This window comes from Camelus dromedarius, chromosome 15 (assembly GCF_036321535.1).
Source record: "Camelus dromedarius isolate mCamDro1 chromosome 15, mCamDro1.pat, whole genome shotgun sequence".
NCBI classification, from domain to species: Eukaryota; Metazoa; Chordata; class Mammalia; order Artiodactyla; family Camelidae; genus Camelus; species Camelus dromedarius.
This window is the reverse complement of record NC_087450.1, coordinates 13,185,433-13,301,810: the sequence shown is the minus strand read 5'-3', so window position 1 is coordinate 13,301,810 and position 116,378 is coordinate 13,185,433. Positions and strand designations below refer to the sequence as shown.

At 40.1% G+C, this 116,378-nt stretch overlaps 4 protein-coding genes, 2 non-coding genes and 1 pseudogene across 17 annotated transcripts; 3 read left to right on the top strand and 4 right to left on the bottom strand.

Moving 5' to 3' along the window:
* Positions 1 to 691: 691 nt before the first annotated feature.
* Positions 692 to 28,537, bottom strand: TIA1 (TIA1 cytotoxic granule associated RNA binding protein). Of its 12 annotated transcripts, none has more exons than XM_031467210.2 (13): positions 28,191 to 28,484; positions 20,777 to 20,873; positions 17,987 to 18,085; positions 17,419 to 17,473; positions 17,216 to 17,248; positions 15,891 to 15,978; positions 12,613 to 12,688; positions 6,674 to 6,782; positions 6,201 to 6,296; positions 6,002 to 6,086; positions 5,512 to 5,635; positions 4,522 to 4,664; positions 692 to 3,397 (listed from the first exon to the last, which is right to left on the bottom strand). In XM_031467210.2, exons 1-13 carry the CDS (start codon positions 28,214 to 28,216, stop codon positions 3,271 to 3,273), a joined length of 1,158 nt encoding a protein of 385 aa, XP_031323070.1. In that variant the 5' UTR covers positions 28,217 to 28,484; the 3' UTR covers positions 692 to 3,270. The 12 variants fall into 12 exon arrangements, 8 of the variants coding, with proteins under 8 accessions (XP_031323070.1, XP_010978175.1, XP_031323071.1 ...); XM_010979873.3 differs by having other exon boundaries at positions 4,522 to 4,667; positions 28,191 to 28,472; XM_031467211.2 differs by lacking the exon at positions 17,216 to 17,248 and having other exon boundaries at positions 28,191 to 28,483.
* Positions 28,538 to 28,754: 217 nt separating this feature from the next.
* Positions 28,755 to 28,825, bottom strand: TRNAG-CCC (transfer RNA glycine (anticodon CCC)). Its single transcript has one exon. It is a non-coding gene; the product is annotated as a tRNA-Gly (tRNA).
* Positions 28,826 to 40,569: 11,744 nt separating this feature from the next.
* Positions 40,570 to 55,102, top strand: PCYOX1 (prenylcysteine oxidase 1). Its single transcript, XM_031467219.2, has 6 exons — positions 40,570 to 40,750; positions 41,935 to 42,141; positions 43,516 to 43,690; positions 50,625 to 50,836; positions 51,188 to 51,340; positions 51,778 to 55,102. The coding sequence occupies exons 1-6, from the start codon at positions 40,630 to 40,632 to the stop codon at positions 52,434 to 52,436; spliced, it is 1,527 nt and encodes a 508-aa protein (XP_031323079.1). The 5' UTR covers positions 40,570 to 40,629; the 3' UTR covers positions 52,437 to 55,102.
* Positions 44,616 to 44,694, top strand: TRNAT-GGU (transfer RNA threonine (anticodon GGU)). Its single transcript has one exon. It is a non-coding gene; the product is annotated as a tRNA-Thr (tRNA).
* A 538-nt stretch (positions 55,103 to 55,640) lies between the features above and the next one.
* SNRPG (small nuclear ribonucleoprotein polypeptide G) lies at positions 55,641 to 63,763 on the bottom strand. Its single transcript, XM_010979869.3, has 4 exons — positions 63,614 to 63,763; positions 60,780 to 60,802; positions 60,005 to 60,129; positions 55,641 to 55,828 (listed from the first exon to the last, which is right to left on the bottom strand). Exons 1-4 carry the CDS (start codon positions 63,643 to 63,645, stop codon positions 55,778 to 55,780), a joined length of 231 nt encoding a protein of 76 aa, XP_010978171.1. The 5' UTR covers positions 63,646 to 63,763; the 3' UTR covers positions 55,641 to 55,777.
* A 1,370-nt stretch (positions 63,764 to 65,133) lies between these two features.
* FAM136A (family with sequence similarity 136 member A) lies at positions 65,134 to 69,577 on the bottom strand. Its single transcript, XM_031467220.1, has 3 exons — positions 69,421 to 69,577; positions 68,377 to 68,517; positions 65,134 to 66,637 (listed from the first exon to the last, which is right to left on the bottom strand). The coding sequence occupies exons 1-3, from the start codon at positions 69,505 to 69,507 to the stop codon at positions 66,449 to 66,451; spliced, it is 417 nt and encodes a 138-aa protein (XP_031323080.1). The 5' UTR covers positions 69,508 to 69,577; the 3' UTR covers positions 65,134 to 66,448.
* A 25,629-nt stretch (positions 69,578 to 95,206) lies between these two features.
* Positions 95,207 to 96,186, top strand: LOC105088938 (casein kinase I-like; annotated as a pseudogene).
* The last annotated feature ends 20,192 nt before the right edge of the window (positions 96,187 to 116,378 follow it).

The window sequence follows — 116,378 nt, the reverse complement described above, 5'->3', positions numbered from 1 at the left end:
TAGTTTTCTTTTTTTAGTTGAATTACTATCAGGGTAACTTCAGCCTCCAACCTTAGAGGCCACAGCGTAGAGTCCTGTTCAGCTGAGACACATTCATGTCAAGGCTCTTAACTTAAGATTTGTTTTGGAGGTATGTTCAAGTTCTTAACAGTCAAAACACAGTGACTGAAAAAATATAATAACCCCCTACCGAAAAAAAAGATTTTGTTTTTAGAAATCACCACTCTTTCATTGAAAGGGTTTGCTTTTTATTTCCTATAAACACACTTTATTTTTCTATTTTAGTTGTAACCTCAAGAGCACCCTATAGCTTAGTGAACCTAACTCTCTTTGTGTATCCAATCTAGTCCTTATCAACCGCCTTCTCAACAGTAACAGAACTCTAACCACATACAAAAGGAAGATGAGCAAACACAGGGCCAAAACTGAAGGATAAAACTAGAAATGTGAATGTCATTTTCAACAGGGAGATAATACCAACGAGGAAAATGAGACCCAGATTTCATGAGTTAAATCTATAGCAGTTCTTTGTGGAATTAAACAGTAACCCAATGTAAACCATGGTTTCTGGAATAAGATTTAACAAAGATTAACAAATAAATACCTGGGTGGATGTAACAATATTTATGGCTAGACCAAAGAGAAAAAAAATCTCTCACACACAATAATCACTGCAAGAAGATCCCAAAGGTTATACAAAACATAAAGGAACTTTAATATCCAAATAGTCAGGGCAACGAATACTGGATAATGACCCATTAAGTATGAACCACTTTGGGTTCTTTACAGTACCAGATGTATTTTAAAGTAAAATTTGAATGCATCTTGCAGAGAATGAAACCATTTTTAAAACTTTAATTTCCTTACCTGATAACTAGTGACAGTTTGATTTTTAGACTGTAAATTTTTAAATGATTTGTTTTAACACTAAGAGTTAAGATTGAAAGCAAAGTTGGCAATGTTCCTGAAATGTGAATTTGTTCAGTAGTAAACCTTTGAGTAATACTACTTTCTTCTTAAAAAGTAGTCATGTACATTTTAAGATTTGTGCAATAAGAAAATATTGGCTAATGAAAAGTGTTAACACTTGAAAACAGTCAAAATGAAAGAAAAACTATACTTTTGCTTAGATTATTTATGCCCAAATAATTTACCCTGCAGTCCATCCATAGATGTATAGGACATAAGATATTTTTGAGTAAGCGAAAAATAATGAGGGTCCTAAAATAGGAACATAAACCAGAAGAATCTAAAAACAGCATCCTGTTATTTTATTTTATTTTTTTTTTTTGAGTATTTCATTTAAGATGCTTTTGGTTGCATGCCCTGATCTGTAGAAGTTAACAAGGAAATAAAATTTCCAAGTGTTGAAAAAATTTACTCATCTTCCATAAAGCAACTTTTAATGTATTAACACTTAAAATACACAGTGACTTAATGAAACATCAGTACAACTGCATAGAATTGAGCTCCAGAGAATTATACACTTAGGAACTGTCTTTCCTGGGCTCTGGTTTACAAGAGTCTTGGCTTAAAGACCAGCTTAAGAGTCATTTGCTCCTACCTGGAAGATACAGGCCAGGAAACTCTTAAGATTTCACAGGCCTTCTATTCCTAAATAAAAGGCTAGGAGCTCTCTGAAGGTCTTAAAAAAACAATCAGCCATCCAAATATGTATACTGAGGACCCTTCCCCTTTGTGAGTCAGAGAGTTTGTGACTTTCACTGAAAACAAAACAAAACAAAATCTCCCACAACTCTTCTAAGAGACTGCAAAATGTACTAGAAATTTCAAAACTAGAACAATGCCATCAAAGATTAAACCTCTTAATGCTCGGAGCCACCCCAAAATAATAAAATTGGGAACTCCAGGAAAACAGGTACCAAAAGAATCAAAGTAATGATTGCACTGAGGACTCTCCTCTTTGAAGGCTGTTTAAGGAGGTAGGATTTCAAGGGTTTTTTTGTTTATCTTTTGGCCTCTGAACATTTAAAAAAATGTTTTGCCCGGCTGGTCATTCAGGCTCACTTTGGAGTTCACAGTGAACCCCAAGCCTGACATAAGGATATTCTACAGTTTCATAGCTATCATTTGTACATATTAAGTTGATTTACTCTTTTTGAGTAAATATAACTAGAAAATGGCAAATTAATATATTCATTTACATACAACTTTGTGTCTCAAAATTCTTGAAAAACAAGAGCAGATGACTTTGTATTCAAAGACTACCAAAGTGTGTATTTGATATTCACATGCAAACAAAACTTTATAAATCTCCTGTCAACTCTGCATGATGCCTTTAAGGAGGAAATGACAAAGTTTGCTAACTGTGCAAAATACTAAATTGCTAAGACATTTTACATAATGAAATAACACATGTAAATGTAGAACTTGACACATGAAATTAACATGAGTTCATAAGAACTTATCACTTTTCAGAGATTTTCTTTAGTAACAAGTTTTTGTTTTTATATTTCCTGGTACACAGTGAAGTTTATCACAGAAGAGAAAAACCCTTTTAAACAAATTCAACAGGGAATTCTTGAGGCACCTTCTCATATAAAACACAAGATGAATGCAATTATCAATCCATCTGAGAAAAGTTTTCAACCTAACTGAACATCATTTTTTCCATTTATATTTTACAGAACTTTAATAAGGCAAGACAAATTTATGAAAAAATGTAGATACAAAAATGTTGTAAACTAATAATTTATATTAAAAAACCCCAAAGGGAAAACAGTGGAGATGGGACAGTTTAAACAATGTCTTTTTCAAAACAAAACAAAAAAACCTCTAAAACAGAATTGTGCATAAGCTGAAGAGTACAAAAAACTTCTAGACTCTGCACAGTTTTGGTTTTTCTTTTTTCTTTTTTTTAACATCTTTATATTACATGTTTTAAATCACATCAGGAATGCAAACTAGAACTGCACACTACTTCAGTGGAAAAAAGTTCAACATTGTGCAATTTTCTGCCTCAATTTTAAAAAAGTGGCAGCAATCCCTGCATTTGTATTTGAAACAAGGATCTGAGAAACTTTATCAAAAAAGGTAATGAAGGCAAAAATTGGCAGACATCCAGCATCTTGTTTCTTTTTAAAACAATGTGGATGGTAAGTAATTTCATGATTAAAAAATGAATCTTTTAAATAAATACATTGTATCTGACATTTGCACTGACTGATTTGATAAATCTTTAAGTAAACAACGGCTTTACTACACTTCCTGTAGCCTCAAGCCACTGGCTTTAGATTCTGGAGTCCTTTTTCACTGGGTTTCATACCCTGCCACTCGATACCCTGCAGGCTGATTAGGCATCATGCTGCCATTCTGCCCTGGAGGCGGCTGCACTCCATAATTTGGTCCCATCCATGGTGCAGAAGACTGTGTCTGACTGGTGGAGAATGTGAAAGAAGAGGGGAAGGGAAATCCACCGATTAACAAATGACACACATAGGAAATACCCTTTTTCTTACGCCCAGATATAAGAATAATTGTTATGCCAGGAAAAGCAAAGGCAAAAGTTTTTCTTTTAAAAATAAGCATCCTCATCATAGCTTTAATTTGTACAGTTTAATTTTGTTAGTTTAATTACAGCTAAGAAAATGCTCTTAATCTATAAACATTTATTCTCTTTGAACTCAGAAAAAAACTAATCTCTAATCCCAGAAAAGAAAAGTGTCTATCTGGGGTTGGCCATATATTGAACAAGCCAGTACCTGAAAGAAATCTGATCATCTGGTATGATAAGGACTTGTACTTACTTATATTACTCAAAGAAGAAATTAAAATAATTATTATCATATGTAAGCTCACAAATTTTTTCAACATTACAAGATTCCTTTTAAATAAAAACTGCAAAGTGCTTTTTTAAATTTCCAGTTTGTTTTTCAGAAATTTAAGTAAAACTGCATAATTCAGTATATATAAAGAAGCTTCCATATAACAATGTATGAATAAACCTTTTTGCACAGAAAAAAAGCATAATGAATAAAGCAACTAGCATCAAAGTAACTGTATCCAAGAATAGCTAAGTGACCATTAGTCACATATAAAGCTTAGCAATTATTAAGTTCTTATTTTCTTAAATATAGTTGATTAATTACCAAGCATTACCAAAATTCTTGTAACACTGGTTATAATTCAAGGCAATGTATTTCTAGGCAAATTAAAAAAATTTTTTTTAATTTATTTATTATTGTATTATTTAATTATTTTATTTTGGCAGGGGGTGGAGGAGGTAACTATGTTTATTTATTTTTAGAGGAGGTACTGGGGAGTGAACCCAGGACCTCATGCATGCTAAGTATGTGCTCTACCACTTGAGCTATACCTTCCACCCCCCTAGGCAAATTTTTAAAGAGAAACACTTAAAACTGTAAAGCAGAAACCTCTAAGTCCTTCAAAGGCTATAGTTTAGACAGAGGGCCACATTGCCTACTAATTACTTAAAATCTCTTCCTAAGTTGTTGACATTTTCAAAAGCTAATAATAAAGGAAAAGAACAATTATGCTTACTTAAATCCCTGCTGATTCCACGCCTGGCCATACATTCCATAGGCAGGTACTTGCCAACCATTAGGCATATACTGGCCAATTTGCTGTGCATTTCCATACCACTGGCCCCACTGGCCGTAAGCTTGTGGATAGCCAATTTGATTCTGCTATTAAGTAAAATTATAACACACAATTTAATATTATTTGAAGTTAGAGGTACATACACAGTCCTAATTTACCACAAATATAGAGCCATAACACATAGGGCCATCATTACAAGTAAAATTAAAGGATAAACAAGTTTATAAAGTCACTGGTTAAAAAAGAAAAAAGTGAGGTTATACTGCTTTAACTGTACACGAGGCTCTAAATAGCATACTCTTTGTAAGGCAGTAAGTAATGCCCTAGGGATAAATATGAAACTCAATATAATGTTTAAATGTCTTGTAACCTATCCATGACTGTTTCCTTTAGGTAGGGAAGAGATAAAGATTACTTATTCCTATACACAATTTACTTAAGAAACATATAGTTTAGGATTTTATTCCTCCTATCTTGGTGCTCCATTTACAATTTCCTCATAGAAATCTTTGTGGGATCAAGTCTGAATCAGTAAAAGCTCCCTGGAAAAACAAAGGCAGCAAAATCTGGAAGAAAATACCAAGGTTCTAGATATATTTATGGCTTCTATTTCAACTGAACCAAGCATGCTTGTGAGTTCTCCAAATAGCACGTGAATAAATCTACCAAGTATTAGAAAAATTTAATACCCTGTTAGGTTTGTCGGAGCATTTTAAAATCCTCTCTGTGAGCATGGGTCAATTGAGGCGGTCACATTCATCATGTCACCACTGCTATCCATGAACCACCACTCTGGAACTATAATACATGTAGGAAGAGCCCTTATATACTATGATTTTAGCTAGAAACATTACTAAGGATTATCAGCAATTTCATTGAAAAATACCTATTCGCCCAGCAACAACTTGGCAAAGTCAAGAACCCTCTCACCTGTTGCACGGGATTTATCATATCAAGAGTCTCTTTGCCCCAGTAGCATTTCACAACATGGCCTTCAATGGTAGTGCCATTAACAGAAACAATCGCATGTGCTGCACTTTCATGGGAATTGAACCTATTGGAAGTAATATTAAGAATTAGCAACATAAACTGTTTAAAATATTTATGAATAAGCCTGAGGTAAAACAGGCAGTTCATATAAAAGAACCAATAAATGGCATATTTTTGTTGCTATTTTTTCCCCAAAGATCTTGTAGTTCTGGAGAAACTTCTTTTCTTAATAGAGAATGTTTTATTTGCCTTGTGTTGGAAGGAGGGAGTTATTAAAAAAGTGGCAAATATGATAAACGCTAGAGAAATTTCTATTTCTTTAAAACCAAAGTAAATTTTAAAGGAAACCACTAAGTTAAATGTTTAAAAATGATTTGAGGGCAAAAGTTTTTTTTTTTTTTTTTTTTTTTTTTTTAAAAACCGCTCCTACCGAACAAATGAATATCCTTTATCTGGAAAGACTCGAATTTCCATTATTTGTCCAAATGGTGAAAAAGTCTGACGCATCAGTTGTTCTGTTAGACAAAAACAAAAACAAACCACACTAAATTATATTAAAATCCTAAAAATATTAAGCCTTTCAGTTAAAAAATTAATCTCAAAATGCCACACAGATAAAGCCCTCGTACCTGTTAGCCCAGAAGTGACACCTCCACAATATACAGTACAGTTGCTTGGACTAGACTGATTTACGACCTCATCATATGATAGCTGTTTGGTGTTTGCTAGGGAGAGAAAGTTTAATATTTTTAATTCATTAAATAAAATGTTCAGAGAGAGGAAAGCAACATTAACTACACTACTGTAATGGTAATATTTACCTTGATCAAAATGCTTATTTAATACATATTACATTTGATTGATTAAACCTCCCCCAAGAATGTCTAAAACATTACTTAGTATACTCTACTTAATAGGAGACTTTAGAGATATTATTTATTATTTATAATTACAAAAATGAAAACGAAGTACATTTTTGAATAGTAGTCTTGATTTGCTTCTCATCTATTTCTGCAATAAGTCTCCGGGAACAGCTATAACACTTAAAATCTAGTGTATTCTCCAAAATTCCACATTTCCTTTTCTTCTCCAATACACCTACACTCATATGTACTCTTTGGAGCTGGAGGCTTTCGGGTTGCCCAGTTAGTTCTGATTTGTCTTCCACCAAGCCACTGGCCACCCATCTGTTGAATGGCGTTTTCAGCATCCTGTTCCGCACAACATTAGAAATGACAAAGAAGCCACCATTAGTTCATGTTAAACAACTGTTAGCAGTAGAGAAAACTCATGGCTGCTTTTCACAAATGTTTTTTCAATGAAAATGCTTTATAAAATATACAACATATGACCACTTTCCTAAAATACAATGTTGTTTTAAAATTGTCTTTTACTTCAAAATCAGACTCTGGGAATGTTAATCACCTGAAAAACTCCAAAGCCCCAAAGCCCTTATGACACAGCCACTATAAAGTTGATGTAATAACTCAGACTACTATGCATGAAAATCTCACTTTATACAACCCAACAAGTTTTAAATGACAGTATTTGGTTTGTCATTCATCCCACAAGTAAATACTGAACAGCTATCACGTTCTAGACAGCAGGTTAAGTGCTAGGGAAACAGCGGTGGATGAGGTAGACATGGTCTCTGCTGCCATGGAGCTTATGTTCTTTTGGGGGGACAAACAAAGTAATTATAAATGGTGGTAAATGCTAGGACAGAAACAAAAGGCTCAGAGAGACAGACTACCCATGCTGAGACATGGGCATGGGGATCTACTTCTCTCTGAAATGACATTTAAGCCGAACTTGAGAGGAACAGGAGCTAGAAAAGCGTTCCAGCCAGAGGGAAAAGCACGGCAAGGTGTGTGTTAAGGCAGGAAAGGGTTTGGTATGCATCTAGATGCAGCAGGCAAAAGATGACTAGTTTCACTGGAACCTTGTCTGCAAAAAGGAAAGGTACCACAGGAACAAACTGAAAATTTTAAGTAAGAGATTATCATGATCTGATTTGTTTTAAGAAGGCCATTCTTAGTGCTGGGAGGAAAACAGTATGGGAAGATGGGTAATAAAAGGAAAAAGACATTTTATAAGACTAATGCAATATCCTGATTTAAAAAAAATGTTAGTGGCCAGGACTAGTGCAGTAGCAGTTGATGTAAAGAAGAGTCAACAGAACTGGGAGATGGGGGAGTGCACAGTAAGTAAAGGAGGAGAAGGCAGAGGTAACTCCGAGGTCCCTGCTTGGACAGTAGGGAGGATAGTGCTAGCATTTATGGAAATGAGAAGCCTGGGAGGGAGAAGGGGAACAGGTCTCAGGAAGAAACAAAGACCTCCACTGACACAGTAAGTTTGAGACATCTGTAAGACATCCAAACGAAAAGCATTTGTTAGTAAATGTGAAGTAAATCCAGCTAGGGATATAAAATTCAGTCATGAAGAAAGACTAGAGAGAGAAAAAAAAGCATCCCAGAACAGCAAAATCTGAGAACTGGGTAAAGGAGAAATCACTAGCTAAAGCTGACTAAGGAGCAGCCAGTGATGAAGGAAAAAACCCACAAAAATGAACTGTCACAGAGCCAAGGAGGCAGAAATCAAGAGGCAAACTTGAAAAGAACAGTGCTGGTACAGAGTAAGAACAAAAGTCAGCTTACAGTGTACTGAAAAGTAAATGTGGTGCTGCTTTGGTCTGGAAGTGTCAAAATGCGGGCTTAACCTAGCAAAAGAACAGGGAAATTCAAGGCTAAAAGTCATTCTTGAGACATAAAAAGGAAATACATATACTTAAAAAGAAACAAATACTGCTCACTACACTAACTAGTCTGAACTCCGTAAGACGTTTAATTACTGTTGTGGGTTGAACTGTTTCCCTTAAACTGATACGAAGTTCTGTCTACCTGGTCCTATAACTGTGAATGAGACCTTATTTGGAAATAGGGTCTTGGCAGATGTGTTAAGATGAGGTCATATGGATTAGAGTGGGCCCTTATAAGAAGCGCTGTTATAAGAAGAGAAGCGGATGTGGTGACATACAGAGGGAAGAGGGCCATGTGAAGAGGAAGGCAGAGATTGGAGTGAGGCAGCTACAAGCCAAGGATACCAAGGACTGTCAGCTACCACCAGGAACTAAGAAGAGGGAAGCAAGGATTCTTCCATAGAGCTTTCAGAAGGAACATGGCCATGATGACCCCTTGGTTTTGGACTGCTATCCTCCAGAACTTCAAGAAAGTTCAAGTTTCTATTGTTGTAAGTCACTCAGCTACTTTGATACAGCAGCCATAGGAAACAGTTACAACTACTGGTTCATAGAAGCAGCAAAAACATTTTAATGCAGTGTGTGTGTGTACTGTTGTGAACAGGAGATGAAGAAGTGGAAGCACAAGCAAACAGCTCCTTTGAGAAGTTTGATTCTGAATTACAACAGAAAAATGCAGATACAGATAGGGAAGGGATGTGGGATAAAGTGTGGTTTTTAATGAGACACTAGAACATGTTTCTTGGTTGAATGAAACGGTCCAGTGAAGAGGAAGACTGATGACACAGGACAAAAGAAAAGAGTGCACATTATATAACTCCATTTACAGAAAATGTTTGGAACAGGGAAATCTATACAGACAGAAAGTAGATTAATAGTTGTTCAGGGCTGAGGGGAGGCGGTGTAAAAGAAAAAGATTGTGACTGCTAATGAGTATGTAGTTTCTTTTTAGGGAGACAAAAATATTTCAAAATTGTGGTGATAGTTGCATAACTTTGTGAATATTCTAAAAACCAATGAATTGTACACCTGAAATGAGTGGATTTCATGGTATATGAATTGTATCTCAATTAAACTTTGGTGGAAAAAAAAAAGAATAAGGACACGATCAAAGTCCTAGAAAAGGCCAGAGCAGTGGGACCCCAATCGTAAGTGATTTGGTCTTTTACAGGAAGGGCCTTTCTTACTCTGTAATAGGAGGAAGAAGAAGGTGAATGCATTTTATGCAGGTTTGGCAGCTGAAAGCTGAGGGAATTCCTCTATATGACAGCTTCTATTTTCTCGGTTGAAGCATAAGGTTGTCAGCTCAGGGTGGTGGTGGAGAAAAGAGGGCTATTTAAGGAGATCAAGGGGGGCATGAAACAGTTATTAAAGAATGGGAAATCAAATTTACTAGAGAAACATAGGTTTGCAAAGATAATACCATGTTCTTATATAATGCGTGTGACCATTAAACTAGAAGCAAAACCAGTTGACTCGGTTTTTCTCTAGCAACATTCAGTTACTTCAGAGTAAGCAGAAAAGCTATGTTGAACCAATATTGTAGTTTGCCTAGCACACACAACCCGGGAAGAGGCAAGGGAGTCGGGGGTAACTGAAGTCAGGGATGTGGCATTTTGCAACACTTGCCAATCACATATCACAAATTTATAGACACAGAAATATAAATTTAGAAAAATTAAATTAAATCATTTACTCAAAGTTACACCTATCATATGATGGTTATCAGGATTACAATCCAACTCTGTCTGACCTTCATACTAAATATGCATTAAATAGTGAATTTCATATAGCAGGGGTGTATATTCCATAATCTCAAGTGGTAAAAAATGAGTTCCCAGCCCACCCAAAGCCCCCAACCTACCTCCCCCAAGCAGCACATAACACTAAAACCCTACTCATCAGTCCTTTAAGGAACTCACACTAATTGTGGCTATCAGCTCATTGTATGACGTATTGTTCTACCTTTCCGAAATACTATGCTGTGAGTAACAGTAAAGCTTCAAGCAGCAGCTACACTCCGATAGTTTTTATTTTCTCATTTTGTAATTGGCAGATGGGACTTGTACATAGGAGAGCTTTTACATTTTCACCTCTCAATATGCTTTATCAGTTGCAACTTTTCTTTTAATATATGAAATTTTCCTGATCTCTCAGGCCAACCTACTTTCTTAGAAGACATTTTCACTTCATGAGAGGAGGATGACAGCTATGCTGTGTAACACATTTAAACAATCAGACTGCAAGATGTGATGTTACCGTGCAAATAGCTGACATACAATTGCAGTGCATTCTACCTTCTTTTGCCTTAATTTACAAGCCATGTAAACATTTTTAGGGCACAGTTTTTATATGAAAAGTAAAATTTGGGCAAAATGATTGCAAACTGTTATAACAAATATCTGGATAGTACGAGTTCATAGGGAGGAATAACTAGACATTAGTTTCAGTGTAAGCAGACACAGGAACTAGAAAAAAAACAAGAAGATTTGACACTATTTGGCATAACAGCAAACATGTATTTTTTAAAAAAACTCAGAACGTGGGGAAGGGAATAGCTCAAGCAGTAGAGCCCATGCTTAGCACACACAAGGTCCTGGTTTCAATCCCCAGTACCTCCTCCAAACATAAATAAAATAAATAAACTGAGGTACCTCCCTTCCCCCCAAGAAAACTTAAAAAAATAGTTGGGGGGGACCTCAGAGGAAAATGGCACAATAAATGATGCTCATAAATTTGACCTGAAATCATCAAATCAACGATACAGTACCTATTTCAAATACTTCATTTATTAAAGTAAGAAAATCTCTTCTAGAATACATTTCAAAAAATTTTAATGGCTCATTCTAAGGCACTCTTACACAGAAAAATATAGCATTTTTGTACTTATCATCAGCAAACAACAGTCATAATACAGAGGCAATACAATAAAGTCTAGGGCTAATGAAACCTCAGTGTGAACTCTAAGAATAGTGCATATAAGTACTCCCATCATCCACCCCTATATTTTTGGAAGTGTGATATCTCTTGGAACTTTGAGTTATCACAGTAAAAAAGTTAAATTCTTTATCTGAGTTTATACTATATTTACAAGGTTCAAACTTCAACCAGTATAGTATAGTGAGAAGCTTCCTAACCTGCTGCCCATCTGCCTAACTCTCATTACGCATGCCTAAACAGGAGACCCTACAACAAGTTTCTTGTTTATCCCTGCAAGGGGAAAAGAAAACATGAACACACACACAAATATATGCTCCCCACCTCCTTTTTTTTATAATATAAATGAGCTTTTTCACCTGACAGTACTTACAGAGCTTCCTCACTCTTTTTTTTTTTTTTAAAAACAACAGCACAGTATTACATTGTATGGAGAACATACCAAGGATTTTATCCAGATGTCACCCTAAATACGAGCTCTTTCCTTCTTTATACCCTACTCTTACCTCTCATTTGACAAACACACTATCCTTCCTTTTCTCTGCAAAACCCAGAAATCTCAAGTCCATGCAAATTGGTGTTCAGTAATGTTTGCTGAGTCAAATGAGACATTTTCAAATACATTAATATACAATAAAAAAGTCCTCACCCATTGGAGCATTTAATTACTTTTAAAATAGCAAGGCCCACAGGCAGCATGACAGCTTCAAGTCTGATCATAAAAGGTCAAAGAGTGGGCAGTGGTCCAATTCCTGGGAATCCCACCCCTTCCCCAGGGTAGCTAGAAATGGTCCATTTCTTGGCAAGTGAAGGTGCCGAGCCCATAAAAACTGGTAACACCGTGCCTCTTGGCCTCTGTAGCTCCCTCGTCTTCGGGGATGCCCCGTACTGTCTATGGCGTGTGTACCCACTTTTACTTTAACCTGAGCACCCAACCCCCATACCTTGTGGTCTTTCTCTCGCCTTCTGAAATAGCCTACACTCTATACAGTATATATCTCTCTAGATAAATATGTCTTTACTCAAAAACCCCAAAATACGAGAGTATAAAACAGGGAGATAATGAATTAAATATAGAAATGAGATATTCAGTATCTACCTCTGGCTGATGATTTTTAAACACCTCTACTTTCTATATTCTGAAAACACTGTATCAGTACTTTGCATGCATCAGATGCTAAATAAATATTGACTAAATGACCAAACGGGAGAAAGACGATGTCCCCTAGTAAGGGTATTCATTATCAGTGAAATGACAAATGGCAGATGAAAGAAATGACTAATAGTTGAAACAGAATGTTTATGCTTTACTCTCAAAGCACTGTTCATGCACTTATCGAGCTCACCCATTTGTTGAAAAAGGAGACAAAGCCATATCCTTTAGACTTTCCTGTTGCCATGTCTTTTACCACTCGGGCATCTCTGAAATCAGAAACAATCAGAGGTTTAGGTTTGCAAACTCTTCTCTGGATATCAAGTGAGAATTTCACACACAACTCATTTTCATGTTTCAGCTTCATTAAAATGAACCTTTAATGTAAATTCACCTTTTACTCTATAAAATTTATCATGTATTAGCAAATGAGGCTTAATTTTATAAACATGCAAATCAGTAACTTCTTAAATATATATGTATACAATGTACAGAAACTGCCTCTCACTTCAAAAAGTTTTAAAATTTTAAAATATTAAGCATGGTAAAAGCAGCTATTCATATGAATTACTTAACCACTATAGAGTTCACAGGCACACTAAATGAATGGCTTTCTTTAACCATGCAATTTATAATTTGCTATTTGACACTATATACTACCTAATCATTAAAAAATTAAAATAGAAAACTGGAAACTAAAAGAATGAAAAAGCTGTATATTCCCTAAATTAATTAAATTGTTTTATTTTCTCAGATCAGTTCACCCCCCCCTTTTGGACTATGGGTAAATTTTGAGAACTTGACATTTTTCAGAAATGTTAAATCATTGAAGAAAAACACTAGACACACACTTTAGTTTTAAACTATATAAGAAAAGATTTTATACTGAATTCTAAAATAGCAATCATATAAGATTGATTGGAAACTAAAAGATATAAAAGTAAAACTGTAAAAAGTCAGAAAGTAAAAAAGCACGCCAACATTTATCCACTGTGAACCGTAGCTTGTAGTTAGCCAGGGCAATTCTGTCCATTCTTCAGAGATACTCTGCAAAATAACCAGAGCCCTATTATTTGAGATTGAGTAAAAAACCCAGCCATGATAGCTAAAACTCCATACCTCAAAAAATTGGACTCAAATTGTGCTTCACAGGCAATCTGCTTTTAAGTTAGCCAGGTATGTCACAATGCTTGTTCTCTCAGGACACATGAACAAAACAGGCACTTTCACAACAAAAACCCAAGTCAGAAAGCCATGCAATATAATTTTATATTAAAAGTATACATAAGCATATTTTGATCAATTTAGGAGTGATTTACTAAGTTTAGGGTCAAAATGACAAAGAGGTGATGGTGAAAGGGGAAAACTAATGCAAGTCACTTCTCAATATGTAAAAATACTTATTAAAATGATCTGTATGGTACACATGCATTTAATTTGTAACTGATTTACTTCTATACCAGTATTTGTTAGACTACCCTAAACTCAAGGAACAGGAAGAGTTTAAACTGTATGAATTAGGGAAAGAAAGTACTGTATTTTTATAGCAAATATTTTAATAGGCCATCATTTACTATACATTTTTTATAAACCAAGCACTGTTGTAGGATCTTCGAGAGAATATCTGACTATCACGAGAACCTTTAAATATAAAGTTATCAACTTATCTCCTTTAACACTACCAACAACAAAATCAGGAAAAGATGCTACCAACTGAAAATGGTTCTTTCAAATTTAGAAACACTAACTCCTTGCGTACCTAAAGCTCAGACATTATACATTACCTTGACTGAAAATTATAAAACTTAAAGGTCTTACCAAGGAAGAAAATAACACATAAATCAATAATTATAGTTGACGATAAAAAAGTCTACAGACTATAATTATGATACCACCAACATATTCAACAAAAAGAAATTACTGATCCATGATTAAAAAGTAATGAAATTACTAAAATTTAAATGTCATTTAACTTAAACTCATCAATTATTAAACAATCTTTATCTAATCTCAACTAAAATTCCCATGTTTTCAGAAAAGCTACTTCAATCAAAATCAAAGTATTTAATGAAATAGCTAACTAAACTGTTAAAATGTTAGAAAAGCTTTTTCTTCTTAAAGTTAAATTTCAGGAAATGTTAGCCTTGAACTATATTTAATTCTTACTTATTTCTGGAAGGATTCCCTAAGGAAGAAGCAGCAAAGATCTAGATCAGAGTTCTTTAATCTTTTGGTACTGTGACCACTCTGAAAATAGGATAAAACTTACAGGAAACTCCACACCAAAATGAAAACAAGCCCAGAACTTGCACAGAGATTTACAGAGCCTTTGAAAGGCCAAAGGTTAAGACCTTCCAGTCTAGGTATTTAAAAGCAAGCTAACCATCATCAAAACCCTAAGACAGATTAAAAGAACAATCAAGAAATTAGAACTTTAGTCTCCTAGTCAGTTCCCACAAAGAAAAATTTCACCTAAAAGTAGAGTCCATTTAAACACCCTAATTGTGCAACTGCCTTTAACATTAGCCCCTTACTTATAGTCATTCCTTGCTCACTATGCATTTCATCCTCCTACCAATGAACTAAACTCTTCCAATGAAAACTCTCAAAATTCAACACCGATACTACGGCATTTACTTTCCAGTCTCCTTCTCATCTCATTTCTGCTGTTGGTCTGTTCATCAAACCAAAACAAAGCTAGCATTTCCTTTTTATCATGCTTCTAGCTGGAACAACAATAATAAAGCAACCAGTAACCCCCCAAATTTTTGTTTTTCTAAATATAACAATTACTTCTAAGAAAATGTAGTAATCAATGTATTATTTTTACTCTATTATATGGCATGCTTTTCAAAACATTAAAGTTCTTTTATGATCAATACTGCCTTTATGAGCTATTTGCAAAAGGCCTAAACTGTATGATTAATAAAAAATGCAAGCAAGACAGTGCTTCACAAAATACTAAAAGGCATTATTATTATTGTTAACAGCAACAACAACAAAAGGGTAGATACCTGGGAATTAATATTCAATAACTGCTTTTAGGGTTAAATTGTTAAGGTTTCTTTTTGTTAAAATATATTAACAGAAAATGCATGGTATCATAGAAGAGCCAAAGGGTCTAAATTCCTTAGTGAGAGCACAACTTTACTAAAGATCATGACCAAGCTAGCAAGACACTTATACAAGAAACAGTATGCACAATAGCATATTTGTCTCTTAAAAGCTAATGCTCACTGAAAAATAATTTTAAGAGAACTGAAGACCAAAGATTTATGTATCAGTGGGAAAACAATCTTTGGCTGTTAACTGCTTGAATAATTGCTAAACAATATATTTATTCAAGTGGATATAATACATTACATTCAGGTGTTAAAATTAATGTCCAAAATTCACAACAGATTTTCAAATTACTTCTACATAAGATTGTTTCTAATTAAAAGCATTTTAAATTTATCTTCTGTTACTTACGATATTCTTCCAAATGGTGCAAAAGCAGCTTTTATATCTTCAGTTGTAATTTCTGGACTGAGATCACCAACAAAGACATGGAAATGATCTTATAAGGGGAAGGAAGGGGAAGTGAAAAGAAAAATAAAATTTTAGAATTTAAAAAAATACTAAAATCTATTCAATAAAGTATTCTTAAATTAATTTATGGATTATAGTAAAGTATAAGTAAAACACTATTCTATATCTAGACAAATCCTATCAATTTTAAACATAATGAATCAAAGTGACAATACAGGGAAGATTCTCCTAAGGACTGTGATATAACTAATGGAAAACTGACAGCTACATTTCTATTTACAGCCAATTATCATATTGGTCTAAGAAAATAAACTAATAATCTATAACAAGTTTTGAAAAAAATTAATGACTTAATTACTATTCTAATAATAGTCATTTACATTTATTCAGTTTACCACTATATTAAATCTGTACCAATTAAAATAGTGGTAATATGAGTTATGTAGACTAGATTTGCCTCAGTTAAGACAATTTACTGAACCTAGCTACACGATATACTTGGCTTAACCGTATTTTGTGAAGAACAATCAAAGAAATACCTTGCATTGCAACAGTTTGATGTTAAAGTATTTGACAGTTTTCTCAAAAGCCAACAGTTTTGGTTGCCCAGACATTACACCATTCAGTTTATGTGAATCCATGTGCAAGTGAACTAAGACTGAAGGCAACAGAATGAAAACAGTAATCCCTTCACTTTATATCAGAGCCATTAAAAAAGCATTGGAGAAAAAATAACGATCCCATATGTGAAGTTTTTTTTTTAAAAGACAATGCTCAAAAAAGGAAACACTTTAAAAATACAATAGTTGGATCAACACTCTAAATGGACACATAGATTAACTTTGACAAAGTATATTTGGAAAGAAAAGTTACCCCTACTTGGCAGGCCTTAAGCAACATATTGGGTTGCCATTTGGGAAACACAGTTTCAGGAGCAACTCAAGCAATCGGACAATCGGAAGATCTGGGTGTGAAGCACAGACTGTGACCTCAAGGAAGCAGGGTATCTTGCCCTTCAGTGGTGAAAGTATTTCTAAGACATCAGCTGCTACCACAGGGGGGTCAGAGAACTTAAAATAGCACCAAAATAGTGGACAAGCCACACTTGGTTAACACTGGGAAAAGGGGGAAAAATACTGCCAGAGACAAATAGAAATACGACTCCCTCCCTCCCCGCTCCCCCCGACATCAAACAAAAAAACTTCAGGTGGTTAGTGAATACCCTTTCAAGAGATTTCATTTTATGTTTAAGAAGATACAATTACCTTGTGAACGCTGTGTGCTGACAACGGTACTACCTGATGACAAAGATTAGATTTGTTCTTAAATTTATTAACACAAACATATTCAATCATATCTTAGGATAACGATCAAAACATTACTGCAAACGTATGATGTTTATATGCTTTACAATAAAACTACTGTGTACATTAAAAACAAACGTTCAAAGAGTATAAAATATACTTACTGCTTGTATCTTTCTTTTGACTGCTGGGGGTTGTTGCCCAATTCACTTTGACTTCCTAAAAAAATTTTTCTACATTTATACTCCATAAAAATAAAGCTTAGAATCAGATATTATAAGATTTGCATCTATGAATACACAGGTAAATGTTGGAGATGAAGCATTCAAAGGGATACCAGTTCTGGTCAAAATTTCAATACTTATTTTTTAACGGATACTTATGCAAATAATGTTAACAAATCCTAACCTTACATACTTCTCTATTAACATTCAACTAACCCTTTCTATCTACAGTACCAATAAATTTTTTCCTTTTATTCTTCCCCATTAGTATCCAATGTTACTAGATGTTTCATCCAAGATTGATTAATTCAACAAATAGTATTTACCACGTGCAAAGCGACATGAAGAATGCTAACATAAACAGACCTCTAAAAGTTTTATCCCATCTTTTTAGTATTAACTTTGATCCTTTTCTGCAAAGCAAATACAAGTCTTCTAAAAAGGAAACAACTGTATACAACTTAGAATTTTTCAGCGCAAGTCACCTTCTTTAATAATGATAGCTTACCTTACCCATTATCTTCCGCCCATTCATAGCAGCTAGTGCTGCAGCTGCATGACGATGCTCGTAAAACTCCACAAAACAGTATGGATCATTTCCAGCTGTCTATTGAAGAAGAAACATAAAACCCAATTTTAAGTTTCATACTCCCATTATCTTAAAATTATGCAAACTTTTATACATCTCAGCTATCATGCCATGGAGAATGAAGGGTCTGTTCTGCAAGTGTTTAGATAAGGAAGTAAACACTTTAAAATATACTATTTTATAGAAAGCTATCTTCTTCAACAACTTATACTACATTATATAAAATTTAATCTTTTTATTAATGATTAAGTGTCTTAATTAACCTTCTTAAACCTGTTACTAAAACATAAGTAAATAGGCTCTGAAAACTGAAAAGGTCCTCTGGTAAGTAAAGTTTTAGAACAGGTTTTAGAATGTGGACTTTCTAACACAAAAATTTTTGGTGCTTTGAAAAATTCTCTGCTCTTTTCTGCTAGTGTTTCAATTAGCTGAGGTTTGATGATAGATGAAGCCTGGATGTTTTCCTATAAATTAAAGAAGCAGAAAAAACACCTAGTATTTTATACTTGTCAGTGCAAAATACCAAATAATTTTATAGTCCATTTTAAAATTCTTTCCATAATCTCTCAAGCAGAATTGTTAAAAAGAAACTAATTCAAAAAGATTAGAATGATAATAGAATAAAGAAATGTACTATTTTGTTTCAAGTACAATTAATAGTCTAAAAAAGTCACTGACAATGATTTTGAAGAATTTTGGAGCAAGAAGGCAATCACAAAATTGATTACACTGAAACTAACCACTATTTTATTTTAAAAACATTAAATATAAAAATGTTTTAAAAACTGTTTAATTCAAACTAATACTAAACTTAACGAGAATTCTATTACCAAGATCAATGTTGACAAGCATCAGAATGTAGTTAGAGAAGTAGCTCACACCTAAGAGTAGGGCAATCCAATAAATAAGAATGCTTATTTTACTTCGTTTATACCCAGAAAAAAACTATACATTTTAATTTTTAGAATTTTAAAAATTTTTCTGGGGAGGGAGGTAATTAGGTTTATTTATTTATCTTTGGAGGAGGTACTGGGATTGAACCCAGGACCGTCTGCATGCTAAGCACCCGGGCTACCACTAGAGCTATACCCTCCCCCAAAACCATACTTTTCAGATTTAAAAAAATCTAAGCCTATACATTTTTAGACTTTGTGCTATAGGGAGTATAAAATTCACACATACAAACATCAGTCCAACAGTATGAACAGACTGGGATTTAGACTTTAATAATAGTGATAGGAAGAAGGAGGAGGAGGAGGGGGAGGCAGATAGTTAATCTGAGACTCTGAGTGACCAAAACCCAAAATTTATACAAAGTGGCAGAGGCTAACCTAGCTAGTCCGTTCTGTAGGTCTAGCAGTCATTAACATTCTGCCTAGCGATCTTTACCAGGCAAACATCTAGAATGACCCAGACATGGAGAGAACAGCAGCCTACAGACCAATGGAGAGGATACAGATCAATCTGGGTTTACACCCTTGCTTTGTCTCATTTCTGTATATGATAAGTGGGAATAATATTTGCTTAATAATGTTTCTATTAAGCATTTGTGATAATGCATTAACATTAAAACAACTAACAGGAAGTAAGCATTCCATAAATGCTATTAGTAAGATAAGGAAGGAGACCCAGATGAAGAAGAACTGGTTTTAAATTCTCTGTCATTTTCCCCTGTCCTTCCCTCTCATCTTTCTCTGTGGGTACAGGGATCTTTTCTTCTTTGTCCAAAAGCATAAAGATATTAAATGTGGTAAGAAAACACTGTAGGGGGAGGGTATAGCTTAAGTAATAGAGTGCATACACGAGGTCCTGCGTTCAATCCCCGATGCCTCCACTAAAAATAAATAAATAAATAAAATTACCCACCAACCAAAAACAAACAAAACAAACAAACGAAAAACACTTTAGAAGAGTGTGAAGGACAAAAACATTTGTTGAATCCATTATATCATATGTAGGTGACCCTGCCACACTAGGAAAAGGCTTGACATTTTAAAATTCAAGACAACAAACTGTAGCCAGTTGGCAAAACAATTACTCTTAAAAATACCACATAAAAAGACTTAAGTTGGAATAAACAGAAGAGAAAGTAGCAGATACAGATATACAAATATATTACTTTTTCCTGGAGAAAAGAAAACCAAAAGTTTACAGGAAGGAGAGACCAAAGATAAAAGAATTATTCGTTAGCACTGTCTTTCTCATCAAAAGAATTTTAAGTTGTCTTTTTATAAATATTATGATTCAGGATTAATACCAATTTGATGAGTGAATTCAGTGTTTTTTCTATACATTAAAGTCTGATGAAAACTTGAATCACGACTTTTAAAAATAAAGTTAAAAACACTTTCACACAGTATCAAATGTCTATTTTTTTAACCAAATTTCCCATTTTAATTGAAATAATTGAATTTCTAGATTAGCCAATCAACTGACACCACATATAAATAAACAATTCTGGGGCCTTGATACATTTTAAAACAAAAGCCCACATATAGCCCTCATCTGGTCTAGAAATGATCAGTTCTATTCTCTTCTTCCTTTATTTAGCAAAACAAATTTAAACTCAGTGGCCAAAACAGATTATTACAAATTTAATAAAATCCCTACGAACTTAGACAGTATGAACTAATTTAAGAGTTCCTGGAAGTAACGAATTTAAATAATGTATTTAAAAAGAAGAAAGTTAACTAAGTAAAATACCCTTACATCCATAATCATTTTGCAGTTTTTACAGGGTCCAATCTGGCTAAAGAGCTGGAGAATTAGAGCTTCTGTCACATCTCTGGAAAGGTTACCAACATATCTGAAACACAAAGAAAATCAATTCACTCTTTAAAATTTTCTTTTTTGCATCAGTTCTTAAAGTTGTTTACTAAAAAGTGAATTTGGGGAATAGGTAGATCTTTGCCTTAAACTACACTATCTGGGAACTTACAAAAGTTTGCCAGAACTTCAAAATTTCTTTCAAAACACACGTAAGATATGTTACTTGCAAATATATTAGACACTGTTACTAGAGGGGAAGCTAGCGTTTGTCTGTTTTTTTAGTCCAGGTTTTACAAATTAAACCTGTTGCTTGTTTCTATTTTTCTAGGCTTACTTTAGGAAGATATGCTTAAAATCTCTCAAATGAATCATTAGATATGTAGGACATTTTATACAATCAATCCTGGAAAGTTCTGCGATTATTTCTACTTCTACAGTATTACTAAGAACATTAAATTTTCCTCAATTTTTAATTCACATGAATCTCCTAAAACTGTCCAATTTAAGCATACTTTGGTTTACACTATAAACATATTTTTGAAAAATCACGGGTAAATCACTCATCAGGTGTTGTACGTGCTCACAAAGGAATGGGAAATCTTTCAATGAATATCACTACTCAGTGGAAGTGGAGAGTAAAAGATTCTAGGAGAGACTTTTAACAGATAATATGAATTAGGGGCTGAGAAATTTAATTAGGGTAAATAATGTATTATAAGATCCACGACTGGGATGATCCTAATTTTTTTTGGGTGGGGAGGGGAATGATCCTTATTTAAAGAATTTATAAAATTATTTTCAAAATAGGATTCTGAAATGAGGTTACCTCCAGACTTGTTAGAGTTAGAGGTTTACCACTTCTGAAATCAGAGAATGTAGTCTCCCAACAACTGTAGTTTCTCATTATTTGGCCAAGAATCCTTCAGGGAACGTGTTGAAAGGTATGAATTCTCTCCCCAGAAAAATAAATATCTATACATGCCAGAAAGTGTGGATTCAATTACTTCCTTCCATTTACCCATTCAGCAGAATATTGAGTGCTTACTGTGAAGCCAGAGGAATAGGTTAAAATGGCAAAGGGAGAAGTGCTGAGTCTTATGGAACAATGAACAATTCCTTCATAGAAAAATGCTAGTCAATAAATGCAGACAGACAGCACTAAATTAATAATGGGTAAGCCCTACTTAAATAACTGATTCAGGCAAGAACCATTGATGGATGCAGAGCCAGTAGGTGAAACGCTGGTAAGAAAATGGGTAATTGCAGGATGTCAGAGTTATCACATACATTACTTAAGAACTGCAAAGGGAAAGCCCTACCTTAAAAGTGAGAGCTTTGGCTGTTTTACCTCTTTGACACAGAGATCAAACTTTAAACCATTTTATGGATAAACGATGAGACATTGTGTGTACAGTATGAATTATACAATATCATCTATAAAGTATTCAAATCAAAAAGGTCTAACTTGAATCTAATTAAGCTTAAATTTGGATCTAAGTTTACAGGATATAGGGCATATAAGTGGTACACAAATCCAGATGTGGGATATTGTATAAGGTGACTTGTTTGGCTTCTTCAGAAATATATTGTCCTAAGAAAAGTTAAAAAAAAAAAAAGAGGGGGGGAGTGTTTTTGATTAAGAGGGACTTAAAAGACACTGACAACATAATACAATGGGTAATCCTTGACAGAATCTTGGATCAGGGTTGGGGAAAATAGCTTTTTCTTCTAGAACTCTAATTAATAAATGTAGAAGGAATCAGGGAAATTACTATTAAAACACCATAGTAATAATTGCTGCTGGCAAGAATTATTTAATACACCTCCCTCTACTAAGTGAAGTTTAATTTCTCTCTCCTTGAGTTTGGGCTAGTCTTAGTGATTCAATTCTAACTGAGAGTACATTGAGAAAAAAAAGTAGTCACTGTAGAGCAGAGAAACAGTACTCTTCAAAAGTGTCAGGGTCATAAAAGGTATCTCCTCACAAAGTAAAGGAAAGTAAAGAGACATAACAACTAAACACAATGTGGTATCTTGGATTAGATCCTGAAATAGAAAAGCACACTTGTGGCAAGACTGGGGAAACTGGAATAAAATGTGTAGTTAACAGTATGGTACCAATGTTAATTTCTCAGTTTTGATAACTATACTATGTAACTATGGTATAAGATGTTAACATTAAAAGAGAAGCTGGGTGAGGTCAGGTGAGAATTTTGTGCTATTTCTGCAACTCTTCTGGGTCTATTCTCACCCTGACTCCTGTGTCTGTAAGAAATCCTCAGGAATGCCATGTCTAGATGAAAAAAAAAAATGGCTCTTTTGAAAATTTAATTCTAACATCTACTTTGCTAAAGCTAGATAATCTAGTGACAAGCTGATGTATTTATGGAACCTGGATTCTATCATTTACTCTTTGGAAAACTATCTAAGATTTTATCAGAAATATTTTGAGTGATTTACTTAGTTTGAAGATAGCTAATTAAAAAAAAAAGCTACTTTAAAAAAGCACTAAGGTTTGTATTGCCTTTACTGTTTACTGACTGTGGCCTGCTGTATACTGTAAGGTCCAGGAGCCTCTATCAATTAACTCTACACACAGCTGTTTAGAGAAAAACTCTTCAGGGGGAGTTACACAAACAACTTGCTCTCACATTTTGATTCTGTTACAATAAACTACAAGTCATGTATATAATATTTTCATTCTCATTTTTAAACATGTTTCTCTAGTTGTCTCATCCTATTCTGTTTCTGAAGTTAAAGGATTTCTTACTAACAGTATGGATTTAAGTTACATGTGTAGCAGATTTTTTTCGCCAAACATCTTCCTATTTTTAGAGGAATCCTCACCCTATGGCAGAGCCTGACTCCTCACCAGAAGATGAAAACGCTAAATATGGTTATAGTCTCCCTTGCATGTGATCTAGAGTAGGTCAATTGGGAGTTACTAGTCTTGAACATAGAAGACAAAGATAAGGCTTAAAGAAGTAGAGATTGAATAGATCCCACGTCCAGTGAAAGTAGGAGCTGTAATACCAGGTCCTCAGTGGATGGGACAGCAGCATCCTTTCTGAGATGGTCTGTGGCTTGATTAGGACTGTGAGCCTGACAGCTGTCTCTATTTCCTAAACATTTTCTAAGCCAGTTCCTTAACTTTCCTGCAAATTTTGGGAGTATCCAATATCTTTTTTAATAAATTCTTTCCATGCTTGAATTTTTTTTACAGTATTCTTTTAAGAAAATTCTGACTGACACAAAAATTGATACTGAGCAGTTGCAAGCCAAGATTCCCATCATCATGTCTATTGGACAACTAAACAAAAATGTCACTGTCTTATATTTATATAGTTTTAATTTTTCAAAATTTTTTTCAAGAAATTAAAGTATCCCTTTCTAGCGGTTCCACAGACTTCCTGTTAATAGCATGGACTGAAGTATCCCATGATATTTACTATTTCACCCCTGAGATCATGTACCAATCTTGTGCAGAACTGGAAAGTAAAGACAGGAGTAGAAGAGAACTGTTAACGAATGAACTAAAAAAATGTCCTTGGACAACTAAAATATGAATATGAACTGTATATTAGTTAACAATACTCTATCCATGTGATCTCCTTAATATGAAAATTATATTGTGGTTATGTAAAACAATGCCCTTATTTTTAGAAGTATTTAGGCCTGATGTGTCATGATGTATTCTGAAATGGTTCAGCAAATTTGGCTAACTACTAGCCACTGGTAAATCCACATAAAAGGTCTTCAACATACTATTTTTGTTACTTTTCCACAGGTTTTTAATTTTTCAAAATAAAAAGCTACCTGAGATGATTCAATGGAAAAAGTCATCAATGCTATTTGAAAATTTGACAGTTCTGGGACAGGATTCCATACCAATTTAATATGTATATTTGAAGATGATATTAAGTTCAAATAGTTTTAAATTGTAATCCAAAACATTTAAAATGTTCATTTTGATTATTATAGCTCTAGAAAACTTAACCTACAAAACAAAATTACGAAGTAGAATGCTGTATTGGGTTTGTTTTGAACCACAATCACTGTATAAATATGCAGAATTTGGTGAGGCCTCTGAAAATCTAAATGAAAAGCATGAATAATCAGGTATTACTCTAATAATAAATTTCTTAATAGTAGAGACTTTTATTTTCATTCATACTATATATCTACTTTTTAGAACCCTGCCTGGAATATTTTAAGTGCTCTATAAATATCTGTTAAAGAGATAACTGTACTTTCTCAGAATTACTTTTGATCATTTGCAATTTGCTAGAAAATTAATCCACTTTGCCTGAGTTACTCTAGTTCGGGGTGGAAAGTGCATGTTTCTTACTAATTATGAAATTATGTATATACCAGTAAATGACTGCTGTACATAATACAAACACTGTATTCCAGCATCATAATTTTAATATTATTTAACAACTGTCTACTCTTCACAAAGGAGAGTCTGTTTCATAATAGCTGAAACCCTCTTATCTTATTGGGTAGCACCTCCTTTACTTGGAGATCAGACATACAGTTGTTTCGTGCTATTTGAGGGGAACTGGTTCCTGGACCTGCCCCCTCCCACTGATAACAAAATGCACAAATACTCGAAGTCTCTTACAGTTAGCCCTCCGTATTCATGGGTTCCACATTCATGGATACGGAGGGCCAAATGTACATAAACCAGTCTCAATGAAAGTATCTAACACTATGCCTGCAAGACTAAGACAGCCATGCTGTCAAGACTGTTCTCCATTTTACTTATGTTTTGCAACAAACTAACATTTTAGATGACTGATAATTCCACATTTGTAAATAAATCTTATTGACTTCATTCTCACATTCCACACCCAATCCACTGGCAATTCCTACAGTTCTATTTTGAAAACATATCCACCTCTCACAATATGACTGACCCTTGAATAACAAAGGTTTGAACTGCGCGGGTCCACTTACGTGCATGGATTTTTTTCCACTAAATATGTACTGTATGATCATGGCTGGTTCAATCCACAGATGCAGAACTACGGATACAGAGGGCTAATTATAAAGTTATATATGGATTTTTGACTGCTCAAGGGTCAAAGCCCCTAACCCCTGCATTGTTCAAGAGTCAACTGTATGTTTCCAAAGTACTGTTGACAAGAAACTGAATACTGGCAATCTCTGACAAGGCAATGCTGAACACTCATTTGTAGCAAAGGGAGGCATTTCCTCTGAGCCATTTAGGTACACAGGCAACAGAAGAATTCAGACCACATCTTACCTTCAAGAATGAATAAAACCTTGACTCACTGCTTGGAATGATACTAGTTTTTAAAACAAATTTACTGACCACTTACCCTGGACCTGACACTGTGTAAAGAACGTATTAAAAGCCCCTGACTTCCAAGGTTATTCAAACATTTTATATTAAAAGTAGAAACATTCCTGGGAAAACTTAGGGATGAGAATCTACTCATACTGAATCAAGACTGGTCTAATTGGAAGAATGGGAATTTTGGTTGAGAAAGATAGAAGCAAGGGAGGGGATAACAGGAAATGTTAAAGCATGGACTACTTTGGGGAAAAGATTCTTGGATGGGGTATGCTTGTGAAAGATACAAGGCAAAATTGGTCATAAATTTTAAGAGTTAAAGAGTTGAGGAGAGTAGACCTGCAGGATGATGAACAATAAGGTTATACGACTTTGGATGAGTTAAATTCTAAGCTTAGCTTTCCCTCAACTGCACAATAGATCCATTTGCTGCACAGTTCTGATGAGGATTAAATAAGCTCACAAAGCACTTAACACAGAACATAGCAAATCCTAAGTATTCAATAAGTATTTGTGGAATAAAACTTCCTTCGTTATTTCTCCTGCAATAGTTGGTCCCCTGTCCCCAAGCTAGTGTTATTTAACTACCAACTTTTGTAGATTGGCTAGAGAAAGCTGAAGTTGTCTTCATTACCTGATATACCCAAATTAACATACTGAAAAGGTTAAGTTCCCAGATATTTCTGGCAGTTTCTGAAATTAAAATTTCAAAATAAGAATCTTAAAAAGGTTTCCATAAACTATGGGGCTAATGATTTTTTAGACATAATCTTTCAAAAACAAAGGCCATGCACTAATTTCTGCATCCTATTAATAGACACTTAAGGTAACAGATTATGAGACAAACTAGCAAAAAGTTTACTTATCTATTAAGAAAACAAGTGTGACTGTATTTCTCATATAGATTACAAACGGAAACTTAGTCATGAAAAAAGTAACTGATTTATATTGTATTTCTTAACAACTGTAGTATCTAGAGTTGCAAAAAGGAACCTACGAGTGTATTTTTAACGCACAGAGTTCTCAAATTGCCAATATTCCAAGAATAAAAACAAAAAGCTTTGCCCAAAACTCATCGGGCTTTTTATTCTTTTCGAGAAAAGCCACAAGGGTAGGACCGACAATACTTGGAAAAACAAAGGCGAACGCTGGGGGGATGCCACACGACAAAGAAAAGAATCCTTAACTGAGACCATTTAACACTAACTGTACAAATTCTCAGGGGTGACTAAATATGTTAAGGTACTTAACATTAATTAACATTAATTGCTTCATAAAACTCCTCGCTCCTTCACCAACGTGTCAATCACAAAAGTAGCAAGCGATGGTAAAATTGCATTAAATCTACTTCCCCCTGGTCTCTATGTCCTTCCATGTGAGATTCCTGTTTTTAAAAAGCAGTGTCAAAATCCTTAGGGGGTCGATTTTAGGCCTTCTCATCGGGGGAAGGGGTGGCACAAAAGGAAAGTCAAAGAGAAGTTAAAAAAAAAGGAATTTGGCTTTTTTCCAGTTGGCGACTGCGAGAACAAAGTTTACCTCCCTGAAAATTAGTACAAGCACTTTCAAGAGAAAAATTCCTATAACGAGAAGAAAAGGATGAGTTTCAGGAAGGAATCAAAGAGAAATGGAAAGGGAGACGGCTGTAAAGATCAAGAGGTTAACCGAGAAGCGAGGGGGAGGGGGTGGGGGAGGAGAGAAGGAAAGCACGGGACAAAAAGGCTCGCCGAGTTCTAAAAAGAGATTTGAATGAAAAAGTCTTTTCTCCAGGCCTAGGACCACGGAGGGCCCGGGGCGAGGCCAAAGGCCACGCCGTGGTGTAGTTAAGGTGTCGGGGCTCAATTAGGGGGTTGAGCCCTCTCTCCCTCCATCTCGTACTCTCACAGCCCGGGTCCCCGGGCATCAGGTGAACGCCAACGAGAGAAACCATGAGACCGCGGCGTCCACGGGGAACAATAGGCTGGGGAGCGGCGCAGAGCCGAAGCCTTGCTCCGGGACCACCACCATCCGCCCCCCTCATCGCTGCCCCAGACTCACAGAGTCTTAGGCATCTCGTCCTCCATGGCTGCTGCGGTCGCGGCGGCGCCTCCGGGTCCAGCTCCCTACCCTTTACTACCTCACAAATCTTTTGAGCCGCTATGGCTACAGAATAGCGGGGTTTCTCGGCTGACTGGAGGTTACCCCGCCTCCTTCTTCGCGGCAATTACACTAAACTGCCCGGCCCAGAGCGAACAATGAAGCCCCCAATACAAGATGGCGGCGAGCCGGGAGCCTTGGAGCAGCCAGGGAAGTGACCTGGGCCGCGCAGGCGCAGAAGAATCTTGCACTTTCAACCTCCGGGCCGCCAGGCTACACCTTAGTCCATATAGTCACTTGTTGCGCAGCCGCTCTTCCAACAGCGCTAGGGGATGACTCAGACTGCGCAGGCGTAAAGGTTAACTATTTCATGACGAGTTAGCGTTTTTGAATTCCACCTCCTGATTCAAATGTTTCCACAGTAAATTATAATGAAACATAAATTTTCAAGGAAATTAAAATTTTTAAGTGTTTCCAGAAGAAGAGAAATTTAGAAGAGTAAGCTACAGCAGAACCAAAACTGCATGCGCCGCCCGGGAATCGAACCCGGGTCGCAAGAATGGGAATCTTGCATGATACCACTACACCAGCGGCGCTGACGGTAAGCAGCTCTGCTCAAAACTTTTAGGACTAACTGCTAGCAGCTGTTCTCATATGAGGAAGATTCATTTCTTCGTTTAAAAATAAAAGTTTATTGAGAAGCTATATAATGTGTTACTTTTCATTGTTGTAAAGCATGATTTCTTTTCTCTCATTCCAGTATAGTTGAATAAGCTCCTACTTTTTCTGTACGGAAAATCTCACACAAAAATATTTTTTAACTTAAGAAAATAAGAGTTTCATTAAGAAGAACTTGTCTAGATGTTAAGCAAATTTTTGAGAGCCAGGAATATTTTTCCAGATTTTCGCGGAATTTTGCTTTATATTTGAATCTCCTTGGTGTATCAGTGTACATTGGAAAATACTAAAGAAATGGTTATTTAACACAAATAGGTCCCAAGAACTCTAAAACCAAATGAGTTAGAAGATACTCAAATTTCAGTCCTCTCCCAGGGAGGCAGAAAAATTAGGGCTCTGAAATATACTTCAGTATACTCATTATGAATTTCGTATTGCATTTTATAAGTCATGTGAAAAAAACTTAACATTGTAGAAGGTACACTCCAAAAATCTGATGTTTTCTTCGAGTAGTTCCTTTAGACTACGATACTTTTGGATTACCATTTTTGGAATTGTCTTTAAAATATGTGGCACATTCTTGGGATTTTATTTAAAGATATCATATATTAACCTTTTGAGGATAAGGCAAATGTTAATAGTGGATAGTATTTTTAACCAACTTTTTGAGATATAATTCACATAACATACATTTCTTCCATTTAAAATGTACAGTTCAGTGGCTTTTTTAGTGTATTCACAGGGATGTGCAACCATCTCTATATTCAATTTTGGAACATTTTTATCACTCCCAGAAGGAAACCCTTGCTGATTTCCCCATCCCACTCCTCTCCTTGGCCCACTAATCTGTCTCTGTATATTTGTCAATTCTGGACATTTCATATTTTTCACGAAAAATTAATTAATAGTCAATCTAAGAAAGAAATAGAGAATTTTATTCAAGGCAACCTGAGGATTTTAATTTAGGAGACAGTCTTTCAGAAAGCTCTGAGGACTGTTCTAATCATTAGAAGTTAATGCACAGTTATATGTTTTGGAGACAAAGAGTTATACATCAAATGAGGTACTGACAGTTTATGTAGTCCAGATCTGAATGCGCAAGGTAAATAGTGGGTCATCTTGATTAAAAATTAAGAAAGGAGTATTACATCCTAAGGAGTTACCTTGCTGGCACCAGGAAAAAAATTGCTTCCTGGTTAATGTATCATGTAATACACAGTGCACACACTATTGAGGGGTAGTGGCCTAAAGGATCAGAGAGAATTTTATGTATGAAATGTTTCTTTTCCTGCCTTGAATATAGGTGTATTTCATCAACTCCCCCTCATGATCATTAATCTTTCAATAGAAAGCATTAGGTGATCAAATGTTTGCTACCTCAGTGGTGGTTGCTTACCTGCCCTGGGTTCCATCATGTCTCGTAGAACATCACGTCCCTAGTAGCCTGGTTCTTTCTTTTCTTTTAGGGCCATTGTACTGGTAGAATGTCTGGCAACTACTGACAGTCAATTCCAGGTTCTCCAATAGGAGTTATGCCAATTTCACATTGCATATGCATTGTGCATGTTCGGTATTTTATAGAGAACTGTAGATGTGATCAATAGTTTCAAGCAGATTAGATATCATTATCTTCATAGGAGTAGATGATACACAGTGCAAAAGGCAATAAACCATTACTTTACAAGTTATACAAACTGTAGTAAAAATTGCCAACAGGAGTAACAATGTTATTAGTAAAGATTTAAGGCAGGATTCCCCTGATCCAAACCATTTTCCTAGCATTTCCCCTCATCTGGGAAGTGGATCGTTCAGAGTGGAAATTTGAGTCTTCATATGTGTCATAATGTTGCTTATGTTAGACGACTCATCAGGTATAAAACCACAACATTTAGTACATATTGTAATATAAATTCCTCCTTGGGAAGTAGTTAAAATATTGAGGGCCATATAATTCTGTAGGACCCCTTTTCTCATCATGGAAACTTCTGAACTGAGCAAGTTGATGGCATGGTTACTATCATTTCAGGTTTGCTGGGTGAATTTTGTTAATGCCTCTATGTGAATAATGACATCTTCTATTCCAAGTGAAGCAATAAATATTGTGGACAAATAATCATACTAATTGATCCTAGAGTGCTCGAATTAAAGGCAGATTGGTACGGGTGGTTTCCAAGGCTACCTGAGTGATTTTAAGCCCAAGGGAAACCAATTGTTTCCCTTTTTCCTAACCAACCCGAGGAGAGACAAGGCCATAATTTTTTTTCATAAATCCACTGGGTCCTGTTAGGAGCTACCTAATATACTTCACATCTAGCAAAAAAGAGTATTTATGGCCAGGTTCAGAACAGATGTCATTAACTGGCTAGGTAAGAGGGTCCCACTTAATGATATTGGCAGTAGCTTGCACAGCTTTAGAGTTTCTTTCTCCTAAAATAAAATTTCTAAGGGCCATCCAGTTAGAGCTTTGGAGAGGAGAAATCACCAAGGTAACTTACAAGTACTAGCCATAGTTAATTGACCATAAACCCAACAACTGAATTAATTTTAAACCCTACATAGGATTTGTGCCCATGACAGAAAAACGTTGATATATTAAAAAAGTCCAAGAAATCAAGAAAACACTATAATGATCATACAGGTCAGGTCCAGTACCTTGGGCTAGCTGCCTACTTATGATCTCGTTCTCTTCTTGTCTTGGTGTTGAGACAGGATGGGAGGGGGCAGGACACAATCATTAAAAGAATGACACAGCAATTAGCACCAAGATGGCAGAAGATTAATCCCCCAGTAGACCTTGAGCTTCAATACATGCTCATTCTAATACAATAATAGCATGCTAAATGGCACTCCCGCCAGTGCCGTGACAGTTATCAAGGCTGACCATAAAAGGTCATAAAGTGGGTGATGGCCCAGGTCCTGGAAATCCCATCCCCTTCCCCAAAATAGTTGGAATAATCGTCCCACTTGTTAGCATACGAACTTACTGAGCCCATAAAAATTAACAACCTCGCACCTTATAGTAGCTCTCTCACCTTTGGTGTTGCCTGCAGTCTGTCTAGGGAGTGTGTATCTATTTCTACTGTGAACTAAACACCATCCCCATGCCTCGTGGCCTCTCTGGCCTTCTGGGATGGCCCGCACTCTGTCTATGGTGTGTGCATCTCTATACTTCACTCTGCTGTGGCTCACTCTTGAATTCTTTTCTGCGTGAAGCCAAGGACCCTCACTTAATGAGGCATGTCCCAGGGACTCACCTGGGACCTGGGACATGGCCATCCTCTTGTGCTCCATTTTTCCTGTATCAGTGTGTGTGGCTTCTCTTCTGTTTGAGCATTGTTTTAAGGCGACGAGGTCAGCAGTCCTCTCTATAGACCAGTCCAGTGCAGGGCCCTTTTTAAGTGGGAAATATGAATCCAAAAGTCAATTCCCTTCAGTTTTGCTGTGCATAAACTAGTTAATAGTGCCTGATAAGGATCCTTCCATCTAGTTTGGAGATAGTCCTTTAAATGATGTCTTTCCCAGTATGCATAATCTGGTTGCTGGCCAGCGGGCATCTGATCTTCATCCAAAGATAGATTGTTGGGATAAGCTTCAGAAAGAAACTTAGACTGTTCTTTATAATTTTAATTAAACTTTATAATAATATAACATAGTAATGAGGAGCCGTCCAGGAAGTGAGTAAATATAAAACCTCAAAGACAACTGAACAACACTAGAATTTAATATCCACAAAGGTATATTGGTGAAACATTTTTCTCCCTCTAAAATTATCCTCATTTTCACCAAATATAGCCAAATTAAGACTAAAGTGTTTGCAGAACAAGTCTGGTTTTAATAAACTTGGCTTGATTATTTAGGTAAGTGTAATTGACCATATAGGCACTTTAAACTGGCTTTGCTGGAACTTTTCATAAGGAATCTCAGATGGAACTTTTAAAATGCCTCTCAAGGCCAGGAAAGCCACATCAAGGGCTTGCTATCAGTTTCCTCCTGCAGTATCTATAGATTTGGGTGAATTCCTCTCTTCTCAAGGTCCCTCAGATATCTTGAGATTCCTGCATCAGCCAGGAGGTGGACTTCTTTATTTACCTGGGAAGGCTGCTGGGAACCCTAAAAGCAGTGTACCAGGTTGTTTTTCCAAGGGGTTTTCTAGCACCATAAAGTTTGCCTTAGTTCTTTAAAGCTGTTTGGTAATATCTGATTTTATCATAGTCTCTAATATGGCATTCAACTGAAAGCCATGGTGATATAACCAATGTTTCCAATTATGTCCTATTATAAGGAGAACAGATTCTTATTGAACTTATGCAAATAACTTTATTGCCATAAAAATAAGAATACTTACTAAGAGTCTCCAAATTCTAGAAGGATCAGGTAGATAAAGATAAATATTTCAATTCTGCTTACAAAGGTACAATTTACCAAATTGCTATAAGTCATAAATAGCTTAAGGGGAAAGGTTTCTTTTTAACTGGAAAATAAAAATTAAAAGCCAATAATATTTCAGACAAAAAACCATAAAAACTATAACTGTATTCATCAGTTCATTCAGTCCTATATAGTTAATGCTTGTTGACCTTGGCCTTCTGTTAACAGTTTATGAAGCCATCAGGTTTCATTAGAATTCTTTAAATTCTTACCCTATTCAGTGGCATGATTAGAAAGTTATCAGCAGGAGCTTGTACTTGTCAAAAGCTTTTTAAAATAAATCTTCTTGGAGATGAGGCATTCTTTCCAAAGCATCAGAGTACAAGAATAACTGTCTATAAATGACAAAAGTCTTTAAAAGTCATGGCTAAAGATCTAATTACAGTGCAATTTTAACAAAGAAACTTGGTTTCATAAAATTAAGTTATTTTTCTTGCTGATAAATTTTGTAACAGAGATAATAAGATCTTATTTGACTTCCAGTTAACCTAGGTACTTAATGCTGATGACTCCAAAGACATACCTGTATTAATTAAACCAATAAACTGAAACTAATTTCAGTACCAAACACTAATTTTAATATTGAATGTTTTCCAGATCATGTGAACTTGAAATTCATTTGGGTTAGTTTCTTTTATATTTCTGAGTATTTATCTGAGTTTAATTTACTTTAAGTCAATTAAATAGAGGTTATTTACAAATTAATTTTGGCAAAACCATTTGGAGGGAAAGATATATCATATCTATAATGTACACATAGATATATAGACAGACACAACCAGAGATCTCATATTTTAAAATCTAGTTATGAATCAAGTATTATAATATAAACTTACTACTTTGTAAATAACAATTGGAGTAAGTTAAGTTTACCTGCTTGAGTTTTAAAAGGCCACTTTTCCCTTTTTGTTCCTCGCAGTTTCAGGAATTAGAGATGGTCTAGATAAGAATTCCTGAGAGCCCTGGTAGAATCTTTACATCTCAAGGCACACAGAGAGAAGAGCAAGTTCCTCCTAGAAAGTCTTCTTCCCATAGGGTCTGAATTTTGAAAAGATGTTTATCATGCCAGCATTTTCTAACTGTGTACGTAAAGTCAGTTTGGGAATGTCAAGAGAGCCCCATTTTGATCAATTTCAGGGTGAGACTTCCCTCAGTTCCCAGCAGCACTTGTAAGGATCAGTTCCGTAAGTGTTACACAGAAGCCCAGCTAGGGGTCCCGTGGGTGGCTGTCCATCAGGAAGCTGTTTGGTCTTTAAGGCACAGTTTCCCATTATTAATTTGGTAGCCTCATTCAGATATGATCTGAATAGGTTTCTGAGACCATGAGGTGGGTTGGATGCGTGTTGCCTCTGAATCCAGCTCCCCAAGGTGTCATCCTTGGGTTGATTTGACTCATTTACATGTCTTTCTTTTTTCCTCTTTTTTTCTATGAGTACTCAGAGCACTAGGTGATCAGTCTTTATATCACGCATCCCAGGAAGAGCAGAATTTACTAAATGGTTGTAGTGAGATTCCCTGTGAGACTGCTGCGCGCCGCAAGAATTAATCCTGACACTTCCCCTAGGTTTTCAGTCACCTGAGGACATCTTGTGGCCAGAAGGAGCAAATGTCCCTTTTCTTCAGAGTGGAATAATTGTCTCTCATTTCACTAGCAAGCAGTTTGTTCAGACCGTATACCTACCTGTTTTTCAATTAAGCCAAATTTAGCAAAAACCTGGTGACCTATGTTTCCCTGAGCCTCCCTCCCAGATCCCCTTAGATCCCTGCCTAGGAAATGCATCAGTGCCTCTTACTTAATTAAGACTCCAAGTCTTAAGTTAAAACAGCTCACATGTAATTTTTAGGATTATCTCTTAAAACAAGAAGATCTGGATATCAGGAGAACTCGCTGAAAGAGCTGAGGAGTATTGAGAAGCTGGTGGGGCTCAAAAGGCCTGCGCTGGTACCAAGCACCAGTCTGCGGGAAACTCCAGCTGCCCTCTGGTGGGTGCCTCTGATATCCTGCTGGCTACACCATGCGAATGTTGATGAAAAATTAATTAATAGTGAATCTAAAAAAGAAATAGAGAATTTTATTTGAGCCAGCCTGAGGATTATATCCCAGAAGACAGCCTTTCAGAAAGCTCTAGGACTATTCTGCCCATTAGAAGTTAAAGCACAGTTACATACATTTTGGAGACAAAAGGTTATACATCAAATGACATACTGACAATTTACATAGTCCAGATGTGCACATAGAAGGCGAGAAGTGAGTCGTGGTGACCCCTTACAGGATTAAAAAAAATGAATGCTATATCCTAAAGAGTTACCTTGCTAGCACCAGAAGAAAATTGCTCTGTATGAATTGAGCAGGCATTCCTATGCCTTCTAAGGCAATCTGGTAAATACATCATGTAGGGGCATGATTCATCCAAACTGAAGAGGGGTAGAGTCCTTTGTATATTTTTGATATTAACCCCTTATTGGATATAGCATTTGCAGAAATCTTCTCCAATTCAGTTGGTGGCCTTTTCATTTTGTTGATAGTTTCTGTCACTGTTCAAAAGTTTGTAGCTCAATGTAGCCAATTTGTTCATTTTTGCTTTTGTTTCCCTTGCCTGAGGAAACATACCCAAAAGAATATTGCTAAGATTGACATCAGAGCTCACTGCCTGTGTTTTCATTGAGAAGTTTTATGGTTTCAAGTTTTCTAATCCATTTTGAAGTTATTTTTGTGCATGGTGTGGGGAAGTAGTCCAGTTTAATTCTTTTGCAGGTATCTGTCTAGTTTTCCCAACGTTGTTTATTGAAGAGGTTTTCTTTCTCCATTGTATATTTTTCCCTCCTTTGTCATAGATTAATTGTCCATGAAAGTGTGGGTTCATTTCTGGACTCTATTCTGTTCCAATGAGCTATGTGTCTGTTTTTGTGTCATTGCCATACTGTTTTCATTACTGTGATTTAGTAGTACAGCCTGAAGTCAAGAGGCGTGATTCCTTCTGCTCTGTTCTTCTTTCTCAAGATTGCATTGGCTCTTTGGGGTCTTTTGTGTTTCCATACAGATTTTAAAGTTATTTGTTTTAGTTCTGTGAAAAATGCCATTGATGCTTTGATATGGATTGCATTGCCTTGGGCAATCTATGGTCATTTTAACAATATTAATTCTTCCAATCCACAAGCATGGCATCCATCTGTTTGTATCATTTTCAATTTCCTTCATCAGTATGTTATAGTTTTCTGAGTACAGGTCTTTTATTTCCCTATATAGGTTTATTCCTAAGCATTTTATTCTTTTTTATGCGATTGTAAATGGGATTGTTTCCTTAATTTCACTTTCTGATAGTTCGTTGTTAGTGTATGGAAATGCAACAGATTTCTGTATATTAATTTTGTTTTCTGCAACTTTACTGAATTCCTTGATGAGCTCTAGTAATTTTTTAAATGACATCATTAGAATTTTCTATGTATTATATATATCATCTGCAAACAGTTATAGTGTTACTTCTTAGTTTCCAACTTATATTCTTTTTATTTCTTACACTTGTCTTATTGCTGTTGCTAGGACTTCCAATACTAGTTGAATAATAGTGGCGAGAATGAGCATCCTTGCCTTGCTACTGATCTTAAAGGAAATGCTTTCAGCTTTTCACCGCTAAGTATGGTAGCTGTGGGCTTATCATATATGGCCTTTATTGTGTTGAGGTATGTTCCCTCTATACCCACTTTATTCGGAGTTTTTATCCTAAATGGATATTGAATTTTGTTGAAAGCTTTTCATGCATGTATTGAGATAATCACATAGTTTTTATTTTTTGATTAGTTGATGTAGTATGTCACATTTATTGATTATTAGAGACTGAACCATTCTTGCATTTCTAGGATAAAGCCTGCTTGATCATGGTGTATGACCCTTTTAACATATTGTTGGCTTCAGTTTGCTCATATTTTGTTGAGGATTTTTGCATCTATGTTCATCAGTGATATTGGTCTGTAATATCTTTTTCTTTTTTTTTCCTTTTCTTTTCCTTATTGGTTTTCTGCATGGAAGATCTGTCCGTTGATGTAAGTGGGACGTTAGCATCTCTACTATTACTGCGTTTCAATTTCTCCTTATGTCTGTTAGAATTTTATACCTAGTGCCTCCCCACCCCTTGCCATTACAAACAGTGTTGCAGTAAGCACCCTGGTACATTTTTCCTTATGAGTGATTCTTTTATTTCTGTAGAATACATTTCCAAACATGATATTTCTTAATTAAATGGTATCTCTCTCTACATCTTAGTAAATAATTGTTTTTCAAAGGATTTAGTCATTCACACTCCCCCCAACAGAGTCAGCTCCTGAGATCTCCATCTACTCCACCTTATTTTCTCCTTCATTAAGATGTTATTAGTCTTATTAATTTTTGCCAATATGATCCATAAAAACTAGTATCTCCTCACTTGCATTTGCACTCGTCTAAAGTGCTACTGGAGTTGAACATTTCTTCATGTGTGCTTTTTTGACCAATGGCACTTGCTTTCTCTTTTGTAATTTGCCTATTCATGTACTTAGTCTGTATTTATATTGAGTTTTTTACTGCTTCTTATCCATTTGTAGAGCTCTTTGTATGTTTGTGATATAAACCACCATCTAGTCTGTCACTTTAGTGGCAAATACTTTTTCTCATACTTTTTTTTTTAACTTTCATAATTCTGTCTCTTGCCATCTGAAAATGTTTGTGTTTTATGTAATCAAATGGGTTTATCTTTTCTCATATTGCTTCCGAATTTCCTATCTTGCATAAGACAGAATAAATATCAGTTAGGCTATTTAGAATGAGAAAGAAATGAGATGTGTGGAAGTAAGAACATAGGAAAATGAATTTCTTCAAGGTAGTTTTAATGGAAAAAAACAAAACCTGGAGACATGGCAGAATTCTTGATTTGATTGTTGTCAAAGCCAGACTGGTTGAATTTTAACCTTTTTCAGTAGTATGCCATTTCAGTGGGGAAAAGTCCAGTGTGAATACAAAGCTGGACTGTAATCGACGTTTAAATTTTAATCAATAATATACTATTGTAACAGGAAAAAGTCCAGTGTGAATTGTACAAATAGACTTTGATTTAGTTATAGGCGATCTCATGTTTTAAAAGGAGAATGATGGAATAGGGATGGGGTGGGGATGAATAGGGGCTCAGTAGAGCTAGGGAAGTGAAAGATTACAAAAATTCAGAAGCAGCAGCAGTTAGGCAGGTGAAACGCCTCTGCTCTCGTTAATTGCTGCTTATCAAATTTAGTTCCCTGTCCACCCACAAAGACTAGGAGGTAAGGGCTCTATCTTCATTTGTTGTCTGGAACGAACATTAAATTTTTTTTGGCAGCCTTGTGTTTACTCAGATAGCCACTTTAAGGTGAGCTAAGCTCATTGGAAGAATGCAGCTCTGAGCTGTGGTAACCGATGTTAGTGTTTGTTCAAGTCTTTATATGCTAAAGTTGAGCCCCTGTTGGAAAGAGTGCTCTGAGGAACTTGGCTAGAATTTGGTCAAGGAGAGAATCTTAGTGTTTAGTTTCCAAAGGAGATTGCTTTTTCGAACAACACTCTAAATAAATATTCTAATACACTTTATTATATTGCACTTCATATTTGTGGCAACAATTCCCATGATTAAAAAAACTAATCTTTTTGAGTTTTAGTGGTAATATTTCTTGAAAAGGCAAGAGTGCAGAACAAGAAAGCCTTCAATCCACCTCCACTTTGCAAGTTCTGTATACTGCCTCTTCACTGAGGATCCTTTCTGAAAAAATTTTCCTGATGTTTCAGAAGCAGAAATGAAAGTTTCCACTTAGGACACTTGTGTCAAGTTTACTGACATGGTTAATTCTAATCAGCCGACATATTTACTGAAGGCCTTTTAGGCTTAATGTAGTGAGGCGCTGTGAGCATAATGTAACTTGGAAAAAGAAAAGACACATAATTTAGTTCTTTCTTTGTAATTTGTAGAAAAAGGAGATTTAATCTTCATATTTTTATGTTCTTAAGTAGAAGTGTTTAATTCATGTATGATTTGCATCTTGTTCCAGAAACACCTCCATTCCCCCTTTCTTACTCTGCTCCACTGGCCTCCTTCCTGTTCCTTAACCATGCTAGGCATTCATTCTCTTTGCCTAGAAATCTCTTTCCCCAGATATTCACCTGGCTCAACCCCTCACTTCTGCAAACTTTTGCTTAAATGCTTAAATGCCATCCTGGTCAGTGAGGTCTACCCTGACCAAGCTATTCAAAATTGCAAGCCATTCTGCAATCCTCTTTCCCCAGTCTATATTACATCATTTGTTCATTTATTCTAATTATCGTCTGTCTCCCTCCACTAGAATGTCTGCATTATTAGAATAAATATTTTAAAAAATCTGTTTTATTCACTGTTTTTTTCTCAAGTACCTGGAACATTGCCTGCCACTTGGAAGGAACTCAATAAATATTTGTCCAATAAATGAATCCTTTTTGTAGTGGATTTTCTACTTCTCTCAAAGTTAGAAAGGTTATTCTTTTTATCAAACTTACTTTCCTTCCATCCATACTGTTCTTCATGTTCATGTACTAGTTTTTCTTTTTTTCTTTTCCCTTTTTTTTTTTGTTTGGATGGGGTATTGTAATAACAGAAATAGGATCATATAATACCCATTACTCAGTCAGCAGCTTTTCTCACCTAACAATACTAGGACAATAGATACAAATCCTACATTTTTTTAATGCTTGCATAATGTTCCACTATATGACATGGATACAATACTTTCATTCATGTCTGTCATTACTTTTCCTCTCCCTTCGCTTTGGACCACCCCATCCCTGGTCTCCCCCATTTTTCCTTTCGTCTAGCACCATTTACCCATTTATTTCATATCCAACATTCCCTAACACAGTGAACATAGCGATCACTCAGTGTTTGTTGCAACCCATCTGTACGTGACAGCGACTAGCCATGTGCATTCTTTGAGCAAGAGCGTTTGATGAAACAGAAGAGGGCACTACTGAGGAAATTAAAAGGTGGGGTCCGCCTCCCCTGGGGCTTTTGGTGTCCCTCTGAAGCAGGATGGTATTCGGAGGGGCAGGGCGGGCTTGGGGGACCAAGGGGACCCGGATTGGGAGCGCCTGGAGGGAAGTGTGGACTTCGGGTGTCAGGGGCCTGCACTGGGGTATGGGGGTGGGGGTGGGGGGAGCTGGGCGGGGCTTGGGTGGGCGAGGCCAGCCACGGGGCGGGGCGGACGGAGAGCGCAGGCTCAAACGGGGGCTGACAGCCCGGCGCTCTAGTCGGACTGCAGCGCTGGGAAAGCCATGAAGTGCACCGCTGGGAAGCTCGCTTGCTCGGCTGTGGGGCTATGGCTGGGGCTGCTGCTGCTGTGTGGCTGGGGCTGCCCCGGGAGCGCTGAGCCGCGGGCTCCGCCGGAGAAGATCGGTAGGCCAGAAGGAGGCAGCGGGGGCAGAGGGTTGCGAGAGCGCGCCCCGCACCCGGCTGCCGCTGCCTGATGCGCCGTTCCCGGCACCCATGAGCCTGCCGGGCAGCGCGGAACCAGCCCTCTGCGCAAGTCGTGACCTTCCCTGTTAGTGCCTTGGGGCCACTTTTTGTTCCCCAGGGACCGCGCCTTCCCGGGCATTGAGACAGGCCCACTTGAGGAACGGGCCGTGGAGGGAGGGGCCCGGACCAAGCGTCCTTGCAGAACCTGTCCCGGGAGGCCTGGAGCTCCAGGTGGCCGAGGTCCCTCTCGCCGCCTCCCTTTGCTGCACTTGTGGGAGGCCAGTCCTTTGGCTCGTCTTGGAGCCATGGGCCACTTCAGCTCTGCAGACGAGAGGCGCACGCGGGCACAGCACACCCAGCGGTGCAAACAGGCTGACCGCGCTGACCGCGCCTGCTTCCCATGATGGGCTGGGGCGCCCTTCCCCGTCCGCTCCGCTGAAGTCGGCCGGCTGGCGGAGGCCCGTGGCTTGCACAATTTCTCTGCCTGGGACGACTACACAGCCGAAACCGTCACTCTTTCTAGTTTCAGTCTTCGTGGTGTTTTGCTCCCTGTTTGTTTTGTGTTGCTTGGCTTATTATTATTCTTATTATTTTTATTCCCCTTAAATAAGGCTCTGCTCTTTGGGTTCAGGAGCCTGTTTATATTAACGAGACAGACCACATCCAGGGAAAAATGGCGGCCACTTTATTTAAAATGCGTGCTGGGAAGGCCCCACCTCCTCTGTTCCCATGCGTTGGGCACAAAGAAGGGTGTGCGGACCACTTGGTACCTTCGCAAAGAACTGTGAGAATCTTGGGGCATCTGGCAAAAACAAAAAACACCCAAAATAAACAAAAAACCCAAACCAAACCAACCAACCAAACCCCCAATTAATGTCAATTTATAAGTTAATCTACTACCACTTTTGAATGGGAGCAGTGGCTGCCCAGATTCAGAGTTCTATCTTCACTGAAACTGTCACTCCCCCCTTAACCCCTCCACCAGCCTGCCTTAAACTGTTTTTAACAGCCTTAAGTAACATTTTTAAAAAAATTTGATTTAGAGCCTTTCAAAAACTAACAAAACCTACAAAGCTGGTAAGAGGGAAAAATAAACTCTTCCTTTTTTTTTTTCCTCCCTATAGCTATTATTGGAGCTGGAATTGGTGGCACTTCAGCAGCCTATTGTCTGCGGCAGAAATTTGGGGAACATGTGAAGATTCACGTGATTGAAAAAGGAGAGGTGGGGGGCCGTCTGGCCACCTTGACTATGCAGGGACACGAATATGAGGCAGGAGGCTCTATCATCCATCCTTTAAATCTGCACATGAAGCGTTTCGTCAAGGACCTGGGTATGTAATTTGGTCTTCCAGCTAAGCAGGTTTCAGTATCCATGGATATTGTCAGATAGGGAACTGAAACTCTTCTGCCTTGTCAATTGTCTTTTACAGAGAAGCTGGTAAAACTATTTGCCTCACTTTCCTTCTAGCAATTCGTTCTGCCTCAGGTTCTGCGCTGCTGTAATGGGACACTAGTTATCTGTATCTTCAGTTATCTGGAATTACAGACATGGGGCGCAGGGTGGGGATGGTTACTGTTGTTGGTTCTTAAACCTCTGGGTTCCTGTTAAAGAATCAGAGAATGCTTAAAAAAAAACACAAATGAACTTATTTATGGAGCAGAAACAGACTCACAGACATAGAAAACAGACCTATAGTTACTAGGGGCAAAGAGGGGTTGGAGGGATAAATTGGGAGTTCAGAATCTGCAGATATTAACTACTATATTTAAAATAGATAAACAATAAGGTCCTACTGTATAGCACAGGAAAATATTCACTACCTTGTAATAGCCTATAATGAAAAAGAATATGACAAGGAATATATATGTATGTATAATATATATGACTGAATCACTATGCTGTACACCAGAAATTAACACAGCATTGTAAACCGACTATATTTCAATTTAAAAAATCAAAAATAAAAAGAGTCAAAGAATGGTTTGAGTTAGCAGAAACATACTGTGTTCATCTTACAGCTGGGGGAATGAGGCCCAGAGACTTGAAGTGTCTGGCTTAAAGTCACACAGCTATAAGTGCAAACATGTGCCTGGAACTTGGGACATCTGACTGCTTCCCTACCAGCAGAGGTGCCTGACAGGTGTTGGGGGAAGTCTGCAGGCCTCTGCAGGCTCTTTCCTCAGTGAATATTGTGTAATTTTGGCCTCCTTCCAGTTATCAGAAATATCCAGTTATGCAAAATAGGATTTGCCCAAGAGTGGGGCTGCCTTTTCCTTAGCTGCTTTCCATATCTCCTGTGGACGCTTCCTGGGCCTCTTTCCTCCATGAAGGCAAGTGGATGCCAGGAGCAATTTATGCTGCAAAAATCCTATCTAACATTTCAGTTTTTAAGTTGAACTCAGCTGGTACTCTGGCTTTTTCTTTTGACTTTTTCGTCTTTTTAGACTAAATATAGCCAGTCTAATTTTGATACATCTGCACAATCATCTAACCCATCTTTCAGAGAATCTGCTTTTGGACAGTGTGGTGAGTGTCTAGGGTATCACACACTGGTCTAAAGATAGAGCTTGGATATGTCTCCTGAGAACTAGGGGAAGCCTGGAATTCGCTCACTTCACAGTGTCCCCAGTAGCTTCAGATTACCTTCTTTCCTTTGATCAGCGTGGACACCACTGACTTAGCTACCCTTTCTTTGTTTTTGCAGGTCTCTCTGCTGTTCAGAGCCCTAGTGGCCTAGTGGGGGTGTATAACGGAGAGACTCTGGTATATGAGGAGAGCAGCTGGTTTATAATTAACATGATTAAACTAATTTGGCACTATGGATTTCAGTCCCTCCGAATGCACATGTGGGTAGAGGATATATTAGACAAGTTTATGAGGTAATTTTTTTCTCTTCCATCTAACCTAAGACCTTTTATTAGATGATGTTTAGAATCAGAGTTTCTTGGAACAGTTCTCTACCTAACCGCAAGGCCTGTTTGTCAGATTGTTAGGCAAAATGTTTTGTATAAAATATGCAGACCATGTATCCACTTGGAAATTGAAAGGGGAGTTTATTTTCGCCTCTGAAATTATTTTTGCAAATGCTCAAATATATTTTGCAAATGCTCATTTTGTTTTGTCAGACACTTTTAATTACTCTACAAATACTAAATCCTTAAAGTCTCATGACGGATCTCTGAGGTAGGTAGTGTGATTAGCTTCTTTTTACAGATGTGGGAGGTGGTGGCTTAGAGAGGTTTCAGGTGGGCAAGTACACCCACCGAGTAAGGGGTGGAGCTGGAGTTCTCACCCAGGCAATCTGGCTCCAGGGTCCTCACTCTTAATTTCTGAAGTGTGTTAGTGTTGTGAGTAGATCAATGAGGTAATGTGTACAAGAGCTTGTAGAAGGGATCAGAAAACTTAAAGGAGCTGTATTTAATTATGGCATGATGTTTCAGTGAGCCAGCAGCCTGGAATAGAGTATCAGTTTTATGCCTCAAGAATTTAAATTAAGATATTCAATTTCAGCCTTGTCCTGGGTAGTCAGAATACAGGTGCCCCTTCTTTATGTTTTTCTGTTATTTTCGAAATTTTCCATGTGTATGACTGTGCATTGCTTTGTTAAGTAGGAAAAAAATAACATAAAGTTACCAATCTAACTTTGAAAGATACAATCAGTTTTTTTAAGTTTGTTGGCATGTACTGACTTTTATGTTGGTTTACAATTTTAGATGCTGGAATGATTTAACTCGTAAATGCTAATAATATTTCATTACTATGATTGTTCCAACATAATAAAAGAATTGTTAAGAAGGAAAATTTGGGGGTGAGTGATATAGCTCAGTGGTAGAGCATGTGCTTGGTGTGCACAAGGTCCTGGGTTCAATCCCCAGTGCCTCCATTAAGGTGAAAACTTAAAAAATAATGATTAAAAAAAAAAAAGAAGGTAAAATAACATGTCATGTGATCAAGTATTGACCAGAACAAATGTAAGAGTTAAATAGGATGAATATACTTTAGTTTCTGTAACTTATAGTAGTTAGGAATTCCTTTTGTTCTTAACATCATTCTGAGGTCAATTCCTTGAACATCTTTCCAGTGGGTATGTTAAGTTTGGCTGCAGTGCAGGTTGTTTTAAAGTAGTCATTCATTTATTCATTCACCAAATACTGTTTAGTATGTGCCAGGCACTATTCTAAGTCCTAAAGATATAGAACCTAGAACATGTCCCTGCCCTCAGAGAACATACCTTCTGATAGAGAGACAGCAGTTAACTAGGAAAATATATAGAACTTGTATAGAGACAGCCGTTCCCTTTTTAAAAAAAAGGTGGCATGTTGGTGCATGCTTAGCAAGAAACTCAAGTTCACATGGCATCAGACACAGCCCTGCCGGTTTTCGTATCTGTGGTTTGCTTGGCATGTAGAGAATTGCCCTTTGAGAAATCAAGAAATCACTTTTGAAGTGAATTCTGTATATTACAGAACTGTGAAAAAGACCGAGTGAGGGTCTTGCTTGTTTGCTTTTTTTGGTGGGGGGAGGTAATTAGGTTATTTATTTATCTTTAATAGAAGTACTGGGGATTGAACCTAGGACCTCATGCATGCTAGGTGTGCGCTCTACCACTGTGCTATATATAGCCTCCCCTCTGTACTATTTTTGATTTTAGGAAACAGTTTCCAAACTATGGAATGACTGCCCCTCTCTGGTGTATCTTTGATACTTGATTATATAGCACTGACCTTTCTGTTTTTTAAAGGGTCATGCATCAGACATGTCTGTTTCTTTCAATAAATCAAGATCATGCAAATCTTATTTTGGTAATTTTATCATACCCTGTGAGATAGTTGGCGAGAAGGCAGGTATTGAGCCAGCGTGTGCCAGTAGCCGAAGTAGTGAAATACTGCTGAGGTTGTGAAATAGCTGCTGCCTGCCTGTTTTGTCTTCCTCAGGAACCTCCTCCCCTGCCCTCCGCAGGGAGTCTTTTTTTTAAAATGGAGGTACTGGGGTTGAACCCAGGACCTCATGCATGCTAGGCGCACACACTCTACTACTGAGCTATATACCCTCCCCCGTCCCCCCCCAGCACGAAGCCTTGATTCAGTTCCAGTGCTGGAGTCAGTCTACTTTCTATTTAATGCTGTACCAGTTGTTAAATATTTGCAGTATCACCCATGTCACAGAAGCCAGGATTGGGAGCCACAGAAGTTGCCAAGAGAGGAATCCTTACATTTCAGTAAAGCAGTAATTCTCAACCCTGACTGCAAATGATATTCACATGGGGAATTTTTACTACCAGGGGGAGGTAATTTGGCATATATATATATATGTATACACACACACATACACACACATACATGTATTTTTTTAATAGAGGTACTGAGGATTGAACCCAGGAGGACCTTGTGCATGCTAATTAAGCATGCACTCTACCACTGAGTTACATACCTTCCTCCACAACACGGGGATCTTTTAAAAATGAGAACACTGTGCTCTATCCCAGAGAATTTTTATTTCATTGTTCTGGAGTAGGATCTGGGCATTGGTATGTTCATCTTAGGTGAATCTTAACTATAATCAAAGTTGAGGACCACTAGGTTAAAATGCACAATTGGAGAATATTCTTGAGTTTTTTTCTTTGAATGGTGTGGAAACTTAAAGTCCTTGCTCAACATTTTTGCTCTTTTCTTTTGGTATATATATGACAGATCCAGTTGGCTCCTTTTGAAAGTGGCTTGTGATTTTCTGTAGGAACTTTTGAGGGGTCAAGAACTTTTGGGGAGGTCTGCTGACCAGCTTCGAGGAAGTACATTGTCATTTTTGTGCTTCCATTCCAGAGTGTGCACAGTGTGAGCCCAGGTCCATGTGGCAGTAGTAATCCGTGACACTTGAAAGACGGTTCACCCTCGTGTTAGGCAACACCCCACACCCTGGGAGGATGCACTCATTTTTCTCTGTTGTTGGAGGTACTTGGGTAGAGAACTTGCAGCCCCTGATATCCACACTTCCAAGTTAATTTCCAGTTCTGAGCATTTATTTATGCAATTCTTCTGCCTGGATGCCATTCCTTATCCCAGAGTTCAGTCTCTTATCTCACCCCTTTTCTAATACTCTGGTCACCTTCCCCTAATTCCTTAGTCACCATTCATCTCTCTTTTCAAACATCTCTTAGGCATTGTATGTGCACACCACATGCTCACTTGTGTTGTTCCACAGTATGCTCATTAACCAGAACGTAGTAGATATTCACTCAGATACTTGTTGCATTGAACCCTGTGGTCCACTGATGGCTTCCTGTTGCGATACCTTGGCTGATAGGCTAGGCTAAAGCTCACTCTTGTCCCCAGTACTTAGTGCATTTCTGGGGATATGTTAGATCCTTCACACTTCTTGATCTGAGGCTGAAAAAGCTCAGAGTGAAAGGCTTTATAAACATCCCCTTTTTTTCCCTAAAAGGAAGAAAGTTACTCGTAACAAATATTTTGAGTCATTTTTTACTCTTTTTTTGTTCTCTCATTTCCCAAATCCAGTCTGTCTTGAATCCTATCTTTAAAAAGTATGCAGTCTTTTAAAAAAAATCTAAAACTTCACCACTTCTTGCCATCATTACTGCTACCAGTTTGATCCAAGCCACTCTTATCTGTAGTCTGGATTGTTGGAGTAGCCTCCTGGGGTTGGCTGAATAATGCAAGGTGTCCACGTCCGAATCCCTGGAACCTGCGAATGTGTTACCTTACATGGTAAAAGGAATGTTGTAAATATGATTAAGTTAAGGGTCTCAAAGTGGGGAGATATTCTTCATTATTTACATGGGCCCAAGGTAATCACCCAAGCATGGGAATTTTGGGGGCTCTCCAGACCTGCCTTATCCCCTCTGTGGCTTCCAGCTTGCTGGGGTCACAGCAAGATTGTAGTGGCAAGGCTGCCGATTTTGAAGGCTGCCTTGTTGCCAGCAAGAGGAGAATGGGAACAAAGCAAGTTCAAGTGCCACAGGGCTCATTTCTTCTTACTGACATTCAGCCACTTAGCTTGAATAAATACTCCTGGGATTTGGACAAGTGTTTTGTTTATTTCCAGAGTCTTGAAAAAGTTGATGTTCAATGTGTGCCACAGCTTTTATGTCGGGGCAGATGTTCTAAGGTCCTTCCTCCATCATTTTAGGAGTGCTTCTTCCCTCTCCCTTCCTTTTTTCTGACTGGGCCTCCTCCTGCTTGCGTGATCTCCCTGCGTCGGCTGCACTGGGCCGCACTGTTCCTTGAGCAGACCAGGCTTGTTTCTGTCAGAAGGCTTTTGTACTGCTCTTACCTCTACCCGAAATACCACCCCCTCCCGGTACTGCAGGGCTTGTATCCTCACCTCCTTCAGGCCTTTGCTCAGATGTCACCTTCTCAGTGAGGCTTTCCTTGACCACTCTGCTAATTTTTTTGGACCGTCTTATTTAGAGCTGCAGCCCTGCCAACTCCAAGCATTCCCAGCCTTACTTTTTCATTTACTTTTCTCCTTAATGATGATCATCCTCTAAACTCCTAGGTAATTTGCTTACATTTATTAATTTTTTTATTGCCTGTTTACCCAACTAGAACAAATGCTCCACTAGGGCGGGGATTTTTTCTGTATTGTATTGACCTCTGCATCCTCAGCACCTGGAACAGTGCCTGGCCCAAAGCTGATGCTCCATAATTATTTGTTCAATGAATAAATGAAAGAATGAATGAATGAATGAATACATGGTTAAGGGTCATATATATGTAGTTTAAAAAGAAAGAGGGCTACTCAAGCTATCGATTAGCAGAAACTACTAGTTACTTATATCTAACTTTCTGATAAATATGTTTGGGGGGGGGAGGTAGTTAGGTTTATTTATTTTAATAGAGGTAGTGGGGATTGAACCCAGGACCTTGTGCATGCTAGGCATGCGCTCTACCACTGAGCTATACTCTTCCCCCATAGATTTGTATTCTAGTGCAACTGGTATTACAGAGCAGTTACAACGCTCAGTGTTTCTATGGTGTATGTTGTCTCATGCCTCATTTAGGAGGCTTGTTTGATTGGGGTTGGGGCTCAGGTGGGAGGAGGCAGGAAATAATTTTTTTATAACAACATATATAAGTTATTTAATTAATTGGCTACTATTTTGTCATGCTGACCATTAGCAAAAGATCACTGTTCATTTTGTGAGGTATTCAGTCTATTATTTTTCTAAAGAACTCAATATTTTCATCCTACTTTTTCCAATTTCTTAGAAACTAGAAGCCAGATGATACGGTTGGAGGCAATTCTTTTAATTTCTCAGTTTGGATGCTGAGAATTTTCCCACACAAATTTATTTGACGTTTTGTACACTACACTGTTAGACAGTAGGTAATGTTAAAATGGGTAGGACGTTATCTCTGCTCTTTGAAAAATTACAGTTCATTTTGAGGGAAGAAATTTGATTTAAAAACTCCTCCTACAGCCACTGACAGGAGACTGATAGGATTCCTTGACGGAAAGGAACCATGTCTTTCTCACTTGTGTATCACGTGCAACCTGAGAAAAAATACGTATTGAGTTATTGCATGAATTAATTTATGGGGATGTATTTCAAGTCCAAAGTGCAGAGAAATGTGAGGTGATATTTTCTAAAAATTAAATAATACAAAGTAGTATCTAAGTATTGGATGAGCAGCATGAGTGCTAAGTTTTATGGGACTTTTTAATGTGGTGACATCACCATGGACTGGGAAGTTGGGCAAGACTTTGCAAAGGAGGTGGGATTCAAGCTCTGGAGGACCTGTAGCTAGCTGTCCTATGATTAGGAATGAGGATGGTATCCACGTGGAGGGAAGAGCGAGTGCATGTTTGGGAGCAATATACAGAGCGTATTTAGAGACCAGGGAATTGGGCCAACTGTGTCCAAGTGAAAGGCATGAGTGTGTATTTGTGTGTGTGTGTGAGTGTGTGTGTGTGTGTGGTTGAGGGCAGGGAGGAGAGTGGTGCTTGAGCCTTCTACCTGCTATGTGACTTTTAGACCATTTCTTTTACTTCTACTTTGTTTCTGTTTCTGCAGTTAGAGCAAAGGAGACTTGATGAGTTTGGCTCAAAAAAAATCCATTTTTTTTTTATGTCAGAACTTTATTGATTAAGCAGTAGTAAGCGAGATTTTTTTTCAATAAGTGAACGGATGACAAAATAAGAAGGGTATTTTAGGCTTCTGGGAGATTCATAAATGTTTCAAAGAAGAGAAACCAGAAGCAGGTACATCCATTCTTCATTTTAAGAGTTTGAATGTAAATCCTGATGTAAGATCAGGGAAATGAGGGTGAAGTAACAAGAGAGATGTTAGAAAGACTGATGAAGTTTCCATGTTCGGTGGGAGCAGCAGAAAGGAGAAGTGACGTGTTTAAGTCTGAAGCTAAATGAACTGAGGATGGCACGTAGGATGTTAGAAGTAGCCTGTTATTTCTGGCTGGGCTGTGGGGTAGGTGGAGGGCATCATCCTTAGTGAAAAAGTAGAGTTTAATTGTAGACGTGGCCTCAGTGCTGCTGGAAGATAAGGCAAATGAGAACGAGACATCCCCTCCTCTTTAAAGGTGCTCCCAGTGACCAGATTAATGCAGAAGAGTGTGTACAAAGGACAGTGGGCTTCCAGGGGAGGCGGGGGGAGAGGGAGGACCAAGAGCTTCTGGGACCCCTGGGGAAGGTGGTGACTGAGTTGCGTCTCACGTGATAGGTGGGAATCAGAGGAAACAGGAAAGTCAGTTTGAGTCTTATGATGCTCTTTTCCTTCTTTATGTCTACCCTCCCCCGTCTTGTTTGATGTCTAATGGCCATTTCTCTTCTATTCAAAAGGATCTACCGCTACCAATCTCATGACTATGCCTTCAGTAGCGTGGAGAAGTTACTGCATTCCCTAGGAGGGGACGACTTCCTTGCACTGTTTAACCGATCACTTCTGGAAACCTTGCAGAAAGCAGGCTTCTCTGAGAAATTCCTTGATGAAATTATTACTCCCGTCATGAGGGTCAATTATGGCCAAAACATGAACATCAATGGCTTTGTGGGTAAGTCAGGGCTTGGAATAGTCACGGACATTAGTTAGGAGTGGTTTACCTGATGCTGTGGTGGCTCCTGACTTTGGGCCATGATTTGGAGAAGACCCCCTTTCTCTGTGAAACCTCAGGCCCAACAGAAGCATTGGCAAATTGTGTATATGTGGATGTGCATTTTTATGGGAACGGTGTCTTTAGTTTTCATTAGTTGAATGGTTCTTGACTGGGGGAGATTTTGCTCCCAAGGCCATTTGGCAGTGTCTGGAGACATTTGGAGCAGGGCTCGGCTACTTGGGAAGGGAGAGTGGGGAGAGGGTCTCTTAGAGTCAGAATTAAAACACATTGTTTTCCTACCGTCGACAGGGGCAGTGTCAATGTCCGCTACCGATCCTGGTCTTTGGGCAGTAAAAGGTGGCAATAAACTTGTCTGCTCACGGCTCCTTGAGGCTTCCAAAAGCAATCTTATATCTGGCTCAGTAATATCCATAGAGGAGAAAACAAGGACCAAACAGACAGGTGAGCTTGAACATCTGTTGTCTTGTTCCTCATTTCCTCTGCAGAAAATAATTGCTTGGGGAGAAAAACCTCTTTTACCATCTCCTGCTCAGTTCCAAATGCTGAAATTTTAGACTGGATGTGTTGTGTCATATGGGAATATTCGTAAATGTGCTCAAGTACAGCGGCATAACTCCTTGGATTTAAAAAACAATATCACCCTCAAAAGTACAGATTTCATACTCTGTACTTATTGACAAGGTTTTTTTTTTTTTTTTTTTTTGATTCCAAATAGAAAATTGGTGGCAATGTAATAATAATGCTAGGGAAAACTTCCTTTAATTCCTTAAAATGATAGAGAAACTATTAAGAAGGTATAGAATTATTTTTAGAAGGTATAAACTATAGTATGTTAGAAACAATTACAAAAATAATGTGTGCTTCCTAATTTCCTCTAGGAGATCCCACAAAGATGTATGAAGTGGTCTACCAAACCGGATCTGAGACCCATTCAGACTTCTATGACATCGTCTTGGTGGCCACTCCGTTGAATCGAAAAATGTCCAATATAACTTTTCTCAACTTTGATCCTCCAATTGAGGAATTCCATCAACACTACGAACCTTTAGTGACCACTTTAATTAAGGGGCAGTTGAATTCAACTGTTTTTAGCTCTAGACCCTTAGATGAGTTTGACCTTGGTACCATCTTAACCACTGATAATCCAGATTTGTTCATTAACAGCATTGGGTTTGTGTCCTCCGTAAGAGAAGATAATAGTCCTCAACCAAAAGCAGAGAAGGCACACGTTTGGAAGATCTTTTCCGCAAGAGCTCTTAGCAAAGAGCAAATTTTAAAGCTCTTTGTGTCCTATGATTATGCTGTGAAGCAGTCATGGTTTGCGTATCCTCATTATACGCCTCCAGAGAAATGTCCCTCCATCATACTCCATGATCGACTCTATTACCTCAACGGCATAGAGTTCGCAGCAAGTGCCATGGAAATGAGCGCCGTGGCGGGCTACAACTCTGCTCTCCTCGCCTACCACCGCTGGAACGGACACACGCACATGATTGACCAAGAGGACTTACATGAGAGACTTAAAACTGAGCTCTGAAATACCACCATCTCTTTTTTCGCCCCCTCCTGGTTCCAAATGGAGTATCACTGGCAAAAAAGAGCACAGTCTGAGCAGAGATGATTTTGAATCAGCTATTTTGCCATTATCATTGTTTAACAAAAGTAATCCCAGTGAGTCATGAGAAGATACAAGGTTCTAATTAAGCATGAAGGCATAAAGGTGGCATCTCCACCATTTCTTAACTCTTTTAATCCATCAGCAGCATTTCCCAGATGTGTCTGATCGTAAGAATCATCTGAGTTTCTTAAACAAGATGGGTTCTCTAGCTCGTCTGGAGATTCTGATTTAATAGGCCTGGGGTGGGCCCTGGATTCTGAACAAAACCTTAGAGCATTTTAAGTGAGTGCTTGAGGACGACTTATCTTTTAGCTGGGGACTAGGTGATTTGTGCTTCACAGCTGGATGTGATCTTCATTCACATAAAACTACATGGGAGCTGGTATCTTATGCCTGGATTTAGTAATTTATACCCTTTTTCAAAGTAAATATGCCCATGCCTGAAGTCTGGACTTTCAGGATGTTCTTTTGCTTGCTTCTGTCTCTGTTTATTTAGGGGTGAAATTCAGAAGTCTCAGTAGTATAAACTTAAGATGTCATGCAAAAATCTCAAGTGAAATGAAAAGCAAATACTGGCTAATAAAAATTTAGCATTCTGTTATCAAACCCTCACCTGAGGAGCTTTGAAAAATGCTGATAGAGCGCCACAACAGAGATTCTGATTTAATGGATTGAGGATAGGACCTGTTTTTTGGTAGCTTTTTAAAGTTCCTAGTATGCGTGCAACCTGGATTGAGAATCACTGATGTGAGGGTTTATGTTTCCCAAGGGTTCTTAGTGCCTTAAAAGTCCCAAGAAACCCAATCCATTATCAGAGCAGATCCGTGATGCAAAGAATGATTTCTCTCAGTGAGAACTCAAGTAATCTTGATAGTAAGAAGCACTGACAGTCTAACAGCAGAGGCAACTTAGATTACTCCAGAGCAGTTGGCACTGGAGTGGGATATTCAGAATGACACCATGCTTGATCAGATCCAGCATATGTTCAAACTGTTAAATGCTTCTAAAGGTACTGTAGCATTTGGGGTGAGAAACTGGTTGCTGAAATCTTAAGGCAGTGGTTCTCAGCCTTGGCTGTACATTGGAATCACTTATAGGAGTGCTTCTTGAATGATTCTAACATGTAGCCAAACTTGAGAACCGATTCTCCCATCTGTACAACGATCACGAGTGACCGTCCTTAGTCACTGGAAGGACAAATAAAAGCTCCTGAATTCTAAAAGTAACTGCAACCAAGTTAACATGTATTAAAAAAAAAAAGTCTTATTTCCAGATTATAGCAGTAGCTACTTAAGTGAAAAAGAGAACATTGAGTCTTATTTAAGACAATTTCTTCTCTACTTCTGTTACAATTGTGAATATTAATATGCTGATAAAACTGCCAAGATATATTTGATGTAGAGGCAGGGATTAAATTTATAGTTTGTCAAAGGGTCAGCTTTTTACTATTTTTATTCTTAGAAAGTATGTTAAGAGGCATTTGTATTTTTTCTTTTGTTGTTTTGATGAAGACAGTATGTAGAGAATGTGATACTGTTACGTATATTGCTAAAAGTGGGTAAATACTAATGAAATAATTTTAATTTCTACCACTTGTAGGCTTGTTTTGCAATGGGATATATTTTTGTTTAGAAAAACACCAATTTAAAATGTTGCTATTATGTCAAACCTAACTGATCTTGTTTTCTGACAGGGCACCTGAGATTGCTTTCTCAAAGAGCAAAAACAGGTTATTGGTATATTGAGCATATTAGTTTTAATGCAATTACAATATTTTTTTTAATTGGAAGAAAAATACTATCAGAGCCCATTATTCCAGAAGGCCACTCAAATCATCTTTTTACAGTAGAGACTGGTAAAAACTATGTAGGGGCTGAATGAAAGCCAAGTTTTGCTCCAGTGGTTCTCCAGCTTGAGTATGCATCACAATCACCTGCAGGGCTTGTTAAAACATTGCTGGGCCTAACCTCCAGAATTTGTTTCAGTAGGCTTGGAGTGGGATACAAAAACTCCATTTCTATTACGTTCCTAGGTGATGCTACTGGTCTCGGAACCACAGAGTTGTGGTATAGTTGCAAAAAACGCGAGCTTGTCAACATTAGTGAAGATTTAAAGAGCTGCTGGAGAATAAAAGTGTGTTGGCTTTCACATCAACTCTAGTTAGTCTGATCCCTCTGGCTCTTCATTTGCTGAATCATTTCCTATGAACAGGAAATACCATTTTGGAGATAAATATAAGCCACCCATTTTGTTCTATTTTACAGGTACCTCACACCCATTCTCCAGTTAAAGTGATTCATGATCGTAGGCTTTTTACCCCATCACAAAAACAGGCTTAAGCATTTGCTTGATAGGTTTCTCAAGTTGGGTTCATGACACAACCATCTGTAATATTGCTCTCATCTGAGGCTGTGCACCATAAAACTTATCAACTAGATGAATATATTACAGGCAGCATTGTCACTATCCTCTATCCCACAAAGAATCACAATGCACTGGAATGTTTTTCTCAAATATATTTCTACTCTTCAAAAGTTTTTCCCCACTTATGTTCAAAATAAATCATCACTATTTCCTGTGTTTTACTTCTGTTGTGCTATATGGTTGACCCTTAAACAGCATGGGAGTTAGGGGTGCTGACCCTCCAAGCAGCTGAAAATCTGCAGGTAACTTACAGCCAGCACTCTATGGACGTGGTTGCGCTATCCAAGGTTCTGAACCCGCAATTCAACCATGGATAGTGTATTAATGTAGTATTTACTACTGGAAAAAGCCTATATACAACTGGATCTGTGCAGTTCAAACCCGTGTTTGACTGCAACTGTACTTGGAATGTGGATGTACCTGGAAAGTCAGAGTACCTCAAAGTTACTTCAAGAATTTTGAAAATTCCAGTTAACGTTCCAGAAGAAACCCATTCAGTTTGCAGCTTCTTTACCTCTGTTCAGTGGTAAAAGACAGGGGAAAAGGGCATCCTTGTCATATTTCACATTTAATAAGACTCTTCTATTTTAATGCACAAAACCCTTTGAACAAGTCAGCCTCAACCAGGAATAGGTCATAATAGAAAAAAGTCAAAACAAGAGCTAATATTTTCTATGTTCAAAACATCTGAGAAGGCACTTTTGACTATCACAAAAGTTTATTTAACAAAAAAAAAGTTCAATAAGAAAATGTACACGACCCAATTTTTATCGTAGCAAAATGTGGAGAGGGGACACGTGGAAGCAGTTGATTCCTCTGGTGAACACAGCCATTGTTCATACTCGTTCCAAGGCTTCTAACATGATGATGCTGTTTCCTCGTATTACCTAAGAAAAAGAAAATGAATTTAAAAACAATTCATTTAGCAAAACATTTCACCCAAATTACAGGACTCAAATGAACATGCCCATCCCTGCCCCTAAGGGATCCAAAAGTTAATGAGAAAAATAGGTACAATAGAACATATGTCAACTTAGGGGTGTTAAGATCATTTAGGGAATAAACTAGGATGGAATTTGAAAAAAGTAGGCCTTTTGAAGATGACATTTTAGTTGGGCCTTGAAAATTGGGTAGAATTTTGACAGAAAGGAGATTCTAAATAGAACTGAGATAAAAAGAGTAAAGGGATAAGGAAAGAATCTAATTTGAATACAGTAAAAGGTTATGAAGGGAAGTGGGAAAAAGACAGTTTGTACCCAACTGAACACTAATCTTACAGTGACTGGAGGGCATCCTGAAACCAATGAGCTAGTGAGTTTCACAGGTTGGGGAATGACCAGTTTTGGCAAAAGCACATATAAGAGAATGGGTGGGAACTTGGAGGGAGGAAGAGAAGAAAAGGCCTGGGGTACAGTGTCTGACACAGTAGCCATTCCTAGGGGGAGATAAGCAAGGGCACTCAAGGGGGCACAGGTGAAAGGGCTGGTAACTGAGCTCAAGAAGGGGCAGAAAAGTCAAACCAGAAGGGGACTGTGAAAGTAAGGAGCCCCTGGTGGACTGTAGATAATGCAATTACAGATCAGCTCAGGGAGCTGGACAGCTCAAAGGACAGGAGGGGTGAGGGGACATGTAACAATTTATTAGAAATGGGGGCATTCTGCAGACTCAAAGTGGAACTATGCTTGTAGGCAGGTGGAGTAAAAATAGCTGTAACTTGGTTCTCTTCTCCCCTCATTCTGCTTGCTTGCTTGATTTACTTATTACATACACTATTATTTACTGTCCTTCTCACTCAAATGTCATTTCTCTGAGGGCACGGACCTTGCTTGGCACAACGCCCCCAGTGCCTGAAGCACTGGCGGGCACACACAAGGTTCCACAAGTGTCTGCTAAGGAAACAAATGAATTTGCATGTGATTACTGCGGCTAGCAGACTGGAGAGGGACGCTGCAGGCTGGAAAGTGTCTTGGAGCCTGGCAGTGACAAACAGCAACGAGAAGTGAGAAGGTGGCAAAGAATTAAAGAGCTTCATTGAAAGAGTAAAAGTGCCCTGAAGATGATGACAATGGGGACTGAAGGAACCTACAGACTCTTACGCTTCTTGTAAGTTAGGAGATGAAATGAAGAAGGCTAAACAACATGATTACCTAGTTCTCAGAGTTTTAAATTCCTGGCTTATTTGCAACAGATGATGAACATCACATCTCATTGATCAAAACACAAAAAACGAGCCTCCTTTCCTAGCTCCCTCCTAAATGTGCCCATTTCTGACACTAGCCTAGAAGTGGGGGGTTGTGGAGAGAAGTTATTTCAGATAACTAAGATTTTCAGCCCTGAGGGCTTTTTCCTTTTCCCACCATTAAAAAATAAAAAACCACCATCAACACTTTCTAAGATAGTATCACACGCTTCTTTGCCTTCTCCCATAACACACTGGAATTAAGGCTGGTCAGTGAGCACCTCTGCTGGGCAGCGCTCTCCCTCTTTTCCCATTGTGTTCAAGGCCCTGTTCTCCAGATCAAACTGGAAATATCACGTCCAGAATTCCACACTGCTCCTTTTGCTGTGCTTCAATACTAAGTTTTTGGAAAGTGTTGCTCAGGCTTTTTCAGTCTCTTGAAAGGACAGAGAATATAAACCTAAATAGACTAATAGGAGAACAAAGCTAGGAAGAACTTCTAAAATATGTAGCATCATAAAATGCACAATTTGAACCACATTCTTAAGGGAACCTTGGAGTGGAGTGGAATCTTAAGGAAATAAGACAGGTGAGGCTACCGACAGCTCTGGAGATGTCTAAGAAGAGGCTAGTTGAGATAGCATTAGGCCATTATCTACCTGATAGATCCCCCAAAACAAATTACCTCCCTTTCAGAACACAAATATTCTTAATAGTATTATTAATTGAATTGTATTAAGTAATTTCAATGGCCTCAATGGGTCACTGAATTGGACAAGGGAAAAATGAAGCCAGTGTAACTGTCTCCTTAGCCAGGCAACTTGCAAAAAAAAAAAAACACAAAAAACCAAAAAAACAAAAAAACCCATAACTTGTTTCCCTTCTTTTCCTCAGAAAAGCCATTCTGCATTTTCTTTAGATATTTTTAAAAATTAAAGACAAATGATATATTATTACTTAATTTTCGAAGTGTTAACTTGGTTGTAAGAATCAGCACTACTAAATGCAAACTTTGTTACACAGCAAGCATCAGACATGGAATAGCAGACTGCCCAACACAGCGAGCAGGTGCTCAGTATCTGACCAACACGGGATAGCAGTGCTTTTAATCAGTTTCTGTGTAAAGAAAATTAAGCTCATTAAAATTTAGGAGGAAAATTACAAGAAACATCCATGATCTAGGCTCAATTCTTTCTCTGATTAATTTTCAAGAAGTGTCACCTAATTCTCTAAAGTTATCCTCCCAAATTAGAACTGACTTGTAGACGTCAAGTCCTTCTTGAATCCTTTTTCAGCAATCTTTTGGGATAAGAACCAAATCTACCCTCTTTTAGAACAAAGATTTCCTAACTTGTAAAAGGAAGGGCTAGAGAGAAATCTTGGGGTACTCAAAAATTGTTTTTATAAGAAACTATTGCTAATGATTTGCCCACAATTTTATTCATCTTCAAGAGAAGCTCAAGGAGACTGTACCTGAAGAGGCCAATTTACATGAAACGTGTGGGGGCAGGTGGGGAGTCTCAGACCTGGAGACTCTAGGCTGTTTTTCTGACCCTGATCACTGACTTGCTTTTTCAAAATGAAGTAACGGAAACACATTTGAAATAAACAATAACACAAATCTTGGCAAGGGTGATTTAAGAAAAATTACACCCCTCTACTGTTCAAATTTTAAAAAGGGAGGCAAAATCAGGGCTAATAATTAGGAACTCTTACCACCTCTTAGAGGTGTATGTGCTCAATGATTTGCTACAGCTGTCTTTTTTGATTCACCTTGCCCAAGAAACTCGGACTTACCACTTACTGTCCTGTGCTGGGCAAAGAGTGGAATTCAAAGCCTAGGTTTTGGGAGTATATGTATGTATATGCATGACTGGGACATTGTGCTGTACACCAGAAATTGACACATTGTAACTGACTGTACTTAAATAAAAAAACAAAAACCAAAAACAAAGCCTGGGTTTTGGACAAACATCAAAAACTCTTCTTCCATAGTCATACCGCTACCACCTAACGAATGCAGAAATGTTTGCTCCTGTAATTAGGAACTCAGTATTTGTTTCCTTCCATGTGAATAGCTGTCATTGTGAGTATCCCTGGCAACTTCTACCTTGATTACTTTCATATTTGAGTGTGATAAACCAGAAAATCTAGGTTAATTACATAGACAATTAAACTCAAAAAGTGTGATCTGTGGACTGCCAAATTTTCATCAAACGAGCACTTGTGAGAAATGCAAAATTGCAGATTCTAGCCCACACCTATTGAATTAGGATCTACATTTTAACAAGATCTTCTAGGAGAATTCATAAGCATATTAAAGTTTGATAAGTAGCCCTTAATCCTTTCTATACATTAAAATTACCCAAGATCTTTTAACAAAAAAAATCTTAGAGATAGTTTCAATTGCTTTGAAGTAGAGTCTAGGCATAGTTTTTGTTTGCTTTTTAAAAAAAACCCTCATTGCCTGTAAATGCTCTGGATCCATGGTTAATCTCTGTCTTACATTAGAATCATCTGGGGAACTTTAAAAAACTATGCTGCACCCCAGACTAATTTGATTCTAAAATGCAACTAAGATTGAGAACTATTCCTCTAATGAAGGACTGAGTAAAGGCCTCTATTATAGAATAAAGCTCAAAAATGATTTCCAACAGCTATTTCAAGCCCAACGACCTCACTAGATTCTGTGTAAGATTCAGCTCTAACCTACAGGTAACAGTTGAATGACTGCCACATGTTAAACTAAAAGGGAGATGGGATGTCTAATCCTGCATGTAATTTGCCTAACTTCAATTTAATTCAAGAGTTTGATGGAAGGAAAGCTAAACTTACTTCAAAAGAAAAATGAGATCTCTAAGAGAAATCATCTATCTTTACTTACCACCATTCCAATGTTGTTCTGTTGCCCACTAGTTGCCATCTCCACACATTCATCTATCACAAGATTCATAAAGGGGTCAAATCCTCGCAGTATTCCTTGGACATGTCTGCCACCATTTAATTTCACTATACAAAGGGAAAAAGAAATTTTAATAAAACTGACCATTAACTATAAGGTGAATGGTTAACTGACCTGACTAAGTTTAGCTGAGATAAAATCCAGGTATTTGAGATGTACAATTCTTACTATATGCCAAGCACTAAGCTAAACATTTTGCATTTACTTCCACATTAAACTTATAAGACTCCTCTAAAGTAGAGTTATCTTAACTTTTATGAGGGAATTGAGGTATAGAGCTTTTAAATAACTGGTTCAAGATTATACAGTTACTGTGTGGCAGAGCTGGAATTCAAAGTGAAGGCTGCTTGCCTCTAAGGCATGGTCTTTACCCCTATTGAGTACTGGGTACGTCAGAATCTTAGTTAAGTTTTCAAGTATCATAAAACAGAAAATCCTGTTAATCCTGTCAAAGTGAGACAGGGCTTATTTGAAATAATAATGAAAGGTCTGAAGTACTGTGAAACCTACTAAATATAAGAAATTAAGTAAATGAAATTGTCAAGTTAGGATTTTGATAAACCTGCTTAATTAATGCATGTAAATTTTAGAGGTTCTGTGGGCTTTGAATTTTTAAAGTTGCTCCAAACATATACTGCTAAGGCACATGTAAAAAGCAATTGAATAATTAAAAAAATAAAAAATCCAAAAAACTTACATGATAACTTCTTGTCCATAAATCTGAAAAAGCAAAAGGGGTAAAGATTAGGTAACTAATTAAAAAAATTTAAGCATAAGTAAGCACAAAAGTAGGTATAATCAATATAATGTGCTACAATGTACACAATAGGAATAATACAATTTAAAAGTATAAAAACCTTGTACTGCTGTAAAGGATGAGAGTGATGGGCTACCTCAGTTAGAACTTACACTGAGCAATGTAATTTGGGAAGGGGCAAGATAAGGAAAATGGGATGGAGTTAGAATATATATATTAATGTACATTAAGTTCAGTCTTTATACTGATGTGAATTACAGAAACATTCTTGTTCAATACTGACCTAATTTTCAATGACAAGATTTTACAACCATAATGGAAAAACAAAAATTTGGTTATATTTTGGTTATTTTCAGAACCAAACGTGTGAAGAAACCAGAAGGTAATCAAACCATACCCAGCCCAACAGGTATGACTTTATATTTGAGACAATACTTAGTGCAATATTGAGCATGAATAGTAAGTGTTCAGGATATTCTTCAACACATATGTATACATTAGCAAAATAAATGCATTTTTTGAAGTTTGAAGTAATTTGAATTAAGGAAGGAAATTCCATCTCAGCAGGGTAGTATGAGAATACGAAGGCATGCAAGTCAAACCAGTTTTTACCTCTTCCAGTTAGAGGCTAGAAAATATGAAACTTCATTCAATTTTCATGTATATCATGGGAGAATTCAAAGCTAAGACGTGGAGCCAGACAGAAGGTGCAAGATAGGTTTTTACAAGTAAAAATATATAGTATAATATATAAAACAATCTATTTTAATAGGATATGTTATATAAAACACACAAATATAACACATGAGCTTATTTAATCCTTATGACAGCTTTTGTAAGTTATGTATTACTATTACCACCATTTAATAATGGGGAACTGAGGTTGAGAAATGTTAAGTAAAATTTTCAAAGTCACACAGCAGTGAAAAAGTTTGAGCAAAATCAAATGGTTCTGTCTGGCTGGAGAACATGGTATTCAAGTAAGTGTGTGTAATACTTGGTGCTTGGATTTCAGGTAGAGGAGCTTGAAGAAGGAAGTCTGGACTTTATTATGTAGACAGTGATAAGTTACTGCGGCAGTCAGCCATTCTTAAGACTACTGTGTTATATGTAAGACAATCATTATGCTATATACACCTTAAACTTCTACAGTGCTGTATGTCAATTATATCTCAATAAAAGTAAAAAAAAAGAAAAAAAAAAAGACAACTACTCTGGCAGCAGTTTTTAAGAGTGGGAGGAAGAATTTGGTTAGGCCAGGATATCTCAACCTTGGCATAACTGACATTTGGGGCCAGGTAATTCTGTTGCTGAGTGATGTCCAGTGCACTGCAGGACGTTTAGCAGCAACCCTGGCCTCTACCTACTAGATCCCGGTAGAACCAGACTCTCTATCCTGCAGTTAAGAACCACTCAGCTATGCTAAGTAGGAGGGTATAAAAGTGTAAAAGAAGATATTTCTGAGAACTAACGGAAGAAAAAATTTAAGTCATTTTGGAGGCAACCCTGACAGAATTATGCAGTTCATGAAATCTAGAGATAAGAAGAGAGGAAATAAAACTAGTTTCATCTTTTGAAATTCTCAAATAATATCTTAAGACTCAAAAAGGAAACCTTATGCTCTTTTTGTTACAAAATAATTACCACTGCACCAGTTCCTGATGAACTCATACAAAACTTACAAGATTTTACCAGCTCACCAATAAAAGAATATCTTAGATAAGCGTTTTCTCAACAATAATTCCTATTTTTCTTAATGTTAGGCTTATAATTTAATAATTAAATCTTTAACAGACCCAATTAAAATATACACGGAGTTTTTGCACAAAAGATGGCTTTAATACAAATGTGCATTTAAATGCAAAATTATTAAATATGAACCTTTCCTTTAGTTTAACTTTTTATGAGGCTAATAATAAATGAACTATAAACAAGGCAGACGAGATGGCTGCCTCACAAATTGATTCCTGAATCAATTTTGCATCCTTTGCGCCATCCAACTACTACATGCAGAATTCCAGCATTACATAGTATAAGCATGATGGAGAAGTTACTTAGGAAACATGGAACATGCTAAGTTCAGTCAAGAGTGTCTGAGGACGCCAAAACTGTAAATTGGGTCATATCTAAAGTAGGAATACACTACTTCGAGTTGATTTTACTGGGTATCCCTCCCCCGCCCCGCCCCCAATCCCAACCCCCTGGCCTTCTCTAATTAGAAAAAAAGAATTTCTTACAAACTTCTGTTAACAGAGCAACGTATCACATGACATTCAAGCTTAACCTAAGTACAAGCACGCAAGAAAAAGAAATGAGATTTCTAAGTTAAAACTCAAAGGAACAACCACATCCTTTAAGACTAAGGCGGCTTTTGATTACTCATATACTAACAAACGCTTCCATCCCACCCATCTCCTTAGTTCCTTGTAGACTTACTCTCCAGCATCTAGAACACGATGCTACAAAGGATGGCATTCAAGATCTTCAAGTATGGAGGGAGAGCGTGGGGGAGACGTGGGGCCGCGAGCTCCCGCCTGGGAGGCAAGTCGGCTGGATCGAGGCGCCTTGCTGCCTTTGGTAACCACGACCCTCCAGCCGAAATACGACTTCCGCGCGGGTTTCAGGCCCCGAAGCGCGGTACCCGGGCCCGGATCGCGGCGGCCGCGCACCGGAATACGCACACCAGGCGCACTCTCGGGAAATGGCGGGGCATCTGAGGAACACGAGACACAGCAAGAAGCGGCCACGTGGGCGCGGCCCTCACACACACTTACTTCTTCAACTCGGGTGGGTGAGCTTTGCTCATGATGACCACTCGGACAGCTCAAAGATGCCTCCAAACAGAACCCGTGCAGCACCTCACACTCCAGCGGTAGGCCCGGCGTTTCGCGTCTGACGTCACTGATCCCGTCAGCCAGTTGATTGTCGGCTGCTTTCACGTTTTACCTCGCGATACTTAGGGAAAGCGGGCGCTTGTCGATCAGCCCCCAGCTTCCGGTTGCGTCACCAGATCAGAGGGGTGGGGCCTCCAGAAGTGCTCCTTCATTCCGTTCTTCTATGAAAGTGAGGTGCCCCGGTCCTACCTGTAGCTTTTGAAGAACGCTGGAAAACCCTTGTCTTTATGAGTTGCAGTGTTTATCTTCTTCGTACGTGCCGAATGAAAATAAGCTCTAGAGGAGTGGGCCCCTGAAATGTGTTCAGCATGTTTGGGCATACCTCCCGTGTATGGCGCTTTCCTTTATTGTGCTTTGTGGAGCTTGCTTTTTTTTTTTTTTTTAAACAAATTGAAGGTTTGTCGCAACTGAGTCCAGCAAATCTCTCATGCCATTTTTTTTCCCCAACAGCATTTGTTCACTTCACGCCTCTGTGTCACATTTTGGTAATTCTCACAGTATTTCAAACGATTTCATCGTTATATTTGCTATGGTGATCCGTGATAGGACCAAAATATTTGTGTGACTTTATTGAGATATTTGCTTCATTGTGGTGATCTCCAACTGAACCTGCAATCTCTCTGAGGTATGCCTGTATTTCCACAGGATGTCATGCAAAGCCTAGGATTCTAGTAACAGCTCAGTTAGTGACCACTGCATCAAAAGAGTAGGGTGATGGGCCTCAGCTTCCAAGAATTTCTAGAACCCAGAACTGTACTCCTGACAGATGGTCCTGCAATGCTTGTTAACAAGGCCTACAAAACCCCACTAAATGTACCCTGCCCCTCTATATAAAATACGATGTGCAACACACTTACACACACACATGATCTGAGGTATTGATTTTCAACATATGCTCTTACTTGTTCCTAGTTAAGTTGCCCAAAACAGGAGCATCTACATTTATGAATCAAATACAACAGGGATTATAGAAGACTTAGGCCAAAATAGAATGTCCAGACAACTCCATTTAAATGCCAGTGACAGTAGACTTAAACTCATACGTTTTGTACTCTCTTGGTACTCAAAATCCTAGACACTGCATTTTCTCTAGAGAGGCCGTAACTGTCTATCTTTTCCATCTTCTGCTGTTAGTGTTTAGTTGAAGCTAGAGACCTGACATGAACATTGAGTTTCTTTTTTTCAACCTTATAGTGTCTGTCTTTTTACATGAATGGACTTCAGGTTGTAGTGCCCTAGCCTGCCCTCAAAGTTCTTCCCATTTACAAGCATCTGAATCATAACACAAAACTAATTTTCACTTCCCTGGATGCCTTACATTTATTTCACATATTACAAAGAGAAGCATCGTGACAAAGTTACATACTCACTGCCCAAACATAAGGAAAGAAACACAATAATGGAGGAAAAATTAAACCTTATTTATTTTTAAAACCAAACCACTAGGAAAATATATCACAGTCTTGAAACAGCAAACAGACAGGCTACATTATCATTTCAAGTAATAAATTGGTAAAAAGACAACAACTTACTTAACAAAACGGTAAGGTGCCAGAACTAGGGGAAGAACAATGCATTTTGCAAAGGCCCTGGCAAAAGTGGTATTTGGTGATGGGGGTGGGGGGCTGTCCCTCTTTAGCTCTAAAAAAGTCACAGCTCACCCCCAAGATGCTTACTTTTTCTCCCATCCCCTTTGTGTTGCCAAGAGATTGTCTCAATAGAGCTCTGTCATTTCAGGGGGCAAAGTAAGCAATACTGGGTTTAAGCTTTCATTCTATCCTGTTTTATGAAAACCAGATTTTTTCAAATCCAGTACTTCGTAACTCTTAATTAAGCAGCTAACCGTTTTTCTTTCACTGTTCACTCCTGAATACTAGCGCACAGCACAAAACCTCCTTTCCCTTCAAGGCTGAGTGTCACCGCAAGATTGTCCTGTCACTGCTGCAGGCAGCCTCAGGGCCAATCATGGCTGCCAGTGAGAGGGAAGATTTGCTTCCATAGCAGTGTGACATCACCTCTCATATTTTTGTAGGGACTCCAGGCTGAAAGATGTAATGTAATTTAAAAAATGCACATCCACACCTTGATGGCCAGAAATGAATACCCACAAGGACCGTTTCAAAGTTCTTATGCAAATTAACTCTCCCAAGGCCACATCTTAACTTAACTTCATGCCTGCGTCTATAAAACCAAACCAAACCAAACCAAACCCTAGAAGTCTCCTTTTCCCTTTTAAATTGGTGACCTCATGGATTTTGTTTTACAGTTTATGGAAAATGGTGTGGTGATCCTTCCGGTAGACAGAAAGCTGACAACAAACAGAAACACCTCTCTCCACACCACCAGATCACAGGCAGGCTAGAGGAACCTGCCCACCTGTTGGTACCTGTGTACTATGACAGTCTGGTACCTCGGAGGGCTCTGGTTGGGTACAAGGGTGATCCCCTCTGCCAGGATAAGCACTTGCCGCGTGACCCTTGGGCTCTCAAAAACACCTGTGCTATCTCTGACCCAAATTTTAGCACCAGTTTTTTCCATCTCGCTTTTTAGGATTGAAACACAAAGGAAACAGTGTTCAGAAGGAAGTGACGTAGGCCTTAAACGTGCTGCCATCCTTAATTTCTTCATTCATAAACTTTGCTTAAAAGACCCAAATCCTCATTCCTCTTTTAAAATAGGCTCCTGCCCTTAGCCCGGACGGCCAACAGCAGACTTCTACTTCCCCATGGATGAGAGAGACTCCTTCATCTTCCTGGTCATGGTTGGGATGAGGTTCATGTGGTCATCCACACACTTGGTCACACAACTCTCCAGCTGTCGCTTCACCTGAGGCTCTTTACTCCCTGCATCTATTGAATCTTTGGCTTTGTCATTGCAATGCATGGTGCACCGGGTCAGGCGGTCCTGTGGCAAGAAGGAAAAGGGGAGAGAAGACTGAGAGGCTGAGCTTTATTTACCAAGTGCTTATCATGTGCCAGGCTCTGTGCTGCATATTTTGGCTTGACATGTATTCTCTTGATCAAATTAAGGGACACTATATATATTTAAAAAGAAAAAAAGGACACGAGTGCCCAGACAAAGCATTACTAGAAAGCAGATGAATGATAGAATAGAATAAATTATACAGAAGCTTCTTCCAGGAAGTGAGAAGTAACTAGAGGCCACTGTTACTCAACTACAGATTTTCAAACATCTTGATTCTATAAGGTCTGTCCTTGCTACAGAGAAATACTCAAGTCAACAAATCGTGTATTGAGCATCAGCTATGTGCCAGGGACTCTTGTAATGTTGGGAATACAGCATTGAGTAACATGGATAAAGTTCTTGCCCTCATTGAACTTATATTCCAATGAGGGCAGATGGACAAATAAAATAAGTAAGTGGTGATGTTGGGGAAAAGAGTTGGGAATATGAATCTGGAGATCAGGGGTGCAGCTGGTCTAGAGATATGAATGTAGGAGTTGTCAGCATATAGATGATATTTATAACTACGAGCCTAGAGAACTAGACAGAGAAAAAGTCCAAGCTTGGCCCTGGGCACTCCAATGCTCCTCAGAGGCTGGAGAGGGGAAAAATCAGTAAATAAGAACAAGAAAGGATGGCTAGAGGGAGAGGTAGAAACCCAGGAGAGTGAGCTATCCTATCCTGAGGCCAACTGAATAAAGGGTTTTAAGGAGGGGGGCAAGTGAACCACTGTATCAATGATGCAGACACACTGAGTAAGACGAGGAATGAAAATAACCACTGGTTTCAGCCCCATGGAGGGGAGTGGAGAGAGTGGTTCTGGCACAGTGGAAGAGTAAGTTAGCCTGGAGAGGACTGAAAAGTGAATGGGAGGAGAAAGTTATACAGTAATTGAAGAAGCAAATTTTGAAAGACGCTAGCAGTAAAATAAGGTGTCAAACACCAAGAAACCCTCTTAGAGTTCCATGATCTTGGAGAAGTTATTCTCTTACAGCCCCAGTAATTTTGAAGAATTTTATATAGAATGTAAAGATGTATCACGTTAGATATAATTTTGCCATGTGAACAGAATCCCAGGCTATGAAAAACTGGTTCAGAAGTGGGCCCTGCTTCCCCCAAGTTCCAGGAAAGTATATCCCGAGGAAGGGAGTAAAATGAAGTTGTGGCTACCCTCTGCTCCAGGGAGGGATATGGGGGGCCCTTAGAGACCCCAGAGAGGCTTGTGAGACAGGAATCAGCAAGCCAACAACAACAATTCTTCATATAAATGAAGACTGCTCTTCAGTGACACGGGGGCTGCCCTCTGGGTGTAGAAAGTAGGGGTGTTCTTGGTGGGCAAATCTACAAAGTGATGGTAGGATCTTGCTCTAGGTTGCTATGTTTTGGAAAGCTTTACACTGTACGGACGTATTTTATATTTGGTATCAGTGGGGGAGGGGAATCATAAGGCTCTTGGTAACTCCCTTTTACATTGTTTCTATGGGAAATTCTTACAGCACTCAACCTCCAGGATTTTTTCTAAAACTTAAAATCCTGTGAAGACTAGCTGGCTATAGCACTGTCACAAATGTTAACACAGAACCAAGACACTAAAGCCAAGAGTTTTGAACAAATGCCTGTCATCTCCTGCAAAAGACCAACACCAAGGGCTGGAGTCCTCTGTTTGGGATATTCCTTACCTGGAACTTCTCCAACTCGCTGGTCACCAGGGACTGGGCTTGAGCCAGAGGCATATGGCAGCGCTCAATGCACTGGTGCACTTGTTGCATGGACGCGTGGCTGTCCTCACAACAGCCAGCGCTGCACTGGAACATGAGGCCCTGTGGAGGGAGGGCGGAGAGGTGAGGCAGGAAAGCCTCCGGGGACAGAGATGACCATGGAGTGCAACAGAGGCTAGGAGGGGCGTCTATATCCGCACTTCTCCTTAGAATAGACATCAGGGCCTTAGAACCACGAATGGGAACATTATCCTTTTTGCCTAGTGGGGTGCTGCGTGGCCTCCTTGCTGCTAGTTCTTTGGCAATTGTTGCACTGAAGGCTGGGTGGACGGGGAAGGTGGTGGTGGGTCAGATGAGGCCAAGTTCTGAAACCTAGGTGCCTACACCACAGGGTTCAGAGGTCAGCAACCTAGGAACCTACATTCCACCAGGGGGCAACCGGTCCACTCGACTCCAGGGGCACCTTTACAAGGTAAACTCACAATCCGGTTAGGGAAGCAGGACCAACAGCTACAAGACACTTAGGGGGTCAAAGCAGGACCAACGCCGTGTGGAGCAGAGTTCGGTGTTACAGAACCGGGCACAGCCTGGCTACTGAGGAGGCCGAGAGCTTTCGCCTTTCCGGTCTTTCACCTTGGCCGTGATCTTTTCGGGCCGCGGCCTGCTCACCTGCACAAGGGGCCGCGCAAGAGGGGAAGGTCGGGGAGGCCGAACGCATCATACCAGCGGGTATTTAACCCCGGTGCGGGGACACCCCCTCCCACGGCCCGGCCTGGGGGGCAAACGGCCTTGCGCGTGGCGAGGACGCACAGATTTCATCCGCTCAGCCAAAGCTCCCGAAGTTCTGTCTGAGGGCGAGGCGTGATTCCGAGGACCCCAGGGACGACCCCAGGGACACCTCGACACGCGTCGGCCGGGAGGGACGCAGTGGCGCGGAGGATTGCGCGGCGGCTGCGGGAAGGGGCCGGGAATCCCGGACCCCCGGATCGGCCCTCGCCCGGCTACCTGGATCTTCCGGATGTTCTCCTTCTCCAGACTCTTCACCATGGAATCCACCGCCTCTCGCACCCGGAGCTGCTGCAGCTCCGCCATGGCGACCCCGCGCTGTTACCCGCCCCGCCGGCGCCCACATGGACTCCCGCGCATAGGCCCGCCCCCTCACCGCCGCTTCCGGGGTCACCGCGCCGCGCCCCTCCCGGCCCACGCCGCCACCTGGCGTCCGAGAGGAGCAACTGCACGCTGGGCGGCCGGCTCCCGCCGCGCTCCCTGCCCCCCGCCCCCCGCCCCCCGCGGCGTCCGCGGCTCCCGCCTTCCTCGAGCTTCTGCACCTGGTCCGCCCACCGCTGCCCGCAAGCGAGCTCCGCTACTGTGTTTCTCCTTCTTTTCCCTCTCTCCATTCCTCTTTCCCTCTCTTCCTTAAAATTCCTTAAAAATATTTAATATAATTAACATACAGTTATGTGCGCAGATCTTAGTTGTATCCATTCTCCCCCCAATTCCTGTACTCCTGACCCCAGGCAACCACTGATCGGCTTTATACCACTACAGATTACGTTTTCCTTTTCTATATTATATATGTATGAATATATATTTATTTATATTTATATATAAATCATTAATGTGTACTTTTTTTGGAGGGGGGTCTAGCTTCTTCACCTAACATTAACGCTTCTGAGATTGAGCCTTACTTCGGTGCCTTTTTGCTGCTGAGTAGTATGGCATTGAATGGATGCACCACAATTTGTTTTTCCATTCCCTTATTGATGGATACTTGCGTCTTTCTCAGTTATTAGCTGTTCTGAATTAAGAGGTGACCATGAACATCCTTGAACAAATCCTTAGTAGACATAGATTTCCATTTTTCTTGGGTAACTACCTAGAAGTGGAATGGTTGGATTGTTGGCAGATGTATGTTTATGCATTTATTTCTATTAAAAAGTTATTAGCTTCAAAGGCACAATGCAGGGGCTACAGATAATCAATGAAGCATTTTGTATAAAATAGATAAAAACAAGGTCCTACTGTACAGCACAAGGAACTATAGTCAATATTTTGTAATAGCCTGTAACGAAGAAGAATAAGAAAAGGAATATATATATGTGTGTATAACTGAATCACCATGCTGTACACCGGAAATTAACAATAACAAAAACAAAAACAACAATGTGCCAACAATGAGCTGTTTCTAAGCTCTTGGAAACAGTTCTATCTGGAATACCTCACCTTCAACTTTACCACCCTATGCATTTATTTATTTACTTATCTATCTATCTATCTATTTATAAAACAACTTTATTGTGGTATAAATTCTGTATAGTAAACTACACATATTTCAGATGTACAATTTGATGAATTTTGATGGATGTATACACCTACTATTCATTTATTAAACACATATATTCGGCCCTGGATATTCTCGGGTTCCACATCAGCAGTTAGGGAGGGCAGACTACGGGACCTGAGCATCTGCATCAGGACTTGGTATGGGCAGTGGGTCCTGGAACCAATGCCCCACAGATATCAAGGGATAGCTTTAAGACGCATGCCAGTCACGGGGCACTGTGCTATGGGTGGGGGTCCACCGGGGAGCATCGGTGAAGTTGGCAGACAGACAGTGTTGAAAGGGATGTGCTAGAGGGGTTGGCCTGGGCTGGCAAGAAGAAACTGAGCGGTCCAAGTGCCTCGGGAAAGCTTTCTTAGAGGATATGAAGAGTGGGTGTTTCTGCCTGGCACACAAAAGGGTGAAGAGAATGCCAGGCCACATACTGGGAGTTGCCTGAACAGAACAGAGCATGAAAGAGCTAGAAGCTTTGGGGATGCCAAGTGGAGCCTGGAGAAGAAAAGGAAACTAATGAATGGGGGACTCAAAGTACCCTGACTTTGAAATTTAGGTATTTGCTGCCATTGGACACTAGATGGCAGGAGAATCCTGGTTTGAGGGCAGTGGGCCGCTTGACTCAGCCCAAAGTCTTCAAGAACCAGGCTCTCTCTAGCCGGCGAGCTGGTAACTCTCAGGAAACCACTGTTCGGGGTCTGACACATCCTTTACACTTCAAGCCTGTCTAGAGGGGCTACCAGTAGCCTCTGGAATTAGGGTGACTCCAGCCATTACTGAATGTGCCAGGCTCTGTTTTAAGTGCTTTATCTCATTTAATTCCCACAACAATCCTATGAGGTGAGTACTTTGTCATCTACTTTTTCCCCCTGCTCAGGACAGTAAACTGAGGCCTAGGGAGGTGAAGCCACTTTCCAGAGTTTGCATATTTAGAAGCTGGAATTGGTGGAGCTAGACTTCCAATCAGGATGAGCTGACTCCCGACTGTGAAGTAGGAAATCTCTGCCATGACTGACAATGTTTATACTTTTTTTTCTTTAATGTATTTTTATTGAAGCATAGTCAGTTTACAATGTTGTATCAATTTCTGGTGTACAGCACAGTGCTTCAGTCACACGTGAACACACATATATTCATTTTCATATTCTATGTCACCATAAGTTACTATAAGATATTGAATATAGTTCCCTGGGCTGTACAGTATAAACTTGTTGTTCATCTGTTATATATATATTTAGTTAGTAGCTGCAAATCATGAACTCCCAAATTATCCCTTCCCACTCCTCCCCCCCCATAACCATAAGTTTGTTTTCTATGTCTGTGAGTCTGTTTCTGTTTTGTAAATAAGTTTGTCTTTTTTTTTAGATTCCATATATGAGCGATCTCATATGGTATTTTTCTTTCTCTTTCTGGCTTACTTCACTTAGAATGACATTCTCCAGGAGTATCCATGTTGCTGCAAATGGCGTTATGTTGCCAGTTTTTATGGCTGAGTAATATTCCATTGTATAAATATACCACATCTTCTTTATCCAGTCATCTGTTGATGGACATTTAGGCTGTTTCCATGTCTTGGCTATTGTAAATAGTGCTGCTATGAACATAGGGGTGCATGTATCCTTTTGCATTAAGGTTCCCCTGGATATATGCCCAAGAGTGGGATTGTTGGATTATATGGTAAGTCTACTTTTAGCCTTTTGAGGAATCTCCACACTGTTTTCCACAGTGGCTGCACCAAACTGCATTCCCACCAGCAGTGTAGGAGGGTTCCCTTTTCTCCACACCCTCTCTAGTATTTATCGTTTGTGGACTTTTTAATCATGGCCATTCTGACTGGTGTGAGGTGATACCTCATTGCTGCTTTGATATGCATTTCTCTGATAGTTAGCAACACTGAGCATTTTTTCATGTGCCTATTGGCCATTTGTATGTCTTCACTGGAGAATTGCTTGTTTAGGTCTTCTGCCCATTTTTGGATTGGGTTGTTTGTTTTTTTCTTATTAAGTTTTACAAGCTGTTTATATATTCTGGATATTAAGCCTTTGTAAGTCTCTTGCAAATATTTTCTCCCATTCCGTAGGTTGTCTTTTTGTTTTGCATATGGTTTCCTTTGCTGTGCAAAAGCTTGTAAGTTTGATTAAGTCCCATGAATGATGATTTAAAATAAAAAAATTATTGTCAAAATTTCTTAAGAAAGCACTGAATTGTAGGATCTCTAAATTTCCTTTTAGACCAGGGAATCTGTACTAATGTGGATATAATTCAAGGAATGAAAGGAGAAAAAAATGTTTGGAGGTCCCAGCCAATAGGAAGTTAGGGCTCTGCCAATCAGAACAAAGTGTGTGTATGTGTGTGTACACCTAGGTGCTCAGTGTGCAAGAGGGAAAAACACTGAGGTACAAGGAGGCCTGAAGTCACCTGAGTAGGTAGGGACTGCTCCTGGAGCTTATCAGGAAACACCTTATCTAAGGGACTCCTCCCACGGCCACCCAGACACAAACAGACGGACAGTCACACACACACACACACACACACGTGAACAGAAACATACTCAGATGCACACACACTCAGACATAGGCGGGCACAGAGACACACACGGAAACTGTTTTGTATTCTTTTACAAGAAGGTTAGTCAGGTGCAGACACAAGAGGAGGCCGAGGAGAGGCACAGGGAAAGAAAGTTTATTGTACTCATGGGTTCTCGAGACAGGAGGGCATGACATGCAGGGCCACAGGGAAGGCACCAGGGTGGTCAGGAGGCAGGAGCGAGGGGAGCACTCTGCTCATGGCTAAAAGGTTTCCGTGCGAGGGCGGGGTAAGCAATTTAGGATCGGCTAATCTGAATAGCTTCCGTGGGCTCTACGCCACAGGGGTGCTCTCTACACAGTGATGTCTAGTTCCTGGGGCCAGGCTGGGCATCCCTGTCACAAGGCCCAGCCGTCCATAATCACAAACTCTCCCCAGTTGAAGAAGAGAGAACATAAGCTCCATCTCTTCATGGGCGGAGCGACAAAGTCACACTGTAGGAAGAGCAGTGGGGACGGGAGACACTGCTGTGACAGTCTTGGGAAAATTCAGTCTGCCACACTCTCTCAGAGGGCACCATTGCAATTTGAGAAACTGTCCTCTAGAGGGCACTGTTGTCATGTGACACTGGGTCCATTTCACTTCGGGAAATGGAGGCCGAGTGATGATGAGTAAGGTGCTGGGAAGAGAGGAAAAGGAATTTGGGTGTTGGCAAAGGTGGAGCAGCTCATCCTGTTTGAATAGGTCATTCTTTCTGTTTGATAGAACATGTGATGGCAGGGATGGGTGTGTGTGGCCATGTGGATATCCTAGGAGGGGGAGGGCTGGTGACCAACTAGCTGTAAGTCTGTGTGCACCCCCCTCCCTGGCCCCGCCTCACCTAGCAGAAGGCCTTGCACACAAGGATCTGCTGTGACAGCTAAGCAAAAAGTGCCTGTGGGTCACCGGCAGAAGTCCAAGCTTTGGGTAGGATAGTGTCACCCCTAACACCCTTGTGGAACCCACAATTCCCAATAAATAGTGGCTGGCTCCATGCCGTCAGTGCTCCCAGACTGGAAATGATGATTGGGAAGAATATTGAAGATGAGTTAGCAAATGAGCTTGTCTGGGAAGAATGTATAAAGTGAGAAGAGAAAGGAGCCAAGGAGAGAAAACTGGGGGCCGCCAACATTTAAAGATATCCAGTGACAAAGGAGACTAAGAAGGTGAGAGATGGTCTGAGATGTAGGAGAACCAGGTGAGAATGGTGGCACCGGCTGGGATAGCGTTTCCAGGAAGAGGCAGTGGTCCTGAGGGTCAAGTGTGGCAGCAAAATCAAGACTAAAAAGAGATCATCGGATTTGGCGACACAGAGGTTGTGGGTGACTTTTAAAATGACATATGCAGGAAGCCAGGTGGGCAGGGTATTTTAGGAGTTCAGTGGTGATGGGAGGGAGGAGTAAAAGGGACAATAAAGGAGTAACTAGGTAAGTAATTAAGAGGGGAGTAAAACTGGAGAGGGGCGCAGGGTCAAGAGGTGTTTTTTTAAAATCTTGTCCAAGGCTAAGCATGTACATAGGCAGGGAAAAGAGACAAGGGAAGAGAAATCAGACTAAAGGGGAGTAACTGATACATCCTGGCCCACAGAGGAGTGGATTCAAGGTCTAGATGGAGGGATTAGCCGTGGATGGTGACCATCTCTTCCGAGAGAGGGGGGAACCGATGAAACAGGGAAGAGGTCAATCGAGGCTTTGGGACAAGGGGTGGTCAGTAGCTCAGGTTGCCTCTGTTTCCAGAGTGAGCAGGCAGGAGGGCTTGAGAAAAATTCACCAGCCCATTAGAGATGAATGAAAATCCTGTTTAGCCTCAACTCACGCATATTTAGGACCTACTCTGTATCAAGTGTTTTTGCTGAGATTGCTTTTTCCTTCCACCAATGTGTGTAATAAAAAGCATCCCTAACTGTAGGTTCTGACCTCTTCCTTGGTGAGTTCCTTGCTTCATCTAAGCATGAAAAGAATACGGCTGTGAAGGAAGGAGGGGGTGCTTCTTCCAGGTCAGTCCTGGAGCTCAGAGAATGGACCCAAGTCTTAAGCCATTTTACAATCTCCTCTTTCCTTGATTTTCCTCTATTTTTTTTTTTTTTGTACCCTCACTTCTTACACTCCAGGTTGCTTTCTGGAACTTCAGAGTCTTCTCTCTGTAGTTTGCAGACCAACCTACCCACCAAGAGCATCACTGATAATAAAATAACTAACATCTGTAAAGTACTTTATAGCTTTTACTACATATGTACACGTGGGGTGTGTGTGTGTGTGTGTGTGTGTGTGTGTGTGTGTGTGTGGTTGGGAGAGATTTTGGTGGCCTCTCTCATCTGATCCAGGAACACCAAGTTCAGACCCAACTCAGCTCTTCCTTGCTTTTCTCAGGACAAACAGCTCAAATAGGTCTGTGGACCAACAAATATAATAAGCCTGCAGATTTCCCTGCCTGTAAGAAGGATGCAACCAACCCTAGGGCCAAGTGATAGGGGCAAGAAGTAGAGGACCACTTAGTGACTTCTGCTTTGCTTACCCTAATCAATGGGCCTCTGCTTTAAGAAGCAGGGTGCTAAATGCTTAGTGGGACTGCTGGGGCCATAGGTTGGCAGTGGCTGCCTCTCTCTACTGAAGGCCATGCTCTGTTGAATAGTTCTCTTTTGTAGCTGTGGGTCTCTCTGGATTTCAGTGACCATTCTCCCCTCTTCCCCTCCAAGTCTAGAGAGAGTAACAGCTCCCCACGATTGCTCATCTGGGGTGCAGCACAGGGCTGCTGCTTTCCCTTAATCCTGTCCACATTGTTGTAATGGTCTCTTTATCTCACTCTCCTCAATGAGCTCACTGCTAGGTGAGCCCTCTCTTTTTAGTGCTCTTTTCCTTTGGGTCCTTTGTGCCTGGGTCTGAATTTTGTAAGAGTGGTGCCCAGCTTTAGGAGTCCTGGAAGGCCACTTAGGTATTGCTGGCTCTCAAAGAATTCCTCCCCTGAGGCCTTTTCCTGGGGGCCCTGATGATATAAGGGTAGAAGAACAAAGTTTTGTAAGCAATTACACAGCACCCTCATTCCCCCTTTCCCTCCCCTTCATTTCCACTAGAGGCCCTAAAACTCTCAAGAAGCCTAGGGGTATGCTCTGGAATGAAAAGGTAATGAATAAGTTTTCTAGTCTGTTCAGAGGACCCAAGCACCTTCAGAACAAGAATCAGAATAGGACAATGCCTGGGACCCATCCTTTGTTACCAAAGCTGTTGCCCTGGAATCATACCCCTGCCCTTCCCTCTAATAAAAACCAATTACTCTTATCTAAGTTTCAGGAGGAAGCTGCAAAGAGAAACAAACAAACCAACAAAACTGGTTAGAGCCAACTAAGCCCAAGATGGTGGAAGATTTGAACTTCCAGTAGACCTTGAGCCTCATTATACTCTCATAATAATACATTAGCATGGTAAATGGCAAACTCCCCAGCGCCATGATAGCTGACGATTTGCCATGGCAACAAAAGACTCAGGAAAATGGCCTAAAGGAATGTAGATAGAAGATGTGTTCCACGAAGGAAGCTATCACCATAGATAAACTGTAGTATGTATTATATATATATATATAATATATTATATATTATATAGTATAGTATATTATATATTACACAGGGAGGAACCTAGCAAAGTCTGTTTTTTAAAATTCCTCTCTGTATCCTGTTGTCTCTGCAGGGCCCAGAAAACGTTTATTTACCAAACATTTGCTTTTGCATCTCCATCTCAACTGCCTTCCTCCCCTTTGAAGTTCCAAACCTTCTCTTTTGACTTCAGCTGAAGATGGCATTTAAGGTAAGGGTTTCAGCCATTCTGGTGTCTTACTCAATTTTTCTGGGTCTCTCCCAAGTATACACGTTATTAAACTTTTGTGTGGTCTCCTCCTGTTAATCTCTCATGTCAATTTAATTCTTAGCCCAGCCAGAATAACCTGGAAGGGGAGAGGAAAACGCCTTCCTCCTTAACAAGTCAAACTTTGAGAAGGACTCTCATGGAACTTGACAAAACTAATACAAAGGATCAAGAAGAGCTAAGACAACTTTGGAGAAGAATGTGAGGATATTTTCCTTTAAATTAGTAAGACATCATAAAACTGTAGAAATAAAAACTGAGTTTTGCAGAGGGATGAACTTCTGCGGTCTCCATCTGAGTTTAATGGCAGAGGGAATGAAGAACTAGTCAATAAATGTGCTGGAACCAATGGCTCTCTATGGAGAAAAATAAAATTAAACCCCTACTTCATATCACTCAAAAAATAAATCTTTTATGGATTAAAGACTAAATGTGGAAGAAAAGCATAAAACTTTAAAAAAAAAAAAGCACAGAAGAGTATTTTTATGGAGTAGAGATAGATTTCTCAAATAAAATGAAAAACTCCCATGAACCATAAAGGAAAATTTGACATTAAAATCAAAACCTTGCAAATACTAAAACACACCATAACCAAAGTGAAAAGACAAGCTATGGACTGAATGAAAATATTTGCCATGTATACAAATGACAAATAATCAGTACACAGAATTCACATCAAGAAACAAAAGACAAAAAAAAAAAAAAAAAAAAAAAAAAGAAAAGAAAAGAAAAGAAAAGAAAGAAAAGACAAATAACCCTGTAGAAAATTGCCAGTTGGTTAGGAATGGGTAATTCTTAGAGAAAGAACTTGAATACTCATAAACTAATGGACAGATGCTCAACTTCACTGGTAGTCGGAGAAATGCCCACTGAAACAAGATAACACTTTATAATCATCATGCTGAAAAAAAAAATCGAGTCTGGTTGGCCAAAGGCTGGTGAGGAGCTGGTAAATGGGACCTCTTCTACATTGCTGGTAAGAATGTCAATTATTTCAATGTTTTGAAAAAAAATTTGTCAATGTCTAAGGGAGTTAAATATATGCCTTATGATCCACCAATTCTACTCTAGTCTATCTGCTAGAGAAACCTTCACACGGGTGCACAAGTAAACATGGGTAAGAATGGCCCTTGCAGTTCTTTTGTTGAGGGGAATAGTGGAACAACAGAGATGTAGGTTCAGGCTACATCTTTGGTTTGTTTGTTTGTTTGTAATCTCTCTGTCTGTCTGGACCTGTGGGATGGTGAGGGCAGGCAGGCCCCAAAGTAGGTAAGAAGCACAAGTAGGCAAATGCCTCTATGAGGAATGTGTACGGAAGCCTCTGAAGCTGATCCTAAAAGTGGCAGGAAACAAGGCTACTGGCAGGACAGGACATAATTTACAAAAATAACAGCATTACTGAGATATATCACATGCCATACAATTCACCCATCTGAAGTGTGCAGTTCAATGTTTTTTAGTATGTTCTAATAGTTGTACATCCATCACCGTGATCAATCACTGTTGACTCTATTTCATTTGTTGGATTAAAACAACAGAAATGCACTCTCTAACAGAGAGGCTAGAAGTGAGAAGTTACGATGACAGGGTTGGTTCCATCTGAAGCCCTGAGGAAGAATCTGTTTTGTACCTCTCTCCTAGCTTCTGGCAATCCTTGGCTTTCCTTGGTTTGTGGCTGCATCTCACCAATCCTTGCCTCCATCTCCTCTGTGTGTCTCTGCGTGTCTTCTTTTCCTCTTATAAGGACATGAGTCACTGGATTTAGGGTCCTCTCTAATCTAGTATGCAGGTCAGGACGGAATTGAAACTTTGTTGAGGATGGATCATGACAAACAAGAACAGAAAAAGAAAAAAGAGAAAGTAAGGAGAAAAGCAGGTCCCAGATGAAGAAAAAGGGGTCGGGGGTGGGGAAGAAAAAAGAGAAAAGGAGGATTAAAAAGAAGCATGATGAAGACCTATGAAGAATGAAGCAGAATGTCTCTGGGGTGAGTTTCCTAGGGGTTTGAGAATTCTACCTCTGAGCAGTGTCCTAGAGCTCTTTAATTAAGTAAGAAGGACAACAGAGTTTGTCCCTTCCAGGTTTTTTTTTTTTTTAAGACTATTTTTTTGGAGCAGTTTTAGGTTTACAATAAAACTGAGAAGAATGTAGAGATTTCCCATATACCCCCACCCTCACTCATGCATAGCCTCCCACATTATTAGTATCACTCACAAAAGTGGTACATTTGTTACCAAGGATGAGCTTACTTTGACACATCATAATCACTCAAAGTCCATAGTTTACCTTACAGTCTACTCTTGGCTTTGTACATTCTATGGGTTTGGACAAGTGTGTAATGACATATATCCATCATTATAATGTCATACACAGTATTTTTGCTGCCCTGAAAATCCTCTGTGCTCTGGTTTTCACCTCTCCGCATCCTCCACTCCTGCTAACGATTTATCTTTTTATTGTTTCCATAATTTTGCCTTTCCTTTCAGAAGGTTTGGATCAAGGGATGAAGCAATCACAGAGAGAGGACCCAAAAGCTTTCTTTTCATTTCCTATGATTCCTGATTACCCCAAAATTATTGAACATTAGTGATTTTAGTACCACAAAAGAGATCTAGAGTAGTAACCACCAGCCCACAAAAGTACTACAGGATGACTTCTTTTATTTTGTTCTCCCCTGAACAGAGGCACTGGGGACTGAACCCCGGACCTCGTGCATGCCAAGCACGTGCTCTACCACTGAGCTATACCCTCCACCACCCATTTTTTTTTTGTTTTTTTGTTTTTGATAATTTTGAACAATGTGTACCAATGCCATGTTTTACAATAACAGAGATCATTTATCACAAAGCTGCAAAGAGGCTATTGCATGCAAGGGTGCAAACTCTAAACCTGGACCAAACCTAGACTCTGAATCAGTGCATAATCTTCATGGCAGACACACAAAGACTGGAGAGTAAAAAGGTAGCTCAGTTACCTTGCAGAGAGGGTAGGACCAGGGCTGCTAGCCAAGGAAGAAGACCCTGTAGACCCTGATGCCAAAACCTCCAAAATTTTCACTGAAGAGAGTAAAAAGAAACAGATATGCTTAAAGATAAATGTAATAAGCAATAGTTTACAAAGAAAACAAGGATAGACTGGTCCCATAGTTAAGAGGTGGAGGAAAGTTGACGGGCAGGTCAATTGTGTTTGAAAGACCAGGTGGCTAGCAACACGGAGATTTCTCCATTCTGTGGACCCAGTGGTAGGAGGCCCAGGCCATTGTCCTGTAAGACTGGGGATGACAACTCAATGGCTTTGATCTGGAGTGAATATGGACTAGGGGGCAAACTGAATCCCAAGGCACTACTGTTTTGAGACAGTGAGGAATGCCTCGGGGCATTTTACCCTAAGATCATCAAGCAAAAAGATAGGAATTAGTATTTCCAACGTCCAGTTGGAGAAACAAGCTAAGAGGGGTTGAATGACTTGCTCCTGGTTAAATCGCCCCAAATGTGGAAGTTGGGAGGGGCTCCCAGACATGTGCGATGTCAGCCACAAGAAGCCAAAAAGGTTGTGACCTTGGAAGATATATAGAAATCACAGGATTTGAATGGATGGTGTGAAGGGTTTGTTTCACTAAAAAATGTCTGTCGTTGTTTAATTAGTTAACTCATTCTAGGGAGGAGGCCTCAGTCCAGCTCTCCTTTTTATAGAAAGGTCAGCTGGGTGGGTCAGGCAGCTGGGGAATGTGTGTTTTCTCATGAGTTCAGGCTTCCTGATTCATGGGGTGAAATTTAGCTTTCTTATTGCCTCTCTGAGAAGGATGAGCTCATTGGTGGTGACAAGAGCAGCCCTCTGTCCTTCCTTCTCTCTTCCAAATTCTGGAAGAAGTGGGATGTGAGCTCTCAAATGTCACAGAAGCCTACAAAACGCTGACTCCCAGATGCCAGGCATAACTGGGGTTGGCTCAGAACGTGGAGACAGGGCAATACTATCATCTGCGAAGAATTCATTGTTCTGTAGCTTGCCTGGGACACAATGGCAAGGCTGAAACAGGAGGGATGGATGTGGGGCGGGGTCAGGGCAGGCAACCTGGGTGTGTCTTTGCCACACAGCCTTCTTAGGGGTGGGGAAAGGACCAGTGCAGGTTTAGTCAACGGGCAGATTATACGTGGGTTTAGGGCACCAAGAAGGCGGGATAAAGCAAAACAAAACATATATTCAAACAAAGAGAGGGAGAGGGGAAGCATTGTTTGAAAAGATTTTGATATTTGCTGCTTAGAAAAAGCATTGAAGTAGTCATGGGAAAATTCAGAAATTGGTGTTATGCATTTTGAATTACAAACAGTGGGAGGGCACCATGACCTTTGCAGAGTCTAGGGTGCTATTTAGATTAGGAGGTCTTCTGGGTTGAATGGTGCTAGACTCCCTTGTGGGCAGAAGGACAGCTGATGGCCTGATGGACATGTTTTGAGCCCCTGAGCAGACCCCTGACTCTTTCCAAAAGGGTTCTGGAGGGTTAGCAGTTGAGGTGGGATTAGAGATTATTTTAATTACTCTTTTGTTCTGTATGTTTTCTCCAAATTTTCTTTTGTGTGTCTGTATATGCATACACATACTTAAAAATCTAATTTTATCAACGCTATTGAGTTCCTCTTGAACAAAATTATGATTTACGGGAAGACTAAACTAAGTCCCCTTTGTCCGTCACTCCTTTTGGGGTTGTTTTCTATGCATTCACACACATATATAGAAACGCACAGATGATAATCAGATCATTTTGTGTAAATGGCTTTTTAAATACATCAATGACAGTGGACTGCCCATTTCTGTCCTCATTTTGCATTTTTCACTCAACCACACGTCTTGTTGGGTGTTATGATACACTGATCTGCTTCACTCTTTTAACTGCAGCATGCTAGTTCATCGTTGGGCTTTATTAGATTGATTTAGCCGTTCCCATTTTTTTCATGGGCATTTAGGTTGCTTCTAATTATTTTGCTCCTGCAGACAAAGCTTCAGCCAACATCCTTGAACAACTCCTTGCGCATAGATACAAAGGTCTCCTCAAGGCAGATATAGAAGAACACTGAGTCCTAAGATTTCAAATTTCGGTAGGCACTGGCAACTTGCCCCTCATAGGAGCTACAGGAGCTAGTAATTGACATGCCCATTATAGTATTAAAAAACTAATTTCTCACAACTTTGTCAAACACTTGGTCATAAGGAAAAAAACTGCCAGTCTGATGAATGAAAATTGAGGTCTCATTGGTTTTCTTTTTTTTTTTCTTGAGTTATAGTCAGTTTACAATGTTGTGTCAATTTCTGGTGTACAGCACGGTTTTTCAGTCACACATGAATATACATAAATTCGTTTTCATATTCTTTTTCACCATGAGTTACTACAAGATCTTGACTATATTTCCCTGTGTCACTGGTTTTTCTTTGGCATTTTCCTGATTACCAGGAAGGCTATTTTTATTTACATATTCATCCTTTTCTGTATTTAAATTTCTTCCTCAGGAAACACGTACTACTTTCATAATATTGAAAGGAATTCTCTTTTTCTCATTCTCCTTCTTCTCTCTCTCGTTGTTGTTGTTAAAACAGAAACAAGCCACGTAGATGAGGACCATTTGCTCTGACGTCTTAAGTCAAATGCTGATGCCTAAAGCTATCGCTGTTAGAAGACGGGAGAGCCTATCGCTGTGGGGAGGTGAGTGGGTTCCCCCGACTGGCTTACTTTCCACGCTTGCAGCTGGAGAGGGACTCAGTCTCTCAGTCCTCGGGGCTGTGGCTCAGCGGAGGATTTGGTTTATTGTGCCCCGACCCTTTCAGTCCCGATAGTCTCTGACTCTAGGAAGTACTGACATTCTGTTTGCTTATGATCTTTTGATTGAAAAGAACAGAGATCTATTCAAGCCAGATCAAGCGATCGGCGGGATTTATTTGGGGGTAGGGGAAACAGGGGGCCTCCCGCAGAACGCAGGGCAGGAAATAGAGCTGGACTGTTGTTTTGTTTCCAGGCAAATTCTTCTCAGAGGCTGAGATTGTCTTGGCCAATGTTTTATTTACCGCAGGTTCGCTGCAGGAATGATAATACTTTCACAAGCCAAGAGCATATAGGCTAATGTCACTTAATCAGCCAATAAAGAAATAACATACTCCAAACCAATAATAGATTAATTACACCATTGTTCTTGGCAAGGAGGGGTGAAAGGAATAAAGTCCAAATTTAGTTCGAGGTGTAACTTTCTACCGAGGGTTGGTTCTCAGGAGAGCTGGCTTAGCCAACTCAGAGCTGACGTCCAGCAACCGCTGCGAAAAAGAAATTTCCTTGTTGCCAGAGCTCGTGGCTGGGAAGGAAGGCGCCGGTGCCGGCAGGTCAGGTGAACTCCTGCGCGGCCGCCGCGTGGTTCTCACCAGAGGCGCCTTGCCCGGCAGAAGCTGGTGCCCCAAGGTCTTCGGAGCGCTATTACATCAGCAAAGAGTTGCCTTTTGCAGACTGAACACTCTGAGCATTTATAGTCTACATGTCCCGGGCCATAGCTGCTGCTTCAAGTGTCCTTCCTGATAAGCCCCCAGCAGTGCCCCTCAGCACCTGAGCTGCTGAGCGTTTGAGTGCATGGCAACCACAGATGAGGGGGAGGATCTCCAGTTACACAATTTCACTTTTATAGCAAAACAACTTAATTTTTGTCATGAACAAGCAGACTTGAAATCACAACAAACCACCGCACAACAGCTGGGGTAGGAACGGGAATGCCGGCAGGGACAACGGCCGCGCGGACTTTTCTGCTTTCCACGCGCATCTCCTCCTTTTCTTCCCTTTCATCCTGACCAGATACTGCTGCTACATATATTTTGTGTAGGCTGCTCTTAAAGTTTTTTCTCCGTAAATACCTATGGCCTGTTTCCAGTGATCTCTGGGTTTTCTAGTTCAAGTTTACGAAGATAAAATATAATTGGTTCTAGCCAGCCAATGGACTGGCTGATTTGGGGCCATGTGTTCAGACCTGAGCCAATCAACTTGTCTGTCTGAAGTGGAGGCCAGGTAGCCCTCCCAAGTGTCTGTGGGTGTGGCAGTGCCTCCAGGAACCCCAGGACCAGCTCAGCCTGCAGAATGTGCCCCCTACAAAGCTATGGTTTTCTAAAATCTGGGGACTTGTGCTTTGTTCTAGAGTATATCAGCATGAATAAGAATACATGAGTCCCCACCCCCAATCTTCCCTTTCCCTTCCTTTTCCCCTGAACCCAAAACCCAAATGATGGGTTTTTTTTGTACAAAGATGTTTGATAAGTCCTATATATAATATTGATAAATTGAAATGGACCAAATATTTTGTACTCAAAGGATGGTTGAATAAAATATGCCCGTTCTCTAGCATATTGTGTGCCATTAAAATGATGTGCATAAAACTTTTAAAAAACAAGGGAAATGCATATTGTAAGATACAATAATAGTAAGTGAAAAAATGGGCTTTGTGCATATAGTATAATCACAGCTATATAAATAAAAACAAACCCAAATGTTATATGTACGTATAGAAGCAGCAATCTGCATGTCATTTGACAGTGGTTGCTTCTCTCTCTCCTCTATTTTTCTGTATTTTAAAATGAAATAAACACACATTGCTTTTGTAAAGGGAAAAACCCTAATAAACTATATTTGAAAGAAGACAGCTTGGGCTTCTTGAGCCCTGGGCCATGCGATTGATAGCATTTCTCAGGAATGCCTAAAAACCATCTCTATTAGACTCTGAGTTCTGGCATGACAAGGGATATTCTTTATTTCACACTGTGTCACCCCAGAAATGGACTTGCATTACAGCTTTTTACAAGATACTGAATATAGTTCCCTGTACTATATAGTAGGTCCTTGTTATCTATCTATTTTATATATAGTAGTGTGTGTATGTTAATTCTAAACTCCGAATTCATCCCTCCTTTGTCCCTTTCCCCTTTGGTAATCATCCGTTTGTTATCTATATCTATGAGTCTATTTCTGTTTTGTAAATAAGTTCATTTGTACCATTTTTTTTAGAGTCCACATGAAAGTGGTATCATATGATATTTGTTAAAGTTATACTATTGGGAAACTTTCCAACTCATTGTGTACTGACTTTATGTTGTTAATTTGAAAACTGGCCATGGTGTTATATTTATATCACAGAAATTAGCAAAGGTTATAGATTAGGGCTTGGTTTATTTTTTTGTTGACTTATCTAGAGTAAAGTGATGGAGAAAATATTAATGAAGATTAAATTTACATGTGTATCATACTGCAGCTGTTATGTTGTGAATAGCACAAAAATAAGGAAATATTCTTCTGGTATTATAATGAGCAAGTCACTTGTTACTGTAAATAAAATATCAACCAACATTCATGTCAGAACTATACTCATTTGGCAATTGCAACCTTAGGTTGGGTATCCATATAAGAGGTTGCCAAAAATCAGTGAAAGCCTTCTTGGGCTTATTGATTAATTGGCTATATGAAATTTACAATAAAGAGTATTGAATACTTTATTACTATTTGTAAATTGTGTACCACATATCCTTTATATCAGTAAAATTTATATGCATATAGGCCACCTCACCCAAACTGGTTGTTAAACATTTACCAGCACAACATCGGGTTGAAAAGGATGGGGAAGAAGGCCGGGTCTGGGTGGTGCTTCGTGGATTCTTGGCCACAGGTAACATGAGGCCTCCAGCACTCAACAAAACAAAGCTTCAGCCTTCCTTTTGGGTGCTCAAATTTCCTTAATCTCCTCATCTCCATCTCCCACTTTCCACCTGGAATCTTTTAAGTTCCTCTGGTTTCCATGGTATCCCTCCAGTTGCCTCAAACTCCCTGCCCAATGCCTTTGGGTTGCTGAATCTCCCTTCTTAGCAGTGGATTCCCTGAGCGAACCCAAAGCTACAATTTTGTTCAGCACCCCAGTACCCAGCTTGTCTAGGTGAAAGGATTAGGCCTCTTAGCTTCCTCAAGAGAGTTTAACTTCCTTGTATGTAATAAACTGTGATTAGTAGTATGTCATGTTTATTGTATTATTATTATTATTATTATTATTATTTTTAATTGAAGTACTGTTGATTTACTATGCTGTGTTAGTTTCTGGTGTATAGCATAGTGATTCAGTTATACATACATACATACTCTTTTCATATTCTTTTCCATTATTGGTTATTATAAGCTATTGAATATAGCTCCTTGTGCTATACAGTAGAACCTTGTTGTTTACCTATTCTGTATATAGTAGTCTGCATCTGCTAATCTCAAACTTCCAATTTATCCCTTTTCCCCCCTTTCCTCTTTGGTAACCGTAAATTTGTTTTGTCTTGACAACTGAGCGGTGACTGGGGGTGAGGGGAGAGCCTCAACCAGCTGCTGCTAATACGGGCCTGTAAACTCCCACTGTCATCAGGGCAAAGACAGATCTGTCCCTCCTGCTCTTCTCTCCACCCCAACAGCAGATACAATGAGCCCATACGACTTACTCTGCTCTGCAGAGAGCATTTAATCTGTTTTAGACTAAAGGTGATAGAGACCACCTGGTTTGCTGCTCTTTCCCAGCAAACGTGACCCAGCTCTGAGCCTAGCTACAGAGAAGCTTTAATTAAAAACTACCCCCCTGGCCCCACCCTCTGCTTTCTTGGGGGACTGCCAGATCCCACCCTATAGCCCCTTCAGCCCAAAGAAGGGACAGAGGGAGGCACCAGAGCCAATCCCGGGTGGCGCTTCTCCAGGGGACTAGAAGGACTGCTCCCTTCAGGCTGGGCCAAATGGCAATTCCTGGTTCAAAGAAAAGAGGCTTATTGTGGAGAGGTCCACAGCAGCTTGGCGCCAGCCAGTGGAAGAGGAAAATGTAAAGTAAATCATGGAATGTGACTTAACTTTCTCTTGAAATGCAAACTAGGTTTAAAAGTCCTAGGGAATGAGCTTATGGACACAGCTGATTTCTTGAGATGGGCTGAACCGGAGGACGCTCACTGGGCTAGAAGGGTGTGGGTGTGGCGTGGGTGTGGCGTGGGTGTGGCGTGGACGGGCCGCGCATGCGCAGGAGCGCAGGGAGGATGTATGCAGAAGCGACGAAGTTTTCTCAATGTCTGACAGCAACTGCCTGCCTTTTCCTCTGCTACTGGACTTTCCATCTCCCATACCCGTCAGTAGAGGCTAATGGGGCTGCCCTGACCTTTTGGGAGAATGATCAGGTATTGAATTCCCAAACTTTTCTAAGTCAACTCTCAAGTTTGCTAAGCCCTTGCTCCCCAGACTTTGGCTGGGTCAGCCCAGGATCCAGGCTGTGGCCCCTATTTGAGAAGACTGGTTCCCACAACCCAAGTTTAAGGCTTGTTCTGGTTCCCCCCCGGTATATCTGCTCGTGCAATCTCCTGCTTTCAAAAACATTCATTTAAATTGGTTTTTTTTTTTTTTTTTCCAGCGGGGGTAGCTGCAGTGCCCACAGCCTGGATTCCCCCCTGCTGCGGGATGAAGTGTGAATGGGTAAAAGAGAGAAGTTGACAGTGCCAGTTAGGGCTGGGAATTGAGATATCTGATGGATCAAGATCTGCTCAGGGTCAAAATGACTTGGCAACAAGGAGGCTCCTTGAGGGAGAAGGAAGGGAAAGAGTGGGAGATGGAAAAGAGCAGTCAAAGGAACCCACGCCTGTCAACCTCAGATCTCTCTGAGGTGGGAATGAGGATATCCACAGGAGAGGAAGGCAGTGTGAGGCCGCGCTGGGGGGAAGTGGAGGTGATGAAGGGAAAACTTCACTAAGATGCAAGATGGTACCAAGCGCACAGCTGGGATAGAGCCCCTGAATTTTGGTTGGCACCAGTCTCAGTGACTGTGTGATGCTCACCAGCAGTACTTGGGAGCCTGGGTCAGGGGTCCCAAGAAGAGCAGGGCAACTGACTGGACACTCTGTCTAAGAGATTGCCGACCCTGTGAGCACCTCAGTCCAGAGTTTGCAGGGTCTAAAAACATTTTATGGCGCAAACAGACCAATTTGTAATCCTACCTGGATATATTAGGCTACTCCAGAGAAACAGAACCAGCACACACACACACACACACACACACACACACGGAGATTTATTATGAGGAATTGGCTCACTCAGTTATGAGACTGAGAAGTCCCATAACCTTCCATCTACAAGTGGGAGACCCAGGGAAGCCAATGTGTAAAGCCCAGTGTGGGGCAACAGAAGATGGGATGAGATACTTGAGCAATGAGGCAGGAAAAAAAGGGGGGAATTCTTCCTTCCTCTGCTTTTGGTTCTTTCGGGTCCTCAGTGGATTAGATGATGCATATCCACTTTGGGGAGTGCAGTCTACTTTACTGAGTCCACCAATTAAACTGCTGATCTCATCCAGAAACACCCTTACAGAAATAATGTTTAATCTGAGTACCCTGTGGCCAATCTGACACGTAAAATTAACTATCACATTGGAAATGCTGATAAATTATACAAGTTTATGGATGAATAAATCACAGTGACGCTTGCTGAGTGGCTGAACGGTGCCCTTGCATGACTGTTCTTGACAAGGTAGTTAGCAATGTGGTAAAGGGCATTAGCGGGCCTGCCGTGCTGAGTCTCTCCTAGACTTCACGCTGGCCGTGACCCAGTGATCTGGCTCTTGCCTTTCTTTCCAGCAACACTTCTGGTTATTTGGCCATTCACTCTTATATTTCAGCCATGCAGAGTTGCAGGGTCCACAACGTTGGTCTTTTTCGTCCATGCGAGTGCTCAAGTGAAATCCTTGTCTTAGAAAGTCCTTTTCCTTTTCCCTGAGTGGAAGAATCATTTGTCTTCATTCAGCTTACTTGTCTGCAACTCCTGAAAGGCTGTTGCCAGGTGAAGTCATGACTTTCTTCCTCTGCACTCCCCAGCCCCTCCAATGCATCTCAGATATGACATTTATCATTTTGTTATATAATTCTGTACATGTGCAGATTTCTTACCGGACTATAAGTTCCCTGAGTCAGAGGCTGAATTTGTATAAACAAAGTCACTTTATTACCTTCTCCAAGCATGAAACTTCATCTTTATGTGGCATGTCTTTGTGTCAGTGACTGACATCTGTTAAACTCAAGGTTTTGGAATGTTGTTCTGGTTTGTGTAATTCTGGAAGGTTCTGGAATGTGGTTCTGGTAGGTTTCTTGATTTAAAAAAGGCCCTGGTACTATCTCTGTCAGGGACAGGTAATAAGCATTCACCAAGCCAGCTAATGAGCATCTTGGTGGGGATTAAAGACTGGGTAGGTGTTTTTCCAGGCTACACATGTAATTTAAATTTAAATCTTTATTTATTTTACATTGATGCGTCTAGAAGTTGTTTTCTGAGGTCTAAACACCGAGCCGTGCATATTTCCATTGTAAGAAGGAAAAATAAAATACCCATGAAATGCAAGAGGCCCTTCAGCTTCCTGGCCGGCTGCCAGTTCCATGTCCCCCGTGGATGCCTTTGGTCACTCACTGTCTTGCAGGTGCTGTTTGTTTCTTCATCCTGGTTCTACCTGTTTCTCAATGTCTTAGGTCTTGTTTAGAATATAGAACATACTTCATTCTTTCCTCTTCAAAGATTTTGTGTTTTTGGACTATACAAGCAATTAATGTTCACTGTAAAAAATGAGCCAATGATATAAAGAAGCAGGAACAAAAAGCCCTACTCATGCTAAGTACCTGTTGACAATCACTCTTTTGTCTTATTTCTTTCCATGTGATTTGTCTCTATATTTTTGACACAGTGGAGTCACACTGTTTTTCAATGTTGTGCCTTGTTTTCTTCACCTGATGCTACTTCTTAAGCAATTTTATTGTCATTGAAGCAAAAAACTGTAAACATAGCTATTTTTATTTATTTTTTTCTTGAGGTATAGCTGATATATAACATTATATGTTACAGGTGTACAAAATAGTGATTCACGATTTTTAAAGGTTATACTCCATTTATAGTTATTATAAAATATTGGCTATGAGTCCTTGTAGCTTTATTTATTTTATATATGATAGTTTGTACCTTTTAATCCTCTACCCCATCTTGCCCCTCCCCTCTTCTCTCTTCCCATTGGTAACCACTAGTTTGTTCTCTATGGCTGAGAGTCTGTTTCCTTCTTGTTGTATTCACTAGATTTTAGATTCCACATGTAACTGATATCATACAGTATTTGTCCTTCACTGTCTGACTTATTTCATTTGGCATAATCCCCTGCAAGTATATACATATATAGCCTGTGGTATATACATATATAGCCTGTGTTATATACATATACCACAAGTTCATTATCCAGTCATCTGTTGTTGGACACTTAGGTTGTTTTCATATCTTGGCAATTATAAATAATGCTGTTATGAACATTCGGGTGCATGTATCTTTTTGAATTTGAGTTTCCTCCAGATATATATATGCCCAGGAGTGGGATTGCTGGATCATATGGTAGTTCTAGTTTTCGTTTTTTGAGAATAAAGATAATTTTTAATGGCTGACTTACATTCTGTCTTGCAGATAGTTAATGGATAACTTTTCAAAGGTAAACTTAGGATTTTAATACAAATATAAAATGAATGTATGTCAAAGATTGTATTTAAATCTTTGTTTAGTGAATCTCGTGAGTGAGGAAACCAGTAAGATGCTGTACTTGGCTCCAAGGGGAATTTGAAGAACTACACATACATGGACAATAGCAAAAGCTGTAATAAATTTACAAGTAGATGCAAAACTGCACTCTCTAGAGGGCAATAATCAGTTGCATTCCACTGGATGCAATTTGTTTGCATTATTTGCATTATTATCAGTTTCTACAATTTACGTAGTTGTAGAATAGCTCCCAGACAACAAAAGGCGGTTGTAAGTGAATAGTCCTTTTTGGCCATTTGAAAGTCTTTTACAGTTTTTCCTGGTAAGATGTGCCATGATTTTATTGAGCTGTTAGGATTGTCTGTGTAGTGCGCCTGCGTGAACCTGTGTGCCGCAGGAGGACTGGGTTTCTATTCAGCTGAAAGAGATGCAGGAAAGCCAAACCTCTGGGGCCCACAGGCCCTCATCTGCAGAGTAAGGATAACTTAGTTTCTAAAAGCCTTTCCTGAAGCTGTGCTGTCCACAACTCCTCTAAATACCTAGAGGCAAAGGGCCACAAAGGACACATAGCTGTTTCTTTGTCTACCTCTGCTCATCATTTCCTTTAGCAAGATTATACAAGTAAAATATTTGATTCTAAGTCCACATAGATTTAAGATCACATTTCATCAATTCTAAGATTAAAAAAAAATTTTATCATCTCTGAAATTGGGGGAGTAAAAAGCACTATCATAGTTTACTTGCTATTGTTTTTATATTCTTAGTGGTACATAAAATAATACTGTGTCTTACCATTGGTGGTGTTTTTGAATTGATGAAATAGAATACTAGCTATTCAAATTGATGACATAGCTTCCTTTACAGAAAGGAAAAAGAAACACTATCATAAAAGTAAACAGATTACAAGATGAATTCATGTTTCAGAAACATTGAAAAAAAGTCTAAACTGAGAATAAAACAGACAAAACCCAGGAGCCATAGGATTGAGACAGTAGAACATTTGCCTTTGGTCAGTGGGTGAAGAAAGAACATGAGCTTCCATCTGCCTCCTGGATAGAGGACATTTGGTCGCTCAAATAAAACAAAACAAAACAAAACAACAATGTAAACTCTGATTGCAAAAGTAATACTTGTTGGAAGCAGCCCAGTGTCCATCAGCTGATGAATGGATAAACAGAATGGGGTATATCCATAAAATGGAATATTATTCAGCCATGAAAAACAATCAAGTACTGATATATGTTACAACTTGGATGAACCTAGAAAATATGCTAAGTGAAAGAAGCCAGACACAGAAGGCCTCATATTGTATGATTCCATTTATATATAATTTAAGTTCAGACTGGGCACATTCATGGAGACAGAAAACAGATTAGTTGATTGCCAAGGGTTGAGAGGACTGGTGACTGAGAAGTAGCTGCTTAACAAGTAATTATGAGATTTCCTTTTGGAATAATGAAAATGTTTTGGAACTAGATAATGGTAATATACAACACCGTGAAGATATTAAATGCCACTGAGTTGTCTGATGTGAAATGGTTAAAATTATAAATTTTATGCTATGTGTATTTTATCACAATAAAAATTTAAAAAATCACCTCCCTCAAAGTAATACTTGTTGAAAAATTTAAAAAAAATCTGAATTGTAAAAAAGAGATGATGAAAATAAAATCAGCGATGGAGTACTGAGTTCCTTAGTGATTGGAGCCTGCCACTTACTGTCTGTTGCTTTTGGTCTCACTGAATCCCAGGGCTTACTAGTGAGGCCCACAGTGAACCAGACCCTCAGAGTTCCCTCCCCCTGTCTCTGTGGGGCCACACCCATCTTTGGAACTGCTTCTGTGGATCCATTCAGTGAGATGGGCCATCAGTCTTGGGACTTTTACCAGTGTTTCTAATACAGCTCCCAGAACTCTCTGAGGTGGATAACTCCATTGGCTCCAGCCTGAGCAGTTGCTCCACGCCCTTTTTCCATTTCCTTACATCTCCTTACATGTATGTAGAGCACAGTGGTACTCACAGTTCAGGGAGAGAGACAAGCGCCTTCACCAACTTCCTCATGACACCTCAGGTACCGCGGGAGGAGAACCTTTCCTTGCACGATGAGAAGCTGCTGGGAGTTACTGCAGGGAAGGCACTCTGAGGGGTGAGGGAGAGAAGACAAAGTTTCTCAGTGGCTGACCTGAATAATGTGTAGAAATTAGACATGCAAAGTTCTACTTTCTGAGAACCATCACTTAAATTTTCTCTACATTCTACCACAGGAGCCAAAGTTCATCTTTACTTCTGGACTATTTTGAAAAAGTAGGAAGTATGGGTGGAGAGATGGTTCCAGGGACGGAGAAGAGTGGGATAAAAGCCAGGAGGCGGGAGAGAGCTTGGGATGTGGGAAGGGCTGAAAGGATTTCAGCCTGGCTGGAGCTGGAGTCTGGGAGAGTCACAGGGGTGAGAGATGGATCGAAGGGGCAGAGCACGGCAGGGCTTCGAGGCTTTTGTACTTTATCCTAAGATCGAGATGAGCCCTTTTGATGACTCAGTTTCCTTCCTGGACACAGGAGTATTTAAAACTTAAAAAGGGCAAAGGTAGAAGGATAAATTGAGAGTTCAGGATTTGCAGACACTGACTACCATATATGAAATAGATAAACAACAAGGTCTTACTGTATAGCACAAGGAACTATATTCAATACATTGGAATAGCCTATAATGAAAAAGAATATGAAAAGGAATATATATGTATATATGTATTATATATATATATATATATGAATCACTATGCTGTACACCAGAAATTAACACATTATAAATCAACTATACTCCAATAAAAAAAAAAGAAGGCATTTTCTTCCCAAAAGGCCAGTTGTGTCTGTGTTGACAGTTGTCCCAGCAGATAAACTCTCCTTGACAAGTTGGTTGGAGACTTCCTCTCCCAGCAACCTCTCATCATGCAAGGAAAGGAGTTCATTCTACTGCGCCTAAAGCTTCATGGGGAAAGTTGTACAGATTCTTATCTTTCTCCTGAATTACATTTCTGTCAAAGAGCACATGTTCCTCACATTTCAATATCCCAGGTTAGACACTTTGCCAAGCAGTTAGTCCCCTGCCTGAGGTTATAAGTCAGGTTGTAGCCCTCTGGCAGTCCGGCAAGGGCAAGGTGCCATGGTTCGTTGTGCAGATTTTGGATCAGCCCCTGGTTTGGGCTCTGCATTTCATCAACTCTTTCCTGGAGGTACCAGGGGTCTGGGGTCCATCTGGTTCACTTTCTCTAGAGACTAAACTTCCTGGAGGTGGGGAAGTTTCGTCATCTGTTCGCTGCCCAAGGAAGGGATCAGTACAGGCTTAAAGCATTCCATTTATGGACTTTCAGCCAACTTCTCTGATTTAGCTCCACAGTTTATTCCCCATTCTGTGTGGTACCAGGTGCCTCCAGTTTCTGAGCATTTTAAGAGTTCTGCTTAGAAAATACCTTGCTTCCAGTTGGCACCCTTTCTTCAGGTAGGTACATTTCCCTCTGCCTCATCAGGCATCTTCTTCCACCTGCTCTCTTATGCTGTAGGTTACAGATGGCTCTTAATTTCCTCAGAAGTGGAGTCTGTATTTCTGTTTTTTCATTCTTATTGTTTTAAGGTGATTTCTGAGAGGAGAGGGAGGAAGGAATGCCTTTAGTCTGCTATCTGAAACCTGGAAGTCTTCCAGGCACTACATTTTATGTAGTTCATTTTACGTAGTTACGTAGTCTTTTTCCTTACTTATTGGTTCTCAACCTGGCTATGTATGAGAATCACTGGGAAGCTTCAAAAAAAATATCAGTGCCTTAGCATTGTCACAGATTAATTCGGACCCCTGAGAGTGGGTCAGGGCCCCAGATAATTCTGAGGCACGATTTGGGGTGAGGTTTGAGATTTCTGTCAGAAGGTCCCTCATACCATCATTTTTCAAGGCTGGAAAGTCTCTTCTAAACCTGAGGTTTATAAATCTCCTGTACCTTTTTTCCCTTGGGACTGTTCTTTTGCATCCAAAGAAGCAGAATGAATAGAATGACTAGAATAGAATGAGAGAGAGAGAGGTTTATTATAAGGAATTGGTCTCCATGATTATGGAGGTTGGTAAGCCCAAAATCTTTAACTCTGGTGTTCCAGTTTAAGTCTGAAGGCCAGCAGACTCCTGTAGAACCAGGAAGAGCCAATGTTTCAGGTCAAAGATCTGTCAGGCAGGAGAGTTCCCTCTTGCTGGGGGGAGGGTCAATATTTTGTTCTATTCAGGCCTTGAACTGATTGGATGAGGCCCGTCCACATGGGGGAAGGCAATCTGCTTTACTCAGTCTACCAGTTTAAATATTAATCTTGCCCAGCCTCTCGCTTCCACCTTCTAGTCACGAGTAGGATCTTTACTAATGTCTTCCCCTCCTTTCCCAAGTGACATTGACTCCATAGGGATGTTGATGCCATCATCCTCTCTTTCCCCTGCAGGAAGTGGCAGTGAAGCTAGAATCTCAGAAGGCCAGGCATCCTCAGTTGCTGTACGAGGGCAAACTCTATATGATTCTTCAAGGTGGGGTCAGCATCCCCCACATACGGTGGTATGTTCAGGAAAAAGACTACCATGTGCTAGTCATGGATCTTCTTGGACCCAGCCTCAAAGACCTCTTCAATTTCTGTTCAAGAAGGTTCACAATGAAAATTGTACTTATGTTAGCCGACCAGATGATTAGTAGAATTGAATATGTGCATACAAAGAATTTTATACACAGAGACATTAAACCAGATAACTTCCTAATGGGTATTGGGCGTCACTGTGATAAGTTATTCCTTATTGACTTTGGTTTGGCCAAAAAGTACAGAGACAACAGGACTAGGCAACACATACCTTACAGAGAAGATAAAAATCTCACTGGCACTGCTCGATATGTTAGCATCAGTGCACATCTTGGTATTGAACAGAGTCGCCGAGATGACATGGAGTCACTAGGATATGTTTTGATGTATTTTAATAGAACCAGCCTGCCATGGCAAGGACTAAAGGCTGCAACAAAGAAGCAAAAATATGAAAAAATTAGCGAAAAGAAGATATCCACACCTGTTGAAGTTTTATGTAAGGGGTTTCCTGCAGAATTTGCCATGTACTTAAACTATTGTCGTGGGCTGCGCTTTGAGGAAGTCCCGGATTACATGTACCCGAGGCAGCTATTCCGCATTCTTTTCAGGACCCTGAAGCACCAACATGACTACACATTTGACTGGACAACGTTAAAGCAGAGAGAGCACAGCAGGCAGCCTCTTCAAGTGGGCAGGGTCAGCAGGCCCAAACGCCCACAGGTTTCTAAGCATGAATCGAGGAACAGAAGAAGCAGAGCAGATGATCGGAGCAGCATTTGTTTCTCCCCAAATCTAGACATTTTAGTTCATATGTACACTAGCCAGTGGTTGTGGACAACCATTTACTTGGTGTAAAGAACTTAATTTCAGTATAAACTGGCTCTGGGCGGCATTGGTGATGCTGTGTCCCGAGTTGCAGCCGCTGTAATTGTGAGTATTAACTGAGATAGCGAAACGTGGTGTCCAGTCTTCTATTGCATTTTTTCAAGTGGAAAAGTAAACTAAATGGTTGACACACAAATTGGTGGAGAAATTGTGCATATGCCAATTTTTTGTTAAAATCTTTTGTTTTGAACTGTACTGCTTTGAGATCTCCTTTCAGAAGAACGGCATGAACAGTCTTCAGCCACAGTTGTGATGGTTGTAAATGCTCACAATTGTGCGTTCTTAGGGTTTATCCATCCTGGGCTTTGCAAGTTGTTCACTTAAAACATTCTTAAAATGGTTGGCTTCTTGTTTGCAAGCCAGCTGATATGGTAGCAACCAAAGATTCCAGTGTTTGAGCATATGAAAGACTCTGCCTGCTTACCTGTGCTAGAAATAACAGCATCTAAAGTGAAGACTTAAGAAAAATTTAGTGACTATTAGATTATCCTTAGGACTCTGCATTAACTCTATAATGTTCTTGGTATTAAAAAAAAAAGCATATTTGTCACAGAAATTTAGTTAACATCTTACAACTGAACATGTATGTATGTTGCTTAGGTAAATGTAATCACTGTAAATATCTATATGATCTGGGATTTTGTTTTTAGTTTGAAATGGGAGCTTTTTTGTTTACAAGTTCATTAAAAACTAAAAACTGAAAAAAAAAATGTTAGTCTTACCCCCAAACACCCTCACAGTCACATAAGAATAATGTTTGTCCAGTGGGGAGGGTTTAGTTCAAATGGTAGAGTGCATGCTTAGCATGCATGAGGCCCTGGGTTCAATCCCCAGTGCCTCCATTTAAAATAAATAAACCTAATTACCTCCCCTTGCCAAAAATATAATAATACAATAATAAAAGTAAATAAATAAGTAAAATATTTAAAAAATAATGTTTGTCCAAACATCTGGGTACCCCATGGCCCAGCCAAGTTGACATATAAAATTAACCATCACATTAGATATGATTTTGGTTTTTTTTCCATTTAGCTCTAGTCACACTGGGATTGATTTTGATATATGGTGTAAGGTCCCTACCTAAATCTAAGCTGATTTATTTTGTAGATAGCTAACCAAATATCCCAATACTCTACATTGATCATGCCTTTTCATTTCCATTGATTTGGATTTCAGTTTAGTCTTAGCTTGACAGATGCTCCTCCTTTATCTTAAAAGTCTTATGTTTTTCTTTTTTTTTTTCAAAATAAGAAAATGAATACTTTATTTAGTATGATAAAATTCTTAGAGCCCAAGTTTTGACAGTTGTCCCAGTAGTGTTTCTTAGAGGAGAAAGATCCAGTCCAGAATTACTCATTGCGTTTGGCTGTCATGTCTCTTTGGTCTCCTTCAGTGTGGAATAGTTTCCTCAGTCTTTCCTTTATTTTCTTGACCTTGGCGCTTAAAAAAACCTTCTTATATTTACTTACTTACTATTCTTATTTTTTACTGAAATGTAGTCAATTTACAATGTTAGTTTCAGGTGAACCTTGGCACTTTTGAAGATTACAGGGCAGTAAATACTGTAGGATGTCCCTCAATTTGGGTTTAACTACTGTCCACTTATGTTTAGATTCAGTGTTTCTTTTCTCCTTTTAAAAAAATTTTTTCCCCTCTTTTGTGGGGTAGAGGTCACTAGGTTTATTTATTTATTTATTTTAATGGGGGCACTGGGGATTGAACCTAGGACCTTGTGCATGCTAAGCATGCACTCTCCCACTGAGCTATACCTTCCCCCTCAGTGTTTCTTTTATATAAAAAATTTTCTAGGCTATTTTGCCTCATATGGCCAATGGCTTGAAGAAGCAGATAAATTCTCCCTCTGCAGAAAAGAAAAACAAACAAAACCCCACAACTTCAATCTCTGGCAGGGCACCACTCTGCTAGAGCGCTCCATCCACATGATACAATATCATTAGTAACTTGACTTTGTGTGTTCCAAAAGAGCAAAAATCTGGATGGACTGGGTTTGGGAGTCACAGAAGAAGGATGTGTGAGTGGTAGTAGGGTTTGGTGTGGAAAAGCAAGCAGTGGGAGTCTAGGAGGAATATTCGAAAAATGTAGGCCATAAGTTAATGGTGAACAGAGTAGCCTAAGAACTGGTTTGGGGATCAGGAAAGTTATCAGGTTACTTGCTGCCTTCATTTCTGGATCTGTGAAATGGGTTTTCCTTCTCCAGCTCCCTCCTTGTAGACGTGGAAGACTGAGAGAGCGTTTGCGATGTGTTCGGAATTCTTTAAAGTAGCTCCAGAGAGGACTACAAGGTACTTATTCATTAAGTACAAAACTCTTTCATCCCCCACCCTACCCCCACCTGGAGACCCTGGTTATAAAGAAATAATGTAATAACTGTGTTGCAATGGGTTTTTCCTCTGGTCTGTTTCTTATTCCTCTAGTGTAAAGGCATGGATGTTTAGACCTCAACTGAAGGCATTGATTGGGAGGGTTTCTCCCAGAGTTGGCCCACTTGGAAACCAGGTAATCTGAGCTGGAGAAAAAAGACGAAAACCCCCAGCTTGTTAGCACACACGACACAAAGCTTTTAACTCAGATCAGAGAGTTCAGTTGTTGGCCGTCATGTGTGAGCTGGAGGCTGAAGGCAGTTGAGTTCGGTTGGAAAGGGGATGGCGGGAATACGCTCACCTTTCCTCAGAGCGGAGAGTTTGTTGGGGTGGGTGGAGGGGGGAGTGAAGGAAATTGGCCAAAATGGGGAAGGAGGAGCTAGAGAAGGGTGCAGTGTGCTAAGAATGTACTTGACAGTTATCAGAAGCTGCGGCTTCCTTTCATGGAACCCTGGCTGTTGCGTTGGTTGATGTATTTTCCAAACTCCAGACTCCTGCGCTTCAAGACTGTGGCTTTAGTGATTATCCAAGTAGTACTTTGCCCCTGTGCATAAATGGCCAATTACTTCAAACTGTCAAAAGGGCCTAGGAGTCTCAAATAAGGATCAGTTCCCCAAAATCAGGGAATGAGCTGACCCAGTTTTAAAAACCTCCAGGCATAGAGCTGGAGAAAGCAAGGCTTTGTGTGGGTATATGAAGTGTAGGGGAGGAATGGAGGCTTTTATTTTGGAAAAAAAAAAGCTATATAGAGATAAAATTCACATACTTCATAATTTACCCATTTAAAGTGTACGTTCACTAGTCTTAATACGCAGAGTTTGTACAATCAGCTCCATAGTCGATTTTAGAACATGTTATCACCTCAAAAATCACTAGCAATCATTAGCAATCACTTCTTCTTCCCACCCTCCCACCCCCAGCCCCAAACAACTGTACTTTCTGCCTCTGTAGATTTCCCTATCCCTATTCTGGTTTTTCATATTGATGGAATCTTTTAATACATGCTCTTTTATGATTGGTTTCTTTCATTTAGCGTAGTGTTTTCAGGGTTCATCCATGTATCAGGATTTAATTCCTTTTTATGGTTGACTAATGTTCCATTGTATGCATATGCTACTTTTTGTTTATCCATTCATCAGTTTATGGACGTTTAGGTTGTTTCTACGTATTGGCTATTATGAATAACGCTGCCATAAACATTCAAGTACAAGTTCCTATGTAGATGTATGTTTTTAATTCTCTTGAGTATATATCCAGTGGTGGAATTGCTGGGTCATATGGTAATTCTATATGTATCTTTTTGAGGATCTACCAAACAGTTTTTCAGAGAGGCTGCATCATTTTATATTCCCACCAGCAATGCACAAGAATTTCAATTTCTCTGCATCTCTACCAATGCTTGTTATTTTCCATTTTTTTGGATTACAGCCATTTTTGTGTGGGTATTAAGTGGTATCTCATTGTGATTTTGATTTGCATTTCCTTAATGACCAGTAAAGGTAATTTTGTCATATGGTGCAGAGTATGAGTCTCACTTCATTCTTCTGCATGTGGTTATCCAGGATCATTTGTTGAAAAAAATTATTCTTTCCCCACTGAATGGTCTTGGCACCCTTGTTGAAAATCAGTTGAGCATATATGTACTGGTTCTTTTCTAGACTCCTAATTTTATTCCATTGATTTATGTGTCTATCTTTGTAACAGTATCACACTATCCTGATTATTGCTGTTTTGCAGTAAATTTTGAAATTGGAAAGTGTGAGTCTTACTTTGTTCTTTTTCAGGATTGTTTTGGCTATTTTGCTCTCTTAAAACTCCATATGAATTTTACAGTTATCTGGCCAAATTCTATAAAGAAGCCAGCTGGGATTCTGATAGGATTTTTTGTTGAATATGTAGATCAGTTTGGGGAGTGCTGCCATCTTACCAATGTTAAGTCTACTGATCCATAAACATGAGATGTTTTTTCATTTATTTAGATTTTCATTAATTTCTTTCAACTCCATTTTATAGTTTTCAGGATCGAGTATAAGTTTTGTATTTCTTTTGTTAAATTTATTCCTAAATATTTTATTCTTTTTGATGCTATTGTGAATGGAATTGTTTTCTTAACTTAATTTTCAGATTATTCATCACAAGCATGTAGAAATACAATTGATATTTGTACATCTTGTGTCCTGTGATCTTGCTGAACTTGTTTATTAGTTCTAATAGTTTTTTTTAGTGAATTTCTTGGGATTTTCTACCCAAGGTCACATCATCTGCGAATAGAGATAGTCTTACTTCTTCCTTTGCAGTCTGGATGCCTTTTATTTATTTTTCTTGCCCAATTGTCCAGAGGAATGATTTCTTAAAAGTCTAGAAAGACCAAAATGTCCTGGAACCACCTCCGGAAAAAAAGCTCAAAATTGTACCTACTGTGTGCTCAGACTTCTACGAGGTGATCACACATGCATCCCATTATCAAAAACAAAAAAAGAAAAAGATAAAGAAGAAAGGAAAAAATATGAAGAGAGAGCACTCACTGTGTCCTAAAGATCTAGCGAGAATGCCCTTCTCCGCTTCTTGAACTAATCCATTTCTTTTTCAATGGGGGCTTATTAAAAGGACTTCTTTTTGGCATGTTCTTCTCTAGGCCCCAAGGACATGGTGCTGAATAGGAGTGGTCGGTACTGAGCTCCAGGTCTAGAGGGAAATAGACAAGCCAAATTGATAATTATGTGCTCATGAAAACAAGACAGTCTGTGGAAAGGATGTACAGAGAGATATAGGAACATAGGTGAGGGGAAATTGGGGAATGAAAAAGGGAAACAGTTTCCCATAGGAAGCAGACTGGATTGGGACATCTTGAAAATAGACAGGGGGCCTAAGTGTGTCACATGCCAAAGCCCCAACTGGCCCTCTACCATGACCCTTTCCCTAGTGATTTCTCCTTCCCTATTTGGCTAGTGTGCAATTTGGAGTGTGTGGACCCCTCAGCGCGAGTCCCCAGAAGACCCTGGATAACTGACCCATAGTGTGGAAACTAACTGGTGGAACTGAAAAATCCTAGGTCTTAAAACTTCAACTTCAGGGTCTTATCTTGTCAGCAATAGACCATGGTACCTCCCAGACGCATTAAAACCTTTGGTTTTTGAACTATATTCAATTTCTTGTAATAACATAAAATGGAAAAGTATCTGAAAAAAATATGTATGTATACGTAGAACTGAATCACTTTACTGTACACCTGAAACTAACATTGTACATTAAATATACTTCGGTAAAATACAACCATTCCCCCCCCCGCCCCCAAAAAGCCCCTTTGGCTTCAGATGTTTAATGAGACTCCTTTGAAGGCTGCTCACGTTTAAGGCATACTAGGGGATGAGGAACCATTCTAGTTTGCTGGGGACTGAAGGGTTTCCTAGGATGCAGAACTTTCCATGCTGAAATTGGAATAGTCTCTGACAAACTAGGATGGTTGGTCACCCAACAATTTGACATTTTGATGGTACATTGGGGGCCTGTTCAACTGAGCAAAGTAGACACTGGTGGCCACCTAAGGCAGGATTTGAACTAGGGCCCCTTGCCCTGAGTAGTGCAGAGCGCCGGAGAACATAGTCACGTGACAGTCACAGGGAAGAAGGCTGCTAGGGAGAGAAGGATGATGAGGATGAATAATTTCTCTCAAGAGGCCAAGGTGAAGTCATATTTATGCTTCCTGGGTGGCCCTGGCCATTCTTTCTCTGTTTCTCCTCTCTCCCATCTGATAGGTGTTAGCTTTGGGATCTTGGGCAGATCACTCAGCGCCTCAGGATTTCTGTGCTGAAACAAACAGGAGATGAAATGAGACCCATCCGTGCGGCCAACCTTCTGGGACCTACATTTTGAACCTGTGAGACACTTAGGGAAAGAAGTTCTGTGGAAGGTGGGCGATGAGTGCACTGGATTCTGCCTTTGATGCCTCATTCTCAAATTCCCCAGAGCTGATGAGGCACTTCCTTCCTGAGCTGCACCCTTTCCAGTAAGTCCCAGCAGCCTTTAGGAGAGGGCAGGCTGGGCTAGCTCATCAAACCCACCAGAAAGTCTTGGTCCAGGGCTCTGGAGAAGTCAGGGGCTGTGTCCTACCCTGCCAGGGTGTCTGGTTTCTGGTGTGAGGAAGAATGAATCACAACCCTCTCCCACCTGATCTACCTGCCTATGAGCTGGTAGTGGTGGAGAGGCACCCTTATTGACTAATGATAATTTTTTGATGACTCCGAGCCACCTCAAATGTCTTACTCTACTCTCTTGAAAGTGCTGATTACAGAATGGTGCCCTCTGGTTTCCTAACTGGACCAAATCCACGTCAACACGAGAAAGAGAGAGAGACAGACAGAGAGAAAGAGAGAGACAGTCAGGCCCGCATGAGATGTCTATAATTAATAACCCTTGAAATAGAAAACTCCCACCAACTCTTTAGAAGTGACTCCATTTTATGAAGAAATCTTTTTCTCTCCCTTTTTTCCCCTTCCTCCACTCCAGATGCTCTTCTTTTGCTGCAGGAAGTCCTTATCTGATCCCTTAAGCACGAAGCGTAAGTCCCCCGCCCCCTTCATGAACCTCCTCTGGCTAACCCGGGCCACCCCATCCCTCCCTTTTTCGCATTTCTGGCATGTGTGGCTGGGGCCTCTACCCAGTTCTTCCTTACACACAAGCTGAATTGTTTTCTGATAGTTTCATGGACATCAGTCTCCTCTTCCTGAGAAGGACTGCCGTTTCCACAAGGGCAGGGCCAGGGCTGTGCTGTCTGCCTCACCTGTGCATCCCGGGGGCTTGGACTGGGTGCGGCAGGAAGAGTGTTCCCGGTAGAGTGTTCCCCTCACCTGCCGCCAGCCAGTTCCTGTGCTCCTGGGGCTGCCCATCCCCCTCTAGGCCATGGAGGTTACATTTAAACTTCTCCCACACCCTGATCTCTTGGATTTGTTATCCTGGCAGGTTGGATTGATTCACCCTGCCCTGCTCATTCCTTAAGGCTATTGTGTGCCAGGGTTGGACCTTTTTCCTAATTAGGATAATAAATCAGAGTGGCCAGTGGGTGGCCTTTCCTTAATGAATGAAAAGCGCTAAGGTCGCCCCAAAGACTGCTTATCTGCCTGGTTCTCTTTTGCAGAACGATCAGCATTCTGTTGCTAGGAAAGCCGCCGGTGTCATGGGGATGTCTGATTGCATTTACATACTGGAGCTCCTTTGATTCTCTATTCTGGCGCCAAACTTCATTTTAATTATATGGGGGGAAAGCTAACCTTTTTTATTAAGCCAAGGTGGATATTAACTATTATCATTGGCATTCTAGCAGAAAAACTCACATTCAAGAGAGAGTTCACTTCCTGCATTCACCTGGGGAATCTGTGGCGTGGCCTCTGGGAAGCCAGCTGCAAGAGGGGTAGGCCCCAAGGACGCCCCTGCTTCCCACTGAGGATGTGGGGCCACCTAGTCGGGATCATTCATTCACTCATTTTATTTTTTATTGAAGTACAGTCAGTTTATAATGTTGTGTCCATTTCTGGTGTACAACATAATGTTTCAATCATACATCTACATACATATATTCCTTTTCATATTCTTTTTCATTATAGGTTACTACAAAGTATTGAATATAGTTCCCTGTACTATGCAGTATGAACTTGTTTCTGTATTGTGTCTGCAAATCTTGAACTCCCAGTTTATCCCTTCCCATCCCCTTTCCTGTCTGATAACCATAAGCTTGTTTTCTGTGTCTGTGAGTCTGTTTCTGTTTTGTAAATAAGTTCATTTGTATTTTTTTTTTTTTTTTAGATTCCATGGCTAAGTGATATCATATGGTATTTTTCTTTCTCTTCTGGTTTATTTCACTTAGAATGACAATCTCCAGGTCCATCCATGTTGCTGCAAATGGCATTATTCTATTCTTCTTTATGGCTGAGTAATAGTCACATATGTATATACCACAACTTCCTTATTCAGTCATCTGTTGATGGACATTTAGATTGTTTCCATGTCTTGGCTGTTGTAAATAGTGCTGCTGTGAACATTGGGGTGCATGTATCTTTTTGAATTAGAGTTCCCTCTGGATATATGCCCAGGAGTGGGACTGCTGGATTATATGGTAAGTCTATTTTTAGTCTTTTGAGGAATCTCCACACTGTTTTCCATAACGGCTGCACCAAACTGCATTCCCACCAGCAGTGTAGGAGGGTTCCTTTTTCTCCACACCCTCTCCAACTTTTATTGTTTGTGGACTTTTTAACGATGGCCATTCTGACTGGTTTGAGGTGATACCTCATTGTAGTTTTGATTTGAATTTCTTTGATAATTAGCGAGAGTGAGCATTTTTTCGTGTCATTCACTCACTTTTTACTGTGCATCTACTGCATATTTACAAACAAGAGCACATTTTCTGTCTTTATATCCCATTTATGTTTTTTTTTCCTACATATGAACCCTGGCTTTTCTAATTCTTAAATTCCTATATACCATACACCTGGTTAATCGGCCCTCTTTGGAGTTCATATATCGTTGGACGTTGAGAGGAAAATTTCACCTTCTACAAGTCAAAACACCCCTGAGGGGCCAGCCATGGGGAGCCCCTTGCTGTTCCCTGAATGTGTCATGCTTTCCATGAAGGCAGTGCTTGGTGCAAGCCCATAAAAAGTCCTGGGGACTGACTAATGCTGACTCATCAGCGGGGAGCAAGGGGGCATCCAGCTCCGAGGTGGGAGGGCACCTTAACTAATGTGAGGGCACCTTGTGTGACCGGCCTGCCTCCCCAGCTTTGTTAAGGAAGCCACTGTATCCAAAGAAGTGGGTGGACTTTGCCATTTTGCTCTGTGTCCAGTACTATCTAGTCCCTCTGACAAATATGGGTAAAGGTGCAACCGGTAATCAAAGTTTCATCTTTTTCGTAGAGACTTGCACATTTGGAGGTAGACAAGGCTCATTTGCAAATGTTCCAGTAGTCCAGGCAAGGTTAGAGAAGCTTTTTTTTTGGGGGGGTGGGGGGCAGATAATTAAGTTTATTTACTTATTTATTCTTAGAGGAGGTACTGGGGATTGAACCCAGGACCTCATGCATGCTAAGCATGCGCTCTACCACTTGGACTATACCTTCCCCCCTAGAGAAGCATCTTTGATTTTAGTTTGAACTTTGTTGTCCCAGTGCCCCACATATGGGACATTGTCATAACAGAGCTCCCACTGCCTACAATTTTTTTTTTTTTTGAATCAACAGGCGCTTTGCCCTGAGTGATACAATTTCTGTGCTATCTGCGTGGCCTGTTTCTTACAGAATCAGAAGACCAACTCTCTTCAAGACTTTTTCCTACCAGTTTGGATGCTGTTTTAATCTTTGCTTTGGTGGCTTTCCAAACACAGGCAGGCACCAACAGATCTGCCTGCAGGAAGCTGCTGCAGATGTGGGGAGAATATGAAGAAAGTGTGAAGCCAGAGGAGGGAGGTGCTGCACCCCGCCTGGCTCGCCCGCTCAGTGTAGGCTGGTTGGGTTGGCAGCGATCTGACCAACCGCAGGGCCCGAGGACACTGCTCGTTTGGGCCCAGGCCAGGGCCGCAGCCTTCTGCCTCTCACTCTTTAACCCTAAAGTTCTGTTCCTGGCGGGGAGGGTATAGCTCAGTGATGGAGCACGTGCTTAGCACGCACGAGGTCCTGGGTTCAATCCCCAGTACCTCCATTAAAAAACTTAAAATAAATAAATAAATAAATCGAATCCCCTCCCGCCCCTAAAAAAGTGCACAAGAACCAAAGTTCTGCTCCTTGTAAATGGACCAGAGGCAGAACCCCATTTCTTTCAGAACGTCTGATGTTTATTCTGTATTTGCATGTGGAGACCTGAGGAAGTAGGTGAGGAGAACCCGACAAGAGTGTGTGGGACATTTCAGAGCCGTCTCCCCTGCAAGGTTGACATGTAACTCTTCAGGAAGCCCAAGTCCCTCATTCATCCTCTGATTGTTGGACTAAGGGACCTCAGCCTCAGCGTAGCTTCTAGGCCAAGGTCCCACCAGACTAGCTCAAATCCCTTTTGTGGGAGGAGGAGAATTTGGACAACTCTCCACAAATATCCTCAGAATAAAATGTTAGTGGTTGTTACGGATGAGTTGTGTCCCCCCTCAAATTCATGTGTGGAAGTTCTAGCCCCCATTACCTCAGAATGTGACGATATTTGGAGATTGGACCTTTAAAGATGTAATTCAGCTTAAGTAAGATCCTATGAGTGGGTCCTAATCCAATGTGACTGGTGTCCTTCGAAGAAGAGGGGATTAGGATGGACGCCCATAGAAGGAAGACCACGTGGAGACAGAGGGGGAAGACGGCCATGTGCAAGCCAAGGAGAGCGGCCTCAGAAAGAACCAACTGCAGACACCTCCACCTCAGACTTCGGCCTCCAGAGCTGGGAGGAAATCTATTTCTCTTTTCACACCGCCCAGTCGCGTTTGTTACGGTGCCCTAGCCAACGAATACACTAGGTCTGGTGCTCCTTATTCCTCTGGAACTATAAACCTTTTGGCCAGCTCCAGGGGTTCTGTGAGAATTTTTTTTCAGTTCTTCATGAGCTCTCAAAGGACATTGTCCTTCTCGCCCATCGAGTTTTACCAAAGAATTTGTGTCTCACTTTTTTTATTCTTTGCATTCTTTTCTTCTTGGAATACTGGGGAAACCTGGGACTGGGAGTTAAGAGACTGAGGCCCCAGCTCCAGGAACATGGTGGTCAAGCTGTGTGACCTTGGGGAGGTCATGCAGTCTCCTGGGACCTTGGCCTCCTGGCCCGTAAAACTGAAGACTGCTCCCAGCTCTGACAGACACTACAGAGAGTCCACCATCGACCTCACGCTGGCCTGTCTGGCGAGCTCTGTCTTTTCTCAGCTTGCTGATTTCTCCCATTCATAAATTGGCTAGAAAATTCATTCTTGCCAGTATCTGCTGGGGAGGCCATCAAAACAAAAATTGTCCTCTTAGAGTTCACATGTGCTAGTGAGCCAATTGCAGGGGTTAGATCTGAAATTCTAGAGCTGTGAGTTAAATTCTCAGTGCGACCTCTGTCTTTGTTCCATTAGGCAAGTTGATGAATTACTTCTTGTTTCAACATGGACAGTGGCTGAGGAGAAATCAGATGCTCCTTGAAAATTGGATGTAAAACTGTGCAAAAATGGACTAATGACCTGCACGTCCTGTGAACCTGGCATCTATTCAGGGACACTTTTATCGTTTTGGTAGCCTGGTTTGGTCTATGGTTTGCTGTTGAGCCTTGATTCAAATGAAGGATGAATTGTCCTCCTTTGTCACTTTCCATGTGCGGCTGCTCAGTCCAACCTTGGAGCTCTCTGTCAGCTTACTTGTTCTAACAGGGAACAGACAAGCCAGAATGACACACTCCTTGGGCCCATCCCAGGCATTCCCCACCTAAAGCCAGAGGCCACTAACCATTTGTCTCGTGAGTGTCCAGTGGCTTCATGCTTTGCTGCGTGCCTCCTTTAATTCTGTTTGGCTCATGAAGCTTCGTAAATTTAAATACTTCCTGTGTCTTCAGACACACGAGGGTGCACAGTGTCCCCTACAAGAGGACTACAGGACCCAGCCTGAGACTCCAAGGAGCTTACAGTTTTCCCAAGAAGATAAGATACTTACATGGAACAATCTGAGAACTATCAAGATGAAGAGCTGTCTGTCGTCTTTGTTGGGCTGAACAGAGGCTCAGGTGCTCAGATGATCCAGTTGGTGAGTCCCAAGACTGGGGAGGAAGGAGAGAAATCAGAGGTGGCTGCAATGGTCAGGAAGGACTTCAAAGAGAAGATGTGGGCCTTGATCTGTTCTTGGCAATTTTATTTTATTTTATTTTTTCCCATTTTTAAATTGAAGTTTAGTTTATTTCCAATGTTGTTTTAATTTCCGGTGTACAGCAGAGTGATTCATATATATATGTATATGTGTATATATATATTCATATATATGTGTGTGTGTGTGTGTGTATTCTTTTTAATTACAAGGCTACTACAAGCCATTGAATATAGTTCCCTGTGCTATACAGTAGGACTTTTTTGTTTATCTATTCTGTATGTAGTAGTTTGTATTTGCCAATCCCAAACTCCCAATTTATCCCTCCCTCCTCCCTTCTCCCCTCTGGTAACCATCAGTTTGTTTTCTATGCCTGTGAGTCTCTTTCTGTTTTGTAAACAAGTTTGTTTGTGTCATTTTAAAAGATTCCACATACAAACTATATCATATGATATTTGTCTCTCTCTGTCTGACTTAACTTCATTAGTGCATCTCTAGGCCCATCCCTGTTGCTGCAGATGACATTATTTCATTCCTTTTTAATGGCTTAGTAGTATTCCATTGCATATATATACCACAACTTCTTTAACCAGTCATCTGTCGATGGACATTTAGGTTGCTTCCAAGACTTGGCTATTGTAAAAAGTGCTGCTCTGAACACTGAGGTGCATGTATCTTTTTGAATTTTAGTTTTCTCCAGATATATGCCCAAGAGTGGAATTAGTGGATCATAGGGTAAGTCTATTTTCAGGTTTTTTAAAATTTTATTTTCAGTTTTTTTAAGGAACCTTCATACTATTCTCCATAGTGACTGCATGAATTTGCGTTCCCACCAACAGTGTAGGAGGATTCCTTTTTCTCCACACCCTGTTCTTGGCATTTTTAAATGGGATGGGTGATACTACATATGTGGGCATTTCAAGCCTTGGAGGATCAGGAAGAATTCCCTAGACTCTGATAGATGTGAGACATTGGGTTGAGGGGAGGTAAGAGTTAGTAGAGAGATGGGGCAGAGATGCAAAGAGGACTTGAAAAAATAGCTTGTTTCATTTGGACTGCGCGAGATGGTTTCCAAACAAACAGCCCTCCCCTTTCTCCATCCCATGCCTTTTTCAGTTTCCAGACCCTGACATCATGACTTGGTGCAGCTGCAGTTATGTATCTTTTCCTTTCCGCTTGACCTCCCCCAGCTAAAGTACCTCTTTCTTGGCACCCAAAATGGAGTGCACTGCCAGTGGAGCAGATGAAAGATTGATTTTGGACTGTCAGCCCTGATGGAAAGCTGAGGGCCCTTGCAGGGCCTTCCCTGAGGCAACCGCTAGAAAAGGGTGGCTCTTCTGAGAGGGTGAAATTGGGATGCCTGTAAATCCCTTCTCTAGAAAATGGACACTGGTAGACCTCCTTTCTTCCTGAGTCCGTCAGGACTGTGACCCCCTTTAGATGGAGACCCAGGGCTCATTCCCTTCCAGTGGGACAGGGATGGTGTTGTCTTGGGAGTGAGTGTGATGGGTGACCTGGTGAGGTCTGAGAACTCAAGGGAAGAGAGGATGCTGGATGGGGCCACGACCCCTGTCAAGCTAACATAGGAAACCAGGTATCTAACAGGAGAGAACAGATTTTCTGTTTTACCCTGATAGGAAAGCCACTTCCTTGGAGGATGTCAGGAGCCATGGAACTGTTGTTATTGAAAATACCATCAGGAAGGATTCTGGGTGGGTCCTGGCCTTTGCTAGGTAGCGCAATGGACTCATGACCTAATAAGAGTTTCATCAAGATGATTAAGATGATTATCTCAGGGGCCCTAGAAATGGCACCTTCCCAGAGCTCTGCAACACTGCTGTAAATTATTTCATTTATCCTCATTTCTTCCCAAGATAGGTGAGAAGGGGAGGGCAGGCCCAGAGAGGGAAGAGCACAAGTTGATGGAAAACACGATTTCCTTTCATTATGCTGCGTCCACCTGCATTATTATTCTTGGGCGGTTAAGGGGTGCTGTGGCTGGTCACCACTTTAGTTGTTCTGATCTGACTCACGTAGTACGCCAGGAAGGGGTGACATCGGTGACCCATGCAACTCAGAAAGTCAACTTTGCTGCTTCCCAGCAGATAACTGAACAATCCAGGTGGAACAAGAGAATCTGGGCTGGAGTTCTGACATAGAGGGGAAAAAAAAGGCAGTTCACTTGTTTTGTGACCTTGTGAGAATGTGCAAGATGGCATGGAGGTCAAGGGCAGGGGTGTGGGATTCACTTGATTCACAGCTGTGTCCCTTGCTTAACAGCTGTTATGCTCTCGGCCAAGTTCCTCAGCTTCTCCAAGCCTAGTTTCTTCATCAGTAAAATAAGGATAATAACACAAATCCAATACTGGCTTTAAAAACTTGATGAGACAAATATGCATGGCCCAGGGTGGTCAATCAGTAAATGATATGCCCAGTAGTCACAGTTATTACTTATAGCTAAGACTTGGATAGGAAAGATATTTTGTAGATTTAATGAGATGGGCCATTTGCCAGAGAAATTCATTATAATACTTGTTATTAAAAGCAAATCAATAAATATCAAAAACACTGGGTGGAATTATGGGTAGGGTAGCTGCCCTGGGTCCCTCCTATGCTGGCTACACCTGGCAATAACCTCTGAGCCCTGGGCAGCTGACCGAGGCTGGCTACCTGGCCTCCCCCACCATGACCAATAAGAACACAGTACCCTGTTTCTTGCTGGTAGCTAACACAGAAGGTCCAAGCTGGAAACTATAATATATGCACTCAAAGGATATTTACTGATCGCTTGCCATGTGCCAGACACTGTTGTAGGAGCGGGGGATCCAGCAGTGAACAATCCATGTCCTTGACCCCGTGAAACATACATGGGAGCACCTACATGTAAACAATTAAATTAACAAGGTCATTTCCAGTGGTGATGAGGGCTGTGGGGACATCTCCTTTTCCTCCAGACACATATGTCGGGGGCTTTGTCATAGCAAAGACTTTTGATGATGTCGATTGTGGCTTTTAAGGCCACCAGGGCCAGTTCCATTGTGCCCACCTATGTACACATGGGACTCCAGGGCAAAGTTTCTGACTTCTGAGACACACAGGGCCCCCAGGTCCTCTGAAATACAGAGCCACCACTGAGCGTGGGAGAGCCTTGGAAAATCCTTTCCCCTCCTCTTGGGATCATGTTAACAGCACTTACATCCTAAAGGGCCCCTTTGCAGTAAAATTTATATGTTTCCACCCAGCTCAGTCCTTTCCTGTCTCTCCCGGTTGCTCAGGCCTCTGTGCTGTTTGAAGGCTTAAAAATGTGTGGCGTCCTTGGGATTACATGTTTCTTAGTCAAACAGAAATATGCTCCTTCTTTTTTTCCCTCCAGGCAGAAAAATATCTCTGGAAACATACACCAACCAATGCCAAACGCCTGGGAGTCAGGAAGAGTGATACCTGCCAAGACTTTTAAGTTGGGTTTTCATCCAAAGTGAAAATTAGGGAGCTGGCTCTCCCAGGCTTTGGATCTGTGACACAGGAAGCTGAGAGGGCCCCAAACTAGAGGTCAGGGGAGCTCGAGTTCTTTGGAAGTTATTAGTCACATGACACTGGGCAAATTTCTGAGTATCTCTGGGGCTCCATTTCCTTATCTGTGAAGTAAGACAATTCAAGGATTGTTGTGGGGGTAAAACGAGGTAAAGGCTAGTCTTCAGGGAATCAGCTGTGAAGCAAGCAGGCTAGAGGGGTGGGCAAGGGCTGGAGGGATTGAGAGGTGGGTGGTGTTCGGGATGCCAGAATCTTAGAGCGAACAGTGACCTTCAGGAGGAGCCAGCCTGTGCCAGTATCTGTGGGGTCACACCAGTATCCATGGGGGTGGCTGAAGTGAGGGCAGAGGGGTTCTGAGCAGGGCTCTAGCTCTAGGGCCCAGTTCCAGAGTGAGGGAGGCAAAGCAAGGCATTAACCAGCAATGGAGGGTAAATGTGGAATGTTCCAGGTTCCCAAGGGGGCTGGTACCTGTCGGGCAAGGAGTCAGGGCCCAAGTGGTGTGTGCTGGGGCTCAGATTTAGCCTCCTTAAGGGTATAGGCAGAAGGGAGGGTATAGCTCAGTGGTAGAGTGTGTGCTTAGCATACATGAGGTCCTGGGTTCAATCTCCAGTACCTCCATTAAAAAAAAAAAACAAATAAACCCAAAAAACCAAGGCAGAAGGTGGGTTTTTGGCCTGAGGGCTCCTGTTCAGAGTCACAGGGAAGACTGCACATTGCAATTTGGAGCTTTGGTAATTTAAGGCAGTGAGAAGAACTTGGGAGGCCACAGTGCAGTGGGGGGAGGGGGTATGAGGTGGGGATTGGGCTCCTAATATGCTGTCAATTCTGGTTAAAATCAGCTCAGGACCTTGGGCTGTGCTGGCAGGCCCTTGGGAACTGTGGCCAGCGTGGGACCAAGGCACATTGATAGGTGTGATGTGGAGTACATGCTGCTGAGATGGTAATAATAGTTCACATGATTGAGTCCATTCGACGTGCTGAGCCTCACATGCATCATCGGATTTGATCTTATTTAATTTTAATGTTTCTAATAAGCCTATGAGATAGCCCCCATTTTACAGATGGACAAACTGAGGCACAGAAAAGTTAAATACCTTGCCCTGGGATTATAGCGGTGGAACTGGGATTTGAAAGCAACTTTCTCTGACACCAGAGCCAGTACTATTATTATGATCTTACTAAATAATAGTAATGAATAATGACAAAACGGTAACAACAATAATAATTGCAGTGGTGATTGTTGCTCTGCCATGTTCCGTGGAAGCATTGATCCCGTCTGCTCCTCACGCAACCGGTGACATCGATGTGGTCTCTATTTCACAGGTGAGAAAATTGAGACCCGGGGAGGTAACTTGCTCAAGGTCACACAGTGGTAAAAGGTGCAGCTAAAACTAACACCCAGGGCTGTCCGTCTTCTTAAACCCTAGAGACTGGGCTGTGATCTCCTCCTTCCTTGAGAGATGTGGGTTTTTTTTTTTCTTTTAATGGGAGCACTGGGGATTGAACCCAGAACCTTGTGCATGCTAGGCATGCGCTCTACCTCTGAGCTATACCTACCTGCCCAGAAGTGTGTTCTTGACTTGTTAAGCTTGCTCATAGTGAACTAATGGCCCTTGAAGGAAATGAAAGCCCTGAGTGTCTAGTCTTGAGCCAAGGGTCCTTTCCTTTTCACCTTTCCCTCAAGGACCACTGCCTTTGCAACACTCCTTGCCCCCGACCCAGTTTGGGCATTGAGAAACTTTTTGAAAACACACACACACACACACTCTCTCTCTCAGGCTGGAAGTTGGAATTCAAGCAGAAGAGACTTCTGCCGGGAACAAGGAAACCCTTGTCTGTGAGGAGCATAAAATTCTTTGAGTGAGAATGAAGTAAGGGTGTGGAGCGGCTTCCCCGAGGTGTTTGTGAAGAAAGCAGACCACAGCGGCTGTTCTTGCTTCGTCCAGGGTAACGACAGACCATCAGGCACACCAGCCAAGACCTGAGTTAACTTTGTCTTCTTAAATATCAGGCTCCTTGATATATTATTGAAAAGAATAGATAGATATTTGACAGGTATCACCCATCCATTTATTCATTCCTATGCAAAATCTGGTTTGTATGGGTCTGAGTAAATCTGTCTTTTGCATGATTGCTTTAATGGCAAATTTATTACTCTGTATCTGCTCAAAGTTTGCATGCCCAGCCCTCGGGCCACAGTCACAGGGCTGGACAAACTCATCTTCCAAATCCCCATCTGGTTCCTAGGACCTTCTCATGTGCCTGGACGGAGGCACCTGTAGGTGTGGTGGGTTACTTGCACAGAGAAGGACATTCTGTCTTTAAAAAGAATGTGAAAACGCAGAACACAGTAGTCCTAAATTATAACCCAAAGTATAAAATGAGTATCTATGAGTGTGCCTTAATATAAATAATTGATTAAATAAAGAAATGGGGCAAAAGGGGAGGGTATAGCTCAGTGGTAGAGCACATGCTTAGCATGCATTTGGTCCTGGGTTCAATCCCCAGTACTGCCATTGAAAAATAAAGAAAGAAAGAAATCTAATTACCACCCCCCGCATAACTTAAAAAAAAAAAAAAAAAAAAAAAAAAAAAAGGAATGGGGGTAAAGAGACACAACTCCTGTGCAGAATACCAAGTAATTTATGTAGGCACTCCACCCTCCAGGAGGTGGAACATAATTCTTTGTATTCGCTTCCTGTGTCTGCGGTAACATTACCACAAACTTGGTAACCTAAAACAACAGCAATCTATTCTCTTACGGTTGTGGGAGCCAGAAGTCCAAATTCAGGGTCATGGAGCTGGCACCAAGGTGTCTGTCGTCTGTGCTTCCTCTAGAGTACCCCTCGGGGGTAATCCGTCCTCTGCTGTTGCAGCTGTTGGTAACTGCTCGTCGCGTTACTCCCATCTCTGCTTCTGCGGTCACACTGTGTTTTCCTCTTCTGTGTCAATCCTCCTCTGCCTCTCTCTTATCAGGACGCTTATGATTGCTGTTAGGGTCTATTCAGATAATCCAAGATCATCTCCCCATGTCAATATCTTTAATTTAATCACAGTTGCAAAATCACTTTTGCAGAATTAAGTAACACTCCCAAGTCCTGGGGATTAGGATGTGAACCTATGTGGGGGCCGTTATTCAGTCTACTGCGCTCCCCACTCCTTAAGTGTGAGCTGTGTATGACTTGCAAAGAATACAGTATGAACAGCGGGGGAAAGTGTAACTTTACAAACACGACCTCAGCCAGGTGATCAAGTTCAACATCAGTTACGCTGAGAGAAGGTATTCTTGATAAGATGTAATGAGAAAGGCACTTTCTTTCTGTGATCTTCCTCCCCAAACTGCATAACCTGTCTAATCAAGAGAAAACATCAGGCAGATTTTAATTAAGTCACATTCTACAAAATGCCTGACCTGAACCCTTCAAAACTGTCCAGATCTATGAAAAACAAGTGTAGTCTAGGACCATCTCAGCCAAGAGCACCCTGAGGAGGCATGAACAGGAAATGTAGTCTGGTACCCTGGATGGGGTCCTCAAACAGAAAAATGACATTTGGTTAAAAACTAAGGAACTTTAAACAAAATTTGAACTTTAGTTCATAATAATGTATCAGTATTGATTCTTTAATTGTAACAAATGAACCTTACTAATAGAAGATGTTAATTATAGGTGAAACCGGGTGAGGAGTGGAGGGGAACTCTTTGAATTATCATTGCAATTTTTGAGTAAACATAAAACTCTTCTAACAAATCAAGTTTATTTAGAAAAAAAAGAATATGGAAGCACAATATCTGAAGACATGAACAGCTATTGCACAGAAGAGGAAATACACATATAACTAATAAATGCATGAAAGGAGGCTGAGCGTTGCCAGCATTGGGGGAATGGAAATTCACTCCACTGTGGATTTGCACATCCCCTAGGTGGGCAAAAATCAGGAAGTCTGACAATTCTCAGTCCTGGAAAACAGCTGTTATTCTCTTACAAAGCTGACTATTTGCACGTCTCACCAATTCTGCTCCCAGACATACATCTGAGAAAAACTCGTGTACATGGTCACCGGGAGGTACAGGATTGCTCACAGCAGCACCGGATGTGATAGCCGAAAACTGGACACAACCTGGGCAACCATCATGGAGAAAATAGACAGGTGAACACTTGGCCACCTCGCATTTGCTCCTCAGCCCGCTTCTTGCTGGATCCTGCCTCTACTGCTCCATTGAAGCAGCTCTGCCCGGGACACAGGTGACCTCCATGCTGCCAATGCACTGGCCGCTTCCCTACTCTCTTACGGGACTACTCACCAGCATCCAACAGGTTTACTTTCCTTTCTCCTGTTAGAAATAGGCACCTTCTTTAGCTTCCTGGATCTGCTCTCTTCTGGTTCAAACCCCTTGGCAACCCCTTCCCAGACCCCTCGGTCTCATGCACTTACTACCCAGTGTCACCAATAGGCTGATGACTCC

Bases quoted from the DNA above. Each gene is read 5' to 3' on its own strand.
- PCYOX1 (XM_031467219.2), top strand. From the start codon at position 40,630: ATGAAGTGCACCGCTGGGAAGCTCGCTTGCTCGGCTGTGGGGCTATGG. The intron at 40,751-41,934 runs GTAGGCCAGAAG...TCCTCCCTATAG, and splicing joins GGCTCCGCCGGAGAAGATCG to CTATTATTGGAGCTGGAATT. The intron at 51,341-51,777 runs GTGAGCTTGAAC...AATTTCCTCTAG, and splicing joins AACAAGGACCAAACAGACAG to GAGATCCCACAAAGATGTAT.
- TIA1 (XM_010979873.3), bottom strand. From the start codon at position 28,216: ATGGAGGACGAGATGCCTAAGACTCT. The intron at 17,249-17,418 runs GTAAGTATATTT...CTTTGTCATCAG, and splicing joins TCAAAAGAAAGATACAAGCA to GTAGTACCGTTGTCAGCACA. The intron at 5,636-6,001 runs GTAGGAGCGGTT...TACTTCCAATAG, and splicing joins AAAGGATATTCATTTGTTCG to GTTCAATTCCCATGAAAGTG.
- SNRPG (XM_010979869.3), bottom strand. From the start codon at position 63,645: ATGAGCAAAGCTCACCCACCCGAGTTGAAGAA. The intron at 60,130-60,779 runs GTAAGTTTTTTG...CCCTTTGTATAG, and splicing joins TATGGACAAGAAGTTATCAT to TGAAATTAAATGGTGGCAGA. The intron at 55,829-60,004 runs GTAAGTAAAGAT...TCTTTTTCTTAG, and splicing joins AGAACAACATTGGAATGGTG to GTAATACGAGGAAACAGCAT.
- FAM136A (XM_031467220.1), bottom strand. From the start codon at position 69,507: ATGGCGGAGCTGCAGCAGCTCCGGGTGCGAGAGGCGGTGGATTCCATG. The intron at 68,518-69,420 runs GTAGCCGGGCGA...CTCCCTCCACAG, and splicing joins AGAACATCCGGAAGATCCAG to GGCCTCATGTTCCAGTGCAG. The intron at 66,638-68,376 runs GTAAGGAATATC...TTCTTGCCACAG, and splicing joins GCGAGTTGGAGAAGTTCCAG to GACCGCCTGACCCGGTGCAC.